The sequence below is a fragment of the Gorilla gorilla genome, chromosome 2 (assembly GCF_029281585.2).
Source record: "Gorilla gorilla gorilla isolate KB3781 chromosome 2, NHGRI_mGorGor1-v2.1_pri, whole genome shotgun sequence".
Lineage (NCBI taxonomy): Eukaryota > Metazoa > Chordata > Mammalia > Primates > Hominidae > Gorilla > Gorilla gorilla.
In genome coordinates this window covers 179085178-179229356 of record NC_086017.1, presented here as the reverse complement: position 1 = coordinate 179229356, position 144179 = coordinate 179085178, and the positions used below count along the sequence as shown (strand labels likewise).

The 144179-nt window shown below is 37.4% G+C and overlaps 1 protein-coding gene across 4 annotated transcripts; it reads left to right on the top strand.

Moving 5' to 3' along the window:
• Positions 1-26394: 26394 nt before the first annotated feature.
• Positions 26395-107023, top strand: GOLIM4 (golgi integral membrane protein 4). Of its 4 annotated transcripts, none has more exons than XM_019024724.4 (16): positions 26395-27482; positions 73970-74044; positions 75350-75399; positions 77214-77267; positions 78566-78716; positions 80626-80708; positions 81235-81318; positions 85107-85265; positions 88926-89258; positions 91728-91984; positions 92462-92544; positions 93927-94036; positions 96677-96844; positions 97177-97245; positions 104875-104955; positions 105280-107023. In XM_019024724.4, exons 1-16 carry the CDS (start codon positions 27296-27298, stop codon positions 105427-105429), a joined length of 2094 nt encoding a protein of 697 aa, XP_018880269.1. In that variant the 5' UTR covers positions 26395-27295; the 3' UTR covers positions 105430-107023. The 4 variants fall into 4 exon arrangements, with proteins under 4 accessions (XP_018880269.1, XP_004038021.1, XP_018880271.1 ...); XM_004037973.5 differs by having other exon boundaries at positions 26438-27482; positions 92462-92541; XM_019024726.4 differs by lacking the exon at positions 81235-81318 and having other exon boundaries at positions 26629-27482; positions 92462-92541.
• The last annotated feature ends 37156 nt before the right edge of the window (positions 107024-144179 follow it).

Sequence of the window (144179 nt, the reverse complement as noted above, 5' to 3'; positions counted from 1 at the left end):
GTAGTTAGTAATATGGTATTGTATACTGAAAGTTTGTTATTACCACACATGCACACACACACACAACATAACTGAACAGTAATAGATATGTTAATTCACTTACCTGTAGCAATCATTTTGATATGTATATATATATATATATAATATTGTACATCATAAATGTGCACAATAAAAAAAGCAGTGAAAATGGTGAAAATGTGCTTGTGCCTGTCAGGAATCTCCTGTGAATGGACATGTCACAAATTTAGGGGCTAAGATTTTAAAAAGCATCAAGGTCCTGTCTTAATGAGTTTTCTCCAGGTTTTACACTCTTCCCAATTCCATAATCTTTGGGAGATATGACAGAACTAAAAGCTTCTGCATTCTCTTCCCCAAAATAGGGTTTTATGAGATGACATCTGAGGGAGAGTGAAGTTAGTCACACTTGACGGATATTTGAGAAGTCAGAAGTGTTATAGTATCATGTTTAATCACAAGAAGTTCCTCAATTAATTATCTTGCTAGTAAGCACTAAATGAAAATAGCTGAAGATCTAGTCCTATATTGCAGAAATCTATGTACTAAAATATGAACAGGAAGCCTAAGAATAGAGCTACAGACAAATAAAACATCTGTATGAAAGTTCTAACTTTTCCAAATTTCCAATTAATTAAATGTAACAGGAAAAAAGTCATGGCCATGTTGCTACAATTATTTATTTTTAATTTGCATCTCCTACACTCCCAAAGTCAATGGAAAAATATCTAACAGCTACAGTGGTGTGATCACAGAAAAAAAAGCAGTTTCCATTTTTGAGTTTCTGCTTCCTATTATTCAGACGCACTTTGGAATTTTTTCTCCACAATTTAAATCTTGGTTGCTGCCCTGTTACTTAGCCAACATTGCATGATTTTAATTGAGTGTGGCTGTAACTCAGAGGGAAAGGGCACCAAATTTGTAAAGCAAACATCATACCAGCATGGCTCAAGGCTTGCTATTTGTTCTCCTGGCTGATTTACAATTTCCAGATATATAAGAAACTGAATCATTATGGAATCAAAGTCCCTATTAAAATGCTGTGTTTATCACATGAATCAGCAAGATGCAGTAAGTTAATATTGGCTTCCCAACACAATGAATCAATGGAGTATTTTGAAGTTATATATTTAATTTCTTGTTCAGTTGTATTGTGGGTTTATTCAAGGGTTGCATAATCACTCAATGAGCCTACTATTCTGGGTCCAGAACTCCTGGGATACTCTCCAAAACAGTTTTCTCCTTCATCAAGACAGTTTATTACTAGTATGTTATATAACCTAACAGCCTAAGTAATTATTGAAACAACATTTTTCTCCATGAAATTTAAAATCTACCAAACTTCAAAGTAAAAATAAGTAACTCATTTTTTTCTATAAATACAATAGACTAGCACTAGCCACAACTCCAATACAGTCAACAATGACAATAAGTACAAAAAAGAATAAACTGAGCACCATTGGCGATACAGCTACTCAAAAGCCTTTTCTTCTTTTCTTTGCCAACAAGGTGCCGATTTTTTTGACTTGATAATGAGCCTTAAAGTCCATGCCCTTCTAGAGTCCCTTGCAGCTGGGGGTGACCATGTGTTTACACAGTAAGACAGTTTGAATTCTTAGTGAGGTTTCCAGGAAAGCTATTGTTTTCCTGAACGTTAAAAAAAAAAGAAAAGAAAAGAAAAGAAAAGAAAAAAAAGGGAGAGACAGATAAAGGGAGAGAGAGAAAGAAAAGACTTTATCTTTTTTTCCTGCCTGGCACTGAGAAGTAGGGGCTGGCTGTGAAACAGCTATTCTATAACATTGAGATGGAGCAACAAATAGAATGATCTGCATCCTTAATGATGATTCTTTTGAGCAGCTGTGCCTGGGTTCTGGACATCCTCCTTGCAGATATCTTATTATTTAAGAAGAAGAACCCCCTTTATGTTCACGGAAGAGTGGTCAGAATTTGTGACATGTGGCTGAAAGAAATACAAGTGATAAATAGTTGACCCTTGAAAAACACAAGTTCGAACTGCACAAGTTGAATTATGTGCAGATTTTCTTTTGCCTCTGCTGCTCCTGAGACAGCAAGACCAAGCCCTCCTTTTCATCCTCCTCCTCAGCCTACTCAACATGAAGATGGTGAGGCTGAAGACCCTGATGATGATCCACTTCCACTTAATAAATAGTAAAAATATTTTTTCTTTATGACTTCCTTAACAACATTTTCTTTCTCTAGCTTACTTTATTGTAAGAATATGGTGTATAATACATATAATATAAAAAACACGTTAATCAACTGTTTATGTTATCAGTAAGGCTTCTGGTCAACAGTAGGCTCTTAGTAGTTAAGTTTCTTGGGAGTCAAAATTATATGCAAATTTTCAGTGCATGGAACGTCAGTGACCCTAACCCTCATGTTGTTCAACAGTCAACAGTAATACCTGCTCTATGTGTCCAGTGCCTTTGTGTTGCACCAGCTCAGGGAAAATCATTTACTTGTGTCTGGTACAACCCAGTGGGCCTGTAGCTCCCACACACTACATGTGTCCTGGGGATTTAAAGATTCATGAAGTACGGATTCTCCCTCTCAGGAACTTAGAACCTAATAAGTAGAGACAAATTTGTAAATAGTTACAGTATAATGCTACCTGGGAAGTCAGGGTTTCATAAAGTGTGCTCCCTGGGACAGCACTTAAGTTAAATTTGCCTATGATCACACAAGTTTGGGAAACTTACTATATCTTAAAGGCTCTGACGTGTCCTGTAGCAAGTAGTCTTTTTAACTTTCTTTGACCTACTGTTTCTTCAAACTATATAATAAAAAAAACATTTTCCCCCTGAGGCAGTGCCTCTTACTGTTCAAAGAAATATATTTGAGGAAATGTTTTATTTAGTGATTTAACACAGTTATAACTTCAGTGTTATGGCAAATGTTATCTGTGGAAATAATTCAGTCATCTTTTAATTATTCACAAATTAGTCCCACTGCTGTGGGTTGAATTGTGTAACCCCAAAATACATGTTGAAGTTTTAACCCCCCATATCTTGAAAGTAACCTTATTTGGCAATAGGGTCTTTACAGATGTAATTAAGAGATAAACTAAGAAGTCATACTGGACTAGAGTGTGCTCTAAATCCAATCATGGGGGCTTTTATAAGAAAATCACTGGTGTCCTTAGAACAGAGGACACAGAGGCACACAGAGCAGAATGCCATGTGATGACAGAGGCGAGATCTGAGCGATGTGGCTGCAAGCCAAGGAACACTAGGATTGCTGGCCACAACCAGAAGCCAGGAGAGACCCAGAGAATAGATTCTGTACCTGAGCCCCCTGAAAGGAACCAGCCTGGACGACATCTTGATTTGGACTTACAGTCTGCAAAGCTATGTGGGAATAAATTTCTGTTGTTTTAAGCCACTTAGTTTGTGGTACATTGTTATCTCAGCCCTAAGAAACTGACACAATATCCTACTTCCTATTTGGCTTCTCTCAGTTCTATTTGTTCTTGAAACTTTTCGTGGTACTTTCTCTCCAAGTCTAGCAGCTACAGGATGGGAAAGGAATGGCTTGAAGTCCAGGAGAATTTGAGCCCTGGCTCAGCCTGTTTTTAACTCCTTGAATTCAGGCCAGTTACTCAGATGGTCTGAGTCTGTTTTCTCAGCTATAAAATAGAGATTAAAAACTTTCATTCATTCTTTAATTCATCCATTCATCTGACAAGTATTGATTGAATAGTAACTGTTTGTCAAGCACAGTGTGAGGCTTCGGGATTTTTTTTTTTTTTTGAGGATTAAACGAGATGAATGTGAATATGCTTTATCATTTGTACCTCAAAATACAAACCAAGGTACTATTATAAGTAGGATTAGATGTATTGATGAGAATCAAAGTTCTCGTTCCCTCTGGTCAAACTGGTAAATATTTGGTTAAAAAAATGGTTGCTGGTATTTCAAAGGACTGGAAGGAGAAACCCTTGGATGATCATAAGAGGGAACGGGATATGAGAAATTCATGAATTTATTCATTACTCATTCAACAAAGCAGACCTGGTTATATTCCTCAGAGTTTAGCCAAAGCCCACCATCATATATTGTCATTGAGATGGTTGATAATTGTGGTTTTTTTCTCCAAAAAGAGACAATACGAACAGTCATGTTTACTCATTAAGTAGTAGATATAAAAAAAAATCTTGGTATATCAAGGAGAAGGTAAAGTAGCTACTGGTGTTACATTGGCAAAACATGTAATAGAACAGAAGAGAAAAAGTTATATGAAATATCTTGTAAGTCATGCAGCTGAATATTTGAAAGTTCAAGTCACTGGTACCTACATGTGCACAAATAAAAGTGTAAAAAACCCTCCTTAGGAAATCTTTCAGGAGTTATCTTCTGATTTCTCTTGAGACCACCCGGCCATTTGAAAGACTACTCCCTCCACAGTTAGAAGGCTTGACTTTCCAACTCTCATAAAGTGAGCAGCCGGCCGGGTGCAGTGGCTCACTCCTGTAATCCCAGCACTTTGGGAGGCCGAGACGGGCGGATCACGAGGTCAGGAGATCGAGACCATCCTGGCTAACACGGTGAAACCCCGTCTCTACCAAAAGTACAAAAAATTAGCTGGGCGTGGTGGCGGGCGCCTGTAGTCCCAGCTACTCGGGAGGCTGAGGCAGGAGAATGGCGTGAACCCGGGAGGCGGAGCTTGCAGTGAGCCGAGATCGCGCCACTGCACTCCAGCCTGGGTGACAGAGCAAGACTCCGTCTCAAAAAAAAAAAAAAAAAAAAGTGAGCAGCCACGAATAAGTGCTGCCCCATTAAAACTTTATGAAGTGACGTAGAGCCTGTTTTTTGTTTTTTGTTTTTTGTTTTTTTCAGAAATCAGCTATGCAGCTACTCCGTAGTAAAATTCCCATGCGAAGGTGCATTACTACTGGTCTTCCAAAAAAGACTGTGCTGGAGTGTGGAAAGAGTCACAGAGAAAGAGTTCTGGACACACACCTTGAGCGGCTGGATCCACTGGCTTAACTCTTGGACTTCCAGCCTCATGAGTCAATAAATTCCCCTCTCCCTTTTTCCCCCAAAGTTAAAAAAAAAAAAGACACAAGAATAAATACTAAAATAATGATAGTATGTGTTTGTGTAAATAATACACAAAGCTTTAAGGTTGCTTTTTAAATATTATTTGTAATAAAAAGACATCCAGCTATTACAGAACTTAGTTTATTAAGATTTTAATATCACAACCTACATTTTTTTCATGATATAAACTTTATTTTTTTTAAAAAGCTTGGCAATGATCCGTTCAAGAATCAAGAAAGAGTAATCATACCTCCAAATCTTGCCAGCAGTAATTCAAAATAAACTACCTAATCAGCAAGAGGAGATTTGTTTCATGGACTCTGAGGGAATTCTGGCAAACAAGTCTCATAAGTTTAATCAGCATCAAAAAATTGTAAGGGAAATATAGTAGCATGAATAATATTTAACTCTATCTATTCTGAACCATCTCACAATTGTATAATCTATAATCTTAAGTCACAACAGAACATTAGAATAAGATGTATGTAATATATGTTATTTACTGAACTCACATCAGATATAATTGCTTTATGGAGATCCTCAAATTTGAAACATGTTCAGCTTTTCAGGCTTGCATTACAAATTCAATATAAAAATTCCTATTCGGTGATTTTTATTCAGTCAGTCTTTAAGGAGAGAAGATTAGCAGCAGCTGTTTTTTTTTTTTTCTCAGATACCTGACAGTTACCCTTTCCACACAAAACTTTTCTTTAATTTTAACATTCTTTAAGCGGAAATCTTTCTAAAGTGCATGTAATAAGTTTCCATGACTCTACCAGTAGGGAAAACAAAATGTAATTTAATTCTTCACTCTTCTCAGGATTATTAAAGCAGGTCCTGGTTCTCCATATGAAGACATTTCTTTGTCACAGAGCAGCATGGCCGTTGATAAGTGAATTGGGGCCAGACAAGCAGTTGCTAGGTAGAAGAGATCTTTCTGAGTCTCTGAGCCACCGGTCATCAAATACTTGGCATCAGGACAGACAAGTGGAGCCCTGATGTGGCTGTTCTCAGAAGTTCTGGGAAGGAGTCCTATTTAACTCCTCCAGAGCAAAGGCTTGGCGTGTGACCACAGCTACACCCAGAATTACAGATGGGGCTGTCTCATGATTCTGTGGTAAGTTTGCTTCTTTACTTGGCTGCTGCTGTGCAGTATGTCATTTACTACCCACAACGCAGTGAAAGAGGACTTCTCCTGGCTCCTTTCTAAGTGTGTGCATACAATGCAAAACCAAGTCTTCTGAGTGCCAAGTATAACTGGATAAAGGACAATGAATGAAATAAGATAATCTATTTTCTAAAAATACCTGAATAATACAACCCAAAGAATGTGCTCTACTTTCAAGCTTATGGAAATTCCAAGTAAATGTAATAATCCCCACCCTTGAGTTAAATGGGTAAAGTTACAAACATATTTTAAAGTACTAAAAACTGATCCAAACTTAGTCAAAGCACTGATTGCTTTACGGTTTGGGGCAAAGGATTAATCTTTGAAGAATACAGATACTATAAATAATTAAAATCTTTATAAGGCAGATACTAATTTAAATTTCTTCATATTTGTGGGTATAGTTCTCTAGAAATATATTTTGTTGACAGACATTGATACTGATACCAATATCAGTAAGAAAATATTTATAAGAAAACATAAACAAAGGAGATTTGTTCATAATATTTACAAATGTTATAATTCACACTATCAAACCTTCCTTTCCCAAGTTCTGGAATTACATACTAGCTCCAATTTTATTTTTTCAATATTATGTGCATTTTACAATTTTTTTTTACCATTTTCCTATCTTGGCTCCTTTTTTCCTAATGAATGAAGCTCATGTGCCTTATCTTAGTGTTGTTAACCTTATCCATTCTTTGGCCCTAACTTATATTTCTAACTTAATTTCTAATCCTCATTTTACAAAACCAAAATTCTTGTATTATTAGACCTTTCATCATTTGTTGAGAAAGCTTTGCACTGTCCTTGCACCATTTCTAATGTCACCTTCTATAGGGAGCCTCTGTGACCCCTCCAGGCAAAAGGGATTTCTCCTTTATCCAAATTTCCATAGCCCTTTGTACTTCCCATGTGGCATCCATCATGCATTGTGCTATGTTATTATCTGCACACATCCTATCTCATTAGATTGTAGCAGAATATGGGCCATTTGCCCACATGGATGAGTACCATTCATGTTACCTAGCATAGTGCCTTCTATATACAAAATGCAAGATAATAGGATGATATTATATATGTATGAGTCAGATCCCTTTCAGTTGCAAAATAACAGAAATGCAGTCCAAGATGGCTTAGTCTCTAAAAAGGGAATTTACTGGATCGTATAAACGCATAGTTTAGGGATGCAGTTGATCTCAAGTATAAAAAGACTGAGGAGCTCAAAGAATGTCCTTACAGTTCCCTCTCTCTTCATCTCTCTACTCTTTCTATACCCATTTCACTTCATTTTTCAAAGAGGTATTTTTCACGTGGTGGTCAAGAAACGCAAAAGCAGCCTCGTCTCTCATATTCCAAGAAAGACAGTCATTGGCTTTGCTTGGCTTTCATATAGTCACACCAGATAAAGAATGAGAGCCTAGTTTCCCATGAAATACAAATACGAATGATAATAGTTTATAGTTTATAGTTTTTGTAGTAAAAAACTGTAAAATTACACTATACAGATTAAATTAACTTTGTGAGGAACTTCACAGATTAACGTAAGAGTTACCTTTACAATTTTTTAAATCTCAGTGAAAATATCAAATCAACGAACATGTATTGTATGGCTTTGTATTATGTTCAAGGGGTACAACCGATAGAAAAGCCGACATTTCAACCACTGAGGAATCACGGTCTAGTTGGTGGCTGACAAAATGTAAGGCATAACAAATGAATGAATATAAGAAATGATATTGTCCAAGTGTTAAATATTTCAGCACAGACTATAACCTTAATAGTAACTCAAGAAAGAAAGAATGATTGTGGAATAGAATAATCATTGAAGATTTTGTGGAGACAGTGAAAGCTGTTTTGATTAAAGGAGGATGAATTGTTTTTGAATTGTTGGAAAAGGGTGGGAAGAAAATATGATTGAAGGAAGAAAAGAGAATGAAATCGTTTAGAGGTAAGCATTCTATCTGCAGAGACTTAATTGTAGACTCACTTATAACGGATAATTTAAGTTGAGAATAAGATTAGATGGTGGAAGTAGGTTAGCTTAAAGAAGGCTTTGAATCCTGGGTTCATGAGTTTAAATTTGATCTCGTTATTACAACTTTATTGTATGCAGGTTTTAAAAAAATGGAAATGGCAATTCAGCTGCAGGTGATGATGTGAAAGGAGGACAGAAGCTATAATATTTCTGCTGTGAAATGGGGGCCACTACTTACATTTATACAGGTTGTGCAGTGCACAACCCTACTGGGCACCAATCACATTGCAGTTGAATGGTGTCTCCTAATATTGTGCAGTGCCTGAATTTTTAAACAATATATGGCCCATCCATATGACTTTCAAGAAAAAAAGAACACACCAATTTGACCAATGTGGAAGATAGGCAGATGCTATGTAGAAGTTGGAGAGAAGGTTGAAGAGGAAAGTGAAGACTAGATTATAGAATACCTTGAATGTTAGGCTAAGAAATATGAACTTTATCTTGTGTTTAATGCAGGGCAGAGTTTGGGAAAGCCACTGGGAAATTGTGAATAGAATAGCAAAGTTACAATTAGTGTTTCAAGAAAATTAAATTTGGCTACAGTATTCAGGATAGATTCTAGGGACAGAAATTGGCAAAGTAGAGAACTGTTAGAAGATTGTTAGAGTAGTGCAGAAAAAAGTGGGCCATAGGCACAAGAGTGATTTGAAGGGTATTTTGAAGAAATAGAAGGAGAAAGAAAGGCAAAAAGAGTGAATGTCTTACAAAAGAAACACATAACCTGGGACTTATTATCATTATTTAGGTAGAGAGTAAAGGACAAAATTATATATTTTTTCAAATCATTCTCAGTGACTATACTGCTGGAAGTTATATAACTCTTTACATTTTGCAGCTTTTTCAAATATATTATCCCATTTGGATATAGATAATTTTTGAAATCACAAAGTAAAGCAATTTCCTAAGCTTATACAAAAGGGTCACATATCTAAAAAATAGAAATTGTTATCACCTACAATAGAATATTGTAATGACAGACTTACCTATGTTTATCTAGATGAGAAAAAAAAATGAATGGGCAGTGATCCCAGCATGTCTAAAACTCACCTTTTTATAAGCCCTGGATTTTATCCCTTGTAACACTCCAGGGAGCTGTTCCTTGTCATTCCTTTTCCCATCACTGATCTTCACCTCAGCACTTTCTGAAAGCTTTCTTTGACTCTATTTCCATCCTATGTCATCTCTTCACTTCCCATCAATCTAAGCTGCTGACAGAGTAGTGTATGTTTCATGTCTCTGTCTCCTCTGCACTAAGTCACTTCTCAACCCTTTCCATCTCTGCTATTGCTCTTCCTGAATATAACATGAATCTTCTGTTTGCTATGTCTGTTGAACACTTTTCAATATTTACCATGTATAACCTCTCTGCAGTGAATGATACAATTTTCCTTTGTCTCATTTTTAAAACTCCTACCTTGACTTCTGGTCTCATTCTGCCTTATTTTGCCTCTGTGCCATTAACTTTCTTGCCTTTTCATGTTAAAATTTTCCAGAGTTCCATTCTTCACCATCTACTCTTCTTATTATGCATACTTTTTCTGAGAAATTTTATCCACTCTCTCTAAAGCTTATATACTACTAGCTCTCAATTCAATACTTTAATCCAGATCAAAAGCCATGATGTATAATTGGATACCCTGTACCTGCTTCATAAAACATGCCTAGCACCTAACTTCTTAGATGTGCCTCAAATCTGTTCTTCCTTCCATACTCTCTCTAGAAAATATGGAGCCAGCATTCATGCAAGGATCTAAAGTAGAAAACAGAAAGCTGTCTTTGATCCTTTTTTTCATTTTTATCCTCCACATGATGGTCAATTTTATGTGTCAATTTGACTGAGCCACAGGTCAGTCAGATATTTGATTCAACACTTCTCTGGGTGTGTTTCTGCCTGGCTCTCTTCAAACTGGAATATCAGTGTTCACACAAGACATCACTCTTCTGCCTTCACACTTAGACTTGGACAGGAACTTGTATTATCAGCCCTCCTGATTCTCAAGCCTTTGAGCTCAGACTGGAACTATACCATCTGCTCTCTTGGGTATCCGGCTTGCAGACTGCAGATCTTGGGCATTTCTGCCTCCATAGTCCCATGAGCCAATTCCTTCTAGTAAATGTATTTCAATAAGGAAAAATATATATCCTATTTCTTCTATTTCTTTGGAAAACCCAGACAAACACAGATTTTGGTATCAAGAGTGATTGTAGAGGCATGAATTTTAAGAATGAGTTTTCTGAATTGGCTCTGGGTTTTCTGGAGTTGGCTCTTGCTATGACCTGAATGTATCACCCCAAAATGTTGAAACATAATCCTCAGTGTAATAGTATCAAGAGGTAGGGACTTGAAAAAAGTGATTAAGTCATGAGGGCTCCACCCCCATCAATAGGATTAGTGCCCTCATGATAAGAACTGAAAGGCACATGTTTTCTCTTATGTTATGTTAAGATGCAGCAAGAAGATGCCATCTTTAAAGTAGAGAGAAAGCTGTCACAAGAAACTGAATCTGTTGGTGCCTTGGTTTTGGACTTCCCAGACTACAGAACTGTGAGCAATAAATTTCTGTTGTTTATAAATTACCCAGTCTAAGGTATTTTGTTATAGCAGCCTGAATGAACTAAAACAGCTCTCTAATATTGTTAGATTTAAATATTTTAATGACCATGTCCAGTAGTAAAGTAATCGATGATCGTTCACATGATCTCACAACAGATACACAACATACCTCCATTGGATACTCATAGTCAACTACTCATAAGAAGCAAGGAGCTAGGTGACTGTGTATATGATGCTTACAAACATTTTGGAAATCTAACAGATATAATAAGGCTAACTGATTGTTCCTAATGCAGCTGGACAAAGTGGTGAAAGAAAATGATGAGCTCAGGGATTCCAATTCTCAACTCAGGTGCATTTATATGATCTGAAAAGCTTCTGTGTGTGCCCAAAGGAGACTCTTATCTCACAGTTCCAGGGCTCAGATTACTGAAAATCAAATGCAGAATTTCATCCTGTGATTGGCTAAATTACAACACAAGTTGAACTCCCAGTCTTGAAGGGTGTCAACTGTTAAAGTGAGGGCATTGATTAGGAAAAACAGGGGTTCTATCAGTTGGAATGTGCATATGTGGAAAGAAGATCCTAATGAAGCTGGGGACATTGAGTCCCTAAATTCTGATGAATCTTCTCTTCAGAAGACTGTAGAAACAGCTTCTCTAGTAGAAGTAGCTTCCCTACCCTCAGGGGTTAGTGACTCCCACCCCTCATATTTTTGGCCTTTCCACCTGAATCTGAGGGGATCAATCCTGCATTGCCTAAGGAAACTGAAGTGGCCTCTGCTGCAGCAGCTACCATGAAAGATAATACTGACTCTCCTCAGGACCCCACCAACACCCCACTTTGTTTCTAGACTAGACTCAAGTCCTAGTAAGTCCCTAATAGGAAAATATAAGCTGTATCTCATGAGGAAGTATGCTACATTCCAAAAGAACTATTTTATATTTACACAACAAAAATCTGGGGAACATGTGTAGGAATGAATATTGAGGAAGTGGGATAATGATAATAGAAACATAAAGTTGGATCAGTATGAACTTATTTTGGTCTCACTAAGCAGAGATTCTCCATTTAATATTGCAGCTCATGGAGTGAGGAAGAGCTCTACCACCAGTGTGTCCGGTTGGTTGTCTAAAACATGGACCAAAATGGGACCCATCATGAGTGAAATAGAAATGCCAGACCTGCCTTAGTTTAATGTATTAGAAGGAATTCAAATGCTTAGGGAGATTGAAACGGTAGAGTGAATTTGTCATTTAATACCTACTCACTCACTTGGAAGGGTCCAGAAGACAAAACTTTCACCACTACTCTGAGAAATAATTTCATAAAAGGAGCCCTGACATCCTGAAAGAGCTCTGTAATCATTCTTCTCTGTAGGCTGAACACTATAGTGGGGACTGTGGTCACTAAATTGAAAAATCTAAATACAACAGGAATAATTGAATCCCGGGGTGGCAGGGGCAAAGTGACAGCACTCAACCACAAAAGGCAAAGTGGATATGGTTACTGTAATGAACAGCAGAGTCAAAGCAGCAATCAGAATAGTCTGACTTGCACAGAATGTGACATTGGATAGTTAATCATGCTGTTCCTAAAAATAAAATAGGAAACATATGAAATTATTGTTTGATCTGTATAAGCCAAAAAGTTTTAGGTCAGGTGGACAAGAATCTACCTGACTAATAAAAGGAAAACTGCCAAAAATTTATACTGTTAATCTTTCTCCCAGCCTTCCCCAAAGGGATCTATGGTCTTTTCTTAGGGTAACTATTCACTGAGGAGAAGGAAATAATCAGACCTTTGGGGACCACTGGACACTGGCTCTGAACTGACACTAATTCTAGAAGACTCAAACATCACTGTGGTCCACCAGTCACATTAGAGGCCAATAGATGTCAGGTAATCAATAAACTTTGGCTCATGTTCATCTGAGTCTTCTCCTCTGTCAACTGATCATAGGGAACTCTCTAGGATGCCACAGATATAGAGTAGGAGAGAGAAGGTAATGTGTCAGTTTGATTACATTGGCCTGCTTTCATTATGGAATGGGCAGCATTTTGTTCTTAGTGGAATAAAAACTTATTCTGGGTATAATTTTTTTCTTGCTTGCATGCAATGCTTCTGCTAAAACAACAGTTCATGAACTTAAAGAATGCCTTGCCCATCATAATGATCTTCCACACAGCATTTCTTATAATCAAGAAACTCAGTTCACAGGAAATGAAGTGTGGCAATGACCCATGTTCATGAAATTCACTGGTCTTATCATGTTTCCCACCATTCTGAAGCAGTTTGTTTGATAGAACAGTGGAATGGCCTTTTGAAGAATCAGTAATAGTAATAGTTAGGTGGCAATAACTTGCAGGGATGCAGCAAGATTTTCCAAAACGTTGTATATGATCTGAATCAGCTTCTCCCATAGCCAGGATTCCAAAGTCTGGGAATCAAGTGGTGGAAAGGAAGTGGCACCACTCGCCATTATCACTATTGGACTATTGGCAAAATGTTTGCTTCCTGTTCCCACCCTTATGCTCTGCTGGCCTAAAGGTCTTGGTTCCAAACGGAGAAAATTTTCCACGAGGAAACAAAGTAATGATTCCATTGAACTGGAAGTTAGGACTGCTCTCCGGCCAGTTTAAACTCCTTATGCATCTGAACCAACAGTATAAGAAGGGAGTTTTTAGGCTGGCTGGGGTGATTGATCTTAACTACCAAGGGGAATTAGAATACTTCACAATGGAGGTAAAAATAAGAGAATGTCTGGAATATTGGAGATCCCTTGGGGTGTCTCTTAGAATTACTATGACTTGTGATTTAGGTTAATGGAAAACTACAATAACCCAGTCCAGGCAAGACTTCTAATGAATCAGACCTTTCAGAAATGAAGGTTTGGGCCACTCTACCAGGTAAAGGACCATGATCAGCCTTGACGTTTGCTGAAAGCAAATAAAAAATACAGAATGGATAATGGAAGTAGTCATAAAAACAAGCAATGACCACATGACCAGTTACAGACATGAGGACTGAAATTGTCCTTATGAGTGTTTCTACTTCTTTTGTTATGAATATGTTTGTGTGTATGAATATGCATGTATACATAAACATGGACATATATACACACACATAAATATATACTAAACATCTTTATTTTCTCCTGTCTCTTATTCCTTTATCATGTAACATAAGTTGAATTGACTTTATGTCACAGTATTTAAGTATTTTTGATACATTAATATAAGTATACATTATATTAATGTATTTAAGTCATGCAATATCGGGAGAAAAATAGACATCACTCAAGGACTTTACCTCCTCTTCTGGGGAAGAGGTTAGCATGCTTTTGGTTGTACACATGATAGTTGTGTCATGTAAATTGAATTATAACCTTGTTATTATCTATATTTGGAGATTAACTATGTTTAAGGAGATCCCTATGGGTGCCATATTGACAAGGAGTGAACTTGTGATGATTTATTTTATGTGTCAACTTGGCTAGGCCACAGGCTTCCCAGATATTTGGTTAAACATGTTTCTAGGTGTGTCAGTGAAGGTGTTTCTGGATGAGATTAACATTAGAATTGGCAAACTGGTAAACATTAGAATTGGCAAAAGCAGACTGCCCTCCCCAATGTTTGTGGGGCTCATCCAAGTTGTACAAGAACTGAATAGGATTGAAGACCCAGTGAGAAATTCTTTCTCACTGCCTGACTTCTTCAAACAGACATCAATCTTCAGACAGATATTGGTCTTCTCTAGCATTTGGACTTGGACTCAGACTGGATCTTACACCATCATCTCTGCTAGTTTTCAGTCCTGTAGGTTTGAACTGGAAGTAAAATATCATCTCTACTGTGTCTCCGACCTTCCAAGTGCAGATCTTGGATTTCTCATCTTCCATAATTGCATGAGCCAATTCCTTAGATTGTTTCTGTTTCTCTGGAAAACACCGACTAATACATTCCATACAATGAATCATCAATTCAATTCTACCTGGAGTTTTTCTCTCACATTTCATCTCAATTCTCACTGCCACCATCCTTATTAGTCATTTACAGTATAAGTTTAATGATGTTCTAATACCCCTCTCTCTCTCTCTCTGGTTTTGCCATTCTCAGATCTGGTATTCACACTACTCTCAAGGGAAAGATTCTAAATTAAAGACATTATGTCCCTCCCTGTTTAATATTCATCAATAACTTCCCAATGCTTTAAAGAAAAAATATATACTTATTAGGATGACTTCCATAAACTATATGTTATTTATTATCTGGCTTACTTTACTTGCCATAATTGTTTTGAGATACATTCATGTTATTTTGTGTATGAATATGTTCATCCTTTTTTATTGCTAAGTAATATTCCATTGTGTAGCTATACCAAACTTTGTTTATTGATTCACCTGATGAAGGACTTTTGGGTTATTTTAAGTTTTTGGCTATTACAAACAAAGTTGATATAAATATTTGCGTACAGTCTTTTCACGGGCATAAATCTTTGTTTTTTGTGTAAATACCTAGAAGAGAAATGGCTAGGGCACATGGTAAGTATACTTCTTAAGAAACTTGGCTGAGTGCAGTGGCTTATGCCTGTAATCCTAGCACTTTGGGAGGCCGAGGCCGGTGGATCATTTTAGTATGGGAGTTCAAGACCAGCCTGGCCAACATGGCAAAACCCCGTCTCTACTAAAAATACAAAAAGTAGTTGGGCATGGTGGCACACGCCTGGAATCCCAGCTACTTGGGAGGCCGAAGCAGGAGAATTGCTTGAGACTGAGAGACGGAAGCTGCAGTGAGCCAAGATTGTGTCACTGCACTCTAGCCTGGGTGACAGAGCGAGACTGTCTCAAACAAAAGAAAGAAAAGAAACTGCTATTTTCCAAATTTGTTGCCATCATGTTACATAACCACCAACAGTGTATGAGAGTTCCAGTTGCTCCACATCTTCACTAGCACTTGGTATGGTTTGAATATATTGGGACTCATTTAATGGCCAATAATGTGGTCCATCTTAGTAAAGGATCCATGTGCATTTTAAAAGAATGTGCATTCTGCTGTTGAGAAGAATGTTCTACAAATCTGAATTAGGTCATGTTAAGTGATAGTGTTGTCCAGGTCTTTTATATCCTTACAGATTTTCTGGCTGTGTGTTTTACTAGGTAGAGAGAAGAATGTTATAAGCTTCAACTATAACTGTGGATTCAACTATAAGCTTCGACTCTTAGTTCTATTGGTTTTTCCATCATTTATTCAGGAGTCCTGCTATTAGATGTACACACTTTTAGTATTATTATGTTCTTTTGATAAATTGACCCCTTTATTGTTAGGAAATGACCTTCTTTATTCCTGATAATATTATTTTCTCTGCAATCTACCTTGATATTAATATAGCCACTCCATGTTTCTTTGAATTTGTGTTATCATGTGCCATTTTTTGCTTTTCTTTTGGAAACATTTAAAAACTTAAAAATTTTTAAAGTAATGTTAGACTTCCAGAAAAATTGCAGAAATAGTACAGTTTCTGTACCCCCTTCCTCCAGCTTCCCCTAATGCAAAATGCCTCTTTGTTCTCCCAGGTTATGTCCTCTATTAGAGAGATTGCCATGCTCCACCTGGATTCCCCATCTAAATGCTGCATCCTCCTCTCCAGGAAATAGGTAGAAAACAAACATAAGCCTTGCTGCTTTTGTTTCCTGTCTCTCTAGGATTACTTTTGCTTTTTGTCTAATGTTTGAAATCATTGTTTCATATGTTTGGTACAGGTTTTTAGTTGTTCCAGGCTGTAGTGTAAATCTGGTCTCCCTATACAGTATTTTGAACCTACTTTTTTCTCAGCATTCAACATATTATTGAGTATTCATTGAAAGCATTGGTTTAGTGGATAATGTAAGCACTCCATGCATATTCACTTGAACACCTTTACCATTTTCCTGCACACAGGCTTTCAGTATGCTTTCATTCTCAACAGCCAGTAACAGGCTTTTTTGGGGGGACAACCCTCAGTCTGCTTGTACATAAATGGTAGGGAAGTTTCTGGGAATTTACTCCCCTTGCCCTATCCCTTAATCAATGACTTCATGGAACAAGAGTATAAATACTGCAGCTTCCTTGCTCCCAATGGAACCAACTCTGAGGTATGATCTATACTTTCTCTACAGCTCTTCTGAGAGATTGAGCAAAAGTTACTTTCTAAGGGATTTTGCTTGTTTGCCATCCCTCCCACCACCTTACTGTTTTTTCAAATAGGAATTCCTCTTAATAATCCTTTTTCACATTAATCCTTTCTTTCGGGTCCATTTCTGAGGATCCCACACTAGCATAACCAGTTGAAATTGCCGGTTAATATTCTACTCTTTATACCATAACTTAACTATTCTTCAACAGTTCAACCTTTAGGTTGTTTCTATTTATTTTTCCTACAATAGCTAGATTTGTAATGATAATCTTTGCATGAAAAATGTTTCTCTGGGATCCAGATTACTTTCTATGGATAGATTCCTAGAAGGGAAATTACTAAATAAGAGCCTGAATGAATATTTTATGGTCTTGATCATATTGCCAATTTGCTTTCCAGAAAATGTGTATCAATTTATAGTTCTCTTTGCAGCATATCTTTTAAAATTTTTTACCATATTGAATTAATTTTAATATGAACTTTTTTAAAACTTTGCTAATTTTATTAGTGATAAAAGATTATTAGTAGTGTTTCCATTTCTTTAATTGCTAATGAGATTGACAACTTTCTTACAAAGTTTTCAGTTGTTTCTACTTTATGAATTATCTGTTTATGAACTTTGTAATTCTTTAATTATCTTAGTGTTTTCAACAATGTACACAGTTATTTAATTGAAAGTTGTAATTTACGCAATCTATTTAATCTGTATAAATATTTCCCTATGCATTTGCTTTTAAATTTTTTAGTATTGTTTGAAATTCAACAGTTTAATTTTCAAGTAGTCCAATCTGTTTGTTTTCCCTTGCCGTTTTTTCTAATGCTTCTCTACTTAGAAAGTTGTACTACATTTTAAATCAGATAAATGTTATCCTATATTTTCCTTTAGATTTTTTTCTTCTTATCTCTCTTTCTAACATTTATATTATGAATTCCTCTGCTTTTTATTTTGACATATGGCAGGTATGAAAAGTAGATTCCATCTTGTGTGCCAAGTTGATTCATTTACTCAGTAAAAATTTATTCAGTGTTTACTATGTACCAGGCACAGTGCTAGACATGATTAGTAAAAGAAAATGTTGAGATGTCTATTTTTTAAAGTGTTTTAAAGAGATTTTTTAGATGTTGTTTGTGAAGCTTTTTAAATTTCTCAAACAAAAAGAAATACAAATACAACACATCATGCTGGTCACATCTGAGATCAACTAGAAAGCACACTTAGTTGATGGAAGAGAAAGAGGATGGGAGAAATGTGTGCAATGGCAGTTCCAGTGCTGGGGATCTTGTCCTCCTTTGATATGGTGTGATATCAACTCACTCCTCTTAGAAAACAGATCTTATGATCACAGATATGCTCAACAATGTTAAAGACTGCAAATGAGTAGAAAGCATCATTATCCTGAAGAGAATAAATTGATTATCATGGGTTACTAAAAAATACTCACCTTTTTTCTCTCTCTTCATCTAATTACCTAAAAGTAGTAAGATATAATAAAAGATTTTCTATAAATATTTTAACATTCTTGTGATTATATTGTTTATACCACTTTACATTCTAAATCCATTTAACATTATGAAATATTTGCATATGTCATAAACTACTTAGTAAGCATCACATCTAACAATTAACATAAAAAGAATTTTAATGGACCAATTACTCTTTTCAAAGAAGAAATAGTTTCTCTTCTTAAATATTATGCATAGGTATTGTCTTGCAGATTCTCTATTGGGGATATTATTATAAACTCATGCCCATTTTTTGAGAGAACCCATTTAATCAAAGTAAATTAATACAAGCACACAAGACCTTAGGCCCTCAAACAAATTTCTTGTTCAGTTATCTAGGCAATCTTTTCAAATTCCTTCTTTTTAGTAACTCTTCAGATCATTTGTTCAATAATTTATTGAGCCTTTAATATGGAAAATGAACTACTGTGTGATAGGATATTGCCATGAGGAATAATGGTCCATACATTCTAATGACTGAGGCAGACCCTTCTTTGCTTCTTAGAATCTATTCTTAAATGTAACACTTCACATCTTTAACCTATCTCTCTCCACTGGTTCCTTTCCAAACACTGTTAAGTATATGCTATCCAAACAAGCCAAAAACCAAAAATCAAACGAAGCCAAGACTCAAAACCAAAAAGCAAACTTTATTTTAACCTGGTTTCTTCTATTGAAGCTACACCCAATTTAATCTCGCTTCTCAGCCAAACATATTAACACCAAAGTTCACCCTTACCACACCTCTTTTCATATTTACTTTTACCCATTTATCTGCCATACTCTTGCAATTTTCTACCTCATCCCTACTCTGTTAACTCTATGGCCTATTTGGCTTTATTTTACTTGCCCTCTCAGTAGTCCTATCAGTAACACTCCCCTCTCTTGAAGGACTCTCTTCTGGATTCCTTTGGTTTCCTGGTCACTTTTCTCACATAATTTTTCTCAACCAACAATTCCTCCTGTTACCTTACTAGTCATTTGAATGTATAGTAGAAGCAATTAGTGTTACTTACGCAACTCACTGGATTAGAGGAGGCTCTCCTCTTCTCTGCAAATCAGATCAACAGAAGCCTCCCTGTCCTTCCCCTCCACACTTCAGGGCTGAAGACTGGCACATAAGCTAATCTCGAGTAGGTATGTACATTTCAATTGAGCTGTGTGCTTAGCAGAGACAAGTGGTTTATTCTGAGACTGTTTATGCAATTGTTCTTGCTGTTTTCATTATGTAATTTAATCAAATATTATGCAAACTAAGAAATATGAGGCTAAAAAAGAGTTATTTCTATGAAAATTAAGGTGAATGCTTTGGAAAAGCTCCATGATGGCTGATAGCTTAAAGAAAAATTGCAGTCAAATTAGGTGAGCACCAAGACCAAGAAAAAAAAAAAATCCTTTCCATTTAGATGTATTTTACATTGACATTACCTTACCATCCACCACTCAATGAAGCTGAAACTGGAAACTGTGAATGGTGTTCTATGGCTAAAAGACAAACCTAAGCTCTAACCAACAACAGGTCCACACGTAAAGCAGAGGCCTTGGGTCCCACATTAAAAGAGAATTCAGTGAAAGTACAGTGATATGTTTCTTATTTTATTCTTTATTATTTTTATGCTTATTTATTTATTTATTTTGAGACAGGGTCTCGCTCTGTCACCCAGACTGAAGAGCAGTGGCACCATCATGGCTCACTGCAGCCTGGACCTCCCTGGTTCAAGTGATCCTCCCGTCTCATTATTCTGAGTAGCTGGGATTACAGGTGTGAACCACAATGCCTGGCTAATTTTTGTATTTTTTTGTAGATATGGGGTTTTGCAATGTTGCTCAGGCTGGTCTCCAATTCCTGGGCTCAAGCAGTCTGCCCGCTTTGGCCTCCCAAAGTGCTGGGATTACAGGCATGAGCCACTGCGAACGGCCCATTTATATGTTTTAAGGTGTCTTCACATCACTTTTATAATTTTTGGCTTCAACTGACTTCACTGATTAACCGATCACTTGTCTCAGTTACCTCAAGAGGCCACCTTCTCTAGAAATATCTTGATTGCATCCTTAGGCCTATTCTTTTCCTGTTCTGCTCTTTCCCTGAGCAATTAAATTTCCAACCAGAGCTTCAATATAGTCTTTAAACAAATTAATACAAAGTCCGCAAGCTCTTTGAAATGAGGGTCCCTCGTTTATTCATCACTGCATCACCCATCTTGCACTCTGTCCTTGCACTGTGCCTTGCACACAGTAACTATTTTTAAAAATGTTGAGATTTAAAGTGTATTTAAGAATTAGTTATAAATTATAACCCAAGAATTAGAAGTCAGTCTTGAATGAATGTGTCACAAGAACATTTCTTTGTTTTGCAATCATAATTTACCCCTTCTCAGCAACTAAAGAAGCTCGCTTGACAAGTATAATTGGAAAATTATCATTTTAAATTGGGTAGCTGAAGCTTAATTTTAAAAAGTAAATGGTAGTTTTTCTGAAAAGTATGAAACTTTCTGAAGGTAAGCAAATGGTCCAATCCATTTTAGGTGGACAATGACAAGTACCACTACGGCACTGAGTTTTACGTAAAGTGAGAAGTTTCGCTTCTCAAGTGTTGTGGGTTAATTTCTTAGGCAATTTTCTCTGAACATTGCAGGAGAGCTATGGTTATCCTTTCCATTTCACAGATGAAAGAATTAATGGTCCTAACAGTTACTTACTCTTGACCTTCAAGATCATTTGTAACTTCAATGGAATTTGTGCCTTGACACTACATATCTTGAGTCATCTTCTAAATTCTTCTAAGGCTGGTTAGAATTGTGCAGGAGAATCAGGGACAAACTAGCAAAAAGTCAAGCCACAATTGTCACTTATCTGCTCTGCAGGCAGTCTAGAATTATGCCATTGGAGTTCAGTCTTTTCATTTAATAGTTTCTCTCAAAACTGTTGGGTAGAAGACTAAGTTAGTAATTCAGTTTTAATATCTTCCTATTAGTTAACATACCCAGTTTTCTTTCCTCTGATTAAGCAGCTAGTTAAAGGAAAGGAAGAGTCATTTTAGATTAGGCTACTTTGTCTTGAAGAAGGCAAGTCCAAGTTTGTGTATATGAGTGGGTGAGGTTGGGAGAGAAGGGCATAGTCATAGTCGAAGATTCTGGAAAACCAAGGGGGATAACTAAAATATTGGATGCCAGGAGCTGAAGAGTTGAACTAGAGAGCAGAGTGATCCAAGACAAATGTTTCCATTTCACAATTTTAATTTGGGCAGAATTTAATGCTGTGATAACTCAATTCTTCTTATATTTTGTTTGAAAATTTGTTCCACTTTATTTCTAACTAAAATTATTGGTAGTCATTTTGTTCTGACTCAAAATATTCCTGAAAACTATAGTTTAAATAGCATTTATGAAGCAGGTTATTATTTCCCTTAGGAATAATTCTAAAATTAAATGTTGAATTTCTGACCCAGAACTTGGCATTGGATACTTTATAAATATGACCAGCCACCCTCATCACAATTAAAAAATTACTATATGTTATATCATATTAAAATTGTAATGCCAATTTTATAAAATAGTCATGAGTAAACTAAGTATAGCTTTCATAAAAATCAATCCAACAGATTATAATATTTTGGGGGAGGGGATATTAAAAAATGTCATGTTTTACTGGCCACTGATCTTTTCTGTGGTCTCTCTGCTTATCTAAAGTCTTTGACTATTAAAGGCAGTGAGTTGGTGAGAAGCTGGATGAGCCATTGGAAGATTTAGGAAGTTCACTTCTGAGGCTCACATATGTTCCTTTTCCATTCTTTCTAACTTCCTATGAAATTAAACTGAAAAAAAAATGTGGTAGTTAGCTCATTATATGCTAGCTGTAACAAACATTAAGCAACACATTCATAATGATTTCGTATACTGCCTTAGAATTTGGAAAAGTTTAGGGTTGGCTAGATATCCTGCTTTAGAATGTTGTTAGAGGTTTGAAATGATAGTTCCTCTTCCTTTAGACTAGCTACACATCCTGTGGCAAATAGGGACTTCTAAATCACGTCCATTATTAGTAGCCTGTATTCAAAAGGTATTTATTTATTTATTTTTTATTTTATTTATTTATTTTTTTGAGATGGAGTCTCGCTCTGTTGCCAGGCTGGAGTGCAATGGTGCAATCTCAGCTCACTGCAACCTCCGCCTCCCAGGTTCAAGCGATTCTCCTGCCTCAGCCTCCCGAGCAGCTGGGACTACAGGCACACGCCACCATGCCCAGCTAATTTTTGTATTTTTAGTAGAGACAGGGTTTCACCATGTTGGCCAGGATGGTCTCGATCTCTTGACCTTGTGATCCGCCTGCCTCAGCCTCCCAAAGTGCTGGGATTACAGGCGTGAGCCACCGCACCCGGCCTCAGAAGGTATTTCTTAGTGATATTGATGGTAAGGTTTCTCTCATTGAAAAGCATTTTTACAAATAAGAGCAAATCATCTACTTTCTCCTCTGCCTTCCTCTTCAGATATAGTTGAAAATTACAAAGGTGGCAACGTAGTGACAGACGTAAACAAAGCATAAAGATACATTGAGTGGGGTTCAGTTACTCAGTTATGCATTCAACCACAGACCTACTTTTTAGTTTGTTAATCTTCTAACAATTACTACTAGGTCATTATCAAAATCCTATGAAAAAGGAGTCTCAAAACGTCTCTCACAAAATGTTCAAAAAGACATAATACCTTGAATGCATCTTTCTTTACCTCTCAAAACAGGTCAGGTAAAAGTGGCAATCAGCAAGGCAAGTGTATTCATTAGGGGACAGCAAACTGATGAAATGGCAAAAAGGTGAAGACATCATAGAGTGAAGATTGTTTTATAGGATAAATAACTTTTGTAATTGTCAGATGAAAAGGTTAAAATTAGTTTATTAATACTGAAAAGCTATTTTAAATTTTATTTAATATTCATCACCTTTTCTTAGGTGATGATTTCTCCTACAAATTACAAAATATTGAGTTCCATTTGTAGTAAAGAAATTTAAATAAAAGATTTAGATAATAGAAATTATTTACTCTAGGATCCTAAATATTATTAATTTAAAATCTTACTTTTAGAAATTATACGTCAGCTGTCTCTCTCAACTTTTTATTTTTTCCTTCCCTTATTTTGAAAATGAACAAATTTGATTAAAATGACAAATTCACTTAAGTTAGAGAGAATTAATATTCCCAAATGTTATATTTGCCCTTCTCAAATGTAAGACCTTGAGTATCTTTAAGTTAATTTCTTCCTGCCTCAGAAATAAAATACTAAATCAGTAAAATTCTTCAGGGTTTATAATTTAAAGTTAAATATATTGTTAAATATATGGAATATAGAAATATAATTATATATACTATTTTTAAAATAACAAAGAAGCAAAAATAAAATAGAATGAACAACACACCTTCCAAGACCAGTATAAACAGCTCTTATGTTATAATTGCTACCCAAAGGCAATGTTATGTAAATTCATTTTATAGGCCTTGGATAGCTTCCTCATGTTGGCCGCTCAAAAGCTCTATACTGATATTTTCAGGAAACTAGCAGCATACTTTACCTTGGAAATGTAATATTATAAAAATACCACCATTAGTGATTTTATGTACTTCTACATACCCTTCTTGAATTTGAAATAATGGATAAGTTCAGGTAATAATTTTTGCTCTCTTTCAAATTTTATGACTAAAATATTGAGTTGTGTTTTATGGCCTGCATTTATTATGTTCTGTAGAGTCAGCCAGCAGCTTCAGGCAAAGAATATCTTTGGAGTCTGGAATCAGATGCAAAGGAATCAGAGGTTTAAGATGAATCATACATTCAGGAAACATAAGAATTTTCCAAAGATTCTAAAATGCATATTGTACAATATATGAGCAATAATTTTCCAACCCTCTATACAACTTCTTTTTCTTTTGTGGCTAGGATAATTTTCTCTTCAAATATGGGGGAAGATTATTGCCATAAACTTTATTTATTTATATTTTATTTATTTTGAGACAGAGTCTCACCTCTGTCGCCCAGGCTGGAGTGCAGTGGTGTGACCTTGGCTCACTGCAACCTCTACCTACCAGGCTCAAGGGATCCTCCCAACTCAGTTTCCCGAGTAGCTGGAACTATAGGTGCACGCCACCACGCCCAGCTAAATTTTTATATATATTTTTTTTTTTGTAGAGGAGGGGTTTTGCTATGTTGCCCAGGCTGGTCTCATACTCCCAAACTTAAGCGATCTGTTCACCTTAACCTCCCAAAAGTGCTGGGATTACAGGAGTGAGCCACCATGCCCAGCCTAAATTTGGGTAGTGTTTTTGGAGGAAGAGTTTGTTTAACAAAGTACTCTGACAACAGGAAGGAATGTTTAGTTATGAGGAATTTTAAAGGGATTCCAGTAATTATCCAATCTTAATTTCTGAGAGTCAAACTAAAAAAGAGGAATTTAAAGTGGTAGATTTAATAATAAGGAAGATTATGTAGTATTTACACAACAAAACTCCCAAACTCCTTTAGATTGTTTTCTTTTACAATCAGATTCTCATGTTAATGGAGATACAATTTCTTACCGTAACTTGTTTAATAGAATGAGAACATTGTTTCTATTGAAGAAAAAGACGTAGAGCAGGGTTTGGATCTGGATTCTAATCTTGCTGAGTAACTAACTTTATGCAAGACCTAAAAGGTCCTAGAGCTGTCATAGTCACTTTGATAAACTTTGGCTTCTTTACCAACATGAAAGTCTAACACCCTGGCTGTGATCAGTGAGACAGTGTATCTGTACACGAAAGCATTCTGAATAATATAATGCAAGTTATTATTTATTAAGGAAAAGCACATGCAAGACACACTTTATTTTTACAGTGGTATAAATGCCACAGGGTAGCATCGTTATAAATTCAGTTTATTTTAGGGCTTTAGCAACCTATAATTTCAGAGTCCACCTAAAAAAACTTTTGCACCAGGAACTGTCTTTCTGTTGCATTTAGCTAAAGAGATTTACCCCCATTTTGAGCACTCAGGCCCATTAGCAATGGTAACGACTAAAGTCCAGTTAGAATATAAAAATTATGCAGTGTATCATAAATTACAGCACACTATACAGACAGATAAAATTTACTTTTCTTAGAATTCAGGTCAACAGCAGAAACAAAAATTATCATTTGTGCGTAACCTTAATTTTTCCCCTCAAGTACACAGAAAAAATAAATGCAGTATACATTTCTTCGAAGAGGTTTGTGGTTATTACCTTTCCTGTACTGTACTAGTTTTTACATAGGGTACCTTTGTTGCCCTTTAAAATGTAATTTAGAAATGTAACTGATGTATTTTGCCACCAATAAAACAAATACATATGACAAAATGAATGGATACTCATTTCAGTCTGTACGATTTGTTTTTAAATTATTCTATTTGCAGCTAGAGGAGAAATGTGAGATCATTTCTTTCCTCTCGGCCAATGGCAAGCCGATTTCCCCAGCCCACGTGGACAATTGAACATTAAGTCTAGCGTGCTTCCAGTCTCCCGACTCCTGCCGGGCCATCTGTGGGCACACACACATCTAGGCTAGTACACTGGATGGGGTAAGGCAGTCGACATGGCATCTCTGGTTTGACTACCGGGATTGTGCTATGTAGCTATCCCATGTGTCTGCCGCATCAGTTTATTGGACAGGGAAAGAAAGTGTACTCAGCAGAGTGCACAGTTACTGCCATCCATTCTTTCGTTCATACACACATTTTACTCCGCTCTCCACGTGCGTTCCGAACGAGAACTGGATCTCTCTCACACACACACACACACACACACACACACACACACGTGTTCACCGAACCTCACCCAGACTCAGGCCCGGACAAGTCCCCCGCCCACCCAAAGCTCCCCGCCCTTCGCCCTTCCGTCTGCCTCTTCCCACCCTCTCCGACTCCACGTGGGCGCACCCCGGCGCCAGGCGGCCGCGCTGCCCACGGAGCCCCTAGCCGGCCCCGGCACTGGGAGGGAAGGCGCGGCCCTGGGGTCGGACGGACAAAGCGGGCATCCAATCGAGCCCGGCACTGCCTCCCCGAAGGGAGGGAGCGTCTGCTCGGACGGGCCCAATGAGCAAGGAGCCCGAGTGGGACTTCCTCCCGGAATCCCGTTGGCCAGAATAGCCGGGCCGTGGGTGACACGTAAGTTGGGCAGGAGGTGGCGGGGCGGCAGAGGCACCAGCCGACCCGTCAGTGACACCGCTGTGCCGTCCCCAAAACCAGCCGAGGCAGCTGGCCCCCACCCTTCCACCCACTGGGCGGGCCGCATGGGGGCGCGGCCCGGAGTCCTGGTCCCTTTGTTGGGCGCGCACCCCCTCCCTTAGGTGGCAACAAAGTCGTGCAGTGGGAGCCGCCGCGAGAGGGCGGGGAGTGGCCAGGGCGGGACTCCAAGAACTGCCGGGGGGCAGCGGGGCCAAAAAGTGGGAAGAAGGAAAAAAGGCAGGAGGCATCTGGGGACAGGCGCGAGGGCAGCCGGCTCTGAAGTATGCGGAGGGCCCCCTCCCGGCCCCGGGCATTCGCGGAGAACGAGCCTCGCAGAAGTTTGGCTGCAGCTGCCCGGGCGGCGTCGATGGCTGCGCGCCCCACGCCGCGCGGGGGCTGAGCGGGCGCCACTTCCCCTCCGGGCCGGCTTTTGTGTCTGGCATCTCCTCCTCATGCTGCGTCTGGCCACCTCCTGCGGCGGCCGCTGCTGAGACGCTCGCTCGGACCAAGGGGAGGAGACGGCGGGGGCGGCCGCGGCTTTGGGTCCAGGCGGGACTATGGGAAACGGGATGTGCTCCCGAAAGCAGAAGCGGATTTTCCAGACGCTGCTGCTGCTGACCGTCGTGTTCGGCTTTCTCTACGGCGCGATGCTCTACTACGAGCTGCAGACGCAGCTGCGGAAAGCCGAGGCGGTGGCGCTCAAGTACCAGCAGCACCAGGAGTCCCTCTCCGCCCAGTTACAAGGTACGGCTAACGGGACGCGCGCAGCCGGTGGCCAACTTTGCCCCGCGCCTCCACCCGGGCAGGAAAAGTGGCTTTGGTGAGCTATTGGCACTGTGGTTGCCACCTCTGACCTTCAGGGACGTCAGAGGTGAGCGTTTCAGGACTGCCGGCCCCAGAGTGTCAGGGGAGATGACATTCTCATCCTCCCGCTTCTTCCTCCCAGCGGTTAGGTTTAGAACTTGGTAGCACCAGCCCATCGTCCCGCTGGGCGTTTGGTGGGCGGGTGCACAGAGAGCCCTTTACCCGAGCTGTTGTCAAAGGCCCAGCTGCAATCTTGGCAGGGAAACTAGTAGCCCTCCGCCGCTTCTGCCAGCCCTGCTCTGAGGAGCATTGTTCCGTGGATTCTAGGTATTTGCTTTCTTGTTGACTTTGTCAGTTGCTTAAAAAATGAAGAGTTTGGCAGAGATTTCTCAAACTTTGCTGTTTTTCAAGGGAAAATTAAGCCATGACCCAACAGCTTAATTAAAGTCATGGCCCAGTCGAATGGAAGGAACCTAGATCTGGACCTGCTAGTTTCTTATTTCTTATTCGTTTAATTTAATAGGATGTCTTTAGAGGTGCTGGATGTGTGGGAAAAGTCCACACTACATACCATTCAACATCCTGCAGTAGTTTCTTTCTTTCAAAACAGGTTTACTTGTCTTCCTAAGTAGCTTTTACTTCATCACAGAGATGCATGTATGTTACAGTTAGCTTCGGGAAGCCAAAGAGGAGAAACACAAGTTTTCACTTTGCCATGCACAGCAAACCCAATTTGAGCAAGACCTGTAGAAGAACTTAAAGTTTCTATCCTATTTTAGAATCTAATTTAATGTAATTTTCACAAACATAATTTACTTTTAATGTAAATTCAGAATTTGAATTTGAATTTACTTTTAATGTAAATTCAAAGTCAGCACCATGTCCTCTTGTTAAGGACGTATCCTATACATATTTTTTTTGCAAGCTTTTACTTATGGTTAGTTTTCAATACTTACGCAGCTTTTTCCCCAACCAAAAAATAATAATAAATAACTGTAAGTAGTGAAATGTTGGCAGACTTTGCTGATGATGCAAATATAGCTTCTTTAATATTGCTAGGTAGATAGATGCAAGCTAGAGGGATGTTTCTATGTATGTGTGTGCAGATATGAAACAGATGCCTCTTCTTTGCTTCAGTTATTTTAAGTGTTTTCTAGTAAAAAATTTAAGATGAGAGAAAATGATACACATCCGATTGTTTGGACTTAACTTGCTCTTCCCAACTTAGAAGAAAGAAAAGTATTTTTAGCTTACTGACGCTGCATAGCCACAGGCAATGAAAATATATGGCTCGGCTTGGTTCAAAAGTAAAACCCGTTTTGATACGCTCTTAGGTTCACAAAATTTTCTTTAAACTCATTGAAATTTACCTATGAGTTATTGTTGGTATGAGAATATGGATATTTGTTTACTTATTTATTTAGAAGATATCAGTTGCTTCCCTGTGAAGTTCCATGGAGTCAGACCAAGGGAAAAATTTACTGTCTAATAGTACAACAGGACTAGATTTTCATAAACATGGCTGGAAGGGGCATGTATGGTGGATTATATGAGGTTGTGTGTGCCTTGGTCTCTTAGGAGTCCCATGAGGGCAAAGGCTGTCGTTTTCACCATTACCTCCTCAGCACCACACTGTGCCTGACACTCATTAGGGGAATCAATGCATGTTTATTCAAATAACAAACAAAAATTATTCTGAACTGTGGCGAGTAAGTTCATCCCAGGCACTTTTGTCTTTCTGAGACTGCTTTTGTGTCTTTGCTTTTTGAAAGCCAAATAAAACAAGAAAATATTTTGTTCAAGTAGCTCCTTTGCCTCAACGGCCTATGATGGACGATGGATATTGTTGACTGAGGCCCTAATTTCTGAATAATGGCCTTTATTTGCAGTATTTCATTTTGAAATTTTAGAAATTTCTTTTCTAATTTGCCTTTTCTTTTTTTAGTGGTGGTGGTGGTGGTGGGGAAGAGAGGTGGTAAATGGTAATACAGGATCATTAAAATATACAACTTTTGTTTTGCAGCAGATGGAAATGTTCTACCTAATTTGAATAAGTGGCTTCAAAGTCCCTTTCTTAATTTATTCTTTTGTCATTTCCTCTCTAATTATGGAGCTACAAAACTTGCAGTATAATTGTGCATGAATAATTATTTCGCAAGCAGGCTAAAGTATTTTTTTGTTTGTTTTTGTTTTTTGTGGATTCACTTTTGACTTCAGTAGCATTTATTTTGGATTTCCCATGTGTAACCCATTTAATGAACATTTTCTGATGGTATGCAACTTTTGCTTCCCTTTTCCAAGACAAATGACATTTTACTCAACAGCACTGTGTACCACCTGCATAGATGGGCTTTTAGGACATCAGGCTCTCCAGTCTTAATACTTGTTTAGTTAGGTGGGATTGCTTGACCTGGCTTGGATTAAGATCAGAATTAATGACTTTAAAAAGAGTGGTCTTTTTAAAAATGACTCTTGAAAAAATTTCAGTAGTTTAGACCTATAACCTGATGATGTGCGTTTGTTAAGTGAGCGTATTTAGGTCACCTTCAGTTTAAGAATCGATTATACTCCATAGATTCCTTTGAAAGTGGGTTACTTGTAACCCCAAGTTAACAAGTTTTATTATAGAAGAGCCCCATAACTAGAAGATGGTGGGGATGGCATGCAAAAAGGTCAGAGACTAGGCAAACCCCTTCCACTATAAAAATATCTATGTCTGCCTGTTTATCTATCCCTCTTAGCAATCAGTCATCTATTTATCTCTCATACTGGCACCTTAATTATACTGAGGAGTGAGACAGAGGTCACATACTGGTGGCAAAGATAATAACAATCTTTGGCCAGCACAGTGTTTATATAACCTTTAAATTTTTTAAACTGCTTTCAAGTGAGCCATGCTCCATTGTCTGTATCTATAGGCAGTGTTTCTCAGTCTAGACTGCCCATTAGTATCACCTGGTGGCTCCCAGACCAATTAAATAACAGTCTATGGGGGGTGGAACCCAGGCTTCAAAAGTCTTTAAAGCTGCCCTGGTGATTCCTGTGTGCAGCCAAGGTTGAGAGCCACACCTCTATACAAAATCTTAAAACTGAGCCTTTCCGTGCATTTACTTTACTTGTTTGGCCCCAGAGACACTTGAATTTTTTATCTGAGTATGTGATTAAAAGCAGACTGGTTTCTAGACTGTAATTCAATTCTAGTTCTACAACCTTTTGTGTGAACCTTGACGTTTTTCTTATTTATAAAATGGAGATTAGAATAACCTATTTTATAGAGGTATTGTGAGGATTAATGAAGATGATAGACTGTAGAGCTCTTAGCACATACTTGGCATATAGTAGGTACTGCTCGTTAAAAGTTAGCTGTTATCAGAATCCCTCTTGGAGGTAAGCTGCTTTATCCCTTTTACTCTTGCCAGGTTTGTCATGGGTAATTTCAAATTTTGAAATTGGCAGAATTTGTTTATGTAGCTAACCACCTCCTTTTATTGTACCTTAAATGAACATCAAGGAATATGCAAACATCCAGTGTACTTTACTCAGAAGAAAGGACCTTCCTTGACAATTTAAACTTGGACTACGGTTACTGATTAACTCTGTTCTGGATCATATCAGATTAGGAGAGGGTGTGACTGCTAAGGTAATAATTATGTGCTGTGAGATCTGGGAGAGAGATATAACTATTTAAATTTTTATAAAAGGCATTTAGTGTAGAGGCAAAGAGCCTGACATTCCTAAAACACAGTATTGCAATGTTTTTGGACTTCCAGGGATAAGGAGAAACCATCCAGAAAAAGTTTATGTAAGGTTTATATGTTCCTATTCCAGATGAATATGTTACAACTATTTAAAATTTAAAAAAAAGGTCACAAATGTGACCTGTAGAAGTGCAGAGTTACAAGTGTGGATTTCTCACATGCATATATTGAGTTGTGGTGAAGTCTGGGCTTTCAGTGCACCCAAAGAATGGACATGTTTACCCCACAGGAAAATTTCCAACTCTTACCCCCCTGCTAGCCTCCCACCTTTTGTAGTCTCCACTTCCACTCTCTCTGTCCATGTGTGCCCATTGTATAGCTCCCACTTGTAAATGAGAACATGCTATCTTCAACTTTTCTTTTTCTGAGTTATTTCCCTTAGGATAATGGCCTCCAGCTCCATCCATGTTGCTGCAAAAGACATGATTTCATTCCTTGTTACGGCTGAGTAGTATTCCATGGTGTATATATACCACATTTTCTTTACCAGTTCTCTGTTGATGGACGCTTAGGTTGATTCCATATCTTTGCTGTTGTGAATAGTGCTGCAATAAACATACAAGTGCAGGTATCTTTTTTGTATAATTATTTATTTCCCTTTGGGTATATACCTAGTATTGGGATTGCTGGAGTGAATGGTAGCTCTATTTTTAGTTCTTTGAGAAATCCTGATACTGTTTTCCAGAAAGGTTGTGCTAGTTTACATTCCTACCAACAGTGTATAAGCATTCCCGTTTCTTTGCATGTTTGCCAACATTTGTTGTTTTTTGACTTTTTAATAAAAGCCATTCTGACTAGTGTAAGATGGTATCTCACTGTGATTTTAACTTGCATTTCTCTCATGCTTAGTGATGTTGAGCGTTTTTTCCTATGTGTGTTGTCTTCTTGTCTAGCTTCCTGTTAAAAATGTCTTTTCATGTCCTCTGCTCAGTTTTTAATTTTTTTTTTTTCTTGTCAAGCTGCTTGAGTTCCTTGTAGATTCTGGATATTAGCCCTTTATCAGGTGCATACTTTGCAGATATTTTTTCCTATTTTGTAGGCTGTCTGTTTACTGTGTTGTTTCTTTCGGTGTGCAGACATTTGTTATTTAAGTGTTTTTTGCACTGGGCTCCTCTAACACTTAGGATGGCCCACTGGCCTAAGCATGAATACATCTTGTCATTGGTTACTTCTTTGCTTTCAACCTTCCCTAAATCTACTTTTAGAAAGGAAACATTGGCCAGGCACCCTGTCTCTCGCCTGTAATCCCAGCACTTTGGGAGACTGAGGCGGGTGGATCAATCACTTGAGATCAGGAGTTTGAGACCAGCCTGGCCAACATGGCTAAACCTCATCTCTACTAAAAATACAAAAATTAGCCAGGTGTGGTGGCACATGCTTATAATCCCAGCTACTCAGGAGGCTGAGGCATGAGAATTGCTTGAACCTGGGAGACAGAGGTTGCAGTGAGCCCAGTCACCCCCCTGCACTCCAGCCTGGGCAACAGAGCGAGACCCTGTCTCAAAAAAAAAAAAAAAAAGAGAGAGAGAGAAACATCTTCAGCACAGAACCAGGCTTTTTTTATTCCTTCATCTCCAGCTTCTGGTGCCTGGTGGTACCTATTTAATACTTTTTCTTGGCCTATTAATGTGCATATATATGGTGATATTGTGCGCAGTGAGGTATAATAGATACAGGCTGAGGCATCAGAGCACTTGGATTTGATTTCCTGCTATCTTATTTTGCTAGCTGTGTGGTCATGGGCAAGTTATTTAACCTTTCTGTGACTCAATCTATTCATATGTAATAATCAGGATAATAGTGCTTACAAAAGGTTATCTTGAGAATCAATAGTGTTAGCTGATGTGCAGTGCTTAGAAGGGTGTAGCTTGCATTTTGGATGATTGAGGAAACATATACAACAGAGTGGTTCATAGACCTCAGCAATTTAGACCACAAGTGTGGGCAATGTGTGGTAGGTGTACTAATTTTCAAGTGCAACGTTAGAACTTAAAACATGAACTAGACATTGTCTATTAAATGGACATCTTCACTGAAGTACAACTTAGAGTTAAATGAAGAGACTATCATTTTTGCTTGATCCTGTACCATTTAGAATATGGAACAAAAATACTCTTAAGTTCAGTAATTTTTATTTGTATGTAAATTCCTTCCCTGAATAAAAGATAAAAGCTTCCAAATACCTTTTGAAGCTCTGATTCAGTGAAGCATTCTTTTGAATACGTATGATTTGCACATAATCTATAATCGATTTCACACATTGTGCCCACCTTAGTCATCCCTCTAATATGTAACATGCCAACTCTAATGAGAGTACTGGTGTCCAGGTAAATAATTGGTTGCTGTGTAAGAGAATTACTTGTTATCTGGGAGCCTTTAGTTTAAGTTCCAAGTAGATTGGAAGCCTTGCCTTGATTTCTTTTTATTCTTTCTTATCTTAGGAAGGACAGTTTCCAAAAGGGCTGGGGTACAATACCACATTACCGTGGCTGAAGGAATAAGTGAATTGGAGTTGGGGAAATGAATACTGACTAAATATGGTGTGAATCAAAAAGCAAAGGATTGGAGAGAAACCAGAAGAGGGCAGGGAAAGAAAAGGGGACACATATCACCTGGTGACTTTTCAAAGTACTGAGGAAGAGTTTTGTTCACATCTTTATGCCCTAAAAGAAAAGCAGCAGGAAATTGTGACTGGAGAGCTGGTTGGGACATCAGATGTGGTTTCAGTGCAACTCAGGCATTTACCAGCAGGGTGACCTTGAGCAGGCAAATAACCTCTCTGAACTTCAGCCTCTTCGTGTTTTAATTTGGGTTAGCAATGTCTAACTTGCAAACTTGTATGGATTAGAAATAGTGCATCTAAAGTGACTAGTATGAGTCCTGGAGAATATTACTACTACCATTTATTAGGTGACCAGAACTACTGTTGTTGAATTAACATTGGGCTTCTTTTTATTTTGCCCAGCCTTTACTACATCTAGTAGGTAAGAGTGTTAATAGTGCTGGCCTAAAAGTGGCTCCTTTCACTACGTGCCCTACTTGGCTGAAACTGTTTGATTAAGATATTCTCACTCTCTCTTTTCTACCCTTTTGAGCCGTTCTTGGGGTGGAAAAAACCTGAAAATGCTTTACATGATGCAACTAAGAGTTGTTGTTTTTCATTTTGACAGCCAATGGTTCTTCTTTTATCATTAAGGACAAAGTGATTTTGCTACTTTTGCCAGTAGATGGTTTATGGGTTTTATAGCTTTGTTTTGAAGTGAAAGTTATATATCATATAGCTTTATTATAAAAGAAAAATGATAAACTATATTTTCTTTTTAGCCAGTGTTCTTTGGAGTGAATTTTAGTAGAATTTTGAAAACTTATTTGAGGAAATTAAATTATTTTTAATCCATAACATTTATTGAGTACTTACCATGTTCGGGTTCAATGCTAAGCTTATTACATGCATTATGTCATTTAACTGTGACACTAGCACTTTAATCTGAATGAGCAATCTGAGGCTTAGAGAGGTTAATTAACTTGCGAGTGTCAAGATCTAGCCTGATGAAACTAAGCTTAGAAACCTAATGTAACTTTTTCCATAGTGCATCATTGCCCTCAAAATTATTTTAGTGTCTCTTATGACAGTATTAATGGTTTTAAGAAAGTAGGTTAGGTGGGTCATATGGGGATTCATGATAAAATTTAGAATCAGAAATAACGGGTGTACTATTTGATGCAGCATTTCCAGGGTACAAGAAATTTGCTGCTGGTATGAAAGATGATTGTGGTTGATACTGGAGTTGATTTTATGTGGCATGTAGATGTTGCCTGAAATGACAGTGAATCATATAATGAAAAACTTATTTCCTTTCAATGCTTTCCTGACAAGTAATGGAGAAATTCTCAGTTTGATGCTAGAATCTCTCTCCTAGAGAGTTGCTTCTCTGTTTTTCCAAAGAGAATAGACGTTAGGCAGCCAACAACTTGATAGCTAGAATTTAATAATTGTTTTGTTGTATTATTGTATTTAATTTTAAAATTAAATCTATTACCAATCATTAATGCTGTGTAAATCAGATTTTTCATTTATAAAGTAGTGGTGTAAAAGTTTCCTGTTTAAAGTTTATTTTAAGGAAAAATAAACTTATTTAAGTGATTATTTGGTGGATTCAAAAAGACTGTACAGGTTTTGCATGAGTGTAGTAAGAACTCGCCTGAGGGGTGCCTGCATGTCTGAAGTTTAGGAATGCATTGACTGATCAAATTGGATACAGACACTGAATTTTACAGTTAGTTAACTGAATTCTAAGGTGGATAAGTCACTTACCAGATAGCTTAAGCTAAGCTGAGAGCCCACATACTCTGACTCCCAGTACAAGATAATACCCCTTCACTGCTCTGTGCTGTCTCTGTAGACTAGGACCCTCTTCTCTGTGAGAAGAAATGGGCATTGCTGTTTTTAAACAGTGCTGTGTATTTCTGAATGGTATATTTGTGTTCTTTGTTTTTATTGGCCCGTGAGTGCATATGCAGAAGACATGTCAGTCATTGTCCTTCACTGGTAAGCTTTACTAAGTAGGCTCATAGCCTGGAGGGACATGGGCATGAAATAAATTGCTCTCTATAGCCGTATGACATTTTAAAAAATACTGCTTTAACTATTTTTCATACACAAAATGTCACAATATGATAGTGAAGAGAAAATTAAGATGTGCTGTCATTCTGAAGGATAGGCATTATAGAACATTGAAATGATATTATTTGCTTTTCTTTGGGAGTGCATGAATTTAAAAAAATTATAATCATTTTAGGAGAGTCAAACATTTCATTTTCCAGTTCACATCTCATTTAAAATGCCTCCTTTAATTGGAATCTTTGTTACAAACAGAAAAAATAATCTGCAAATCAAGATATTTAGGACAGCTTTGACATTGCTTATGTGTTCTCTTGATAATAGCTATGATGCTGTCAAATAAATATTATAAACAGATTAAAATTTGGCAGTTGATAATTGATTAATTTGGTTTAGAGAAGTTTATCAAGTTTTATATTAGATTTATTAGTAAATAATATTATATTAGAAATCTATGATGCTTGCCCTTCTGCATCAGTAGCTCAATCTTTTAACAGACAGAAAATGTTTAAAGTATTTTATATTTTATTTAGAGGTTTGGATGCCATAAAACAAGTTAAATTGTATTGATGTCAAACATCACTTTTATTAAAATATGAAAAATAATTTTTTTTACTGTATAGGCGATCATCACCTCAAAATCTAGATGTCATCCAAATTTGATCCAGGTGTGGGTGAGGCCCCTTAGGTATCCATACAATCTTTAACTGTAATTCTTCAAGTATGCTTCCTCTTTATCTGTAGATCTGTGAAACCAGAGTCAAATTACCTGCCCTCAACACAGCCAACATATGGTGGTAGGACAGGCATAAAATACCTAGATATTCCTGTTTAAAAAAAAGACAGAAATGTGAGAAAAATAGGAGTCACCTGTCGATAGGAATTTTGAAGTCTGTTGAGGCAAGTGCTCCTGTAGTAGGTCTCAAAGCCTGGGAATAGTTCTCCAGGGCTCTTGACTGTACCATTTGGTTTCTTGGTTCCACCCTGAGTCATCTTTCCTTTTTCGTGAAAGGTGGCATATGTTTGCAGCTGAGTGGTTTTCTCAGCCTGCTTCCTACCGGTAGAATTTTAAGGACCCGTGGCCTTTTTAAATTTAGTACTGCTTCTACCCCTTTTGGTCCAAATAGGCAGTGGTTCTGCTGATACAATCTTCTCAAAAAGTTTGTGGGTCTCCTGTGAAACTTCTTTGAATTTTCTCCATTAGACAAAAGCCACATTCATATATCTCTTGGAGATAAGTCTTCTCTACTTTGGGCTTGTGCCAAGATCGGTGAGAGACAATGCATGCCCTTAAATTTCCCAAAGGCTCATTATGAGGCTCTGAGGAACCCTTAGGAGGTCCTGTCATCTGATGAAATAGTACTCTGAGATATCACTTTTGATCATTCCAAGATTTTGACAAACCGATTTTATAAGACAGCCTCCGCTTTTGTCTTTAGACCATGTTTTTCTGGTAGTGTCCTGGAATTGATCTTTTCTTAAAAGCTGTTTCTTAATTTCAACATTATTTGCTGTCTAGAGAAGCTAAGAATTTTCGTAACTATCAAGTCCTGCCTCCTTTTTGTTTAGCAGTCCTTCCCCCAATGTATCTCTTTCTTCTCATAGTTTACCATAAGACAGTAAGAAGAAACCAGGTGACATCTTCAGCACTTTGCTGGTAAATGTCCTTAACTGGATAACTCAGTTCATCTGGCGCATTTTTTTTTTTTTTAATTCCCATGTAACTGTAAGTGACTGCTGGTCACATTAACTACACCTAAGTGTGGTTATTGCTAAACTTTAGCCACTACATAATTTTTAGTTTCCATAAACATTTTCTCACTTTCATTTAAGCCCTTCCATCAGCCTTCTTAAATTCCAAAATTCTATGTACAGTGTGTTCGAGGCACATTCTCACTAACGCTTTTCTTAAGGTCCACTACACAGTTCCAAAGCCACTCCCACCTTTAGGTTTTTATGACAGCACCCCACTTCAAAATCTATATTAGTTATCTTGTTGCATAGCAAATTATCTCAAAACTTAACTGTTGTAGAACAATGAACATTATCTCACAACTTCTGTGGGAAAGGAATCTGGGCTTAACTGGGTGACTCTGCCATGGTCACTCACAAGGTTGCAGTCAAGCTGCTGATCAGTGTTTAGTCATTTTAAAACTTGATTGGGATTAAAGGATCTACTTCAAAATTCACTCAGGTGGTTGTTGATAGGCCTTAGAAAATCCATTTCCAATCACACTCATCTGGGGCCTGCCACAGGAATACGTCCTGGTTACCCCCAGGGCAAGTGTATTAGTCTGTTCTCACATTGCTAGAAAGAACTACCTGAGACTGGCTGGTTTATATAGAAAAGAGGCTTAATTGACTCACAATTCCACAGGCTATATAGGAAGCATGGCTGGGAGGCCTCAGGAAACTTACAATCATGGCGGAGGGCAAAGGGGAAGCAAGCATGTCTTACTCTGGTGGAGCAGGAGAGAGAGGGTGAAGGGGGAGGTTCCATACACCTTTAAACCATCAGTTCTTGTGAGAACTCAGTCACTATCATGAGAACAGCAAGGGGGAAATCCACCCCGATGATCCAGTCACCTCCCACCAGGCCTCTCCTGCAACATTGGGAATTACAACTCAGAGCCAAACCATATCAGCAAGATATCCAAGAGATTGATAAACAGTGTAAGCACTGAAGATAAAAGTGAAGGTGTTTTAGTAACCTAATCTTGGAAGTGGTATCTCATCACTTCTGCCATATTATCTTCATTAGAATTGAATCTCTACATTCAGCACATGCCGAATTCAGCACAAGGGAAGGGCTTAGTGAGATTGTGAATTACAGAAAGTGGAGATCATTGGGGGCAGCCTTCGTAGCAGCCTATCATAAGGTGAGTATAGTTCTTTGAATATTATTATTGTCATTGTTGGCAACATCATTATTCCCAAAGTTGTCGTAAGCTAACATTCACTGAGCACTTGCTGGGTACCAACCACTGTTCTAAATCATTTTTCTTGGATTATCTGACTCAATACTTTTGTAAAAATGTTTTACTACATTCTAAAATGTGACTTACCATTAAATTGGAAATATATTAGCAAGAAGTGGCATTTAAAATTATAGCTTCACGGGGAAATTACCTGGTATTTATACCGTTTGACCTGGGAAAATTAAAAATCCACGTGACTCTTTGAAGTATAAACCCAGTCGGTAGTTCATTAAGTAAAATACCCAAGTGGAAGACATCATGTCCTTGGGGAGTTTCAAAACCCATTGATAATATGCGAACTGTTTCTTTGGCAAATAGATAGGAATGCACTGCAGCATGTTCTTTTGACTTTATATAGACTGCAGTCCTTGGTGAAGTTTTATTTGATAGGAGATTTTTTTTGATACTTTTACTGGTCTTAGCAAGATATTTTTGATTTAAAGAAAGCATTAATTGTAACTGGTAATTTCAACTTGTTCATTCACTCCTACTTTGAAAGTCATTTAAAAATTGCAATATATGAGTATTCTTTTGTGATATTAATAAAATCAAAAGTAGAATATAAGAATACGTTATGAAAAGGTCATTAAGTGTGTTCTGAACAGTTATAATTCCACATTCATAGTATGTCTTCATTCACCTAAACATAGTTTAGTTATTACAAATACAAGAGAAAAATATTCTTTTTATTTGACTTCCATTGTACTTTCCAAAACATATTTCTATAAGAGATTGGATTGGGAAGTGGATAGATTATATTTTGTCAAAATGGGTTTGAGGCTGTATTTCATTCAATAATTAAAGATTGTTCTGCTCTTGTCAGTGAGAAGTTGTTGTTGAATTTCTGTAGAACCAGTGTTTCTCTTCCTGCCCCATTGCTGTGTGTATGGGTGCCAGGTTTCTGCCATGATGTTCACTGGCATTCTAAGTTGCTGCGAACTCCTGCTCTTGGTGGTATTCATATTGACACCGTCACCCTCTCTGTAACATGTATTCTCTTCTCTATTCTCTTTGACAAAACCAAAATGAGGAAAATTCCCTGCATGTTCTATAATGTATTGATAAGTGTCTTGTCATTCTCAGAGAGACTTACATACTGTTCTTTCTCTCGTATCTTTTGCACTGAGTTCGAGCAGGGTCCATGTGAACTGAGCCTAGAGTATGCTCCCTTATGTTGAAACTGTCCAAGGGAGCAGAAGCTACTAGTTACCTAGAATGGTAGTATTTGTGAGTACATATGTGGCCCTTTATAGAGAGACTCTAAGATGTCTTCATCTAAGGGTCTCACAGTAACAATATTTTGAGGGGGGGCTGAGCTTTAAAGAAAGTCGGCTTTGTCTTTACTGTTGGCTTCCAGCTGTTCTTAGAACTGCCTCCTATCCAGCACCAGCTCATTGCCTAAGACCACACTGAATGTTTTTCCTGTGATCCTGTCTTCCTTAAGGGTGGCATTTTCAAGTTGGGATCCTTGGCGGGGGTGGTTCATGAACGTCCTGAAGATATATGTCAATTTTGTATATGTGTCTTTTTCCAAGACAGAAGCCATAGCGTTAATCAGTTCCTCAAAGCATCATTGACCTGAAAAAGGTTAAGAACCACTGCTTTAGGGCAAATTCCTCCTGAGGTCTTTTCAAGTCCATCTTGGAATTTGACCTCCCTTAGTCCCACTCCATGAACCCCCTCTAGACATGACTGTAAGTGGCAGAGTTTGTAATGGAGTAGTCAGTGTGTTTGCTGCTGTTCCCCTTAAGCCCTGACTATTAACCCTCTTACCCTCCCATCTCCAAATTAAAGAATAATTCTGATTGGAGACGTAAACGGCTTTTAATAAATTGCATTCCTAGAATCCATTAGTAATTTCTTAGTAAAATAAAAAGGTCTTGCAATTACATGAGAAATGTGTACTTTCTGAATTGCCTTGTATTCATGATATTATTTGATGCTGAAAACAACCCTGTGTTACAGAGTAATAACTCTGTGTTATTACCATTATACTGTGTTATTACCATTTTAAATTTAAGGAAGCAGAAGTCACACAGCAAGACAGTGACACGTGGGATTAATGCTCAGTTTACTTGAATCCTAACTCCGGGCTCTTACTCACACAATCCTGTTTCCAAGACTTCCTTATCCTGGAGCTAAACATAGGTTTAACAGGACTTACAAAACTGAGTTTCTGACTTTGCCACCTCTGAGGGCACTCTACCTTTTTTTAGATTCTGCCAGACAGCTAAGAATATTCCCAGTCCATCTGCTACCCCTTACCCCCTTCCCAACCCTGCCTACTATGTCCATGGAAGATGCTGATGGCTGCTCATGCTACTAATTTCCGCTTCACCTCTGCAGCTTTCCGCTGTCAGTCTCACATGTGCTGGAGGATCTAGGCAGGCTCCATAAGGATTGGGTCCCAGGGTGACAAGGGTGATAGTCACTGGGGAGAATTCAGCTTCACTACCCTTTCTTTATGTTAATATCTCTGGCACATTGTCCTTGATCCAGAATTAGGGGATTGGGCTGTCCCTTCCCTTAGTATGATTTCTTTTCAGACTTGTCTGCATTCTGGGGTGTAAGTAGGACTTCATCTCATGCTGGAATCCTGCTAACATTCACCACAGGCTGCTACCTGGTAGCGTCTTTAGCTTGTCTTGACTTCACAGTGGGGTGGTTTGATGCTCACTACTCAACTGAGTCTCCAGCTGTGTGTTTTAGATTCCAGGTGTCAAAGTCAAATCACTCCTATAAATAAATCAGAGCTTGGTAAAAGCAGTAAAGAAAGTTCTTAGAGCCCAGGTTGCACATACCAGCATATAGGTATGTTTTGGTTTAGCCCACACAGTGCTTTGAAAAATTTCACAGTAGTTTATGTATGGAAAAAGAAAAATATTTTATATAAACATCTAGATTTCCAACATTGTGGGAAAAGTCCTATTGCAACACTGGACCTGCATTTCTGTGTCAGGTGAATGACTTGCTGCCTATTTGGAATGGGGCGTGTGGGCCTCAGTTGGCCAAAACTCCCACTGCCATTGATTTGGTCATTTATGTTAATGGCCTGGCCTATATAAGCACCTAAATTTGAAATTCTTTATCTTGACTAACATTTTTAGTTTATCAATGAAGAAAGTAAGCCTTAAAGAGATGGAATGACTTGACAACTGTGCTATCTAATACGGTGGCCACTAGGGTCCTGTATAGAAATGTGGCTCCTAGTGTGACTGAGGAGCTGAATCTTAAATTTTATTTAATTTTCATTAATTTAAATATCAATTTTAAAACTATAGCAATAGGAAATATTTTTCTGTTAAACACAACTCTCATTTTAATTGTGTTGTGTCTTACAAGATATTATTGATACATTACAGTGCACATTTACTTTCTACTTTTTAAAATGGGGCTACCAGATATTTAAGAGTTACAGACATTTCAGAGTGTATTTCTGTTGGACAGCAGTGACCTGACAGAAATCTGCCAGCTTGTTAATGGCAGGTCTGGAATTTGTCAGAAGATCTCCGCAGCTCTAATCACATTTTTTTCTCCATTATTAAAATGTTACCCAACTGTTCTTCTAATTCTTGAAACTTTTTGTTATTATATACTTCCATAGGAATTAGTTTTTCCTCATTTTTACGTAGCACATGACAGAAAAGAGATTTTATGTAAAGGAAAATTTAGCATCATGTATTAGCAACAATAATACAAAGGTAATTTTAGAAATTAATTTTAAACTTAATATTCATGACAAAGTTTTTTTTTACTTTAAGTGACTGACAATTTTCTCTGAAATATTTATTTAAGAAAACAATTTCAGCATGTTCAAAATGACATTGTGTTTGATTTTGGAGCAGGTATATATTAAAATATAGTGTAAAATTAATGATATATTTTATTGTAGCTTTAAAACTAGACAGAAATTACTATTACATTTAATATATTGAGTTCTTATATTTTATACCTAAGAAATCTTTCCCTTTTTTAAATTTTGTATTTTTAGTTATCTAAATGATAAGATAAAAAGATTAAAACCCTTAACAAAGTATTGGGCATGTGTATAGCCCAACCAAATATAACAATTTAGATAAAATTGTTTTTGACATTTTACTTATTCAACTTTGAATTGTAACTTACATACATAAAAGTGCACAAATTATAAGCAAACAGCTTGATGAGACTTCACAAACACAACTGTATAACCAGCAATGAGATCAAAACACATGGCAAGACCAGCACCCCAGAAGCTCTCTTGCACTCATCTCATTCAAAAATTGTCTTCCAACCTCAAAGAATAAGCACCATGGTTTAGTTTCACCTGTTTTTGTACTTTGTGTAAATAAAATCAAACAATATATGCTCTTGTGTCTGGCTTCTTTTGCTTAACATTGTGAGATCCATCCAGACTGTTACGTGTAGTTGTAGATTGCTCATTTCTATTACTATGTTATTACCACTGTGTAAGCCTATCAAAACTTACCCAATTTACTGCTGATGGATATTTGGATATTGATTGCTGCCACTATGAATGCTCTAGTTCTTTTAACTCTTTTTTTTTTTAAGGGACTAGCAGCTTTTTGATATGATTGATGACTATTTTAAGCTAATGCAACATAAGGACTATTTTGAGTGCATTTACAAAATTTATTATTGCTCCTTTCCTAGTGTTACTTAATATCCTCATACAACCCAACTATAAGTCCTGATCTGTTAGTACAAATTTTTAAATATGACCAAAAGTAAAAACAACTGAAACTTAAATGTTCAAAACACAAGCATTTGTAGCATTGTTAAGCCAGGGGATAAGCTGCGCAGAGGACTGCTTAGACATATAAGCTGGCTTGTCTGTTCTTTGTTAACCATTATTCATGCTTACTGGGCACGTGCTTTTTCTCTTTCTATATTCTAAAGAGGTCATTTTAAAAATGACTATTTATTTATAAAAATACAATAACAACAGACCCACCAATTACCTTTTGTTAAATCAGTTTCCCGAAACAAGTTAACAAAACCCTGGTTTAGAAATGCTACCTCTGGAAAAATGCTGGTTGAGAAATTCTACCACTGGAAAAATTCAGAATATAACTGAGCAGTTGAGAGGAATATTATAGAGTTAACGTAAATATCTAGTGGGTTGTTAAACTAGCTGTAAAAGTGTTTCTAAGTTAACATTTTATGATTTTTAAATTCTGATGTGCTAGCTGAAGTGAACAGTGATGAGAATAAGAATTACATGTAGTGACTCATATTCAGCAATTTATTACATACATTGTTTTCTCAGTAGTCTTGCTTTATTATATATAAATGGCAAAAGGGCAATGGTGATCTTTGATGTATAAAAATGTAATTGATTTTACTTTTATTACTTGTAATAATTTAAAGTTTGCTACCATACAAATTATGATAGAAAAAATTAACAAAATATTTGTGTAAACAAAAATATGTCCTATTTAATTTTTTATTAAAATAACAATGTTCTAAATTACTTAAGAACATAAAAAGGAAAGGTCTATTCATTATATTCAAATAATTAACAGGGGGTTCCTATCTAGTAATTGAGGGAGACCCTAAAAATATTGGTATTCAAAAGTAGTAAGTTGTACCTAGTGACATTTTTTAAATTCAAGATTCATACTGGTTTCACCTCCCAATACTAGTTATACTTGTGAAGTTTGGAGGTAAACTGCTCAAAAATAAATAAATAAACAAACAAACAAGCAAATAAATAAATAAATAAATAAATAAATGTGTCTAGAGTATATCATACATTTTAGGGAGGTGTGTTACTTTCAATTCATTTGAAAGACTGTAAATTGTAGAAACATTTAAGGATACCAAATTATAAGTTGAGTTTAAGTGTAGCTTATTCTGTATATTATAGTTTATTTTTGGAAATAAGGCCTTAGCAATAGAATGAATTTCTTTCTGTGACAACTTAAATCTTTATTAAAAAAATTCTCTTTCTGTTTTCTGAAATACAATATGGCCAAAGAAAATTATTATTAGTTGAGGAGAGGTAAATTTAAAAGGTTTAGTTTGATGCAACTCATGTTACATGAGTAGCCGTATAAAGATATACAGTCAATATATTAGTTTTTGTTGTGTGTCAATTTCAGAATCTTAGTGGCCTACAACAACAAACTTGGAATAATGAATATAATTGTGTTCACAGGTCTGCAGTTTGGCTGTGGTTTGGTGATGGTGGGCAGGGCTTGGCCGGGGCTGATTTGCCTGGGCCTGGACACCAGGTCTTTGATCAGTTTCAGGTCAGCTCCACATGCCTCCATTTTACAACCTGGGCTGAAAGGATTGCATTACCTGGAGATGCTGTTCAGATGGTGGGTCATAGGAACCACAAAAGGGCAAGTGTTAACACTTGGGAACGGGCACACCATTATTTCTGTCCACATTCCATTGGCCAAACATTAATGGGATGGTGAAGAATGCTCTGCCCCTCCGAGTGGTAAGCACTGCAGAATGCATGGCAGAATGTGGATGTATCATTACAGTAGTGAGGGATGAAGAATTTGGCATGATGAGTTCATCTACCACAGTCAACTTCAAAATAGGTACAGTGTGAAATAAAAGAAGAAAACTTCCTTATTTGAAGAATCATTTTATAGTGATACAGACTTTTAAAATATTAACATCAACATAATTTTAGTCACATTTGTGTACTTTTAGGCAGAGGGTATGAGTTAATAGTGAATAAGCACTTAGCATAAATTCTAAACAAAAGGCAATAAGTAAATCTGTCCTTTAATTCAGCAAACTTCCTGAAGCACCTAGTGTCCATAACTTTCTGGGATAATATATATTTGGTTATTCAAGTGCTGCTATCAAGTAATAGAATGTAAATAAAGTAGTCTGTTAAAAGCTTTCATACTGGATTTTTATGACTATTCTTTCAGTGACATAGAATAAGTAGAACATTTTTACTTATTTTGACATTTAATATGTTGATTTTAGCAGCAAAAGATTATATGATTAACCATTTTATTGATTGATTGATTGATTGATTGATTGATTGAGATGGAGTCTCACTCTGTTGCCCAGGCTGGAGTGTAGTGGTGCTATCTTGGCTCACTGCAACCTCTGCCTCCCAGGTTCAAGCAATTCTTCTGCCTCAGCCTCCTGAGTAGCTGGGACTACAGGTGTGCGCCACGACGCCCAGCTAATTTTGTATTTTTAGTAGAGACGGAGTTTCACCATGTTGGCCAGGTTGGTCTCAATCTCTTGACCTCGTGATCCTCCAGCCTTGGCCTCCCAAAGTGCTGGGATTACAGGTGTGAGCCACCATGCCCGGCCAGGATTTATTTTTTTAGGTACTAATTTATGTGGTTTAAAAACAAAGAAACAAAACAAACAAAAAAAACCAGAACAAGTTAGAGCATGGCCCCACAGATAGGCTTGAGCATTTTAAATTTTATGTAAACTTCTGGTGAACATATGTAATGCTTTACGTTTAAAAAATTAGCATATTCACTTAGATTCTTTTATTTAAAAATTAAGTGAAAAATATGTCAGTAATATTTAATGATTTAGCACCTACTATGGCAACTATAAATGTTCATACCCAAGACTTTGGGAAAAGGTTGTGGAAAATTTATAAAGGCAGATGTCGTCTCTCTGTTTTTAAGAATGTATCTGATTGTAAGCATTTCTTTTAAACACTCTTTTCAAGTTGCACATTCATTAATTTCTTCCATTTAATGTGAGGTTTGTGTGTGTGTGTATATATGTATGTGTATATTATTATATATGTATGTTTGTGTATATGTGAGAGTGAGCAAGTGACTAGTCACTTATTATATTGGCCTTTAGAAGATCACCAAATAGCAATTTGTTTATATTTCATCTTTTAAAATTTGATTCTCTATGTCCCCTTAAGAATGTCAGAAACTGAAAACTGGTCTTTAGGTCCACAAACATAGACTTGATTTGTCAGTGGCTGTTTCCCATGAGTCGTCTTGACATGCTTTTTATGCATATGATAGAAGAATCAATAAGAAAAGCAGGTGTGTTTTGACATGATCTTTTTGTGAACAGGGCTTGCTCAGAAAATTTCCAGAGTAGGAACATGTAGATTCTTGTTAAGGCCTGATAAATGAAGCTCTAAAGGCTCTATAAAACTAGTGAATGTCCGCCAATTACCAGTTTATTTGTTTTCTAACTTAAAGAAATACTTCTTGTCATTAACTTTGTCCCTTTAGAAATATGTTTATGTGGAAAGAAAATTAGTTTTATTTTTGTTTTTTCTCCTCTCTGTTTTATTACTTAATTTTTTTTTTAACTTCACTGGTTGATTGCTTAAGCACTTACTTTAACAGTCTGGTTGGCATCAATCAGAACAAAAGGAACATTTCTACTGACTACTTAATTGTTTCATAAAAGTCCTCCTTTCTAGGCTCCACAGCATTTTAATGACAAGAGTTATAATTTTTAACTATAACACCTACAAATTATTTCTTGAATTTTGATTTATGTCTCACTAGATCACATCTAATTTCCTCTCTGTCTGGGACTATTCCAGTGGTAACTGGGTCACTCAAAAAACAGAACCTATTGGCATGATGTGGGCCACATGGATAAGTTTTTCATATAATTGTGTTCACTGTTTTCCAAATACATATCTAGGATCTTCCCAAGTTGTAATATTTCTAACGTCCTTGTCTGCGTTACTAGATATGACAGCTATATCTCTTGGCTCCACTAATGTAGTAGGTTGTCACTTGGTTTTCCTGCTTTCACCCCAACCTTCCACATAGTAGCCCAGTAGGTTACAAAGATGATTCTTTGTAACATATAAATTAAGTAATGTTACTTCCCATCTCTCTTTGAAGGAAATTTTAACTCTTCTCTTACTACTTTGTTATACTTCCGTAACAAGATTGCTGTGATATGGGCTTTTTAGCGGTTCTCAAGCTCACGCCTTTCTCATGATCTTTATAACCACCCTTGTTTTTGTCTGGAATGTACTTCCTTGATGTCTGTTCATCACTGGTTCCTCTTTATTCAGGCCTCTGCTCAGATTTCAACTATTTAGAAAGGCTTTTTCCTGAAAAGTTGACTAGTTATTTGTCATGTAACAAATAACTCCAAAAACCTAGCACCTCAAATCAACAAACATAAACACTTCATATTTCACACAGTTTCCTGAGAGTCATGAATCCAGAAGCAGCTTATCTGGATGGTTCTAGTCCTGGGTTTCTCAGGAAGTTGTAATCAAGCTGCAGTCTCCAGGGAGGATCCACTTCCAAGCTCATTCACGTGGCTGTTCTTCACTGTTGGCCAGATACCTGTTTCTCTCTGTGTGCGCCCCTCCTCGGGTTGCCTGCATATCCTCATAACATGGCAGCTGGCTTCCCACAGAATGAGGAATCCCAGACAGGAGGAGCCCAACATGGAAGCCACAGACTTTTTTATAACCTCATCTTGGTGGTGACGTAACACCACTTGGGACATAGGCTGTTAGTCAGCCAGCCCCACTATGGTACCATGTAGAAGGGGAGTACACAGGATGTGAGTACCAGGTGATAGAGGTCACTGGGGACAGTCTGGAAGGTTAGCTCCTACGGTAGCCCTGTCATCCCTGGAGATCTCACAGCTGCTTTTAAGAAGCCGATGCCTTCTATGTTTTCACCTCTGAACAATCTATAGAAGTTATACCTCTTCCTTTGTGTATAAGAAAATACCCTATATAAGCAGAAAAATGATAATAGTCCATCCACCCGAGTACTGTCTATCCCATTATCCTACATTATTTTCATATTTGCACTTATTAGCTGAAATCTCATTTTGTATTTCCTTGTTTATTATATATCTTGTTTGTCTGTCTTCCACCATGCGATTATAAGGACCTTTAATACAAAAACTGGTATTTCATGTCCATGCCCACTATTCTAATCCTTGAACTTAAAACAGTGCCTGAAATATAGTAGGTAATCGATTATTTGATAAATGGATAAAATAGTTGGCCTTTTCAAGCCCCAGAAGTTTTATTTTAGACATTTTATATGGCTGTGTTTCCACATGCATTCCTGTATTCTAAAAGAGTTTACTAAACATGAATGTTATTACTTTAGCTCATATTTACTGGTTTATCTTATATAGAAGGCACTATGCTAGATACTCTGAAGTTACAAACGCAAAGAAGACATGGTCCCTACCCTCAAGAAGTCCTATTGGTAAGGAATGGCAGACTATGATATGCATCATATGAGAACAAGTAAAACTGCAAGGCTGGGGAAGTGTGAAACTTGGAGAAGGCTACACAGTAGAATGCCTTCTTGATATTTTAGGGTTAGTGCAGTTATTATTTTGTCCTGGAATACTGTGTTCCTTTTAACATCCTCAGAATATAAGAAAGAAGGCAACCATATTTTTTTAGCAACAATAAAAAAATTAGGAAGCCTGGTCTACGTATTATAGAAATGGTAAATTATTTAATTATGTATTTTTAACAACCGCCTCACTGAAATGACTAAAAATACATGAAACTGTGTTTCATTATATATGATCATCATATATAGAGCAGTTTGCTCATACATTAAATAGCTCTAGATCAGTGTGTCTTTAGAATAAGTTCTCTGAGTAGTGATTGTTTTTTATAGTATTATTTGCTGTTGTTAGCTTCTTAATGTAATAATTCTGCCTTCCTCTCCTTAAAGTTGCTTCATCTAATTTTTCTGTGGACTTGAAAGCCAAATAACCAACCTGGATAAAATTATATATAAAAAGAATATAAAAGACACCCACCCCCTTCAAAAAGTTTTCTTTTCAATTAAGTTTTAGGGAGGTTTTATTTTTAGTTTAGCTATTTATGGCCCATTTTTACCTCTGTCTGATATTCCCCTATGCTTTTAACAACTTTTCTTAACAGAGTGTTATTTTACTTAAGTTTTCTGTTGAACTTTTTGCCTCTGTTCAATATACTGTAGTTGGCTTTGGAGTCAGAATGCCTCATAGCTCTGCCAAGTTTTAGTTTTATGTCCTCAGGCAAGTTGTTGAATCTTTCAGAACCTTTTTTTTTTTTTTAAATCACATCTTCTTTACAAAGTTTGTATACAAAGTCAATGAATATGTTAAAGGCTAGGATGTTACTTGGCAGTCTGTTTCCTTCCCCAGTCATTCACCAGGTTGAATTGACTTCCCACCCCATCACTGAGTGACCAGTGACAAATGCCTTGGTGAACAGCATCCGTAATGGATACCAGTTTCATAGAAATGTCACAGTATATCTCCTGCAATGTAGGGCTGGCCCAAGACCACTCCTGCAGGCACTTTTGTTTCCTCAGATCATCAGTGCAATTTGGGGCGTGATCCACGTTGAGTTTCACCACAGAGTGGTACCAGAATTTGGCCCTATGGGAAATCCAGAGTCCAAGACTGGCCATAAAATTAAACTTTTTCTCTAGGTATCCTTCCGAGATTTGACGCCCAGAAGCAGGTTTAAGTGCTATGTTGTATTTCACTCCCTGCCTGGAGTTCACAACAGGGAAACTCCGTCACAGGCATTTCAGCCTTTGAAAAGAGTAAGATGATGGGAGTTTCATAGGGAGATGTATCAGTTACTGTAGATACTTAAAGTTAACAAAACATTCAGAGTAAGGAATTTTTTAATTAAAGTAAGTTCTACAGCATCCATTAATTACCTACATTTTTCCACTCCCTCACATACTTTCTCAAGTTACCCACCCTTGTGACTCATTCAGTAGCAAAATCAGTGAAGTCGGCATTCTCTTTTAGTCATCAAGCAAAAATGGGTCATCTCCCTGGCCTACTAGATTGTCTGGTCTGCCCCAGAAAATCTCTTTTCAGTTTGGCCCTCTTTCTGTTGCCATGTTTCCTTGCTTTTCCTGGAGGTAGGGGGGCGCCGGGGAAAGTGGGGGACAGTTTCCACCTATCATCAAGAACTTGCCATGACAGCCAGCTTCTTCACTCCAGGTTGCTCTCTTCTTAATGTTGTATTTATTGTATTCATTCATCATTCCTGCCTAGAGAGCAGTGCTAAGATTCTGTCCTTTTCTTCTTTTAAATTCAGCTGAAATTCATAATCTGTTATGTGCCATGCACTGAATTAGGCCCTTATATTTAACATTATGGATTTAAAAAAATGAGGCTAAGAAAGGTTATGTGTCCAAAGTGACAAAGGTAGTAAAAGATAGAAAGAATTTGAATGCAAATCTGTTGACTCAAAATTCAGTTTTCTCTCTACTTTAGCATGACTCCCCTTTCCTCCATGCATGCCAAGAGGTTAAAAATCACTGATGATGGGATGCGAGCTGGAAGCCTTGATTAAGTCATGCTTGAGCCTTTGCCACTGATATCCTCCCTCCCAGGCTCAGGTGACTGCTGTAATCAGTGTGCCCCAGGTACTATTCTCTGGGTCCAGTTTGACTGTGAATTTCCAGCCCCTGGCTTGTAGAATAGACAAAAAAGCTATCACCTTTGAATTAAAAAGGACTAATCTTAGAATAGATTTAGCAAGTTAGAGTAGAAAACCCCCACTAACAAAGAAGAGCGAACTTATTATTAAAGGTATAGAAGTTGAGGAACTCACCTCTGACTTGTTTTTTAAGATATGGATTTGATCTTTAATCACAAAGGCATTACATTGAATAAATAACCTTTCCCTTTCAAGCTAAAAAGCAACAACCCTCTTCTAGAAAGTTCACAGAATTTAATATTTCTTTCTTTTTTGTTTGAACTTCTTTAATAACCTTAATGAAAATTAAGGTAGTTTCCACGGGTTGAAACCATTGGCAATTATTGATTAGTTGTATTATTGGAAGAGAATAGTAAAAACAATTCATTTGGGTTTTATAATGTATGATTTTACTTTACCTTTGAGTCTGTGTTTCACCAGATAGAAGATTACTTTAGAGACTTTAATGATGCCACAGTGTGAACACCCACCTCAGGAAGATGAAGAAACTATGTATTTTCCCAATTTGGAATGGTGTAGACCTGAGTTCAGGTCTATAAAATTTGGATTTTTTGTTTGTTTGTTTGTTTTGTTTTTGAGACGGAGTCTCGCTCTGTTGCCCAGGCTGGAGTGCAGTGGTGCAATCTCGGCTTACTGCAACCTCTGCCTCCTGGGTTCAAGTTATTCTCCTGCCTTAGCCTCCTGAGTAGCTAGGACTACAGGTGCATGCCACCACGCCAGTCTAATTTTTTGTATTTGTAGTAGAAATGGGGTTTCACCATGTTAGCCAGGATGGTCTCCATCTCCTGACCTCGTGATCCGCCCACCTAGGCCTCCCAAAGTGCTGGGATTACAGGCATAAGCCACTGCACGAGGCCTGGATTTTATAGTTAAATACCTGGATGACCTTTGGTAAGTTACCTAGCTACTTGGCCTTTGTCGTTGCCTGGTAAAGTAAGGATTATGTTTTCTGGAGTTATGTGTGTAATGGTAAGTTACAACTTCTACGAAAACAAGTTAGAGTATTTACCTTACTAATGGTGAATTAGTAGCACCATCTTTCTATACAAAGACTTTATAGTTGAAAATTAACTATATTAATGATTTTATGTAACACTAAGGAAATAAAAATAGAAGTGACATAAATCACTAATGATCCCCTTTTAAGATTTCCTTTAAGGAAATTTAGTTTAGCATATTACAAGATATTTTTTAACAGGCATTTTTATTTCTCTTATGCAGTATATTTTGAATGCTCTTTGAAAGGCTGCTGTTTCCATAGTTAATTCATTTTATTCAAAGACAGAACATCAAAGCAGCAAAACTCAATTAAGTGGAATAGTCAGGAAATGAAATATTCTGGTGAATTTAGGTGGCAGTGTTAAATAGAAAGCTTATTACCTTCTCTACCCATATGGCTTCTGGTCTCTGTATTTAAATCATTCCACTGAATTTGAGTTTTTATTGAAATCTCTGCTAATTTTTTTCCTAGAAAAATGAAGGAAAATCAATTAAAGAAACTTCTTGTTTCAAATTATATTATTGAAAAGCATTTCAAACTGTATTAATTGCTTGACTTCATTGGTAAAAATGTTCATCATTGGAAACATCAGTTCTCTTCCAGTACTGGCAATATAGATCAGATAGGAAGATTCAACTAAATGTGTATTGTCCCTTGGACCTAGCAATGTTCCGGCCATATGAGTACATTTTTATCTTTCGCTTTCTTCCAAAAATTGAGTGTGAAATAAAACTCCACTTATTTTAAATGAGCATCATTTAGTGAAAAGAAAATCAGCATATTAACTGATATGATATAAACTTAAAAAAATAGTTTGTGTAGCGATTTTAAAAGTGCAGGCCGGGCATGGTGGCTTACGCCTGTAATCCCAGCAGTTTGAGAGGCCGAGGTGAGCGGATCACCATCAGGATTTCAAGACCAGCCTAGCCAACATGGTGAAACCCCATCTCTACTAATAATACAAAAATTAGTCGGACATGGTGGCATTCTCCTGTAATCCCAGCTACTCAGGAGGCTGAGGCAGGAGAATCGCTTGAACCCGGGAGGTAGAGGTTGTGGTGAGCCGAGATTGTGCCATTGAGCTTCAGCCTGGGCAACAAGAGTGAAACTCTGTCTCAAAAAAAAAATAAATAAATAAAATAAAATAAAATAAAATAAAATAAATTAAAGTGCAGAAAAGTTTTAAGAGGTAAAATAAGGCATTCACAATTGACAAAGGAATCTCTATAAAATTTTAGTGTTTATTCTTTATTTACAGAATCAATGGCAAATGGGTATGCAACTCTTTTAAAATCTAAGTTGTTTTGTTTTGCTTTTTATGTATTCTTATTTCCATTTTAAATTTTAGAGAAATAAGAAAAAAATAGATGAACGGATATGAAACTTCCCTTTTTAGTATTAAAAAAAAACTATCCTTAAGTTAACATTGCGGTATCTTATTGGATATGCAGAAAAAAAGAAGATTGTTTTTAAACATATTTTTATCCTGCAAGAAGTTGACGTATGAACAGTAAGTTGCATACCTGTTTTTTAAAATTCAGAAAAAAATTGCTTTAAATAATGTGACTATTCAGAAGCCACATTTTAAGAGATTTTTTTTTAAATTTTATTTTCTTACACAAAGTGTTGAATGAGCAGTATTTGTCACAATGATTTTTGTGTTGGTTTGCTTTCAGTTATTTTCGTCACAATAAGGAATGGAAGCCTAACAGAAAAATGCATCCATGAATTTTCAATATTTGTTTTATCTTACATAGATTACTTACTAATCTATGTTTTGTTGAAATCTTGTGAAAGTTATTTTAATTCTGTAGTGCAGTAGTATCACATATATATTTTCATCAAATATATAGTGCTATTGTATACATTAATTTAAATTCAGAATGAGAAATTAAGCTTCTAGCATTTTTTAATTTTTTCAGTTCTGAAGTTAAAAATGTGTAAAATTATTTTGTATATTCCTAGTGAAACACCAGCCCAGAAAATATTAATATACTCTGGTTATATTTTGTTTCTGTTCAGCTCCATTAAAAAAAACTCTGAAAGAAAAGATGATGGAAATACTTTCTGCCCCACACAATAAATATCATGTGTATTTTGCATATCGATAATATAGGGTTGTTGTTCTTTCTGCGTTATGGGAATTTTTAATGAATCCTGGCCTTGTTTTTATTTTTCGAATGGCTGTGTTGTATTCTCTGATGCATTTAATATGGGGATGATTTGCTGGGTTCTGTCAGTACTTTGGCAACTACGTTCATTCATTCATTCATTCATTTATATTTTCTATAATTTTATTAACTCTGCTATAACATTTAGTGTGTTTCAGTTTAGAAAAATATTGATTTTTAAATAAACAATGAAAAACAAAATACACAGAATAAAATACGCCGTTCTATCTCATGTATTTTTTTTTTATAAAAAGATAGTTTTGTGTGTGTGTTGTGTGTTTTTTTTTTTTTAATTAAAGGCAACTACTTTTAGATCAGAAGAGTTTTTGTTGGTTTTTGCTCTTTTTGTATTGTGGTGTGTGTGTGTGTGTGTATTTGGTGGCCCCTGAGGAAAAGCTAATAACCTCTCTATTTTTTGTTTGCCTACATATACTGCTAATTATGTATCCACTTAGATAATTGCTTAATGTGTATTCCTAAGTTTGTTGCTTTGAGTCAAGGGCTAGTATTCTTCATTCATAAATTTGTGGTATGGAAGAGATGGACTAGTTGTAAGTATGGTAGTTTTTATTCCATCATTGAATAACTAATAAAGTAGTCACAAAACTATGCTCATTAGGAGCGGCATTTAATAGTGGGCACTTTAAATTTTTAAACAAAAAATTTACCCAGTGTGTTTTCAAGATTCTAAAGCAAAAGTGAAAGAACTAAGCATGAATACTGACTAAAAACTGTCTTAATTATCTTAGTTACTTTTATTAATGCAGGTTTATGGAGGGTAGGAGGATAGGTTGTATAAAGGATTTAAAAGTAAATTTCAAGATACTAGTGTGTTTATCCTAGTGTCTTGAATGACACTCACAAAAACTACCATGTTAAGTGATTTATTTTTCTTATGAAGTAACTCTTCAGAAATTCAGAACATTGAAAGAAGACCATACTAAATCACCAAAAAAGTTTAATATTTTGTAAGTTAATGCATTTTAAGCACTGTGCATGTAAGATAAACTAAGGCTACAAAAAGGTCACTAGATCTTCTAATGAATAGATACTAGTAATTTTAAATCAGCACCTCACTTGTTCACCCACAAAGTACATGTGAATTGGATGTATAAGTTATTTGTATATAAACTGTAAAGGACTATAAAAGTATAGTTTGTTATGATTGATACTAAAGTAGGTATTAAAGGACACTTTTTTTTCTGAATATATGAACATTCATCTACAAGTATACTTTACCTCATAGTGACAGGTTATCTGCAAGGTGATAAAAGATAGAACCAAGATCTTTAGTGGAATAACTGTTCTCCCTGAGAAGTTCTTATTTACATTTTGTCAATGAAAAAATAACAGCAAATAAAGGTAAAATGTCTACTATTCTAATGGGTCTTACTTGAAAAGGATAGTTATAGTTTTATTCTCTATTGCTTGAAAATGAATATGTAATATAATAATAAACATCAGCTACTCATGTTCAAATTACTATGAATACTGAATTATTGGTGGAATCTGGAACTAGTGAGGTTATTCTGTGCCTGAACTTTCTGTTTTCACCTACTTCCCAATTACTTGCAGCTGTCAAAATAATTTTAATCATTTTCAGATACTTTGCAGAAAAAAAAAAAAGATCTTAAGCCCTTCGGCCCTAATCAAGGGCCATAAGTCCTTCAGCTAAAAAGATGTTACCCCTTCTCTTCTTGTCTTCTTTTGTATCCCTGCTGAGTCCTTCTGTCTAGTCAGGTCAGTATTCTTTCTGAACATCACTATTATGTTCTAAGATCTTAAACATTTATTCAGGTCACTCACAATTCTGATTCTGTATCCTTGTCTTCTAAACCAGATCAGAGAATCAGAGGATGTTAGAGCAGAAAGAGGCTTTAGAAATCAGTTGATAAGCTCTTTTATTTTACTAATGATGAAATATTACTTATGAAATACTTTTCAGATTAAAAATTAAACCAGATCTCTGGACCCCTTGCCTCTGGCTGGTTTTTCTATGACATGTTGTTTACAGAAACATGCAAGCAGACATGCAGAGCTCTGCTGAGTCCATGGAAGAACCCAAAGGTTGGATTCTTCCACCTCTGTGTCCAGGTTGTCCACCAAATATGCTTGTTTATTTCCCAGTATGTGGAAGAGTTATTATGGGAAAAGTGAATGGGAAGTCATATACAAGACAAGGAAAACCAAGCAAGCATCTCATTAGACCCATTGCAATTAGAGTGGCAGTTGTATGCATTTACTGCCTTATTATTTATTCAGTGTCAGAAAAGGATAATGTGTTCGCATTTTACACAGTCATACATACAGAAAAAGAGAGCCTCACTGTAGGACACCTTAAGCATGGGGCAGGGTCTTAGTTTATGTATAATATTTTTCAAGTTATTGAAAAACATAGGTGACAGATAAAAAATAGTCTTCTTTTGCCAAAAGGCTTTTCCTGAAAAATCAGAGCCTTTCTTAGCATTGTGCTAAATTGAATCTTTCCTCTCTTACTTAAACTTAAGTCACTGAGAGTATTCAAAACCAATTTAAAATGAATTATGTATAGCTGATGCCACTACTCTTCTCCTTTACTATAAACATGAATATTTAAAATCACAGAATTTTAACATCAGGAGGACACTGGTGACTTAACTCTACAACAGCTTCATTTTATTACTGAGGAAAAAGAAGGTGAAGTTTCTTAGTTGTGAACAGTGAATTTGTTAGTGTCAGGGAGCCAGGAGGTCAGGGTTCTTAGGCCTGTGTTATTTTCCCCAAACTACTTGAAAAATCCTCATTAAATTATCTCTTGGCACCATCTGTTTCTCCTTGTCTTTTTTTCTCTCCTTTTTTTTTTCCCCTTCTGGGCTAAACCATCTCAGTCCTATTTAAGTTATATTCGGTAGCTTTAATCTAAATTCTATGAATAAGGTTGAAAAGAAAAATCTGGATGTCTAATTAGAATACTTATATGTATCATCAAAGATTTCTTTTTCTTTGTTTTCTTTAGCATCCAGTCATGCACCTTTCCACAGATCTGGACTGTTTATTGATTTTACTGTGCTGCTTTAAAAATTTCTCATGAAGCCAGGCATGGATTTTGCCTGTAGTCCCAGCGACTCAGGAGGGCGAGGTGGGAGGATCATTTCAGGCCAGGAGTTTGAGACCAGCCTGGGCAACGTAGCGAGACCCTGTCTCTTAAAAAAAAAAAATCCCCAAGTATTTTGTTAAACAGTACAGATGTATTCTCTGATTTTCATGTAAAAACTTAGAGGTTGCCAATGAATTCCTATGCATATATTGGTGTAAGTCAGGCTATCAAATTCAACTCTTCTTATAACGGACTCAAAAGTTTATCTTGGTATGTAACCATTAACACTTTTCTTATGTAAATTTCATGAACTAATTGATAGGAAAAGTACACTGTTAATATGTGCTGTCTTGGATTTATTTGTTTGTGTAATTCAGTCATTTAACAAACATTCAGCAGGTAACCACATTGTACCAGACTCGAGATGACAATTTGCAGATCATAAAGAAGCTGAATTTCTCATAAGTAGCCCCACAATGTAGTAGTGGGAGTGACAAATCTCTACCTAAAGTATTATAAAAAGACTGTGGACAGAGATCTGCCTATGGCCTATGGGAGAATATCCCATAGGATATTTAAACTGGACATCCAGGGACATCCACACTGCCTGGGGAAGCCTCCTGGGACCATGGTGAAGGCAAATGCCAATCTCACCTTTACCATCTTGGGTGATATTATGATGCAGGGCGGTATAGTGGAAGTATCTCAAGGCCTGCTTGCCAGAATAAACTTTCACAAAATCCTCCAAATCCTCTTTATGTCACATCATCCTCAGAAGTCTCCTGCTATCCACCTAAAACCCACAGTCCCATAAATACTATGCCGCTTCTTTTTTTTTTCCTTCAACTTTTAGGTTCGGGGGTACATGTGCAGGATGTGCAGGTTTGTTACATGGGTAAACGTGTGCCATGGTGGTTTGCTGCACAGATCAACTCATCACCTGGGTATTAAGTCCAGTATCCATTAGCTATGCTTCCTGATGCTCTCCCACCCCCTCCCCCACTCCCCTGCCCTTTCTTAAAGGATGAAGAAAGGATAACTCTTATATTTGACCTTTGAGGGTCTCACCCAGTGATCTCAGCCTTCTACTCTTGAAGGCTTTTACATGCTATGCAGTGATAGTGATTAAAATATTCCCTCTTCCCCCAAATCAGGCAATGCCCAGTATCTCAGTGGGGAAGATACCCTATTCAGAGTCACATGTATTCTTCATAGCACATCAGGAAAATATTCATTTTCTGTAGCCAGTGTGAAGAAAGGAAGTATATGGGGAAATCTCTGTACCTTTCTTTCAATTTTGCTGTGAACCTAAAAGTGCTATTAAAAAAATAAAATCTTAAAGTATACTTTCACTTGCATCCCAAAGGAGAGCTTGAAGTATCTGAAAGTGAAAAGAAAGTGTAGGATATCACTAAGAATTCTAGTCAAACTGGGGAAGCAGATTTTAGATGTCTAGTGTTGACCTTATCCCCAGTGTTGACTTTGTCTTCATGGTCTTTAGGAGTAACATCTTTTTAAGTTTCCTCAGTGGCAAATGTAAGAAGTTAAGTAGTTTGGTGGTATTGGGAAATACAATTCTAGGAAGAGTTAGAGGTGGCAGTGGTGGGTGGGCAGGGGTTATTTTGGAGGAGAACTTGTGTTAGGCCTTAGGCATGCAGGTGGTGGTGAAAGCAGGATTCCAGCTGTGACCTCTAGCTACCAGCAACTTGTTTCTTAGATTAAATGATCTAAGCTTCTGTTTTGATCTTGATAACTCTGTCAAGCATTAGACATGTCTAAAATGGAAGGCACGGTGGACTCTCACTCCCTCTGCCTTGGACCTGGATCCACATTTTATACAGTAGCTAAGCCGGAAATATCGGCACCATCCTTAGAGCTACTTTCGTAGTACACTTTGAATCAATCTCTCCGGCATTTTGATTCTATTTCCTAAATATAGTTTGCTTCAGTGCATTCCTCGCCCTCTGTCAATGATTACCATGTGTGCTTGAATATGAGTTGAGGTTCCCCTTTTCCTGCAAAATTACTCCTCAGAGAAGAGGGAGTCTTGAGGTGGAGTCAATGCAGAGCCTCTGCTATTACTGGGTGCTTTCTGCAAGGCTTTATTTTAAATAGAGCATTTGTGAGGAAGACACATTAGCCCCACGTGACTCTGTTTAATGCGGTTAGGTATTATGGAGGGCACCTGACAAAATCTTTTTAAAAAAGGGTATGGCAGCTTTGAAAATAGTGTGGGAATTTATTCTTAGGAATGTGTCCTCACAGTTGTAAATCCAAAGTATCTTTATAAACAAACCTTTCCACTAAAAAAAAAAAGCTCCAATACCTTCAAATTAGGGGTATAGAAAGCATGAATGTGTTCCTACATTACAAATGGAAATGGCAACTATCCTGATTTTTACCAAATCCTATCTGAGGCTTAGGACAAGATTTCCAGTGATGGCACCAGACAGAGATTCCACTAATGCTTTACCTCGGGTGATGATGGCTATGCTTGGGAAAACTGTCAGAAGCTAAAAACCTAACTTGAGTTGACACAGACACAGATGTCAGACATGCATGTGTAGAGTTTGGACCAAAGTGTTTTGGGAGCTGTGGATGTAGAAAAAAGTGACATATGTAAATTTCTTGCATATTTCACTATTTTATTTATGTAACTAAAAATAACAAATGCATGGTGTGATATAAACAGGTAGCTCTTTCATACAGTCTGTAAATTTTTGGTAAATGTTATTGAATTATACATTCACAAAAGTACACGAATCATAAGTAAACAGCTCAATGAATTTTCACAAAGCAAACAGTGTAGCCAGCTCTCAGACCAAGAATCAGAACACCACCAGCATGAGAATCAGAACATCACTGGCACTCAAAAATGCTCCCTCTTACTCTCTTCCAATTATTGACCGACCGCCGCCCCCATGTGCGCAGTGTGAATAGTATCTTGTCTTCTATCATCAGAGATTAGTTTCACTTGTGCCTGTTTTTGAACTTTTTATAAATGTAATCATTCAGTAAGTACCACTTTGCTGTCTGGCTCCTTTCCTCATATTATGTTTGTGAAATTCATCTATGAATTATTTAGTTTGTTCACATTGCTGAATGATATTTTGCATTTTGAACAACCACAGCTTATCAGTTCTACTGTGATAGATGTGGTGGTTTCAGTTTGGGGCTGTTATGAGTAGTGCTGCAATTAAAACTCTCCTATATGACTTCCGGTGAATAAATGTCAAGTACTGGGTTGGGTACATACCTAGGAGTGGGATTTATAGGTCTTAGGATATGCCTTCATCAGCTTTAGTTAACACTATCAGTTTTCTAAAATGGTTGTACCTTTTTCACATCCATTAGCAAAGTAGAAGAGTTCCTTCCTCCACATTGTTGCCAACTATTGGTATTTTGTGTCTTTTTCTATATTAGCTGTTTTGATGGGAGAATGGTAGTACTGCACTATGATTGTAATTTGCATTTCCCTGATAACTAATTTAGTTGAGCACTTTTTCATATATTTCGTGGCCAGTAGGATATATTTAAGTGGCTGTTCATATTCTTTGCCCCATTTTTTTTTTTTGCTTCTCTAAAATCTTGTATATTTGGCAAAAAAAAAAATCAACTCTTTAATATGCTTGCTTTATTGGCAAAACTGAAGGTCATGTTATATTCAAACAATATGTAAGTTTAACCTCCATCATACTTTTTTTAGGTTGCTGCGATGACCTGCTAATGAATCCATTAACCTCTACTCTCTCTCAGATGCTCTATCTTCTACACATATAAAGTTAATTTTACAGTCATGCAGATGTGATTAAGTTCTTTTTAGCCGTATCTCATTCATTCTTCCCTGCTGTTATTATCCACCTTTCAATACTATGTTTCAATACTATGCTAAACATAGTATTGACAAAACTCCCCTAGAAAAGCTCATGGGGAGTGGGTGAGGCACTCTTACTAAACTTTCGGATTGCCAGTAAATTCGGATTCAGTAGATTTGAGTTGGGCCCTGGGAATCTGTGCTAGTAACAAGCACTCCACATTCTTATTTTAGGAAAGTTTGAGGAATACCGCAGATTATTTTTGATTTTGTTTCAGTGTTCCCACACATTCCCTCTCCACTGTCTGGATTTTTCTCTATCCTTCCTGCATTGTCATCTGTCAACACCCAACCAAATGTAACCTCTGGGAGTCTAACTTGACTCTTCCAGGCTGAGCACATCACTCTATAATCAGATCTTACTTCTGATCTTCCTCACAAAACTATGATGTCATTGGCCTTCCCCCATCTCAGCTGACAACATGCAGTAGTTTGATCTTGAGTATAAATGTAGAATCTGAATATTATATGGCCTCCACAGCATGCACACTGGTCCTCTTCTTCCATTACCCTCATGCCTCAATTACTGCAGAACTAGTTTCCCTGCTTGCATCTTGTACCCATGCAGTCTGACTAGAGGGATCAATATTTAAAACCTAAGTCAACATCATTTCTGCTCAGATCTCTGCACTGGAGCTGGCATGGTGGTATGCATATGTAGTCCCAGCTACTTGGGAGGCTGAGACTAAAGCCTAAGAGTTCATGTCCAGCCTAGGCAACATAGTGAAACCCCATCTCTAAGAAAAAAAAAAAAAAAAAAACTCTCTAATGGTTCCCAATTTCTCCAAGAGTAAAATCCCAAGTTCTCAGTGGGCTCTATGACCATTGCACTCTGCCCCTTACTCTTCCCTTATGCTTTGACCTTCCGGGCTCACCCTGCCTCAGTCACTCTAGCCTGCCTGCTTCTCTTAGGACATCCCAGTGTGCTTGCACTGTACAGCTTTCCTATGGGTTACTCCCTCTATCTTGGAAGAGTCTCCCCCTAGATATCTGTAGTACTGACTGACCCCTTCAGTCTTTCAAGTCTTGGCTCACATGTCCCCACTGAAATATCCTTCTCAGTGAGGCCTGCCCTCATCACTCTATTTTAAAATGCAGCCTGGCCCATTCTCCCCACACCTCCAGTCTCTTTCGATCTCTTTTACTCTACTTCTTTAGCAATAATTACCTGCTAGCATATTATTTATTCTATTTATTATTTATCATCTATATCTCTCTGTGAGAATAAAATCCTCCCAAAGGCAAATTGTTTTTTATGTTTTACTTACAGTATGTCCCCATATATCTGAACAGTGCTTGGCATATAGTAGGGGCCCAATTAATATTTGTTTAATTTGTTGAATGAAATATTTGGGATGCAGTAGTAACCTTAAATAAGACTAAGAGATCTTAAATAGCATCTTTTTACAAGCCTTACTTTTATGAACCTTTTCCAAGATATGTTGCATATTTTAATTTTGAAGTAGAACTTGAAATTGGAAGTTTGAATGAAGGTGAGTTAACTTGTGTGTACTGCTACATTGATTTGAAGGAGAAGACAGTGGTGGTTAGGCACATTCCAACCTAGTTGAGGGTATTCTCTGCAATATGACATAAAACTTTTAGGGGTTAATACTTGAGTACTGGATTTTAGGTTGTTTCCTTTTTGCTAGCATTACTTGCAGCGTCCGTAAAGGCAAGTTCCTATTAAAAAATCAGACAACTTATGGAAATTAGATGTCTTTTAGGTTTGTTTCAGGCACATCAATTTTGAAAACTATTCATAGTTGCATTTTAAAAGCAATGTGCTTTTGCATATTTTATCCATCTTAAGGGCATTCTTACACATGTTTGCATCAATTTTGGGAGCAAGAAACAACCCCCTCTTCTCTCGCTTCCCCTCTGCCTCTCTTTTTCTCTTGTGCATAATTTTCTGAAATACTATGATGCTGTCCAGCTGCAATCTGATTGCTAGATAAGAGGAATAGTACTATACAGGTTCTATTTATAGATACCTAATTTTAGAATAACTTTTATTTCTATTACTGTGAGTCCTTAAGTTTCTAATATATATGTATATACACTTATACATGTCTTTGAGAATATAGTATTTGCTTTGTAGAGTGCAGCCTTTTTATGGAAGAGGAGGATATTATTCCTCTTGGCTCTGAAAGAGATTCTGTTTAAGAATCTGCTGACTCAGCAGTTCATTATGTCATCCTAGCCTGGCTAACCTTTGGTGATCTCTAATTGTCTTATGTTTTACCTGTCTTAGCCTCTTCTGACAACGTGTATTTATTCATTATAAGCTTTTGTATAAGAGTAACTCCTATACTTTGGTGTTTCCCAAGGTGCCTAGGCCATTGCTGGGTTATAACATAATAGCTCAGGGCAGCTAAGAGAAGAATCCTTTCATGAGAAGTGAATAGACTTCATCTGATAATGAGAATGATTATTAGTAGCTCAGCACTTGAAAGAATGCCAAAAAGAACAGCATGAAGAAATGTATGTTAAGTCAGCTCATATAATACTTATTTGAAAAAGCCAAATCTCAATTAGTGGCATGAGGAAAAGCCTGGGTATAGTTTTATCCACAAAAGAAAAGGCAGTTAAGCACCAGTTCAAGTCATGGTTAAAATTTCCGTATAAGCTACTTTACAAACTGTATGCATTGGCAAACTTAAAAATGGACACTTGTGTGAACTATTACAGGAACTTTATTGTACAGTAAAAAAATACTGCAGTTGCCAGGCAGTAAAAAAAATACTTAATCTGAATGTTCTTTTTTTTCTCAGCATTCTGAAAGTGTCTATATTTCAGGACGATTATTTAACTAATGCTGATAGTGTGAGCCTACACACCAACATATAAATTTAATCTCTATTCTGTTATCTGTCTGTTTTCTGGGACATGTGGTACTAATGAGCCTACATATTTGGGAATTTAGTTAAAGTGCTGGGGCATAGAAGATGGCAGGCAAAGGAGGAAGAGAATGAAATATCTTCCAAATGCATTCAATCATTGAACAAGTGCTGTCGAATATCACTAGATATTAGGAACTGAGGGATTGAGACTGAAGTGGTAGTGAGGGGCTAGGATATAGATGAAAAGGAAAAAGGTGGCTAGTCCCAACCTTCAAGGTACTTAGTTGTTCATTACTTCACTCACTCACTCATTAATTTATTCATGAAGTATCTATTGAATGCCTTGCTCTGTGTCCCCACCCAAATCTCATCTAGACTTGTAATCCCCATGTGTTGAGGGAGGGACCTGGTGGGAGGTGAGTGGATCATGGGGGTGGTTTCCCCATGCTGTTCTCGTAATAGTGAGGGAGTTCTTACAAGATCTGATGGTTTAAAAGTGGCACCTGCCCCTTGTAAGAGGTGCCTTGCTTCCCCTTCATCTTCCACCATGATTGTAAATTTCCTGAGGCCTCCCTAGCCATGCGGAACTGTGAGTCAATTAAACCTCTTTTGTTCATAAGTTACCCAGTCTCAGGTAGTATCTGTATAGCAGTATGAGAATAGACTAATACATGACTCCAATTCAGTGTACCAGGGTGTATTATTTCATTTTCATGCTGCTGATAAAGACATACCCAAGACTGGGCAGTTTACAAAAGAAAGAGGTTTATTGGACTTACAGTTCCACAAGTCTGGGAAGTCCTCACAATCATGGTGGAAGGTGAAAGGCATGTCTCACATGGCAGCAGACAGGAGAACTTGTGCAGGGAAACTCCTTTTTTAAAACCATCAGCTCTCATTAGACTTATTCACCGTCATGAGAACAGCACAGAAAAGACCTGCCACATGATTCAGTTACCTCCCACCGGGTCCCCCCCTCAACATATGGGAATTCAAGATGAGATTTGGGTGGGGGACACAGCCAAACCATATCATTCCACCCCTGACCCCTCCCACATCTCATGCCCTCACATTTCAAAACCAATATTATGCCTTCCCGACAGTCCCCCAGAGTCTTATCTCATTTCAGCATTAACTCAGAAGTCCACAGTCCAAAGTCTTATCTGAGACAAGGCAAGTCCTTTCTGTTTATGAAGTTGTAAAATCAAAAGCAAGTTAATTACGTCCTAGATACAATGAGGGTACAAGCATTGAGTAAATACAGTCATTCCAAATAGGAGAAATTGGCCAAAACACAAGGGCTGTGGGCCCTACGCAAGACCAAAATCCAGCAGGACAGTCAAACCTTAAAGCTCTGGAACTATCTCCTTTGATTCCATGTCTCATATCCAGGTCATGCTGATGCAAGAGGTGGGTTCACATGGTCTTGGGCAGCTCCGCCCCTTTGGCTTTGCAGGGTACAGCCTCCCTCCCAGCTGCTTTCATGGGCTCGTGTTGAATGTCTGTGGCTTTTCCAGGTGCATGGTGCAAGCTGTTGGTGGATCCACCATTCTGGGGTCCAGAGGACAGTGGCCCTCTTCTCACAGCTCCACTAGGCAGTGCCCCAGTAGGGACTCTGTTTGGGAGCTCCAACTCCACATTTCTCTTCCACACTGCCCTAGCAGAGGTTCTCCATGAGCGCCCTCCCCCTGCAGCAAACTTCTGCTTGGGCATCCAGGCATTTCCATACATCTTCTGAAATCTAGGTGGAGGTTCCCAAACCTCAGTTCTTGACTTCTGTGCACCCGCAGGCTCAGCACCATGTGGAAGCTGCCAAGGCTTGGGACTTGCACCTTCTGAAGCCATAGCCCAAGCTCTATGTTGGTGCCTTTCAGCCATGGCTGGAGCATCTGGGACACAGGGCACCAAGTCCCTAGGATGCACACAGCACAGGGACCCTGGGCCTGGCCCATGAAACCACTTTTTCCTCCTAGGCCTCTGGGCCTGTGATAGGAGGGGCTGCTGTGAAGACCTCTGACATGCCCTGGAGATATTTTCCAAATTGTCTTGGGCGTTAACATTTGGCTCCTAGTTACTTACGCAAATTTCTGCAGCCAGCTTGGATTTCTTCTCAGAAAATGGGATTTTCTTTTCTGTCGCATTCATCAGGCTGCAAATTTTCTGAACTTTTATGCTCTGCTTCCCTTTTAATACTGAATGCCTTTAACAGCACCTGAGTCACCTCTTTTTTTTTTTTTTTTTTTTTTTTTGAGACAGAGTCTTGCTCTGTTGCCCAGGCTGGAGTGCAGTGGCATGATCTCTGCTCACTGCAAGCTCCGCCTCCTGGGTTCACACCATTCTCCTGCCTCAGCCTCCCGAGTAGCTGGGACTACAGGCACCTGCCATCACGCCTGGCTAATGTTTTTTTTGTATTTTTAGTAGAGACGGGGTTTTACCATGTTAGCCAGGATGGTCTTGATCTCCTGACCTCATGATCCATCCACCTCGGCCTCCAAAGTGCTGGGATTACAGGCGTGAGCCACCGCGCCCGGCCCTGAGTCACCTCTTGAATGCTTTGCTGCTTAGAAGTTTCTTCCACCAGATACCCTAAATCATCTTTCTCAAGTTCAAAGTTCCACAGATCTCTAGGTCAGAAGCAAAATGCCGTCAGTCTCTTTGCTAAAATATAACAGAAGCCACCTTTGCTCCAGTTGCCAACAAGTTTCTCATCTCCATTTGAGACCAGCTCAGACTGGATCACTGTCCATATCATTATCAGCATTTTGCTTAAAGCCATTCAACAAGTCTCTAGGGAGTTCCAAACTGTCCCACATCTTTCTGTCTTCTTCTGAGCCTCCAAGCTGTTACAGCCTCTGCTTGTTACCCAGTTCCAAAGTCATTTCTACATTTTTGGGTATCTTTTCAGCAGCACCCCACTCTACTGGTACCAATTTACTGTGTTAGTTTGTTTTCATGCTGCTGAAAAAAACATACTCCAGACTGGGCAATTTACAAAAGAAAGCAGTTTATTGGACTTACAGTTCCACATGGCTTGGGAGGCCTTACAATCATGGCGGAAGGTGAAAGTTACGTCTCACATGGCAGCAGACAAAAGAAGAGAATTTGCGCAGGGAAACTCCCCTTTTTAAAACCATCAGATCTCATGAGACTTATTCACTCTCATGAGAACAGTACAGGAAAAACCTGCCCCATGATTAAATTATCTCCCACTGGGTCCCTCCCACCACATGTGAGAATTCAAGATGAGATTTGGGTGGGGACACAGCCAAAGCATATCACAGGGATACGATAATGAAATAAAGTAATTCAGAAATTCTCACCCTCAATTGAGGTTCTGTTCTTTTGTGATAGACAGGGAATTAATAAGTAAAAATTATTATTTTACTTATTTATAACAGTAATAAAATTATTATTTTATAATTAATAAATTATGTTTAATTAATAAGTAAAAACAAAGCATGATGATCAGCACTAAAGAGAAAAATAATGTAGGAAAGGAGACAAAGTATTGAGGGCAGAAAGCTAGTTGCAATTTTAGACAGGATGTTCTGGGTGTGAACGCATCTTTCCAGTGAGGATCTGAAGGAAGTAAAGGAGCTAGTTGCTCAGATACCTGGAGCAAGAGCAGTGAGGCTCAAGGAAAGGCAGTAGGAGGGGCTGAGGGGAAAGTGTGCCTGGCATGTTCAAGCCTGACAGAGAGGCTGCTGGGGTCGGGCAGGATGGATGATGGGGTGAGGCCCTGTGAGGGCCTTGTGGGGTTTCACTCCCAATGTGGTGAGAAGCCACTGGGAGGTTTTGCCCCCCGAGGCCTGGGCCTTGAATGTGTGGGAAAGGGCTTATTAAAAATTAAATTCAGCCATAAATTATGAAGCAGACTCAAAAGATTGAATTTTATTGAAGGAATGAACCTGGAATTGAGTGAGAAGTAAAATCTGGGCTTCATGGTTTGGGAGTCATCTGTGAGAGGTTGTAGTTAAATTTTGAAGATGGATGCAGAACTCTGAGGAGACATTTTTGAAGGAAATGAGAGGAGGAACCAAAGTCTGTGCCCTAGCGATGTCCTTCCCTACTTCTGGGCACTGGAGGGAGAGTCCTGTGTGAGCCTTAAAATGGTAATAGTGGTCCACCTCCTTTTTCTTTTTCTTTCTTTCTTTTATGGGGGTTGTTTTCTAGGAGATCTCCAGTATTCTTTCTTAGACTTCTTGTAAGGTAAAATTATGGAAGAAGGAAGGAAAAGTAATTGGAAGAATGCATGATGTTGACTTTGTGTTGACCCATCAACTCATTCTTTTATGGAGGAACGGGATGGGCAGGTGGCTGGCTTCCACCCCACCTCTGGTGATTTAGAATTACAACCAAAAACTGTTACATAAAGGCTCTTAATTTCTATGACATTAGCCCCAAAGAAACCCTCGAAAGTATTGAAGTCTGAGACGTATATTAATTTCAATTTATTCTCCTTTTTGTGTCATCTTTCTTAGTATTAAGCTTAAAACATTCTTCAATCACAATTATCAAAAGCATACTTTGTTCATTTTAATTTTTGTTTTATATATAAGAAGATAGAGGTACTTGCAAATCTCAATGTTTTCACAAGTTGAATTGTGTGACTTTCATACCAAGCTTCTGTTGTTTGTTGTTTGTTTTTTAAAAATAAAACATTATGTTATAGTCGGGACCAAAAACAAAATTTCACAGGCTATTTCTTCTGCCAAAGAAACATTGCCCTCTCTTGGTTTAAGATGTCAAAACACTTAGCAGTATTTTCTGCCTAATTTTGGAGTGTTGCTTTCTGATTATGAATTGGAGCAGTTTGCCTTGAAATTGCATAGATATGCATTTTGCCCATAAGTGAATGTATACAGCTGATTTCTCGTGTGACTTTCAAATGGAAGTCAGAGTTAAAATGGAAAATTGCTGTAGGAAGCTGGCACGTTTTTAAACTCCTGAGTGCTTTTGGGGGGAATAGAACCTCTTTCCATTCCTGGTTGCATGGAAAATATTAAACTCCTTTTAAGTAAGCAGGAGATGAGATGAGTATTATGGATTTTCATCTTTTTCTCCTGAGTTCTTGTGATTCAAATCCTATTCCTGTTGCAGTGTTATTCTGCATTAAAGATCTTGACTGCTGAGATTGAACCATTATTTTCATACTTATTTTTCCTGAAACTTGTTTGGTGTTATGAGAATATTCAATATATAGGTTTTTGTTGCAGAGATTTTAGCAGCATTAGTTCATCTTGACTGATGCCCTTGACTTCAGAGTATAAACAGAAAAATAGAGATAGGTGACAAGGATTGATTAGCTATCCTCATTCTAAGTGAAGCAGTAAACCTAGCTAGATAAATCACAGCTCAAAAGCCTGGAGAATGCATGGTAAAAGAAATAAAGGTAGTGCGTATGTATGTGTATGTGCTTAATAGTGAAGTTTTCTAAAAGAGGTACAAGCACAAAAATTCTATCTGGTCTGTTCTACTGTCTTTCAGTTTTTATTTTCAAAAACTTAAGGGTTTAAATAACCTATAGAATTATTATTTGCTTTTTATTTTATTTAAAGACTTTTTAAGTAAAAGAAAACTGAGACCAATGTCATTGCCTTTTTAAGTCAGATATATGTGTGTGTATACATCTGTGTGTGTGAGAGTGTGTGTATGTATATATATATATATGCACATATATGCATATACACACACATATAATTACTTTGTTATTAGACTTTAACTGTAGGGTTGGAAGGGCTCAGGGGAGATCGCCTAATTTTTTTCTCTGGCACTTTTAAGCTATTTAAGCATTTTAATAGTGTTTACTCTGTGCCAGGCAGTATTCTAAGCACTTGATATATATGAACTCATTTAACTCTGACATTCAGCCAAAGAGATACATCTATTATTATCCCCACAAACCGTACAAGGAAACTGAAGTTCACAGAAGTTCAGCAGCTCACCTCATGAGAAATGAAGCTGGGATTTTAACCCAGGCATCAAGGCTGTGTCTTCAGCCCTTATATTAGCACCTGCCTCTCTCCCTCTCCTCCTCTTCTTTCTAGATTTTTCAGTTCGAAGGGCCAGTTTTCACTCTGACTTCCCTTTACCTGATGTGGTTTCTTCAGCCTATAGTTTGAGGCTTTTTCAGTTTATTTTCCTTTATTCTTTTCTTGTGCCTGGTGAAGAACAACCCTTCTCCATTTCTCCATCCGTCACTGCTGCTCCATTCTTTCACCCTCCTCCTCCTCGGTGATATTCTCCAGCCTTCAAACCATTTCTGAATTCTTAAGTTACATTACATCAGGATTAGAAGCTGCTGTTATAACGATGGCTTGTCCAGTTCTGAGTAAGATAGTATTAATAGCACAATTACCTCATAGTTTCTACATATATATACTCTATTCCTGTTTGCCACATCTTTTTTCTCCTGTATTTGCAAAAATACGTTCTTCTTACGTTAACAGTTTGCTATTATGATGCCATGCTGTGTAATCATGAGTATTTCTCAGCTTTTCTAAGACCTTTGAATTTTAACAATAATTCGCAAACACGCTTGCCTTTCTGTGGACATTTTATGGGATTTATTCAGGTTATTTATGAAAGTTTATAACTGTGTCCTATGATCTCCTGGCTCTTGAGACACACTGCTGTTAATATGTTGAATATGTAAATTTCCATTTAGTGTGGAACTGTCAAAGACAGTTGTATGATTCAGTTTGATAAATGGGTACTTTGGGCCAGCTGTCAGGGTATTATCTTCCTGACTGAATCCCAGGGAAGAGAATAAAGAATGGAATACCATCCTGCACCCAGCACTCTTCACCCATATCCCCCACACTCCCTCTCTACTTGGTTTCATCTAGCAGAGCCTCCATTCTCTTACTGAAGATGGAATCATGCTGATGAGTTCTGTCCTTCCTAAGCCAAAGATAATTATGACCTTATTATCTGGTACCACACAATATTAAGTTTGCAAAACTGAGTTTACCCTGATTGCTGCTGCATTGTATTAAGTAAGCAACAATTCCACGAGATTGTAATTTGTAAATTCAGCTTTTTTCCCCTCTATCCTTAACCTTCTACAATAATGTTTAATATTTAGTCTGAGGTGACTGGGGTGGGTGATGAACAGTCTGCCTTGTATGTTTTTCTTGACTATGCTGCTAGGTTTTATTATTATTATTATTATTATTATTATTATTATTATTATTATTATTATTATAGGTGTTGCTAGGTTAGAATTGTTTCTGCCTGTACTGGGGACTTTGCTGCTGTAGGATCTTGGATAGTTCACCTGTTCCTTTCTTTGAAAGTTTTGCATGATTGCTGAAATTCAGTCTATAATATGTCCATTAGTGCAATCAGATTCACTTTTAACTGGCATATTTATGCCCTTATAACTTGCTACCCAGACGGTGAGAACTTTGGCCAGTGGATTGGCGGTGAAGGGAGTGTTTTTTCTTCCAGCTGAGGAGCTTACGTGTTCATGAGCATCCTATTCTTGCCTCTGTTTTATCATGATAGTATTGTAATTTAGCTCTTTCCCTATATGTTTCCCCCACCTCAGTGAAATTCTCAAAGCCTGTAAGTGCACAGTTCAGGGCTTGGCTTCGTGATGTTCTATAGGGCTAATGTTACACTTTTCTTTCTTTATTCCAAACTTAATTTAAGATGGGGCTATTAGTAGTAATCCAAGGAACCTCTTAGTTTTGAAAGGATTTTAGTAATTGTCCAAGGGGCTTATACTCCATACATGTATATGTTTGAAAAAAATATTACTTTTTAGCAGTGGACTTGCAACCAAACTTTTTGGAACACAACTATTTTTATCCCAGTTTTACACTTCTCTGTCCAGGTACATAGTAGAGATGCCATAAATATAGAGTTATATTGAATTCCTTTATAATAATAATGCAAGGGGAAAGGATCATCTGGTGAATGGAAAAGGAACCCTGGTAGAGGAAGGGGATGGGGCAGGGATTATTGCAATGACTGCCTACGGATGAGGGGAAAGTTGAGATTGGGGTATGCATGTCATCAGAGTACCACACCATACCAATTTGAGTGGTCACAGGCATTCTAGGAGTTAGAGACGCAGATGTTAGCAGAGGTGTGAATAGAGGTAGGGTCTATGGTGATAGTACATGGAGTCCTGAGAATGGAAGTTTTATATGGGATGACAAGGAAAGACACAGTGTGGGGAGAAGGTATAGAACTCAGGAGATGATGGCCAACTTGGAAGGAGGACAGTGGTGGTTGTTGGCCACCATAACAATGGAGAAAGGGCAAGAAGAGAGGCAGGGAATCCCTTAAGCAGCAAGGGGTTGCTGCAGGGATGGGGAAAGGGAGTTTTCTGGGACCCTGATGACTTTGGCAGCAGCCAGTAGTGTTGGGGCTGTTCTGTGAATTGTATATGGTCAACCAGTGATTGATGCTTAAATTGTATGTAGTCACAGGGAGCTTGTGACTGGCCAAAGAATGGAGTAACACGTTTGGCTTAGCCTGCCAAGAATGAGATCATATTTGACCATAATGCTGAACAAACAGGATTCAAAGGGTAGATCAGAATTTTAATTTACTCTGTTCTCCTCTCCCTCGGTGCCTGTTCACACCATTCTGTGGAGCTGAGTTTTCTGTTCCTGGATGAAATCTTAGACAAACTTGTTTGCTTCACTAACTTCTCTCAGATTAAAAGCAAAAAATAGTTCAAAACTTGTATTCATAAACACACAGTCTTGGTTCATTAATTGTTATGTCTGGTCTAGTCCAGGACAGTTAATTCAAAGGTAAGGCTTCTCCCTCCTGTCCAGCTTCTGCTTGCTGTAGGTGTGGAGCCTGCAGTGGGAAGGAGTGTTGTGGTATGCCTCTTCTCCCTTGTTGTCTGCCAAACATGTCTGCTCTTCCTCCCCTGCTCACCAGGCGACTCTGGATTCTTCAGAGTAGACTGGGTGGGGAGGGAGGATAAAGGGCAGAAAGGTCTTACAGAACTGAACATCGGTTTGCTGCTGGTTTCTTCTGGCTGTGGCTGATAGTGAACCTGACTAGTTCTTTTGTGGACCCTTTTATAAATTCTCTGGAGAGTCCCTTCCTTCTCTATTTCTGTGCTTCTGTAGTCTGTTTTCCTTGACGTGGGAGGAGGGAGGAGATACACCTCCTCTTTCATTCCAGTGGTATGCTGCTGAGGTCTCCTTATGGATCCAGGCAGCCTTAATTCAGATGCAGATCATGTTGACTTTGTAGTACTTATGGAATATTTAGGAGAAAATACCCTTCTAGAGTCAGAGAGAATCCAGAGGTGGAAGTGTAGATGTGGGGGTAACTGCTTTGCAGATGATGGTTAAAAGTCATGAGATTGAGCAAGGTTGCCCAGGAAGACAGGAGGAAAAAGATCTCAAAAAGACACTTGCATTTAAGAGGCCTAGAAGGAAATGGAGCTGGCAAAGAAGGTGGAAGCATCATTCAGAGTATTGGCTTTAGAAAAGAGCAGGCTGGATGGGAGCCAGCCCAGAATAATGCCTATTAGTATGTCTGTTCTTTACCTGGAAAGGGGAACTTAAAACACATATGTTTTTATTTAAATTGTGTAAAGACTCTACACTGTTTTCTTCCTGTTTTAAAAATTGATGTTAATTTTAGTTTTAAATTTCTAATTCTTTGAAGACAAAAATGTTAACTTTTTTTCCAGTTGTATATGAACACAGATCAAGATTAGAGAAATCCTTGCAAAAGGAAAGACTTGAACATAAAAAAGCAAAGGAAGGTAAGTAAATACATAATTTGTGTTCTGTGTTTTTCCAATACTCTTCTTTGACGTATCATATACTTGGTTTACAATTTTTTTTTTTTTTTTTTTGTGGCTAAGATAGTTCTCAAATCAACCCAAAGTCAGATAGGTGGACAGAGAAAGACATGTCAAGTAATATATTATACATTGTGCAATAATCCCTATACAAGATTGGATTTAGAATACTGTATTCAGTTTATGCCACCTTGTGATAGCTCATATATTGGTTACACTTATTATTTCAGGAATAACATATAATTTTTCATCTGAGTATTAAACGGGTATATTACTTACACCTGGAATTTCTGTCCACAGATATTGAGGGGGCTGGGGTTGGGGGGGAGGTAACAGGATGCATTGTCCAGAATATGACAAATTTTATACACATACATATATATTTATACCGTAATGAATTGATCCCATTGTCCATTATATTTTAAGTTATGCACCTGTTTTTACCTTGTGAAAGTTTTTATTGACACATCAGTTGATTCAGTTTGAAAGTTAACATTTAGGACAGCCACTAGGCAACGCTGTCCATTTTTATCAGAATTTTTCCATAGAACACGGGCCTTATACAGCTGATGATTGGAAGTTATCTGCATTCTGATATTTATTTATTCATGTTTTGTGATAAATCTTGAAATTTAAGTTACGTATTCTGTCTGCCTACCTTGGTGGGAAGGAAGAGGATAGCAGAGGAGGGGCAGTATTGGTTAGGATGTTTTACTGACCCTTGGATTGAGCCTGTGTGAAGAATAGAAATTCAGCATCATTAAATGCTTTGATCAGATTTGGATTCTCCTTGGCTTCAAATGCAGAGTGATTTTATAGAGCCATCTAGTGGATAATAAGGTTTTCAAAGCATTAAAGATGGCTTGGCTGGCTTGATTTCTGTTTTCAGGAACTGAATGATTTTAGTGTGCCATCTAGTGGATAGCAATAAGTCACCTTTGTCTTCAGATGTGCTCCATTTTTTCCCTCCTAAATTTCAAGGAGAGTTAATCACAGAGATATTCTAAGAGCACTTTTAATCAATTGGCTATAATTTGGATTTTGTGGATGCAAGATTTACAGCTGTAAGGTAAAGAGGAAGCTGTATGTTTTTTCCAATTCTTTCTAAAGCAATGAGAGCCAAAATAAAGTATGTAAATCACCAAGTAGATTGTTTTAAACCTAAAACACTTTTGTAAGCATGAGTGAAGTTTGCCTTTATTTCTTTACATGTTTAAAATCTGTGTAGTGAATTATCACTGTTTTTTTCCATCTTGTATTTTCTAGATTTTCTTGTTTATAAGTTAGAAGCACAAGAAACATTAAATAAAGGAAGGGTAAGTTTTGTTTTTTTTGTTGTTGTTGTTTGTTTTCCTTAATTTGTTTTCATAAAACTTGAAAGAGAAATACAGTTGCAAACTCTTTTACTTTTTGATCTCTGGGATTATAGGACTGACACCCTTTTTTTTTTTTTTTTGGCTGCCAAAAAATTCTAAGAGGAAGACTTTAAACTTACCTTTACTTATCACATTGTTGATAATAGGGATAAACTGGGAATAACCTTAATGTTCAACTATAAAAAGAAGATTATTTCATTTATTTGTTTGCAGTCTCTCTTTTTTATAGAATGTAAGATTTATTTTGGTTTGCCTTCACATGTGTAACATCCAACACAGGACCTGGCCTAGAGTTTGCATTTAAGAACATTTGTGGAATGGGTGAAGGGATGAATGATGCTGGCATTTAAAAATATTTTAAAGTCCAAATTAACTGGATAAAAGCTACTCTTTTTCTTACTCTAAGAAAAGTATATAAGCATTAATTGAAAAACATTGATATTTTGGGGTATTAAAACTAAGAAGAAGCCAAGCGAGTTGGCTCACATCTGTAATCCCAAAACTTTGGGAGGCTGAGGCCAGGAGGATTGCCTGAGGCCAGGAGTTTGAGACCAGCCCGTGCAAAATAGCAAGACTTCAAAGTACAAAATATTAGCTGGGCGTGATGGTACACATGCCTCTATTCCCAGCTACTTGAGAGCTGAGGCAGAAGATCACTTGAGCCTAGGAGTTTAAAGCTTCAATGAGCTATGATCCCACCACTCTACTCCAGCCTGGACAACAGGGCAGACCCTATCTCAAAATAAAAAAACTGAGAAGAGTCACTTCTTTGGATAGCCCAGGAGGCCATCAGCTTTCAACTCTTGCTTGCTTTTAACAGCACGAACCAAAGCTGTGTGCACTTGTAATTTCCTTACAAATTAAAGCAGTAAAGTGAGGAAGCAAAAATGCAGTTCATTTTAGAAGTTTTTAATAAAAATATGAAAAAATGCATGAGTGTATACTTGTGCTGGTAGGGTAAAGTGAGGGATATGGTACCTAAACATAAACAACATAGCATAGGGAGGGAAAAGAATCAGGTGTGTTTTGCATACTGACTGGTTATGGCTACCCGGGACTATTGGGTCCATATGTGAAGATACCCCACAGGAACACAAAGATATACCCCTGGAACCTGGAGCTCAGGACATGCAGTTCAGCCAGAGACTTAGGCTCAAGTTTCAATCCTGGCTCTGCTACTTAATGAAATATTTGCTCTTGGCGGGTTCCTAATCTTTACTCAGTTTCTCACTCTGCAAAATAGAGCCTCACTGGGGTAAAATCGTGTATATAGAATTTCTTACCCGCTGAAGTTCAGGGAAAGAAAGTGCCTTTTCTCTTCCCCCTTTAAGCCATGCTCAGCTTGTGAGGCCCGCTCCTCATCGGTTTATTTCTTCTTCCCTCTTACCTCAAGCACCCAGCGCATATATTAGCCCTGCGCGGTGACTCTGTGTCTCAGGACAAGTTCGTATGTCTGGGCTCCAGTTCTTCTGAATATGAAAGTGGAAGGAAATCATCTCTAAGGGCTCTTTCAAGCTACTGTTTTATGATTTCATATCCTGCTTTTTTATTCTAAAATCTAGCAAACTAAGGGGAATGTTAAAGCTTCATTTCTGTGTTAAATCGATGGCTCCAGTGACATCTTGGTTCAAATGTAGAATTCATTTTACTGTACACAAGTGAAATAAATAAAGTTGTATTTTAAAGTGCTTTAAGTTGTATTTAACAAGAGAGCCATATTTATCTTTGTGTTTTCTTTCTTTTTTGATTTACAGCAAGATTCCAATAGCAGATACAGTGCACTGAATGTCCAACATCAGATGTTGAAAGTGAGTAATCTAAAGTTGTTATTTATGAATAAAAGAAAGGATAAACTAATACTTGAACTGACTAATGGCCTTTAAAGTGATTAAAGAAAGTTTACAGAAGTTGATTTGTATTGTAATATGGCATTTTAAAATCTTATTTGGCTAAAAATTATATATAGTTGTAATGGCTCGTCATATTTATCACTCGATTACATAGAACATTTTAATTATTACACATTTTCTTACAAATCAGGCTCTCGGTTACCTCATTTTTAATTTTCTTCTTCTGTCTATCCATTAGGGTTTTATGTTCGTTTACTTTCTCACAGTGGTTTTCCTTAGACATTTTCTTTTATCTTACACAGACTGGAGGCTGTAGAACTATTAAAATGCTTCCTTCTTGTTACTAATATTTAATTAATGTCCTTTTACTTACCACAGGAACACAATTTATTATTTAAAGATTCTGCTTCCTTGGTCCTTGAGTAAAACTCATTATTGTGTTTCAGGAAGAGGATCATTGTTTCTGTCAAGCTGGAAAAGACGGGCAGCATGCAGTTATGCCCTTCTCGCAGGATGCAGATCATGCCAGCGTCTCCACCCCACTGTGCCTCCCCCTCGCTTTCTGTTTGCTATTGTCTTTCCCTCTAATATCAGTAGGGCATGCACTTTTTATTGAAACCGGAATCTTTTCTTATTATCAAGAGAGCAGTAAATGAATTAAAGCAAACCATGCTTTCACATTAAGCACTTGGAGACTGTAGTGTTTATCTGGATCATGATTACATTGTAGGATTATAATCAGAAATAAGGTAAATAAAAGTCAATTCTCTAAACAGTTGATTACTATTCCCAAAGGGAAAAGTCTCATTTACTCTCTCTCTTTTAAACTGAGTTACCAGAAAGGCTGAAATACCAGAGAAGAAAAATTAAATGCATTGCTGGGAAAACATCAGATCAAAAGAGGAAATCCATAATACCCAGGGAGGGATAATTTTGCCATTAGCTTTACCTTGTTTCCACAGTAATATGTGTCCCTGGGAATTTTCCCACATTTTTCCCCTTTCCATCTCTCATGCTAACTTCTTAAAAATTAAGGGGAAAATTATTTTTGGCTGTGATCCCAACTGTTCATTTGAAATCCAGGGGAAATGGAGGGAAGCTGCACAAATTAAAGCATCTTGAGAAAAACAAAGCCTATTTCTTCATGTGTTTGTGCTTTCTTGCTTTCATTTGTTTTTGTTTACTGTGCTGTCAAGAAATAGACTCTCATATAATTCAGAGAATGTATATTTCTACTCAAGTTTTCATCTTTGCAGAGCCAACACGAGGAGCTAAAGAAACAGCACAGTGACTTGGAAGAGGAACATCGCAAACAAGGGGAAGACTTCAGTAGAACATTTAATGACCATAAGCAAAAATACTTACAACTCCAGCAAGAAAAAGAACAAGAACTTTCTAAGCTAAAAGGTATTTGGAAATCTGATTTGCCAGTTTATCTCTAAATAAGTACTGATGTTAATGTTTCAGTGCAACTGTAGACTGTTGTTTTGAGTGGTGATCGATTTACATTTATCATGTGGTCCTTTACCAGCCACTTTTTCTTTGTAATATTTCACATGTGTCTTCATCTATTTGGGTTTGTTTAGGGAAGCAGAATAGAATATGTCGTGTGTTCTGTTGTATTGTAGCGTATTCTCTTGTATCTCAGTGGGGCACATGCCCTGTTGGGCAAGACGATTCTTCTCTTAACTGGGTTGCGAGACATATAGCATCTCTGATCCTTACCCACTAAATGCTATAATGCTTCTCAGTTATCGCCACAATCAAAAATTGCTCCATGTATTTCTAAAAATCTCCAAGGGAGCAGAGACTTGCTGTTGATCACCAGTAGTAACTGAAAAAAGCTCAAGTTCTATAGTCAGACTGCCCAGGTGAATCTTGGCTTCTTCACTAGCTATGTGACCATGGGTAAGTTGTGTGACAACTGTGGGCTTCATTGTCTTATCTGTGAAATTGAGATAATCGTAAAAATATCAACCTTGTAGAATTGGTGTGAGAAATAATTTACATAAAGCATCTAGAGTAGTTGCTCATAAATTTGCTACCCATCAACATCTGTGTCAGGTATTTTCATAGTAATATGAAACAAAATATATCACTTTTATGAGTGCATGTGAGTCCTGGAGAAAGAAACCAGTGCATTCTGCAATCAAATATTTAGGTGAACTCCAGATTAATCACAAGACACACATGTCTTCCCCATTTCTACCGGGGACGGTGGCTCACGCCTGTAATCCTAGCACTTTGGGAGGCAAAGGTGGGTGGATCACTTGAGGTCAGGAGTTCGAGACCAGCCTGGCCAAAATGGCGAAACCCCGTCTCTACTAAAAATACAAAAATTAGGCGGGCATGGTGGCGCATGCCTGTAATCTCAGCTATTTGGGAGGCCAAGGCAGGAGAATCGCTTGAACCCAGGAGACGGAGGTTCTTACAGTGAGCCAAGATCGCACTAAAATTAAATGCATTGCTGGGGCACTGCATTGCTGGGGCATTGCACTGCACTCCAGCCTGGGTGACAGAGAGAGATTCTGTCAAAAAAAAAAAAAAAATAGGTGCTAAATAAGTTTAAAGTGAGATAATTGGTTTTAAGAGGCATATGGTGCATGCAAAAACAGTGGTCAAGCCCAAATAAAGTTTGTAGTCTAGTTCACTGTACTGACCCCAACAGTTTCATGGTTTTGGTAATGTACTGTATTTGTATAAGATGTCATCATGATGGGAAGCTGGGTGTTGGGTCCTTAGGACCACTCTATATGTTTTTTGCAACATTTCTCTATAATATAGCATTTCAAAAAAAGTAAGTTACAACAAAAAGTCATGCAGGAGTTAAATAGTCTTGAGGCAGTACTACAAAGGGTTAAGGGTCTATACTTTCTGATTATTTTATTTTTATATATTTTTAAAATTTTAAATTATTTTTAAAAATTTGACTGAAATGCTGAAGCTTTGTTTTTAATTTGTGAAGAGACTCAAATCTGAGTACACCTACCCATTATATTTTATTCCTAAGGGTATGCTTATTGACATTAACGTCTCATTTTTAATTCCTAGGTAACAAAAATTCCTTATCTTTTGTCTATAATGCAAAAGTTGTTTAAAAGCATTTAAAGTACTGAACCAGAGTGGATTGAGATGTCCAGCTAAAACCATGCTACATCCCAATACAATATAGTTTTTGTTGATTTTGAATATTATATTGTCTGAGTTCAAAATAAATTCTAAAATAAGTTATAGGTGGCTTTAGATATGAAAATAATAGAAACAGAATCCTGAAAGTTTCAAGGCTTTATGTGTGATCCTTCTTTTTCTAAAATAGAGACTGTATACAATTTGAGAGAAGAGAATAGACAACTAAGGAAAGTACACCAAGACATACATACACAGCTTCAAGATGTCAAGGTAAAAGAAAACCAAACGTTTCACTATTTAGTGTTTGCCTGCTTTATTTGGTAGAATGACTTTAAAAAGTCATTCCCTAATTGGCTTGCTTTACAAATCCACGTTGTTATTGTGGGCTTTGCATTAACTAGAGTGTACCTAATATTTTTACCACTTCAGCATTGTAAGCTAAAAGATGGTCTGAAAATCTGAATATTCTCATTAGTACTGAAATTATTCTCATGCTAAATAGTTACATATTAATAAGCTTTTTATTTATAAAAGTTTACTAATAATGAGAGATTTGTTTCTTTGGTTTTGATTTCATTGTAAATAAATGATTATGATATTTGGGTAGCACATTTTAGATTTTGGAATACTGCATAAAGCGTAGTGTTCTCTCTACGATGATTTTTAAACTTAACACATGCTGCTACAACAACAAATAAACAAGCAAGTAACGTTTGGGTAGCCATATCACGATCAGCCAAAGAAGAATTTGTCGTAGAATGTTAAAGCTCAACATGTAAAATTCTTTTTTGTGTAGCAACAGCATAAGAATTTACTCTCCGAGCATGAACAACTTGTAGTGACTTTGGAAGACCACAAGAGTGCACTAGCTGCAGCACAGGTTAGAAGGGTAGCAGCCTCTGTGGGTTCTTTTACAAGTCTGCTTAACATTTCTCAATTCCTTTATGCATGTAGTCTCTTACAAGCCAATCTTCAGTGAGTTCCTTAGGACAGAGCTATCCTAATCCTGAGGATCATGCATGCTTTCAAAATTCAATCAATAAGATATTAAACTTTTGATTATTTTTTGCACTGGTTGTGCGGTACATAAATGATCATTTCTTTCCACTCTGGTCCCTACATGCAGTAGTCTAGTACTTGTTTAAATCACAGAAATGATCTCACATATATGGTCTTTTGCAACTATCTGATCTGTGTTGACTCTTGGTGTAGTATCTGTAGGATTTTATGCTGCTAGCTACCTAAAACTATTGTCAGACTTTTTATTCTGTGCCTGCGTTGCTCCCAGAATTCCAGCCTACACACCCTCCTTTTGGAACGAGGCTTATGTGTTGTTGGTCAAATTACAGAAAAGTAGAAGAGTCAACAGAGAAGGAAAAACAAGAGTCATAAGCTCCATTTGTTCAAACCTAGAACAGCTCCTGGCACAAGGCAGGCCCTCAGTATATATTTACTGAATGAACAGGGGAACAAATACAAGTGTTGGAGAGCTTATTAAAGCGATTTCATGCTAAGTGTTATGCAGATTTCTAGTAGAAGGAAGGAAACAGGAATGGCTAGTTTAGTTGCTGTTGTAAACTAGATCTTCACTTTTATTCTTACTGGAGGAATTATGATAAAAGAGCAAAGGTAAACTATCTATGCTCATCAGGAAACCCATGTTGGTTTTCTTTTCTTTATAAAATTATTAAAAGGTATAATTTTCTGTCCCTGACCCATCTCAGAGGCTGTAGCATCTGTGTTTGTGAGATTCCTTTTCTAAACAGTCATTGATTAGGTGTCTCCTCCTAAGCTGTAGCTGTGTAGTGATTTTTTACATGTGTATAAATGAAATTGACGTCAGGGATCATTTCATTTCACATCTTCTTTATAAAAATTTTTGTCAAGTATTATTTTATATGAGGCTGTTCTTCATACTATAAATGTGACAAACTGATTTGAGTGCTCTGTGTGCTGTAACGGCCGTAAATGTAAGACTAAGCAACAATTTGAAAATCCATAGAAAGATAAGTAAAATCATTTATTTGATGACCAAAACCAAATTCTGGAGTAGCACTCTGACAGTATTACTCACAGGGTTTTATAATAGAAAAAAAAATTTTGGCTGGGCACCATGGCTCATGCCTGTAATCCCAGCACTTTGGGAGGCCGAGGCGGGTGGATCACCTGAGGTCAGGAGTTTGAGACCAGCCTGGCCAACATGGTGAAACCCCTTCTCTACTAAAAATACAAAAATTAGCCAGGCGTGGTGGTGTGCACCTGTAATCCCAGCTACCCAGGAGGCTGAGGCAGGAGAGTCACTGGAACCCAGCGGGGCGGAGGCTGCAGTGAGCCGAGATTGCACCACTTGCACTCCAGCCTGGGTGACAGAGCAAGACTCCATCTCAAAAAAAAAAAAAAATTTTTTTTTCTTAACATATAGTTATAATTTTCTATTTATTGAAATATCTTTTTTGGGGAGGATGCTCAAGGTTTGTCCTGCCTTAAAAAAAAGTGTCAGAACTAGGTGCAATCCTTAATTAGAGCCATATGTGTTAGTTACTTTGGGCTGCTATAACAAAACACCCTAGACTGGGTGTCTTATAAACTATGGAAATGTATTTCTCACAGTTCTGGAGACTGGAAGTCCTAGATCAGGGTGCCAGCATGGTCAGATTCTGGTAAGGGCCCTCTTCTTCCAAGTTGCAGACTGTTGAATTCTCCTTGTATCTTCACATAGCAGAAAGAGACCAAGAAAGCTCTCCTGGATCCCTTTACAAGGGCACTAATCCCATTCTGGAGGGCTTCACCCTTATGACCTAATTACCTCCCAAAGGCCCTGCCTCCTGATTCATCACATTGGAGGTTAGGATTTTAACATATGAATTTTGAGAGGACACAAACATTCAGTCTGTAATACTGTATTAAGACTTTCCCCAAATCTCCTTTTAAAAAAAATGCTGTTTCAGGCACCTGCATTTCTCATGTAAATCATCTTAGGAGATTCTGCCTTGACAACCTGATTTTTAAATGTAGTTGAGTATTTTATTTAATCCTCACAACCTTGTGAGTTATATAATATTGTACCCTTTTATAACTAAATAAACTGAGATGAAAAGGGAAGTAAAGTAGCTGGCCCAAAATCAATGACCAGAACCAAGGTTGAAGCTCAGGTTATCCAGACTTTGAAATCACGCTTAACTCTTAAGTGATATTTTTTGAGACTTCCTGCATCACAGGTACCTGGGCCTTGCCCTAGACCTGTTGAATTATAATTTCAGGAGTAGGGGACCAGGAGCCTACATTTTTAATATGGTCCCTAATTGTGCAACACACAATTACTGCCTTCAAAGATTATGTATCTAGGAGAAAGAAGGAGTAGAATTGAGTTTTGTGTATTGCTCCATATTTATCTTAAAATATTAAAAGCATTGCTGTGTGTATGTCATTTATTTTTTACCTCCCAAGTTAGTTTGCAAATATTTAGATTTCTCAGATAAAGGCCATTGCTAGTCATATGGTGCACCTTTGTACAAAATTATTAAAAGGCAGTGCCCTGGGAATTATTTAGCAAGCAAACTTCATTACCCTAGTGTACATTAGAAAGAAGCAAAAGAAGCACCTCACTCTTGGGGTGAAGGAGCAGTGTGCCATGGTGCATAGCTATGGCAGCAGGAATGCTGGTGGGTTCTGGCTCCACTCACCTGCTGCACCCCACACACTGCGGAGCTGGCCCTGTTTGGGAAGCTTATTGAGAAAAAGACTTCTGTGTTCTCTGCATGTGTTTATATGTCTGTTTACACACACAACATTTCTGTTTTCAGGATAACAGTGTCGGTGTATAGAATGAGCAAAGTATACACAATGCCTCTTGATTTTGTTAATTAAAGTAATTGATTTTTTTCTAATTTTCTAGCTCCTTGTATTAAAAATATTACACAGACATCCACACATCCCACCCCATGTACACACAGATGTGGCCGTATGAGCAGATTCTAGTCCTGTACCTGTGTTAGTAGCTTTGTCACTTTAGAAGAAAAGATCATTCACAATCAAGGATAAAAAATCCAGTCTATATCACAGCTGTGCCACTGTTTTCCAGAAACCACAGAGCACAGTGTAGGAAACATTCTAGCCAATAAGGGATTCTATTTGAGCACAAATTAACTGAGGGGGAAAATGGTAGCCTGAGTAATTTATATGTGTGTGTGTGTTTGTGTGTGTGTGTGTGTGTGTGTATTTAAAATTTATTTTAAACCTATGACTCCTTTCTACTGAAAGATTTTATTCAGATCATATTGGTAAAAGGTATTTGCACTTGTATTTTTATAATTGTATGAGTTTTTAATGGATTTTTTAATATGATAAAACATCACATAACGGTCTTTTAATAGTGATATTTATATTAGTAAGTTATTTACAAAAGTTCTGACTTCAATGTAGTATGGGAAACTAACATCTGTCTTAGATATTTTTTCTGTTTCCTTCAGCTCTGTTTCTAATTTGCATGTGCTCAAAAATGATTAAGCATGCCCAAGTAAAAATAGTGAATGCATGGAAACAATCTGTATATTTTTCTAACTTGTATTTAGGTACAATATTTTTGTCTAGTTTTACAGTGTACCCAAATGCCCATCTATGAATGGGCATTCATAGATTCCCTCCTCAAATTGTGCAATTTATATGCAGACTCAAGTTGCAGAATATAAACAGCTGAAAGATACTCTGAATAGGATTCCAAGCCTTCGAAAACCTGATCCAGCAGAACAGCAAAATGTGACCCAGGTGGCACATTCTCCACAAGGTTACAACACAGCAAGGGAGAAGCCAACCCGAGAGGTGCAGGAGGTAAGAGGCGTGAACTGGTAATCTATGGTTAGGTCACTTTCTCTGTCAAGCTGCCAAGAGGGGACCTGCTTTTAATATTGCCAACTGTTTTCAGAGAGCAGTAGTTCTCAAATTTTAGTATATCAGAATTGCCAGTAGGGCTTGATAAAACACAGATTATTCTGGGTCCCAGGCCCAGAGTTTCTGATTTAGTTAATTTGGAGTGAGGCCTAAAGATTTGCATTTCTAACTGATTTAGCTGGTCTGAGTAGCAAACTTTGAGAACTGCTGCTAGTATTTTCTTTCTGTTTTTTTCTGAGACGGAGTCATGCTACGTCATCCAGGCTGGCGTGCAGTGGCACAATCTTGGCTCACTGCAACCTCCGCCTCCCGGGTTCAAGCAGTTCTCCCTGCCTCAGCCTCCCGAGTAGTTGGGATTATAGGCGCCCGCCACCACGCCTGACTAATTTTTGTATTTTCAGTAGAGACAGGGTTTCGCTATGTGGGCCAGGCTGGTCTGGAACTCCTGACCTCAGGTGATCTGCCCGCCTTGGCTTCCCAAAGTGCTGGGATTATAGGCGTGAGCCACCACACCCGGCCGCTGCTAGTATGTCTGAGAAAGACTTTAATGGCTTTGTCTTTATTCATGTAGGTTGATTTGTCTTCAAGGAGCTGTAGTATCTGAGTTTTTCAAGGTTGGAGATTTTGGGGGGGTTAGGGTGAGAAGGTTAAATGATCATGAGGATTTTATGTGACAGTCAACCCACTCAAATATTAAAGTTAATAATATATTTGAACTTGGAGCAATGCTAGGTCTATGCAGAGCATGTCAAAATTTGAATTAAATGACCTGTTTGACACTCCTACGGGTATGAGTGCTAGTCAAATAATACACCTTTTTATATTCTTGTTCTTTATAAAAATTAAGCCTTACTTAAGAATATCTCATAAGTGAGACATCAGAAGTAGTTACCATTACCATTAATTTCTACAAAGGTTGTTTTTTTTTTTTTTCCAATCATCCGTAATAAAAAAATAGGCAATATGGTTATCTTTCTGACAAAGTGGTTGTTTTAAACTTTTAAGTTCAGGGGTACATGAGCAAGTTTGTTATGTAGGTAAACTGTGTCATGGGAGTTTGTTGTAAAGATTATCTTATCACCCAGCTATTTAGCCTAGTACCCATTAGCTATATTCCTGCTCCTCTCCCTCCACCCTCTGATAGGCCGTACAGTGTGTTGTTCCCCTCTATGTGCTTACGTGTCTCATCATTTAGCTCTCACTTATAAGTGAGAACATGTAGTATTTGACTTTCTGTTCCTGTGTTGGTTTGCTACAGATGATGGCCCCCAGCTCCATCCATGCCCCTGCAAAGGACATGATCTTGTTCTTTTTTTATGACTGCATAGTATTCCATGGTGTTTATGTATCACATTTTTCTTTATCAAAGTCTATAATTGGTGGGCATTTAGGTTGATTCCATGTCTTTGCTATTGTGAATAGTGTTGCAGTGAATGTGTCTTTATAATGGAATGATTTCTATTCCTCTGGGCATATACCCAGTAATGGGATTTTGCTGAGTCAAATGGTATTTATATCTTTAGGTCTTGGAGCAGCCTCCACGCTGTCTTTCATGATGGATCTGCACTCCCACCAACAGTGTATAACCATTCCTTTTTCTTCACAACCTTGCCAGAATCTGTTATTTTTGACTTTTTAATAATAGCTCTTCTGACTGGTGTGAGATAATATCTCATTGTGGTTTTGATTTGCATTTCTCTAATGATCAGTGATGCTGAGTTGTTGTTTTTTTTTTTTTTGTATGATTGTTGGCCACATATATGTTTGTGTTAGTCCGTTTTCATGCTGCTCATAAAGACATACCCTAGACTGGGTAATTTAAAAAAGAAGGAAGTTTAATTGGACTTACAATTCCACATGGCTGGGGAAGCCTCACAATCATGGTGGAAGGCCAGAAGGAGCAAGTCCCATCTTCCATGGATGGCAGCAGGCAGAGAGAGAGAGCTTGTGCAGGGTAACTCCTCTTTTTAAAATGATCAGATCTTGTGAAACTTGTTCACTATTGTGAGAGCAGCACGGGAAAGACTTGACCCCATGATTGAATTACCTCTAACCGGGTTCTTCCCACAACACGTGGGAATTCAAGATGAGATTTCCGTGGGGACACAGCCAAACCATATCAGTGTCTTCTTTTGATGTGTCTGTTCATGTCCTTTGCTCACAAAGTGGTTTTTAACATTAAAGAGAAGACTGAGAAAACTTTCCTCCAAGTTATGGGAATAATTAAGTTGATATGAGTAGACTTCATATATGAGCCTCTTCACTCTGTTCAGGGTATTCCTTCAACAGACAGGTTCAGTATCCTCATGGACTCTTATTCTTTCTCAGGCTCTTATGTTAATAATCAAAGAGAGCATGACCAGATCACTGGCCTGGCAGTTGGTTCTATTTTCTGCCCTTGTCAGACTGCCAGTTTACTGGATTAATCTTCCAGTGACTCAGATCTTCAGTTTTTCCATCTCTGAGGTGGAGATAGGAGTTATCTGCACTAACCTTCCTCGCTAGGATATTGTGAAGATAAATGACAAGTGTTTGAAAGTACTTAGAGCTCTTTAGAGAAATATTTTTCTGTAAAGCCAGGGCAGTATTATGTCAAACTTGCCAGATATGTGAGGATGTCGGTGGAATGTGCAACTCCAGTTGTCCTCAAATGTCTGAGAAAGGACTTTTCTCCCCGGTTTATTAATACAGTCCAATTTCTCAGATTTGATAATTATATCTCTGCTAATTTAAGAATAGGATTTCACATTTATTTCAATTTTGGGAGAGCAATCTGGCCAAAGAAGATTTTTTTTTTTTTTCTGAAGGTTAAAGAGAAAAAAAGGGTGACGTTTGTTTCTGTTGATGTACTATATTCTCTTTCTTCCTCACTTTCCAGGTAGTGCAGATCATATAGAGATCGCTGAAACTTATAGGGAGAACTGATTTGAGTCAACTAATTTTAGAGGAGGGATATTCTGAAAAAGACATTTCTTCTTTTTCTGCTCAGGGTTTTCAATATTAGCAATAAAAAATGTTTACAAAAGAGTCCTGCTGGTTTACAAAGAATTACTACTTTAATACATTAAAAATATTTTATTGTATCTTGTTTAACAGGCACTATGTTGAACTAACATGGATGTTCATTAGTAATGGCATTCTTTTTTAAATTAGTAAACCAAACTAGTAAAAACTAAACCCAACTCCTCAATTTTATCTCATCCTTCTCTTTTCAAATAATTACTGAAAACAAAATTTACATTGAAGAAAATTATGTAAACATTTCATCACTTGAAGTTTGAGGTTTTGTTCCTTTTTATTCTAAGGGAAAATAGGAATTAGAGTACTTCTGAGATATTGGTTACTTGGAGGTTTTATTTTCCAGGTTATTTACTGTATTCTTCACAGATGAAGTTTTGCTTATATTATCTCTATTTTATAAGTGAGATTACACAGTAAGAAACTTAAGTGACTCCATTGCAGCCATAAAGCCAGGACTGTATATATTTCTAGACACCTTCTTCTGTTGTAGCCCCATGCCCCATAGACATGGAAATCAAGAAATTACATCATTACTTTTGAAATGGAAGAGTGTCATTCCCAGTGATGTGCTTGGCCTAGGTGTCTCGAAATAGTGATGTGTGGCAGAACCATGAAGCAGTTCCTGGAAGAGCAGAAGACACAAAACTCTACGCTCCCACCCATAAGGAGGCAGAATTTCAGGCTCCCCCAGAGCCAATCCAACAAGAAGTGGAACGCAGAGAACCTGAGGAGCATCAGGTGGAAGAGGAGCACAGAAAGGCCCTGGAGGAGGAAGAAATGGAGCAGGTCGGGCAAGCAGAACATCTTGAGGAGGAACACGATCCATCACCAGAGGAGCAGGATCGGGAGTGGAAAGAGCAGCATGAGCAACGAGAAGCAGCCAACCTCCTGGAAGGGCACGCGCGTGCTGAGGTATGAGGTCACCTGCTTCTGGTATGGTGTACTGGGATGGAAAACCTGGCTTTATTTTTACATATTAAGGTAATATATCACAATCTCTAAAATAGAAATGTGAGTGATTCTACTAAACATTATATGCTCATATTTAAGTTTTCTCTTGTAATGTTAATAGCATAGCTATTCGCATACCTCAGAAAGATGATTGGTGATGAGAGAGCACAGCTGTTGTATGTGTGCATTCTTCTTTTTGTCAGTTGTACACAGTCAGAGATTCATTCTCACATCACCTTAATAGAGCAGGACAGGTGAGTACCTGATGGGGCACCTTCCCAGCTTGTACCCAAGTTTTGTCTTGAGCATCTTGAGGCAGAGAAAAGTCTCATTTTCTATGATCAGGTGTCCTCCTGTCCCTGTTCATTTATTGTCAGTATGTTGCCTTTTGTATTCACCTTCAAGGTGGTTATTTAATTATCAAAAATCTGATTTTACTACTTGGAGATATTCTACTAGTAGGTGAGCATATCTAAACAGCCTCTGCTCAGGATCCCTTACTGGACACGCCACTTACACGTAAGACTTTTCCCTTCCTTAAAAAAAAAAATGGCCAGGATTATTATAAATGATGCTTTAAAAGAAAACTCTACCCTTTCTTCTTTTAAACCAACAGTTAGTGCAGCTAGATGCCTTTCTTTTACTGTCTCTAAACTGATTCTCAATAGTAGGTTACCTGGCCTTTACATGGATGTGGATCACCTTCTATTTATAACTCTGAAGTTTTATTCGGCCTCAGATTTTTTGAGACTTCAAGCTGCTTGAGGCTTTAGGCTAAGCAGGTGTGAAGACCTCTGTAGTTGCCCTCTTAGGTAGTTGCAAACTTAACCTCAGAAAGCTTCTTCCAGTCTTGTGTCCTTCCCCAATAGGGGAAGTAATTCCCTACCAGCTTTACTTCCCAACCCTCTACCTCTTTCCTTAAGTGAGAATTGTGTGTGCTTTTGTTAGTTGGGGTATGGCAGGGAGGATGGGTAGTAGCTCAATGGGATACAGACACTTTTTATTGATGCATAATATATGTATATATTTTCAGAGTATGCGATATTTTGAAACATTCATATAATGTATAATGATCAAATCTAGATAACCCATCACATCAAACATTTATCTCTTTTTTATTTTGGGAACATTCAAATTCTTCTCTTCTAGCTGTTTTGAAATATAAGATAGATTATTGTTAATCGTAGTCACCCTACTGAACTACCAAACATTAGGTCTTATTCCTTCTTTCTAACTATATGTTTGTACCATTCATCAGTCTCTCTTCATCCCCCTTCCCAGCTTCTGGTAACCACCAATCCACTCTGTCTTATCAATATCCCTTTTTTAAGCTCCTACATGAATGAGAATATGCAATGTATGTCTTTCTGTGCTTGAAGTTTTTCACTTAACATAATGGCCTCCAGTTCCATCCATGTCACTGCATATGACAGGATTTCATTCTTTTTTGTGACTGTGTATATGTACCACATTTTCCTTATCCATTCATCCGTTGATGGATGCTTAGGTTGATTTCATGTTTTAGCCATTGTGAGTAATGCTGCAATAAACCTGAGAGTGCAAGTATCTCTTCAATATAGCAATTTCCTTTCTTTTGGATATGTGCCCAGTAATAGGATAGCTGGATCATATGGTGGTTCTATTTCTAGCTTTTTGAGGAACCTCCATATTGTTTTTCATATTGGCTATACTAATTTACATTCTCACCAACAGTGTACGAGGGTTCCCCTTTCTCCACATCCTCACTAGCGTTTGTTGTTGCCTTTTTGATAAAAGCCATTATAACTGGGGTGAGATAATATCTCAGGGAAGCAGAGTTTTAAGAATTGCTGTATCAGATTTGCCTTTAATCAGAAGGCACCATCTTCTCAGCCATTCTTAGTTTCTTTGAAAAAAAATTGAATATCTGCTTTTCCACTATTACCTGGAATGTGGCTTTTTTTTTTTTTTTTTTTTGGCTATGCTTAGCCTGGGATTGGTATATACATTACTAGAGTTAATTAGCATCCCTCGGTCTTTAACTGTTCATGGAAAAAGCCTTAGGCATAGCATCAGGTCACAGATTGCCCAGTTAATGTAAAGTTACCAAAGTTACCAACTACTTGTTTATATCAGAGCCTTGTGAGCATAAATTTTACAGTTTGAAACTGTTATCTTCTGTTGTGCCTTCTGTTCCATTTGAGAAGGGAGCACATTGAAAATCTGCCTTAATACCAGCAGTTGGAAATATCAGCTGCTAAAAAAGCCAAGGGTGATTCAGAGAAAGTTGGGAAATAGGAGTTTTTGGACTTCATGTATAATAACAGTTCACCTGACAAATAGTCGTTAATAAACCAGCTCTGCCTCCTGAGTTTGTCAAGAGAAACAAATGAAGAGAAAACCCAGAGGAGCTAACCCCTCTTGCTCTGCACCAACTCTTTTTCACCCTAGGTATACCCTTCAGCCAAGCCAATGATCAAATTCCGATCAGCCTATGAGGAACAGTTGGAACAGCAGAGACTGGCAGTGCAGCAGGCGGAGGAGGCCCAGCATCTGCGGGAACACCAGGAAGCTTTGCACCAGCAGAGGCTGCAGGGGCACTTACTACGGCAGCAGCAACAGCAGCAGCAGCAGCTGGCAAGAGAGATGGCCCTGCAGAGGCAGGCTGAGCTTGAGGAGGGCCAGCCGCAGCACCAAGAGCAGCTCCGGTAGCCTTCCCCTTCCTCAATGAACGAAGACAGCCCCTGCTCCAGTTTTCATACGCAAATTAAAAACAGTTTTGTGCATTTGTGATTCATGAAGTTAAGGGGCTCATATTGCTCAAATAGCCAAGGCAGGACAGCTACTCAAAAATTAAATACCAAATATTTAATTTTAAAAATAATATTTTTTTTCTGCTCAAAAGTGGTAGGTTAGGTCTCCAAATAGCCTTGCAGGCTTTGTGCCAACTTTATTTTATTTTATCTTTAAAAGATATTTTATCTTTTTAAGATACCTTTTGAAAGTGTATCTGGAATTTTTATTATACCTAATTGCATACATAAGAGGTTTTTAAAAATTTTTCATGGCTTCTTAAAAATGTTGAGAAACATTACTTATTACTGTCTTTAAAGATAAATGACCTATGTCAAACTGTGCCTCTGAATTTTGTCCCACTGGATTTATCATGTTTGTGTCTCTTGTAGGCAGCAAGCTCATTATGATGCTATGGATAATGATATCGTTCAGGGAGCAGAGGACCAGGGAATCCAAGAAGAGGAAGGAGGTGGTGAGACTTCCTAGATGATGAATGTTTTAATAAATTACTTGATAACATTGTATATTATCAATGAGCCAATATTATATAACATCAATGAGCTGTATGCATACCTAAGTGCAAAGGAGATTTGTGAATCGTGTCTTTTTCTTAATCCTCTTAAACAGTACATGCTGGTAGTGAAAAATGCTCAAGATAATCTGTTTCCTCTCTATCATTTTCCCTGTAGTTTAAGCTTTTTATATACTAAATATTTATAATATTTCTGACAAATTATTATAGGATTATTATGCTTTGGGAAACATCTGCATTTTCTCCTTACCTTGGAAGTCCTCACGTCATTGCCTTAAAATGTTTTCAAATTAAGTCAATAGTAGCTTTCATTTATGATAAGCACTTAATATGTAATTTATCAAATATTGCTTACTGTTATAATAGAACCAGAATGTAACTTACTGTCTCTCTGGCACCACTAACACTTAGATGTGTATCTTTTTCTAAAAAGTCAAAAAGAAAGTGATTACATACAACCTCCCTCAATAGCCCGTTGTGATATCTTACAGCTCTTACAGTCAAGAAATTGTTTTCCTTATGTCCCCCATGTGGCACTTTAAGCTTTTTTGTTCTCATATCAGTAAGACTAGAGAATGGCTTGTCCTCTTCTCTATGTAGTAAACCCCTTTGTGCACTTGAAGGCTGATGGTAAGTTACCCCGTATCATTATTTTCTCTAGGCTTAGTACACTCCATATACTTAAACTTTCCTCTTCTATCTTACTTGTTTTAAAAAGTGATTTGTTCTTCTCTTTTTGTGCTCATACAATTCTCTTTATCTAAATATTTTTTCAAAAAGCAGCAAGTAAATGTCTGAGTATGAATGTGTGCTGTTTCTGGGCTGTGGCGGTCGTCATCATTACTGTGATGACATCAGAAAACATGTGATAGGCTATATTTGTTTCTGAGCTCCACAGATGGGGCAGTTCTTCCTTGCATTTCCTGAAGCTATCAATTTCTTCTTTTGGAGCCCAGCTACTTCCTCTGATATTATCAAACATTAGTTGATTTCTTCAGCAGTGTCCAATCAACTGGGCTTTCTTTTATTGAGAGAGTTTTGATTGTTGTTGTTTTCTTGCATATGGGGGAAAAATTACAGCTCCTGTGAAAAATATTTATTTTAGAAGAAAAGTGTCTGACCTATATCATCTCTTTAGACACACAGTCTGTGAAGAGAACATAACTTTATTCAGAAAAGCCAGGACATAGGCCTTATGTTGAGTTAACAGAGGTGGAGGTATTGTAGTCTGTAGAAAAGTCCACTGGTGGCTTTTGTTTGAGTTGAAAGGGAAATTCTGTTTGATTCATTTTGGGCTGATTTTAGTTCCTTTGATTTGCTAGCCTATGAAAGAGACAACCAGCACCAAGATGAAGCAGAAGGAGATCCAGGTAATAGACATGAGCCTCGTGAACAAGGACCCCGAGAAGCCGACCCAGAATCTGAGGCAGATGTAAGTATCCTCTCTTCTGCCCCTGACACATGTAAACTCATAAGGTGGGAAAGAGAGTTGAAATCTTGCCTGACGCCAGCCTTCGGCCCCAGATATTTCTGTTATATCCTCAGCCCAGAAGGAAAATGGCTTGCATAATTATATATGGGCAGTGTTTTTAACTGTAAACCATGGTGTACGTGTATGTGATGAGCTGGTTTAAAAGTTGCTCTGGGGAAAAAAAAAACAAAACCAGGATTTTTTTTTTCTGATGACTTTTAGATTAATAAAACTAAAACCTAGAAAAGCAAAATTGAGAGACATTGAAATATGTAGTAACTCTGAAAGCTAGGAGGAATAAAAGGCAAGTGTGGAAGTTGGAGATGGGACCAGAGAAAGGAAACTAACCCTTCCTGAGCATGTTGAGCAGTCTGCTAGAGTGTTAGGTATTTGTGTGACTCTCTGTAATCTCTTAGCAGTCTAGTGACCATTTTAATAAATATATGGATAAGGATATGTGGTCTGAGACATGAAGAGTTGTTCAGGTATGCAATGGTACAGAAAATTTATAATATAAGTAGGTAGACATCTAATAACCAGCATTGTTGTTTGTGTTTACCAAAAAAGACTGAGACCTCCAGTTCAGCTGGGTGGGCTAGATCCTTGGCCCTGCCTACAAGTGAAGCAAGCAAATGTTTAGTGAGCCTGTTCCTGCGTGTATGCGTAGATGATTTTTACAACTTATTTTAGCTGCCCTGTCATCTCTTGCTAATAGATCAACTACCATGTTTATAACAGTCAGTCTGTGCTATATCACATGAGCCCTGATTAAAAGGAGGACCCATTTCCTTGCTAATCATCAAGAAAGTCATCCTGCTAGCTACTTAAAGCCCTTTTGCTGGAAACAGCTTTTCCACTTAACTTGCACTGAGATGTGGCAGAACACCTTTCCCTGGCATTCCTTGCATCAAGATTTCTGAAAATATGCTCCAGGGAACCTAGTCCTGAAATATTTTCAGGAAAAAGCAAAATACTTGAGAGCAGAAACATATGAGAGAGCAAGAGACTATCCAGGAGAGAGCAAGAAAGCAAGTGTACAAAGGCCTGCAAATGTGCATGGGGTGGGAGGAAGGGCATTTCAGTCACTTGTTTGGGAACTGCTGTAGGCTTTGATTTCTTGACTGTATGATCCTTTACTTTCCTGTCGTCTGTTTATTTGTTTTGGGGGAACATGCTGGGAAACATTGGCCTTTGTACCATTCTTCCTTTTAATTAGAAATGGTTAATCCCACTTGTTCCTCTCTTTTTCTATTTTATTTGAACGTAACAACTGTGCCTGCTAATTCATACCTGTTACTTGGTCGGAGTTGAGCTAGTCAATTTTATGAATGTTTGCAAAAGATATTTGGTACTTTTTTTCTAAAAAAAATATGTTACATTTTTCCTGTAATTCCATACAAATTTTTGATAGTGCACTAAAGAAAATCCATATGACAAGAGATTGTGGATTAATTAGAGTTTAGTGTGAAGGTGGTAATTTGGTAGTCTCTACGTTCCCAAGAATAGTGTCATTTGCACTAGAGTAACATTCATGGCCAGGGATGTGCAGATAATAGATCAGCTGAGACGGCAGTGAACTCTCAAACATGTTCAAGACTCCTAAGTGAATTGAAGTAGAATCTTGTCTGGAGAATACTGATAGAGACCAAATCCTACTCTGTGGCTTTACTGTCTCTTAGAAGCATTTACAGCTTAGTAAGTGTCCTATTGATGACCTGGGAGTGATTGGGGAAGCTCATGACAAGCATCACTGTTCCTCTCCATCTCAGGCTCTAAAATCTAAATCTTTATTAGGATATGTATTATTTGGAAGGTGCTTTGGGAGCTTAAGTGGAAAATTGAAATAATTCTAAAGTTGATAATATGAAGGGCCTTTGTTGAGCACAGTAATTTGGGAGATGAGTTGGGAGGACATTTTTCATGATATATTGCCCTATTGGGCAGTTGGGTAGCTCAGCCCTTTTTAACTCCCATCCCTCGCCAGTTCAACATCTCTCTGTTTCATGGGAGTGATTGTTAATAAAGAAATTGGATCCATACTAGAAAATGACCATTTCCTTTTGAATTAGCCTTTTTCTTGTATCCTTTTCGTATCCTTTTTATGGGTCCTTTCTGGTATGGGCCTTCTTTCCCATCAACAACTTTTCACCTGCTGACATGTTAAAAATTGCTTGCACAGGGAAGTTAGTATAAAAATCAACATTGCAGCGAAAAGAGTTAATTGCCCATCTAAATCCCCCACCTAAATTAGTATTTTTTTTCCTCACTTGGTCCTCTGACTTTTATTAATTATTTTCTTGTTTATTCAGTTCTGTTCACATTACTTGTGTCAGTAGAATTTTGAGAACTATTTTGAAATCACTTGCAGGAAAGAAGTGCTATTTGAACCTCATTCTGATTCATCAAGCCTCTGACAAGTAAAGCAGGAGTTTTTCTCTTTTGACAGTGTGATGCTTGATTCTTGTGAGTCTTGGCAAGGATAGATCTGAACAGTTGAGGGAAGGACAATTTCATTTTCTGCCAGTGGGCAGCCTTTTCAAATGAAATTAAACTTGATCCTCAGTTTTGAAGTGATAGTTGCTTTTTATTAAAATTTTACAGAGGGCAGCTGTAGAAGATATAAACCCAGCAGATGACCCTAATAATCAAGGTGAGGATGAATTTGAAGAAGCCGAGCAAGTGAGAGAAGAAAATTTGCCAGATGAAAATGAAGAGCAAAAACAAAGTAATCAAAAGCAAGAGAATACAGAAGTGGAGGAACATTTGGTGGTAAGCAGATGCCACGAGGAAGGGTGGATTTAACTGGGCTATTTTAAGAAACATCTGGTTTATGTAAAAGGTTAGTCATATTCCACATTGACGGAAGGTTTGCCACTTTGGTGGTTTTTAGGCCACTTTATGACATGATATGCCTGTACTCTGAGAGAGAGGGTAACGGACATCCTGGGCTTTGTATTGGAAATGATTACTCATCGTTTCCTGGCCACAGATGCTTTGAAAGTGCCCTTTTCATGGTGGCATGCTTGTTCTTTGTCCGAGAGTACTGTGTAAAAGGCATCTCTGATGTACAGTAACATGAACCTGCCCTTTTGTTTCAACAGATGGCAGGAAATCCAGACCAGCAGGAGGACAATGTTGATGAACAGTACCAGGAAGAGGCAGAAGAGGAGGTAGTAAGAATTGAATCCCAGAGACTGATCAGATTGGTCTATCACACACACTAACCTTGTTAAACAAACCTCAGCAGTATTGACTTTGACATGCCTTCCACAGAAATGTTCAGAAAGATTTAAGTAGGATAAGAAAGGGTGGTTTAAAGCACAAATGGATCATGGCACTGGAGACATTTGGTTAGAAGATAACAAAAGCAGGGTAATAGAATCCATCTCTTTGGTTCTCACCTGAAATTTTGAATTAAGAAGGCATTTGGCTTTCCAGGAATGGTGGACTTAGATTTGTGCAATCTTTTGTAAGAATATTTTCTCCTGTCTCCCTCTGCACATTGAGGGAATCTGGACTGCCCCTGTAACTTTCTCTTCAGGCATCTCCCCAGTGCCTACCTCACAGGAATACCCCATAGTGTCTATCCTCCAAACATTTTTGTAAATTTTACAGTCTCTCCTTCTGGCCTCTTCCTTCTTAAGAATTCAGTATCTTAATTAAATTTAACAATAAAAGAGGAGGAAAAAGATGTAAAGAGCTCAGCTGAATAAAATGCATTTGGATAGAGTTTCTTAATATTTTAGTTTGCTTTTCATTGTAAACTTCGGGCATCTTGTTGTTAATTAGATATAAGTAGCGTTTATTGTGGTGCTACTGATGGCGTAGTTGATTATTGTGGTGCTGCATGTGGTGTAATTGGTGAATGCTGCTTGTTGTAGCCGTTTTATCACAGCATTCCGCTGCATAAACAACTGCAATATTTAAGAGTCTGATACAAATTAGGCCAAGACCCTGTATTTAGTCTCATTATGGACCAGTAAGTAGTTCCCAAATTAAAACCCTGGTTCAGAGCTGCTTCTCAGCCAGGTGTCTTGCAAATGTGTGGTTTTATCCCTATGGGGAACCCCATGGGAGGATGGACATATGGCAGACTAAACAGACACACCCCATCACTGGCGATCCTGTGCAGAAATCATGAGCTGTGCTCTCACACACACAGTTCCCTCGACTAGGTCTGCTTTCTTGTTCTTACTGATTTTGTAAGCTTTTCAGAGCTGATGATAAAATTTGTGCTTATAACAGGAAAACAGAAAAGGATGTTGCTCTTTAAGGTCACTGGCAACATCTCTAATAAACATGCACTTTAACTGGCTTGATCTTTTTGTTCTTTGGTTTCTCATCCTAATCAAGACCCTTGGCTGTCTTGTCAGAAAGAGAGCAGCAGAGAAAATAGTGACCTTGAATATTAAGACATCTGGCAAGAAAAAGATATTCATCCAGGCTTCTCATATAACAGGATGTCTAGACTAATACCACTTTGTTTTATTATGTCCAGTACTAGGAATCTTTGAGGGATTAAAAGAGAAAAGTTCACCTTGGCTTCTTTTTAAAAATTCAGAAGATTAAACATAAAATTTTAACCAGCGTTTACTGATTCCTTTTCAATTTTATATTATGATCAGTTAAGGTACAGGAGAGAAATCCTGAGATCTAAGAGGAATCAAGAGTAGAAAGAGAAGAAAGAGGCAAGAGGAAAGGAGAAATGGTGCTAAGACAGAGGAGGTTGCCCTGGCTGAGTGCTGCCTAAACTCAGCAACTACTCCTCATCCCACCAATCATCCCCTTCAGATCTGCTGGACTGACAGGACTCTTCCTCTTGCTGCACCTGGCCCCAGGTCCTAATTCTGTTTACCTGGTTCCCTGCCAAAAATTCTTAAAGCAGTGTTCAGGCCTCCTCCGGCATGTGCTCCAGGTTACCACCCCATCACTGAGAACTGTTGCTCCATGTGCTCTTAGTGGAAGTCCCACGTGCCTTTTTTTCTTCCCAGTGTAAACTTTCCTCTCTGCCCCCGAGTGTCCCTTGTTCATGTTGTGTTGTAATTTTGTGTGTGGTTATGAGATGATTAATGTTTGCATCTTCCCACCTCTGTCTGTCGTTCCCAGGTCTTCCCTTGAGAGAGGAGAAGAGTGGTTCCCAAATACCATTTAAGCACTAGTGATAGAGACAAAGTTCTTGTCAGACTATGGCAAAATGAGAAAAATAAAGGGGAACATAGAATATGGAAACACATACTGCATTGTTTATAAGTGCATATGTGTATGAAACCTCATTGGTGGAAGCACTCTGAAAAACCATGAAATGTGGAACTGTGCATTTTTTTTTTTTTTTTTTTTAATCTCCATTTAACCTTAGAGTCTTGCAGCTGCCCCAGCTAACCACTAGAATGCAAGGCCTGTAGCTGCCATCGCTTCCCTTCCTCTCCAGCGCACAAACTTATTTCTGTCAGCATTACCTCCTGGGGAAGAATTGTCTCTTGCCTGGGCCACACCTGTTCAGAGGTATAGCCCATCAAACTTACAGACTTGGCCTCTAAGAGGACCCAAAAGAAGCATGATTTTAGGAAATTTATACTACTCTGCCTTCTTTTATCTTAGTGCAGTGGTGTTATCTTTCTAAGACTTAAAAGCATTTCTTGTTTCTTGTTTGGGATTGTTTGAGTGGAAGGCATGATCCCTTCCTTACGTTGCTTACATTCCAAACGTTTTATCGCCTTGTAAGCAAACAAGACAATTTATGGCATTGCCAAAAAGTGCCGTGTACGCTTTAAAATTACTTACATGTTCAAAAATATATAGATTAAATGACCAAGAAATCAGAATACTTTAATTTCCCTCAATGTAACTGAAAACTGATTAATCTGAATGTGCAGAAGAGAACAAGTACAAGGCATTTGTTCACCTTCACTGGCCAAATATGTACGTACACCTACATGAGACTACCAGCCTGTGAATCACCGTGTCAAGAAGCTTTTCTTTTTTTTTTTTTTTGTTTTTTGTTTTTTGAGACAGAGTCTGACTGTCACCCAGGCTGGAGTGCAATGAGGTGATCTCGGCTCACTGCAACCTCCGCCTTCCGGGTTCAAGCAATTCTCCTGCCTCAGCCTCCCGAGTAGCTGGCATTACAGACTTCTGCCACCATACCCGGCTAATTTTTGTATTTTTAGTAGAGATGGGATTTCACCATGCTGGCCAGGCTAGTCTTGAACTCCTGACCTCAGGTGATCCTCCCACCTCTGCCTCCCAAAGTGCCAGGATTACAGGTGTGAGCCACCATGCCTGGCCAAGAAGCTTTTCAATTGGAAGAAACTCTCTTGTTAAAGGGGTGTTCGTCACTATAGCTAATGTTGCTGAAGGCCTTTTGTTCATCACATTCTATCTATCTCTTTGGATCCTACTGTTCTTACCTACTTGAGGCTCAGCTCTCTGCCCTGGCACACCCATAATATCTTCAATGTGTAAAAGAAAGGTGTTAATAGACACCAAGAGAGGATATCTAGCCAAAGCCCATTTCAGACTCTTCTCAGTGGACCTGTTTTATTTTGGATTTGGCCGTTTATTAAACTTTGTGTCATCAGATAAGGCTCATTTCTAAAATGCCTAAAACATATTTCAGTAGATAAAAATGAGTAACAAGAAGCATTGTTTGGGAAATCTGACAAAGCATTGTGACAGCTTTAGCAGGTTGCTAAGAGGGCCAGTTGTGGGAGACATAATCTGTATGTCTACATTATAAAAGAATATCATTTGGCTTCTGCTTATTATTCTAGTCATATTTTAAAGATCAGTTAGAACCTCCATATCATTTTGTTCCTTTACATTACTGAGAAGCATTACTTAAAGGCATTACTGCCTTTCAGATGAGTTTGCATTGCTTTTGCCCCAAATATCAGTAATATATTACTAGAATAATAATGTGTATTTAACTAAGAGTCTGTTCTCTATATGTGTGGAAAATTACAAAATTTTCATTTGTGGGTTCCCTAAAGAGTCGTTGAAATCAGTGGTCTCTAAATAAGATTATATTGACAACTGGTAAACAAGCTAAATTTTCTATAGCCCATCTCCAGAGACTAATGAGATAACCTAGCATCCATTACTCAAGGAAATAGTTCTTTGTCTTTGCTGTGAATAAGGATCACCTTGAAGAGTTTGTGGCATACACAGATTTCTGGACCAGACCCTTACCCTTGAGATTTTGATCTTATCTGTTATGGAACCTAGGAAGCAGAGTTCTTCATAAGTGCCCCTTCACCCGCCCACCACCAGCTGATTCTGACGGCTCAGGATCATACTGTTTAGAGAAATAGTCCTAGGGCAGACAGTTGTGGATGGCATCTGGGAAGTCTGAAACTCCTATCTGTGTATATATGCCCATTTGCTAAAGACTTTCTAACCAAAGTCTTAAAAGGGTCCATGACTCCCCAACCACACATACACACAGGAAATTAAGGATCATTGATTTTTCACCCAATGCTATTATTTTACATATAAGAAATTTGGGCTTCAGAGGGATTAGTTAAAAATTGGAAGGTTGCATAGCTTTTATTTATTGTTAGAAACATGATTAGAGCTCGCCTAGGTCTGATTTTAAAGGCTACCGTAATTAAGTGTACCATGCACAGTAACTATATAGTTGATATGGGGAAGTTCTTTATAGAAATTAGTGAATATAGACAGAACGATGGAAATAGAAAGTGACCATTTTTTTTGTAACCCCTAATTGAAGCAATTGGTCTAAGCAACAGTCATCAATGAATGATGTTACTAGATGAACAGAGGTCAGGGAACTTTACCATGAAGGGATCAGGCTGTCACCACCTGAGCTCACTGGCCAACCTTAGCCTTACTAAAAGTGGGACAAATAAATGTGTGTGCCTCCTGATGTGATTTAAAAAATATATGAAATATACACCATCACCTCTGAAATACCCTTATTTTTAAAATCGAACCTGAGTTCATTCAAACTTTTATGCTAACTTCCATTTATAGGAAATGTTGAGACTAGAGAAATGAGTTAAGTGATATAAAGAAGCAAATAAATTCAGAATGTGGGTCATTTTACACGACTGCAAATCCATAGCAATAGGGAAAAAAGGGGAGTGAATCCCATGTTATGTGTTCTTTTCCTTTAAATCATGATTAGAATATACCAACTGTAAACAGGCATTAGGACAATGATAAAAATGTAAGTATGGATGAGACATCAGATGCTACTATGGAATTATTTTATCAGGTGTGATAATCACATTATGATTATATAAGTTGTTTATTTTTAGATATATATACTGTGATACGTGAAGGTAAAATTACATATCTAGAATTTTTAAGAATAATTCACTGTAAAAAATAGAAAAGTGATAGATGATGCAGGTGTGGCAATATTGAAATAGCTTTTGAACATTGGGGGTGGCTCTAAGGGGTTTATTGAATGATTTTCTTCGTTTGCATGTGCTTGAAGATTTTCATAACCAAAGCAATTGACCTTATGATTTATACAGTCAGAAAAGTTGCAGAGCCAAGTCTTTACTCCAGGTCTTTCTGACTCCATATTATATGTTAGCAGTTGGCAAACTACAGGCTGCAGCCTAGTTCATAAGTAAAGTTTTATTGGAACACAAACATGTCTGCTTGTTTACATATTGTCTATAGTTTTTTGTTTTCTTTTTTTTTTTTTTGTGCTACATAGAGTGGTCAAGTTGTATTGTGAGAGACTTATGGCTAAGAAAGCCTAAATATTTGTTATCTGGCCCTTCACACAAAAAGTTTGCTGATCTCTGATTTAGATAGTCTTCCTGCCATACAGCATAGACTGAAGGCTGTTTTTTTCCCCAGTCTCAACTACAACATTTTAATGTTTATAAATAATATATTTTCATTATTAAGGCTGTAAAAGACATGTCTTTGTTAATCAAAATTGACAGGGACACTTCAGCAATTTAATGACGTTTCAATTAGTCAGACCTTAAGATAGCCTGAAGTAAGTACTTCATTGTTTTCATCCCAATGTCCTGTGGAATGTCACTATGAGGTTCTACGACTATGGGCAGAGGAGATGTTATGGACCGCTGATAGAACCATAAGGTGAGACAAGATAGGTCTTTAGCTCATTCCACCAGGAAATATGAATACAATAGATATTCAATGCCTTTGTCCTCAAAATGTATTTATTTTGAGGTTAGTTTAGAGGCTGTGGGTCAAACTGGCGTTGGACTGGTTAGAAGAGGTTCACAATGGTTTGGCTCTGCCCAGGGTATCTTTGAAGAGTCACCTTTGTAGGCTCTCGACAGGCCAAGTTTTGTCCAAAGCTCTTCTGTGAGGCTGCAGTTCATTCTTGTCTCACCTGGGCTGTACACCTTCAGGCAGCACGTAATTTGTTTCTTCTGAATTATAGCATCTGTATACTTTTCTTCCGTTGTTCATTTCTTAGATTTTTCCACAGTCTCCTCCACTCCCCCCACCAAAATAAGTGATTTTTGTGTTATTCAAGGATCTTATTCTCTGATCCTAGAAGAGATCGGACTTTCTTTGGTATTAGGAGACTGCATTGTACTTAACCGATGTTCAGCATTTTTTTTGAAATGCATTCAAGTGACTTAAACATTTTGGCATATGTATGGTTTTCAAAATAGTTAACAAGTTAGAAAATGCCCTACCCTGTATTTCTGTGAGATATGATCATTAAATGGAGACTATTTAGCACAAATATTTGGATGCTTGCTTTAGTTTACATTTTGAGATAAATATTGGGATCATTTACACAGTAATAATAGTGCACATGAATGAAAACTACTTAAAACGGAAAGGTTGTATTAGAACACTAAAGAGAGAGAGGAATTTTTGAGGGAGTTCAATACTATTTCATAAAGAAATTGAAATGATTGTATTTTATTTTCTAGATATTTTAGCCAGAGAAATATATTCTTAAGTATAGAATAGATACATAAAATTTCTACTACATTGTATGTAGGCAGCGGTGTCTATCCTTTGTGCCTTTGCAGAGGATTTACAGAGGCCACGGGTTGGACAAGCTTGATCTAGATAGTGACTTGAATAAGACAGGAAGTTCCTGCCTCCATAGAACTTACATTGTGTCACAGCTCTCAAATTTCTACAGTTCTCCCATATAGAGAAATGGGAATTTTACTTTTATTATTTTATTTTTGGGGAGACAGGGTCTTGCTGAGTCATCGAGGCTGTTGTGCAGTGACACAAACATAGCTTACTGCAACTTTGACCTCCAGAGCTCAAGCGATCCTCTGCCTCAGCCTCCCGAGTAGCTGAGACTACAGGTGTGCACCACTAGGCCCAGCTAATTTTATAAATTTTTCTTTTTTGTAGAGACAGGGTCTCACTTTGTTTCCCAGGACTCAAATTCCTGGGCTCAAGTGATCCTCTTGCCTCAGTCCCACAAAGTGCTGGGATTACAGGTGTGAGCCACCACGCCTGGCCAGAATTTTTGATTTTATAAGCTAAATGTCTTCAGATGTTTTATATTTGGAATTTTAACCATTATTCAGATAAACCAGAAATTCAAACAGAAAAGTCCTACATTCAGGATCAATCACATTGATTTTTGTAATAGGTGTATTCTACATTTCTTCACACCTAGTAGATAAATCCTCGACATATTTTTTCAATTGTATATTTACTTTAATTTTGCTTCTGCTATTTTGAGTGAACTTTTTGGAAATTAAAATATATTATTGCAAGTGTTTAAATGATAACAGTGTCAAAATATATTATCGCAAGTGCTTAAAAGACAAAAGTGTTTAAATGATATATGTGGTTTGTTTTAGGTTCAGGAAGATTTGACTGAAGAGAAAAAAAGGGAACTGGAGCATAATGCTGAAGAGACCTATGGTGAAAATGATGAAAATGTATGACCGGGATACATATTTCTATTGAGCACTTGAGTGTTTGTGGGTGTGCATGTGTATAGGAGAGATATATGTATTTGGGATAGGTACCAGTGGGTAATGGTACCTCTGAGTTACCACTGAATTTAACAGGCCCACCTGAAATTAGGAAAAGTTGTGACAACATGAAAAGTAGGAGAGACAGCAGCACTGTTGCTTACATATCATTTTTCTTTCTTTTTTTTCCTCCAAAAATGAATAATTTTTCATCCTGTTTTTAGAGAGAATTATTTATCACTAACTCTATACTATCTCTTAGTTTTTCTTTTTTCTTTTAATTTTAAGGCTGATGATAAAAATAATGATGGAGAAGAGCAGGAAGTTCGAGATGACAACCGCCCCAAAGGCCGAGAGGAACACTACGAGGAGGAAGAAGAGGAGGAAGAAGACGGGGCTGCAGTTGCTGAGAAATCGCATCGAAGAGCTGAAATGTAGCTGCACCCAATTTCTAGACAACGCTCAGCCAACGGATTCTTTTCAAGCTGCTCAAACATAAATCTGCCTACTGAACTCTAGGATATTTAATTACAAAAATTAAGAACTTAGACTTTTTTAAAACTTTTGTATTAGAAATGCGCATACATTTATATGAATATATTTTGATAACGTAGGTCTAGAGCTTCTTTTATATTCAAGCTAAACATGAAAAAGAAGAAAAACAATAAAGTAAACCTGAGCCCCCAAGTCCCAATTTTTTTAATAGATTATGTGATGTTGGAAAGGTCATTGATTTTGTATATGTTTCAGCGTGTTACCTTTCTGGCTTTCAGTTCCCAGGTGTTCTTTGTTTGCCTTTGATAAAATACAGGATTTAAGAACAGAGAGTACTGCAAAATGCCATGCAGACTTTAAAGAGAATGGCCTGTTTACTAATTGCTGCCCTTCTGATGTCTTTATGTATAGCTCTGATAGAATTTTCACCAGTCTATGTATCTCTGGAGTGAGATCTGTGTACAAAGTGACATACAATTGGAAATCCATTTTTGTTGTAAAGACATTGTTTTTCAGACTTTTCAGATCAGTTAGAAAAATGTCATTGCTTTAAAATCATAGCTGTTCTGTTTAAGAGGAATTGAATTTAAAAATGAGAGAGTATTAAAACTCATGTGGCAGTATTCTGGTCTTAATCAGGTATTGCAGTGTTCAAACAAGGTATGGACACATCAGCATATTCATCTTTTTGAAGGACTAGTGACTTGGTTAAAAACTAATGAGTGTTTGCGTGTGGTGTTTCTATGCGAGCACCCATTCTCAATTTTTTTTTTTTTTTTTTTTTTTTGTCTGAAGCCATTGATTGATAGTCTTGTTTCAGTGTCTGGTTCCCTATAAGTAATATATATTTCCTCTTTAAGCTCTGTGCCTCAATATGCAATCACTTTGATAATAAGTATAAATATGAAGACATACCAAACTGCAAATAGGATTATTTTTCAAAACTATATGGTGAAACATATGGTGATACGATAGACTCTTATGGTTTTTCTGTTTGCTGGGATTGGGTCTGCTTTTTGCCTATGTGTAAGGCATTTTAATCATTGTGAATATAATAGATTCCTTAAAATAAGAAAATTAAAAATCAGAAACTTCCCTTGGAGTAGAGACATTTCAGTTGCAAGCATAAAGATTTTTAAATATATAACACTAGGTTATATAATTCATATATGTGTGGTTTTGTATTAATAATCAAATTAATAAAAACATTTCATTTTCTACCATTGTATGAATGTAATTTTATTTTTTAATAACCACACTCATAGATGGTTTTGATTGTTCCAGTTGAGTGATTGTGTATGTACGCACAGGAATGTTTTGTTCAGTTGTACTTTGTATTTCCAATAATCAGAAATCTTGCCTTTATGTATAAAAACCCATTATGTAATGTAAAATGTATAATATTGTACATAATATTCAGAATACAATTATTTTGGTAAATTAGCTTGTATTTTTAATGTCCCAGTTGCAGTATTTAATTATTTGAACCATACTGAAAGTTGGTAATAGTCAATAAAGCTAAAAAAAAAGTGGCAAATCTTTTAAACTATGTGGTCTCTTATTAGTTTATGACCTTCTAACATTCTTCACTTCTTTTTCATAAAAAGAAAAATTTTAAGAGATACCAATATAAATTAATGAATTATAAAGTGACTTTTCCCACCTGCTTCTGTTTTCTGTACCTTTCTCTACTTGGATTGGCATGTGATTTTCCCTTCTTTTTCTAAAGAAAGAGCTAAAGATGTTTATTTGAGCTAGCTCTGAGGGAAGAAAAAAGAAATGGGGCAGAACGTACGAGAGTGTCATGTGCATGCACACACAAAAAATAAACGAAAAACTTTAAATCCCCCTAGGAAAGCAACAATCACAAACCATTCTACTTTGTATAGCACCAAGTTACAGGGCCATTCTAACTAATGTCTGGAGGAGAACTAATCAGCCTGAGCTGATCTACGTTAATGAGGTGACAAGAAATAAAATGTCACCAGTATTTATTCTGCCAGTCTGTGACTTTGGTGCAACCAATAAATCAAAGGATTTGGTACCAAGAATATAGTCGGGGTGGGGGGTGGGGGTTGTGGAAGGAAGGCACGTTTATTGGCAATGAGTATAACGGGGCACAACAAAACTAGTACACATGCAATGACTGGTTATTTGCAAGAGTGATTTGGAAGAGATCTAGGAGTAAAAGCATAATCTTAGCCACATGTGCCAGTGACTTAATTTTACAAAGGAAAACTATTGACGTGTATTGAATGCCCTCAAAGTGTAAGAAGTATGTGAATAGGATCCACTTTAATCCCCACAGTATTCCTGTAAGGTTGATGGAATCCGCTTCTCACAACTGAAGAACGTTGTCTTCCAAAGCACTTAACATTTAACTTCTTTTAATGCTTAGTTTTGTTTTTAGTTCTATTACATTGTAGTACATCTATACTATGTCATCTTACACAGCCATTAAAAAGAGTGAGTTAATTCTATTTCTCAGTCACCTTCTGTGGCTTCTGTTTTACTGTTTTCTCCTAGTTTTTTCCTAGCATACTGACTACATTATCTTTTTTTACAGGTTCTTCTTATGCCTGCTCTTTCAATATTAGTGTTCCTCAGGTTTTGTACTAGAGGCATTTTTTCTGTTCAATCCTCTTCCCATCCATGTGTTATACAAATGTCTGGAATCCATTTCCTTAGCCTAGCTTTCTGTGTCCCATCCTATGTAAAATATGTAAGTTTCAAAACTGAATTTACCTTGTTAAAACCTGCTTCTCTTTCTAGGCTTTCTGTCTCAACTCATGATGTTTCCCGAAACAAAAACATGATGTTTATCCTTGATTCTGTCTTCTTTCCTTTTGACTGCTACCAAAAATATCCTCAGATTTGCCCACTTCTCTCCATACTCACTATTCTGGTTCAGACCCCTGTTACCTTTCACATGGACTAATATAACTGTTCTCTAACTCATTTCTTCATTTACTCTCTACTGCCAATCCCTAAAATCTGTACCAGTGTGATTTTTCTAAGGATACCACACCTACCCCATTATAAAATTTAACAAATTGCTATTGCTCATAGGAAAAAATCCAAACTAATTAACATAACCTACATAATTCTTTATGATCTGGCCCCATCTTATCCCTTCTAATACTGAATCATGATGTGATTAATCTTTGTCAAGCACATTCCTCTCCTAATGTCTTGGTGTCTGACCTTAACCCACGTGTGGATGGGAAATTGACTTTTGCAGAGTTAGTAATACTATCCCATCTCCTTGGACAAAGTGCTTGATAGAGGACAGGGACTTGACCTAAAATACATCAATTTTGATTCCTTCCCTGGAATTTTTTGTTGGAAGGCAATCCCTCCATGGAGTTTCTACGCAGCTTGTGACAGTTTTTATCCTAGACTGTGTTTTCAATGATACATGCACAGCAAAAAGACTTGGAAGCTAGAGATAGTATCTCCTTCTGGGTTGGAGGGCAGATTTGTTTCTTGACTTGAATAATAAAGATGAGAAAAAGTTTGAGAAAAAGTTTAGACAGGTTTGACAGCAGCTTCTTTGTAAGATGAGGGTTTCCTAAGATCAGAGACCCTCAGCTATGACAGATGCCCACTGTGTGTGCAACATCCACTTGGGCTGCTCTGCATGGACCTCATGGCACCTGGAGACTAAGGGGAACTGATGTGAACATGAAGCTCACGACTGCTGCTGGATCATTAGAAATGGAGTCCTTTGTCTCTGACCCAGCAGTGTAGTTCCTTCTGCCAACATCCATGAAACTGTAGCAGGCAAACTTGTTGGTTGTAAGGTGGATAAAATCTCATATGCTGCACAATCATTGGCATTTTTGCAGGCTGTGGCAAATAGAAGAGAGCAGCTCTGTTTTCTCTCCCAATGGTAAAACTACTATGCCATGAATTCAGGGCTTCTGGTGTTCATTTACTTTGTTGTGTGGAAAAAAAATAGTCTATAAAAGTAGACAACAAATTTTACCTATAAAGAGATGCAAAAGTTAGAGGCAGAGATGACGAGAGAGTTGTGGCATTTTTTCCAGTCCCTATATCTTGCCATCCCTGATGCCAGCCAAGTCTCTCTATAGGTTAGTTAATGATCTGATAAAATCTACTGTTTCATTTGACCTAGTTGCATTTCTGTCACTTGCCACCTGAAGATTTTGGACTCATAGCTGAATTACATTCAGTTCCTTTAAATCATCATGTTCTCTTATATCATGGTATATTTGCCACCTACCCTCCCCGGAAACACTGTTCAACCCTTATTTGCTCTCCTCTCTTTTGCCTGGCTGGTTGCTTTGGGTTTCATCTTAGATACCAATTCCTCTGGGAAGAATCTACCTCCCACTCTTCTGACTCCTGACTCTGGGATGCATACCCTTCTGTTCTATAGCACCCATGTTATCCATATCATATCACAGTGCATGGAATCAGTCTATACATTTGTCTATACTCTCCTTGACATGTATATTCTGGAAGTAGAGACCATATTTCTCTTGTCATTATTGTATCCCAAGCACTGGCATATAGTAAATTTTCAATAAATATTTTTTAAATTGATAGCTTAGAGTCCTCATCTGTAAAAAGGAAATATTGATTATTTCAAGACCATATGACACATAGTAATAAATGGCAGAGCTAGGAATTCTTCCCAGCTCAATCTGATTCCACTGTTAATTTCAAATATATCAAGGATTGTTTGGATCATTGTCCATTGTCACATTCTGAGTTTCATATATTAAGAAGGTATATATTAAATTCTGCAGTAACAAGTACTAAGAGGGTCGAAAAATGAATGAAGTCTCAGCCACAGGCTCTGGAGGAGGAACCAAGAAATTGGAATTACTTGATCTAAGAAAGAGATAGTCAAAGAAAGAAATAACATTGTATGTCTCTTTGAAGCATCAATTGTAGCATAAAGAATAAAGAATTTCTTGAGAAACAAGTGAATGAATCTGTGAAATCTAGAGAGGTTTTCAGATTAGAATATATTTAATAATTAATTGTGATTGCTAAGAGGCCTGCCTAAGCTGAGGAATAGATGCTATATCTGTAACACGTTCCTTGGGTCTTGTGACTGTGATGGGAGGGCCAGTTGTTATTGGAATAGGATATGTGCTCTTCCACTGGTTGGCCTTTTGTCTCCACACTATCACTTCTGCCCCTCGTTTGTAGCAGGTCCTGTAACCACAGGAGAAGGCCAAAACCTGATCTTCTAGACCCCATCTTCTAGACCCCATCTTCTAGACCATGGTGATTGATGGAGGAAAGCAAGCATGTCCCAAAGTAGCCCTTCAATTTCTCAGTCTGAGATTTCTGCACTGAGGCTGAATAAGAGAAATGCTGTCTAGATGCTTTGGAGATGGCGTGAAACACATACACCAGGAGACTGCAGGAGTCATAGTCCTCATCACGTGGAGAAAACCAAGTTGCAGCAAAAAAGAATGATGCCAATACATAAAAAGGAGTAGGAACGGAGGGAAGGAGGAGACAGAAGAAGGCAGGAAAAGGAGAGAGTCAGAGAAAGGCACAAAGAAAGTAAATGGTGTTCAAATTCCCATGTTCTGCCTTCCTATGATTTTATTTGCCAGAAAATCTCCCTCTCCTTTATATCTTAACTAGTTTGAGGATCTTAAACTGACCAAACTAAAGAAAACTGACTTACTTCAGCATTATACATTTTATGAAGCAGAACAATATTAGCGTGACAAAGGAAATATTTTGATTAACTTTTAGTCCTTTGGCCTCAAATGTAGTAAGTTTTAATAAACAATGACATGGTTTTAAAAAAAAAATCTTTTTTCTTCTTGGATCTGTCTTTGAGGCCCAGAGGATCTGTGATAAAAGCTTAAGGATTATCGTTAATGAAGTTATGAGCACTCTTGTATCCCCATTCTTTCATCTACATCAAAAATTGGCAAACAACTTCTGTAAAAGGCAGACAGTGAATCTCTTAGTCTTTTCAGGCCGTGAAGCCTTTTTTGAAATTACTCGGTTCTGCCTTTGTACTGTGAAAGCAGTCAGAAACAATAGGTAAACGAATGAGCATGGCTGTGTGCCAATAAAACTTAATTTACATAAACAGAAAGCAGGTCAGGTTTGGTCCTCAGACTGTAAACACCTGGTCTACATGGTCCAAATATTTGTCGTAAAAACAGTTATTTCTATAGACAATAGAGGATTTTGAGATCATCAGCTATTAAGGCTTTCTGGTTCTTTGTTATAATCCCTTCTATTTTAAATTGGCAAGCACTCAACATTATCTTTGTTGCTACATTTGTACACTATTTTAAGTAATTGGAAATGAAATCTTTTTGTCCTTTACCATCTTGGCCGACCCTGTTCTCCCCATTCCCTGTATGTTACTAATGGAGCTTGAAATTCAGTGTCATTTCTGTTTATCTGTTATTAACACATACATAGCACATCTCATAAAGTACATATCTTTTAAAGAACTAGTTCATTGGAACATGGGCTTGTGCGAGATGAGATGATATCTTTTGATCTGGTGTGTCCTTTCTTCTTTCAAAATTTCAAGTATGGATACCAATTACAATAGCTGTGTATTAATACATTAAATTCAAATTTGTGGTCTTAGCTCTGAGTGTTTTGGGTTCTGTGGGTATCTAATTCCTGTTAAGTTTATATACCCTAGTAGAATTTCATAAAGAGAGTCTATTTCATAAAGAGAGTCAAAATACATTTTATATTCCATAAAACCTGGTCAATTATCTTCTGTAATGGTTTTAAAATTGGTTCACAAAATCTTTGATAGTCTTCCCTTCAAGAGATAGAGCCTAGTTCCCTTTCCCTTGAGCATAGGCTAGACTTAGTTTCTGGCTTCAAACAAATAAAACTGAAGGAAAGTGACCATGTATGACTCAGAGATTCAGTCATAAAAGCCAATTTAGTTTCCTCCATGTTATCTCTTTTGGATCACTGACTCTGAAGGAAGCCAGCTACCATGTTATGAGGCTATTCAAACAGCCTTGTAATGTGACCCTCATTCATGTGGCAAGGAATTGAGGCCTTTGGCCAACAGCCTGTGAGGAGCTGTGGCTTCCTGCCAACAGCCATGAGTGAGCGTGGAGCAGATCCTCCAGCCCCAGTCAAGCCTTCAGATGACTGCAACATGACTGCAACCGTTTTAGAAACCCTGAGCCAGAACCACCCAGATGAGTTATCCTAGACTTCCGGCCCACACAAACTATGTGAAAATAAATGTTTATTCTTTTAGGTTTGGGAGTAATTGGTTACACAACAGTAGATAACTGATACATCTTCTAGGCAGAGTTTATGACTCAAAAGGGAGAGGTCAGGGGTAAAGATGATCTGCAGCTGCATGGTGTTACTGGGCAGCCAGCCAGCTGCTCTGCTGGAAGACAGGTTTAGATGTGTTGGTGAAGGAAGATGGAATTCAGCTTAATTAGCTGAATAAATTTAAGCCAATTTATATGTTCAAAATTATTAGATAATATTTTGGCAGATATTAGTAACCTTTCAACCTTGGCTACAAACCTGGAGAGTTTTAAAATAATGATGCCTGGATCCCATTCCCAGAGACTCTGAATTAATTGCTCTGCGTTGCAGTCTGAGCATCAGGATTTTTAAATTTCCCTAGGTGATTTTAATGTGCAGCCAAGATTGAGAACTACTGCTTTGTAAGTTAGGAGTTGGAAAGAGTAAGCTTCCCACCTCAACATTTCTCTACCAGATGGCAAATTACAATGAAAGCAAGTCTCAGACCAAATCTGCAAAGCAAATATTTACAGGCAAGTCAAAACAGACATCTAAACTCTTCTGAAGGCCCAGTGAAATTATAGTTCCCAATCTTTTCAGGCTTTCTAGACAGGCATGAGGCATGAAGGATTTGCTCAGGACAAATCCTATAATATTTTAGGAGCAGAATTCTGTTAAAGCTCTAGTTACATCCTGTGCCCAAGCCTTCCCTTAAGAGGCATATGTTCTTCTGCAATGGGTGTTGGAGTTATCAGATCCTCATACCTCTTTGTGAGAGGGTAGAGGTGCCTGTACCATAATTCCTACAACTCATTCACATATTTTGAACACTATTTCCCCAATGAAAAGAAGTCTTTAATATCCATAATGCTGGCCAATGAAACACTTAATGCTGAATTGAGATCAAGATAGTGGAAGCATTTATGGTAGCAGCCTTCAGAATGTGGATTTCGATGAGAGCACCAGTTTCTCAACCCTGGCTGTGTATTACATTTTTAAAAAAGACCTCCAGACCTCACCCCAGTCTAATTAAATCAGAAGCTCTGAGAGCAGAGCTTGACATTAATATTTTTTAAAAGCTTCTCAACAAATTATGATTGATAGGGGTAATAGTTATGAGAAGATTGGGACTCTGAAGGGATAGAACATACAGGAGAATTTTTTGGGGTAGTAAAATGGTGTTTGGGTTGTGGGGGTAGTTATACAAATCTATACATGTATTAAAATTCATTGAACTGTACAACAAAAGAGATAAAATATACTATACAACAAAAGAATACTGTACAACAAAATAAAATATTAAACTGTACAACAAATAAATAAAATATTGATTTTATTGTATGATAATTTAAAAATAAAATAGTATAACTGCTAAAATATTTTTGAAAGCCCTCTGATGATCTTAATGTAGAGCCAGGATTGAGTCACTGTACTAGATTAAGAGCTGGTCAACCATTTCTGGGATGTGTATTCATAATTAGGCACCACCAATATTAACCTCCTAAGTTGACTATCCTCTAACCACTAACCACACACATGCCCATACCCTTGTTTGTAGACACGCCACATTGTCTATGGTGAAGTAGTTTTTTAATAATTACAAATATATAAAAGTGAGATACAGCTGTCTTTCACAGATTAGATTCACACCGAGGAATTTTAGAGTATGGCAATGGGAAATTGCATGAGTCAGTAGTTTTATTCATATCTGCTCTTAGAGAAAAAACTACTAGTGTAGTTGCTCTCCCTCGAAACAATGTTTCTCAAACCTATTAACTCTGGCTTTTATAGAATAATGCAGAATCCCAATAGGAGAGCTGTTTGGCAGTTTAATTAGTTTTATTTCTAAGTGAGACCACAGGAAGAAATAAATGTATCATGAAACAGTGTGTATGAATATATGTGTATATATTGTATAAATAAAATAAAAGTTTCAAGAAACATAGGCAGGCCTTTCCTATTTTATTGTGCTTCAATGGAGTGTTGATCATGATATCATGATGAATATATATTATCAGGGGATGGTGAGCCAATTACAGTTGACTGGACAATAGAACCAGGTTCTACTCTGGAATAATAGACCCAGGCATTTATGCTTCTCCCTGCTGTGACATAAGGAGACAGATAGGAATTTGACCCATGGCTATACCATTCACTAGCTTCCGGAAGTTAGACGAGCTTCTTGATCTTTCTGTCTCCACTTTCTCACTTGCAAATAAGAATAATTGTAGAAATGTTCAGGTTGTTGTTGGAATCACTGGATCATCTGACTCCGTCAATTCCTAAGTTCCCTTCCTCTTTTCCTTTACATTTAAGTTAAGACTCAATGAGAAAGAGATGGAAATGGAAGCTCTGTACTATTTCTTACATTGGAGGCCAGAAGACTAAATCAGGATTTATCATCTTTTCTCGTTGAATGATGTCGTGTGGTAGCTAGGACATATCAGAGCTTTCAATATATGAAATATTTAGTGATCTCAACCACAGTTAACATTTTTTAATTTTCAGTGATTTGGACACTCTGGCTGGAGACAGAATAATACGTTAAGCAGTTGCTCTGGCCAAAGAGGGTTGAGTAATAATCCAATCCAATCTGACCTGACCATCCACAGCCTTACTTTAAGTAAGAAAGTTTCACTTTTATGGATTTAACTAACAAAAAATTAATAATACATTAGGAAAATAAGATGACTATCCAAGCTAAGGAAACAGTTATGCAGTCTCTATGGAGAGTTGGTTAGGCCATACCATAGCCAGGGTTGGAAGCATCTTTGTCTGAAAGTCCTGGGAACCACCTCCTCATCCTCCCTAAGCCTTACCAGTGCAATATTTCACAGGGCTGTATAAAAATCAATGAACCATAGCAGGTGCTCCCCAGTTGTTCTGCCTCCCCACTTTTTATTTCTTGTTTAGTTTTTCTTGTTATTTGTTTGTTTGCTAACCAGCCTACCAATATTTGAAATTTTCTTAAATGAACACTAAGACTCAAAGACTTGAAGTCTTCAATCAGGGATGAACGTGTTGACATAGTGTGCTGTCTGGATGAGGCATGTTATTCATCTCCACAGAATCTCAAGTAACTAAAATGCATATCATTGAACCATTGTAACTTGGAGCTAGGATGCCACTGGGTAAAGAGCCAGAGGATCCTGGCTGCCAGGAGGTGGGAGAATGAAGACAGAGAACTGAAGACTCATGTGCCTAAAGCTGCCAACCCTGTTTGTCCTTAGCTATGAGTAAAGTAATAAAAATATTTTGCATTATAGTTTAAAGATTATGGTTCTTTGCAACCTCTCTTACTTTCATCCCAACAGATTGCTGACCCTGATTTTTCAAATGCTTTCGAAGCTTTATTCTGCATCCCTGCTTTGGAGTGGGTGTTAACAGCGCCTGGGAGTTTCTGCTATCCTCCCTTTTTATAGCATCTTGGCTTCCATTTCCTCAGAGCTGTAAGAAGGCACATGGGCACAGTCAAGGTTAATAGAATGGAGACTCTGATTCCCATCCTTCTCCTCTGCTTTTTCCTTTTTTAGCCCCACACCTGGAAATATTCCTGGTTTTTGAGGACAGAACAGCTGAATTAATAAATGCCTGTTTGTATGCACATAGAACAGAGGAATATATGCACTTTAATCCTTTTGGTATTTCCCTGTGGCCTGTGCTCAGCTCTTGAATTGATGTGTGCTACCTATGGATAAACAAGCTTGGCTTTGCTTCCTTCCTCCTCACTCTACCATTCATTCTCCTTGCACTATCAGGCTGGTGACGTCAAGATGCTGTGAGCCAAAGTTCAGTGTGGAGGATCAACTAGCCACCAGCCAACATTGCATAGTTTCCTGACCTTATTTATTTTTAAAATATTTGATGTGATAAGGATAATAAGACAAAGTCTACATTATGCCAGGGATTGACTTCTGGGAGGAATCTTAATGCTAATTCAGGTTTCTTGATAGCTTAGAAAAGCAGACATTCTATGGCTTGGTAGTACTACTGATTTTATATGATATCTACGATAGAGAGAATTTTCTCATTTAGCATAGACTGTTCAATAGCCGTTAAAGAATGTCATAGGCATTACTAATGGAAACTGAATGGTATAGTATGAATTTGATGTGTAGCTGAGACTCTGATATGAACGTATGATCAGTTTTAATGAAGAAGTAACTGAGCTGAGTATCATCCATATACAGAACCGATGAATTAAGAGGGACTACAACATTTACTTGTACATGTTTCCCAGCCCGACATTTGAAAAGGAATCATGAGATTTTATACTGCCTCTTTAAGCACATTTTTTTTCAGGTTAGAAACTATGATCATATCGTTACCTTACGTAAGAAAAATTAATAAACTGTCATTTGTATTTTTATGACTAGAATAAAGAGCTAGTCAGCACCTTCAACTCACACTCCTCTCTCATTTCTTTTTCTCTGTTATTTCCCTAAGGATACAGTTCTGGTGTATCTTTAAATGTGTAAGTGATACCAAAGAGCCAGAAGCTTTTCCAGTGATTCAAACACACTTAAGTCCCAAATGCAAAATTTGGAAAAAAATTCCAAAGGTACATATTACTTTTGTACCAACTAAAAATCACATATTTCTTCCTGTTGCTTGGAAATACCCTTAGCTTCTTAAGTGGTATTTCTCAGAAAACCAAGAAATTGCTATAATTAAAACATAACTTATAGCTCTAGATTCCAATTAACATTGTCATTATTTAAAGTATCTTTGAGTTATATTTTCAGAATTTAATGCGGTTGCCAAGTCGCGTCAAAAGCAAAATGTGAATATGAGTAATATTTTTTGTCCTTGTTTCAAAGTAAACATTCTCAAGGTGACAAAAAAGGAAGGTTGCTGTGAGCAAATAAAACAAATTATTAAGCCGTTTTGTATAATTACAAAACGGCTTAATATAATTAGAATTGACTTTAGTAATTTTTTTCATCAACTTAAAAAATAGCTGACAAATTTATTATTCACAGTTAATTAAAGAATAGTTTAGATGTAGCTTTTGAAATTATTTCCAAAGCTATTGTATTATCTTCATGAATAACCAAGAAGGCAAGGAAGGTTACCTGCTTTGAAAAGACCATGGGAGTAGGTTTGAATTGTCCTTTACCAAGGGCTCCATGAAATTAATTGTACAATATGAGAATCTTAAAACATTACCTATGAGGTAGAAATAAAATAAACCATAATAGATGTTAACAGAGAAAATATAACTCTAGTTTCTTATCACTATATAGCAATAATAATTAACTGGTAGAGATTAAGCTTATTTAAAAGCTTAAGGAAGATATTTAAATACAGCTTTGAAAAGTGATCATTTCAGATAAATTAAAAAATATATATTTAAAAATCAAGAATAATATTTACAGGATATTTTTTCTTGCTGATGTCTAGGCAATTGAAGTATCAGCAAATTTCTATCTAACAATGAGCGAATATTAGAATTTTACATTAGTGTCTACATTAGTTTCCTAGGGCTGCCTGGGAAACTTATCACAAACTTGGTGGCTTAAAACAATAAGAATTTATACTCTTACGGTTCTGGGGACTAGAAGCCTGAAATCAATGTGTGAGCAAGATTGATTCAGTTTGGAGGACTGAAGGGAGAATGTGTCCCATGCCTCTCTCCTGGCACTGGTAGTTACTGACAACACTTAATGTTCCTTGACTTGCAGCTGAATCACTTCAATATCTGTCTCTATTATCATGTGGTGTTCTCTCTGTATGCCTCTGTGTCTCTGTGTTGGCACAGAGCCTTCTTTTTTTTTAGACGAAGTCTCGCTCTGTCACCAAGCTGGAGTGCAGTAGCGTGATCTTGGCTCACTGCAACCTCCACCTCCTGGGTTCAAGCAATTCTCTACCTCAGCCTCCCGAGTAGCTGGGATTACAGGCATCCGCCACCACACCTGGTGAATTTTTGTATTTTTAGTAGGGACGGGGTTTCACCATGTTGCCAGACTGGTCTTGAACTCCTGACCTCGTGATCCACCCGCCTCAGCCTCCCAAAGTGCTGGGATTACAGGCTTGAGCCACCGCACCCAGCTGAGCCTTCTAATTAGCACAGCAGTCATTGGGTTTAGGGTCCAGTTGAATCCGGTATGATGTCATCTTAACTAATTACATCTGCAGATACCCTATTTCCAAGTAAGATCATATTTTGAGTGTCTGGGTGAACACAAATTTTGGGGGACACTATTCAACACAGCACAATGTTGTATCTTTTGCAAAGAAAAATTGACTGCGTAAAAAACCTGCCCAAAATACATTTTTGGTGTCCATATTGTGAACTGGTAGTTAAGCAATTACATTTAGGAAGTACATTGTTTAATTTTTGTTAAATTTTATCAAACTAAAGAATTGGGGAATAATAATAATTGCTATTTTAGAAAATGTTTGCATAGTCTTCATATACCTTAGCAGAAAGAATCAACAAATATTTATTGAACATTTACTATGCCCAAGGCACTTCATAGAATATTGGTCTTTCATGTATCTAAAACAAGATTACAATTGATAGAAATATTTATCATATTCATTTTTGATTGATTGCAATACCGAAAGAAGGGCACGAGATATTGAAAACAGAAACACAAACAAGAAATAGTACTTTTCCTCAAAAGCTTTAAAATAAAAATATACTACATTTTTATAAAATATAAAGAGAAAGAGGCAGTTGGTGAGGAAAAGACAAACTGCTACTTATTAGCCAGATAACCATGGGCAGGTTAGTAAATTTCTCTGCATCTTTGTTTCCTCATCTATAAATGGGGTCAGTAATATTTCTGTCTATCTCAGATCATTGCTAGAAGGATTAAATGAGTATATGCATGAAATGTGTTTAGAATGGTACCTAGATGCATAAACCTTTGTGTGATAGCTATTGCTACAAGGAAAATTAATGCATATAGATATTTAATAACGGTGTGGGACAATATTAAAAGTGTGTTTAAATTGAAATAATCTCCAGAAAATGGTTTCCAATAAACACTGGGTAACTTGGTAGTTATAAACAAGTTATTTGAGATAGCAATTGCTTTTTTTATTGGCAGATATCATTTGTCTATTTCAATTTAATGATTGGTTTTACTTGGAGAATGTAATTATTTATTCTGGTGTTGAGTTTGCTGTTAAATGTAAATCAGGTGGAAAAACTTAAAATATTTGAAGAATTTGAATGCTATTGGTGTGTTTTTGACCTATGTGGGTTTGAACGGTTCCCCCTGTGAGGTTCTGTGACAATGGTTATGAAACTCTCTCTCTCTTGCACCCCATAGGAAAAGATATATAGAAAGAGATGGAATACTCACCTTGAACATATCTTGGTCTCATGTTCGTTCCTGTCTTTGCCGCTGTTGACTTCTCCGGACAACCACGCTTCCTTGGATATCTACTGCCACAGACAAAACCATACCACGGACAGCAGTTGAATTACTCTGATTCTGATGTTTTCTTTCCCCAAACCAACCAAGTCTAGTGTGGGAATTGAATGGAGCCTGGATAATCACAAAGCTTCTATGAGTACAACTTCACTACTGGCTACTGAGCAGTACTTTTTTTTTTTTTTTTCGACATGGATGAATGATATTTTAAGGGGGCTAATAGGCTGTAGCTAGCGGGAGGAAATACATTTGGGTAATTAAGGTGAGGACATGAAGAAACCTGCTGGCTACAGGTTGCAGCTGTATTCCACCCAGTGTATTTGTTATGATTCAGCTGAGTTGGGAAACCTGCGATAGGCCTGGTTCCACCACTCACTGTTCCACAGCTACAATTTAACAATGTTCTCAACCTGAAAAAGGTACAGTGTACACTGCATTCTTCTTCCCACATGCCTCAATGTGTCTTCATTTTCTTCTACCCCATCTGCTTCCTGTAAGTTACTTTTACAGTTGCTACCCAAAAAGGGAGAAGAATAAATTTTTGTAAATTTAAACTAATGTCAGATATTAAGTAGGAAATCTGTAAAATAGTATTTCCCTGGGAAGTTGATAAGTGCTACAGGAGAAACGCTTCCACAGAAAAGTAAGGCTGGGAAATGTTAGGTGATATTATGCTAAACTAAAATTGGGAGGGTGACCACGTGATTTATTGTTCAAACTGGGATAATTTAGAGAGAGAAAAAGGGAGCACCATTGATATTATGCCAGGGGAAGCATTAATCAGATTGTTCCAGGCAACTATGGAAGTATGGTCACCCAATTCATTGTATGTCATGTTAGAATCTTTAAAATGATAATAAACATTTGCTTGGGAAGAAAATAGTATATAATATCTCCCCAAAATATATGTGGAATATGTCGAAGGTCTGTGTTTAAAAGTGTTTGTGAAATGTTGGTTTTAGATATGTACTTAGAAATCATGGATTTCGTACATTCTCCCTCATTTCAAATTTTAAAGGAAACCACATAAAAACAAAAAGAAGGCATTATCATTTCCATATAAATTCAAATGTTTATGGATGATGTTAGATTCTTTAATGAGGACCTTAATTGTGTAATATACATCCTTGGGATTAAAGGTTTTTAAGGATGACTGATATCTCATTAACTTTTTAATAATGTTATAATACCACAGAAGAAAATTAGGTCTGCCCCTAAAGATCATTAGAACAGTCTGCCTATTTTGCCTACATCTTCATCATGAGGACTTTTGATTTTAAGAGTCTTTAATGGTTTGTCTCAGGAAAATGCTTTATTGTAAGTCTTATTCATTTATGGACATCAGATTATTTAAGTACAGATTCCCCTGTTGCTGGGGAATGTTTCCTACTTTGTAAAATGATAATGAGAGTTTAATGGTTCACTTCACCCTCGAGGAAAAGTGGTTTCCAGCACATTTGAGATATAGAGACTTTGCTTTCTCTGGAAAAACAAAAACCAAAATTGACCTCAGTTTTCAAGCGTTAATCCTCCAATGGTTAATAGGATATTATTCTTAGCATTCTTTAATCTGTTTTCAAGAAGGCCCAAACTCACTGATTAAAATCTAGCGAGGGAAACAAAAGAGATGAGAATCGTGAAATAAAGCGTGAAGACGGCAGGACACCGTAAGTTAACAGTCGTTAATAGACTTGTGTTATTTGCTGATCTAAAGCACTGGCGTAAATCAGGGTAGGTTAACGAAGGTCAAGGTGGTGAAAGATAGGAGGGTGAGAAAAGGTACAGGTTGCTTGGGTGGAGTAAATGTTAAAAGGAAAGCTCAATTTACCTTAGAATAACAGCTGGAACATTGTAAGCACTCAACAAACCAGTCACTATTCAATGAGTAGTTGTTAAATGAGTGAATGGCTCACAGTAACCAGATCTGAAATGCTGTTTCAATAGAGAGATAAAATGATAATTTAGAACAATTTTTTTAAATCATAAAACAAAAGAGGAGAAAAGTGTAGATACTCTTCCTTTTCCCTTGAGCAAATCATTGAGATTCAGATTCTAATTTTAGTATATAATATTTGCTCTGCCCTCCTCACTTGACTGTTTGAGGGTATAGTTAATGTGGATGTCTTATGCAATCATACTGGATTATTATCCTTTGAGGGAATATCAATACTTTCCTTTAGAAAGTTTTTTCTTACCGAACAAGTGACCAAGTATCTACATACGGAGGAGAAGATGCAATGTGGAGATACCTGGCTGCTGCACATGTATATACTACTAATGGAACAGCATGGATCAGTGATTCTGAACGTCTTAATGTGCATTAGATTCACCTGGGCAGCTGTTACAGCCCACCTGTGTCTGTGCCTTGCTCCAAGAAATTCTGATCTAATTAGTCTGGATGAGGCTCAGGAATTGGTATGTTTTTAAAGCTCCCCAGATGATTCTATATGTTGGTAGAATTGAGAACTACTATTATAGACCAAAGTTGGGGGTGAGGAGAAAGGAAACAGGGAGGGAGATAGAGCCTACAATTTTTCCTATATTAATTTAGTGAATATTTCATGAATATTATTTATGTGCCAGACACTGTGCTAGGCACTAGGCATATATTAATGACTAATGTCAACAAAATTCCTACCTTCCTTGACCTTACATTCTAGTTGAAAAAGGCAATAAACAAATACGTATCTTATTGACTTTTTCCAGCTTTATTAACATTTAATTGAGAAACATTTTATATAGTGTACAATGTGATGTTTTGATATGTGTATACATTGTACAATAATTGAATTAAGCTAATTAACAGATTCTTCACCTCACATACTTATCATTTTTTGTGGTGAGAACATTTTAAGTCTACTGTCTTAGCAATTTTCAAGTGCACATTAACTATAGTTACCATGCTATACAATAGATCTCCAGAACTTACTCCTCTTGTCTGACTGAAACTTTGTAACTTTGATCAACATATCCACATCACCCCCTTTCTCCCAAGCCAACCCCTGGGTACTCACCATTTCACTCTCTACTAAAGTTCAACTTTTTGGTTCCGTATATAAGTGAAATCATGCAGTGTTTGTCTCTTTGTGCCCGGTTTATTTCACTGAGCATAATGTCCTCCAAGTTCATTCATGTCGTTCAAATGGCAGGATTTCCTTACTGTTTAATAGCTGAGTAGTATTCCATTGTATATATAGAGCACATTTTCTTCATCTGTTCATACATTGATGGACACTTAGGTTGATTCCATATTTTGGTTATTGTAAATAATGTTCGCAATGAACATGGGAGTGCAGATATCTCTTTGACATGCTGACTTCATTTCCTTTGAATATATATCTAGAAGTAGAAATGTTAGATCATATGGTAGTTCTATTCTTAGTTTTATAGGAACCTCTATGCTGTTTTCTATATGGCCGTACTAATTTATATTTTCGTTAACAGTGTACAAGAGTTTCCTTATCTCCACATCCTCGACAACACTTACGTTTTGTCTTTTTGACAACAGCCATTTTAACATAAGTGAGGTGATATCTCACTGTGGTTTTAATTGGCATTTCCCTGATGTTTAGTGATGTTGAGCATTTTTTATATTCCCATTGGCCATATGTATGTCTTATTTTATATTTAATTGATTTGAAGACATATATATATTTCATAATTTAATGCCTGTAAAATAATTATACATTTTACATTGAATGTGATAAAGTATTGCAACATTTAGTTATTAGACAATTTTTTCTTAGTGGTAAATAGAATAATGGTACACATTACATCTATGAGATCTTAGATTCAATGAAATATAATTTCAGATAGAATCAAGGAAATTAACCTCTTCATAGTAAACAAGGCTTCAAATCACACAATCCATAAGTTACAAATCTCAATTAACAAAGCAATCGTTAACAAATTGCTACCCTGAATAAACACTGCAATTCCTTCATCAAGGTTTTACTTCCCTGGACCAACACTGTAACTTTTCTACAGATCCTACATATTTAATTGAACAAATACCATGAATCTTTAAAGTGTATGTTATTAGTTTTCAGACACAATTCTCCATGAGTCTGTTATGTTTCTCCACATTTTGAGAAGTGAGGTGCTGACTGCCCTTTGTATCAACTACCTATTCAAGGATGTTTGTGTAACCAACAGTCTTGGAAGACTGAGATAGTATCCTCCCACAGAGCAAAGGGCAGGCATGCTTATTGCCCATTGTAAAAGACTCAGGTCCATCAGGAAATATTCCCATGTAGCAAATCTGCACACGTACCCTCTGTATCTAAAATAAAAGTTGAAATTTAAAAAAATACTCATGTTTGCTAAACTCTGCTGCATGTTCAGGTACTATCTAACCCTTTTCACATTGCCCTTTGGGAACTAGCTACAAAGTAGCAACATAATGCCCCTATTATAGTGGGTATGGTTGAAGGGTTGGGTAATAAATAAACTCTTGGCCCAGGTCCTGCCTCATAGTGATCAAGAGAACCACAAGTGGTCATTTTCCCACTCCTAAATGAATAATTATAATAGACATACAGAGTAGTTGGCAAATCCTCCACAGTGATTCCTTGGTCTGTGGAGTAAGAGTTAAAACTGCTCCCCCACCCATCCCAAAACAGTAAATTACTACAATTTTTATGTCCCACTGGGGACTAGCAGAGATTAGAGCTGCCCTTAACTACCTAAAGAACGCAGAATTGGTGATTCCTACCATATTCTCTTTAAACCAGACAAATCCCGAAGGATGAGAGTGAACTGTGCTAAATGTGTTATCTTTGCCAGAGCAGAATTACTGGCCTGAGGTGTGTTGTATGCTGCCAGTGACCTGGTGATACATTGTTTTCCAGCCCTATCTGGAAGACAATCAGAAATAGTTTGCATTCACTTGGGATGGAGAAGAGTATATATTTTTTCTCTTACTCTGGAGCTATCTTACCTTTACCTTCTGTCATAATATAGTTAAAGGAACCTGGACTATTGAGATGAACAGCAGAACATCACATTGGTCCATCCAATCAATGATATGTCAATTGGACCAGCCGAGCAACAATTGACAAGTACATTAAAGGCTTTGTTAAGGTGCTGCATTCCAGAAAGGGAAGAAATAAACCCTATGATGATTTAGAGACTTGTCCTTATCAATATAGACTATAATACTCCAGTGGTCTGAAGCATGTTGGGGTATCCTCTCAGAAGTAGAGAACAAGTTATGACATGTACGCCATTTAGAAGAAATTACAAGGACGGATAGACTACTTCAGGTTATCAAAGCAGTATATTCCCAGGCTGGAAAAATGATTCTAACTGATTTACTAGGTGATAACAAAGGCTGCCAACATTGATTGAGAAATGCCATAAGGAAGGTTTCTACAGCAGACCCACCCGAGTACAAAGAACTTGGCTGCTTGAGCTACATCACCCAGAAGCCTCTTTAGTATTAGACGTATCATCTGTGGGCAAAGATGCACGAATTTCTGGAAATCTTCTCTTAGGAAAAATTTATCTTAAAAATATGAGTACTAGGAGGAAGAGAGGTATGCAGAAAAACAAAAGAAGGACGAGTATCTAATACTTAGATGTTTCTAAGTATTATTTTTATTACCAAAAAAGTCAAAACATCTTAAACACCAAGGAAAAGAATGGTTAAGCAAATTACTTTATATTCAGACTTTGGAATACTATATTGAAGGAACAATGATGTTTAGGAAAAAATGCTCCTGTGTGTGTAACACTCTATGTATACAGTGGGAACATAAATCATTAACATCATCATATTTATGATAGCACAAATACATCCAACATTTATTAATTTGGTAAATAGTGTATTGAGAACACAGTGTCTAGACACTGTCAATACAATGTCCATGAGAGCAGAGCTTTTTCATACTGTTTTCCATATTCCCAAAACCTTAGTGTCTGACATATTTTTAGGATCTCAATAAACATTTATTAAGTGATTTCATTGAGTCTTTATGACAGCATATGAGACAGTTTTTAAATATCCCTAATTTTCTTTAAAATGCTTTATCATAGATAATGAGATATAAATGTGTGTATATTAGTTTTTATATATAACCCAAAGACATTTAGTCAACAATTCAAGTATTCTAATCGAAATTCTCATTCAGAGGTGATTAGTTAATATTGAAAGGCATTGATTAGGAATCTAGACTTCAGATGTGTCTATACCAGTGTTTCAGGTATCACTGTATGATTTTTCATTATTGAGTTCATTAATTATGACGGGGATATTTAGTGGAGATTTCTTGTTGAAGTGAGTGATATTCTAAATATGTTGACTAGGAATTATTTTATACATACCTACAAACTTGCTTGAATGGTATATTTAAATCTAGGAAGCCCAATAACCTAATACCTTTGGATCAATACTTTAGATTTCATTATCTGTTCCAACTATGATAGCTGATCTTCACCTTGGAATATCGTTAACAGCGTAGTCTCTGAGTAACACTACCAAGAAAACTTCTGTGGGATTACGTAAAGACAAAGAACTGGCATGCCTGATTGCCACGGAATGCTTGTATGTTTGGCAGAAATCAGTCTGAGCCTTGCTTTCATTGCTATGGGTCCCCTGACAGAGAAGTAGCAGCGGAGGAGTCCTAATTATTGCAGGTCACCACTATTCACCAAAAAGAACCTGGTAATTGTGAAGGCCAGTATTCGCTTAGGTTCAACAGGGATTGATAAATACCATTGTTATCCCATTTTATATATGAGAAATCTAAGGCTTGGGGAAATAAGTAATTTATCAATGTGATAAAAACTAGATAGAGACAGAACTGGAATGGAAATCTGAGTATTATTCTAATATCCCTTTCCATGCACTTAAAGCAGGTGAAAAAAAAGAAAATACCAAAATGTATTATTTTAACCATGGGAGAGAAAATAAACCCCCTAAGCAAAAATTGTACATTAAGAAAAAAATAAAATAAAAATTACTAGTCGTCTGTGGGATTATGAGCAACTGTTTTTCTTCCTACTTTTCTGTATTATACAAAATTTCTGCATCTAGTATGTATACATTTATAAAGAAAAAAAGTCCAAAAGGTTATTTTATTTCTTTTTTAAACATTTCTGGCTGAAGCAAACCATTCTCTGAATGTTTCTCAAAATAGGATATGTAGAGATAAAAATACCTTCGTAGGCCAAACAAAATTCATCATGTGTCATATCCCTAAAATATATTTATGCTGTTGATACAGAAGTTTTGACACACAAAGAATCTCAGCCAATGCATTATTTTCCTATTATGCGTATTTTTAAATTTTCTATAATCGATTTTGTAACAACAGAATATTGGTTTTATTGACTAAAATAAAGTGTTGTCATTATTTCAAAGCCATATCAGAAGAAACGTTGAAAAGGAATAGAAATATATCAAACCTTTATGTTCTACTTTAACTTTCCCTTTGCATAGCTTATGTCAATATAATAATAAAATGCATTGCAAGCCTTGCTAAGCATACCCCGGATGAAAGAGGAGGTTTTATTTATGTTTCCTGGTTAGTAATGGGAGAGCTCTAGTATGCTTCACTTGTATACTGTCTGAGTTTTTTAAGCTGATGAATTGGAATATGATAAATACCTATATGACTGACTCTATGGATGAACAACTTTAGTTTAGTGATACTCTTTTTCCAAAATTGTTTTCAGTAGAGCAATTTTTCCCTGAGTTTTGTATTAAGTTACTTTTCAGTGGGTAAGATATTTTAGAATGTTGGTTTTTGGCGGTGCTAAGAAAAAAAGTAAGCCAATTTGATAGAAGGATTTTGTTTCTAAAGTAAGAGGTGCAGGATAACAAACTCTTTGCCTCTCTGATTCTTCTATCTACACTTACATATGTGTATAATTTTTATGTTTAAGTAATATGTGTGATCATTTTTATTTCAGTAAGTATGATGCCTAAATTTTGAGACATATTCTGATCTTGGTAACAAAAAACAAAACTAACAATACTATCATGTCAGTTGCTAGAATTGCATTATACTATCCAGGCAATGTCATCTGGATTATCTGTATTTCTTCAATACAAAAGTAAAACAATACATTGCTATGTTATTGACCTAATATATTAACAAATGTATGAAGACTGTGTGTGTGTGGTGGGATGTGGGGGGCACTGGACCAGCTCATTTAAAGCTGACAGAGAAATGGATAAAATTTATTTGAGCGCTGCCAAGCAAAAAGACTAGCCTCAGGGGTGTTCTAAGTCACTAGTGAAGAGGGGAGGTCTGGCTAAGATGGATCACTGATCTCCACCAGAGGTTAGATTCCAAAGATTTTTTTAAGCCACCTGTTCTAGAACATAGAAATACAAGACACGGAAGAGGCAGTCTTTGGTCTAAGTGAAAAATGTGTACTCGACTGCCTAGGATTCTAAACAACTTTTCATCACTTAAATATAGCATCCTGTTTTGAAACTCTTCTACATAAAGCAAACATTATCTTATAAATATTGTCATAGAACACTTAGGGTCCATTGAAAGGCTGCCTTAACACTTTTCCAACGTAAAAACAAACAAAACATTTTATTTTATGGTATAAGTGTTTATATTATATTGAAATTTGGCCAATTTTTGCTTAAAAAATTATAGAAAAAAGTCACTTGATTTTTTTAATTTTTAATTTTAATTTTTGTGGGTACATAGTAAGTGTACCTATTTATGAGGTACATGAGATGTTTTGATACAGTCATACAGTGCATAATAATCACATCATGTATAATGTGGGTATCCATCCCCTCAAACATTTATCTTTTGTGCTACAAACAATCTCTTAGTGATTTCGAAATTATACTCTTAGTGATTTCAAAATGTACAATTAAATTATTACTGGCTATTGTCACCTTGTCGTGCTATCAAACACTAGGTCTTATTCATTCTTTCAATTATATTTTGTACCCATTGACCATCCCCACCCCACCCCCAGCACCCCACTACCTTTCCTAGCCTCTGGTAACCAACCCTCCACTCTCTATCTTCAAGAGTTCAATTGTTTTGATTTTTAGAGCCCACTAATAAGTGAAAACATGTGGTATTTGTCTTTCTGTGCCCAGCTATTTCACTTAGCAGAAGGATCTCCAGTTCCATCCAAGTTATTGCAAATGACTAGATCTCATTCTTTTTATGGCTGAATAGTACTCCGTTGTGTATAAGTACCAGATTTTTTTTTATCCACTCATGTGTTGATGAACACCTTACGCTGTTTCCAAATCATGACTATTGAGAATAGTGCTGCAACAAACATGGGGGTGCAGATATCTCTTCAATATACTGATTTCCTTTCTTTTGGGAATATATCCAGCAGTGGGATTGCTGGATCATATGGTAGCTCTATTTTTAGTTTTTGAGAAGACTTCAAACAGTTCTCCATAGCGGTTGTACTAATTTACCTTCCCACCAACAGTGGAATTCATTATTGCCTGTCTTTTGGATAAAAGCCATTTTAACTAGGGTGAGATGATATCTCATTGTAGTTTTGATTTGCATTTCTCTGATGATCAGTGATGTCGAGCACCTTTTCATACGCCTGTTTCCTATTTGTATGTCTTCTTTTGAGAAATGTTTGTTCAGATCTTTTGCCCATTTTAAAATCAGATTATTAGATTTTTTCCTATACAGTTGTTTGAGCTCCTTACATATGCTGGTTATTATTCCCCTGTCAGATGGTAGTTGACAAATATTTTTTCCCATCTGTGTGTTGTCTCTTCACTTCATTGATTATTTCCTTCAATCAGAAGCTTTTTAACCTGATGCGATCCCGTTTGTCCATTTTTGCTTTGGTTGCCTGGGCTTGTGGGGTATTACTCAATAAATTTTTCTCCCAGATCAATGTCCTGGAGAATTTCCCCAATGTTTTCCTAAAGCAGTTTCATAGCATAAGTCCTAGATTTAAGTGATTCATTTTAATATAATTTTTGTATATGGTGAGAGATAGGGGTCTATTTTTATTGTTCTATATATGAATATCCAATGTTCCCAGCACCATTTACTTAAGAGACTGTCTTTTCCCCAGTGTGTATTCTTGGCACTTTTCTTGAAAATGAGTTCACTGTAATACGTGGATTTGCTTTTGGGTTCTCTATTTTGTTGTACTTGTCTATGTGTTTGTCTTTATACCAGGACCATGCTGTTTTGGTTACTATAGCTCTGTAGTACAATTTGAAGTCAGGTAATGTGATTTCTTCAGTTTTGTTCTTTTGGCTTAAGATAGCTTTTAGGATTGTTTTTTTCCATTCCTGTGAAGAATGCCATTGGTATTTTGACAGGGATTGCATGGAGTCTGTAGGGTTCTTTGGGTAGTGTGGACATTTTAACAATATTGATTCTTTCAATCCATGACTCTGAAATATCTTTCCATTTTTGTGTCTTCCTCAATTCCTTTCATGGGTGTTTTACAGTTTTCATTACAGAGATCTTCCACTCCTTTGGTTAAGTTAATTCCTAGGTATTTAATTTTATGTGTGGCTATGGTAAATAGGATTTTTTATATTTCATTTTCAGAGTGTTCACTGTTGGCATATATAAATTATATGGCTTTTTGAATGTGATTTTGTATCCTGTAACTAATGAATTTAACAGTTCTAATAGGTTTTGTGGAGTCCTTAGGTTTTTCCAAATAAAATATTATATCATCTACAAACAAGGATAATTTGACTTCTTTCTTCTTAATTTGGATTCCCTTTATTTCTTTCTCTTGTCTGATTGCTCTAGCTAGGACTTTCAGTACTATGTTGAATGGTAATGGTGAAAGTGGGCATTCTTGTCATGTTCCAGATATTAGATGTAAGGCTTTCAGTTTTTCCCCATTTGGTATGATACTAGCTGTGGGTCTGTAGTATACGGCTTTTTACATGTTGAGGTATGTTACTTCAATACTGAATTTTTCGAGGTTTTTTTTTTTTTAATCATGAAGGGATGTTAAATTTTATCAAATGTTATTTCAGCATCAGTTAAAATGACTTTTGTTCTTTATTCTACTGATAGGATGTATTGCATTTATTGATTTGCTTATGTTGAAACATCCTTGCATCCCAGGGATAAATCCCACTTGGTCATGGTGAATGATCATTTTAATGTATTGTTGAATTTGGTTTGCTATGATTTTTTGAGGATGTTTGTGTCAATATTCATCAGAGATACTGGCCTGTAGTTGTTTTTGTTTTGTTTTGTGTTTTTATGTGTCTTTGTTTCATTTTTGTATTAGGGCAATACCGGCCTCATAGAATGAGTTTGGAAGTATTTCCTCCCCCTCTATTTCTTAGAATGGTTTAAGTGGGATTGGTATTGTTTCTACTTTAAAATTCAGCAGTGAAGGCATTGGATTTTTCAGCAGTGAAGGCTTTTATTTACTGGGAGACTTTTTATTAGGGCTTCTATCTCACTACTTGTTATTGGTCTGTTCAGGTTTTGAATTTAAACCTTGGTAGGTTGTACATGTCTAGGAATTTGTCCATTCTATCTAGATTTTCCAATTTATTGTTACGTAGTTGCTCATGGTAGCCAATAATGATCCTTTGAGTTTCTGTGCTGACAGTTAAAATGTCCCTTTTCATCTGTACATTTATTTCTTTGGGTCTTCTCTCTTTTTTTCTTAGTCTGGCTAAAGGTTTGTCAATTTTGTTTAGTTTTTAAAAAAGCAAATTTTTATTTCATTGACTGTATTATTTTCTTCATTTCAATTTCATTTATTTCTGCTCTAATCTTTATTATTTATTTTCTTCTACTAATTTTGGATTTGGTTTGCTCTTGCTTTTCTAATTTTTTAAGAGGCATCATTAGGTTGTACTTAAAATCTTTCTTCTTTTTTGTTGTAGGCACTTATAGCTATAAACTCCCCTCTTAGTACTGCTTTTGCTGTATCCCGTAAGTTTTGGTATGTTGTGTTTCTTCTATCATTTGTTTCAAGAAATTTTTCAATTTCCTTCTTAATTTCTTCATTTACCCACTTGTCATTCAGGAGCATATTGTTTCATTTCCATGTATTTGTATAGTTTCCACAATTCGTCTTGTTATTGATTTCTAGTTTTAGTCCATTGTGGTTAGAAAAGATGTTTGGTATTATTTCAATTTTTTCAAATGTTTTAAGATTTGTTTTGTAACCTAACATATGATCTATCCTTAAGAATGATCCACATGCTGAGGAAAAGAATGCACATTCTGCAGCCATTGGATGAAATGTTCTGCTAATATCTATTAGGTTCATTTGGCCTATAGTGCAGATGAAGCACAACATTTCTTTGTTTTTTTCTGTCTGAAAGATCTGTCCAATGCTGGAAGTAGGGTGTTGAAGTCTCCAGTTATTACTGTATCCGAGTTTATCTCTTGCTTTAGCTCTAATAAATATTATTATATTTCAGGGTGCTCCAGTGTTGGGTGTGTATATATTTACAATGATCATATCATCTTGCTGAATTGACACCATTATCATTATATAGTGACCTTCTTTTTCTCTTCTTATAGTTTTTGTCTTGAAATCTGTTTTGTCTGTTGTAAGTATAGCTACTCCTGCTCTTTTTTGGTTTTCTTTGGCATGGAATATCTTTTGTCATTCCTTTATTTTCAGTCTATGTGTGTTTTTATTGGTGAAGTGAATTTCTTCTAGGCAACAGATCATTGAGTCTTATTATTGTATACATTCTGCCACTCTATGTCCTTTGATTAGAGAGTTTAGTCCATTTACATTCAATGTGATTGATAATAGGGACTTACTCTGGCATTTTGTCATTTTGTTTTCTAGTTGTTTTGTGATCATCTCTTCCTTCTTCTTTCCTTCCTATCTCCCTTCTAGTGAAGGTTATTTTCTCTGTTGATATGATTTTGTTTCTTGCTTTTTATTTTGTGTTTGTGTATCTATTGTACATTTTTTGTCTTCAAGGTCTGCTATAACCACTCCCTGGCTATGACCTATGTTTACTCAAGGCCCTGGGACTCTACAATCAGCAGATGGCAAAGCCAGTCAGGCCTGTTTCCTTTTTTTCTGGGTGGGAAGTTCCTCCAGGCCCCAAGTGGGTCCAGACGGTTCATCCAAGAGCCACTGACTGGGGTCAAAATCTTTACAAGTCTACCTGATATTCTATTATACTGCAGCTGAGCTGGCACTCAAATTACAAGATGCTGTCCTTCCCACTCTTTCTTCTCCTTTCCAAAAGCAGAGGAGCCTCACCCCATGGTCACCACCACTGCAAGCCCATAGGGAATACTGACAGACTACTGCTGACATTCCCTTAAGGCTTAAGGGCTCTTCGGTCAGCTTGTGGTGAATTTTGCCTGGCCTAGCTAGCACTCACCCTTCAGGGCAGTGGGCTCCTATCTGGCCCAGGGCAGGTCCAGGAAGCCTGTCCAAAAGCCAAATCATGTAATTTGGGACCCCAAGTGCCTGGTTGGTGCTCTACTCCACTGTGGACCAGATGATACCTGAAGTCAGCAAGTCTCAGAGGCTCACCCAAGGCCTTCAACATCATATCTGGTTATCACTGCTGGCTATTCAGGACCCAAGGGCTCTTCAGTTAGCAGGTGAATGCTGCCAGGACTGGGCTGTTTCCTTAAAGGCAGGAGGTTCCCTTCTGGCACAGGGTGTGTCTAGAAATGTCATCTGGGAGCTAGGGCATGGAAAGGGGACCTCACAACTCTGATCAATGTCCTATCCTGCTGCAACTGAGCTGGTATCCAAGATGCAAAACAAATTGCTCCCCGTTCTGCTCCCTCCTTTCCTCAAATGGAGGAAGCAGTCTCTTTTGGAGCCATAAGCAGTGTAGCCTGGGGTTGATGGAGGGGAGAGGCCAGCACTCCTTTAGTTGCCCTGGCTCATGTCTTAGTAGGTCATGTGTTCCCAGTCCACTGGCTATGGGCCGTGTTCAGCACTAGGACTCACTTAGGAGTTGTAGTCCTGTGGCATAGACTGCCTTTCAAGTTTATTTAGGGTCCCAGTGTACTTTAGTCTGCAGTGGCAAGGCTTGTGAGAACTCAAGTTTGGACCACTAGGATCACTGATTTCCCTCTGGCTAGGGCTAGTTTAAATGCTCCTTCCATGGGCGGGCATCAGCTGAGTTTGGTCCAATTTTGTTTTCTGCTATAACAGGGCAGCACTGAGTTCAATGTCTCACCATTGCTGTGCTCTCCCTCTCCCCAGCATACAGAAATGCTCTCCAGATACCACTTTTGCTGGGGGGTGTGGGAGGGGTTGTGTTGGTGATTCGAGACTGTTTTTTCTACCTCTTCAGTGCCTCTTTCAGCAATATGAAGTTAAAACCAGGTACTGTGAGTACTCACCTGCATTTTGCTTATATGAAGGTGCTTTTTTCTGTGTAGACAGCTGTTATATTGATGTCCTTGTTGGCAGGTGGAGATCAGTGGAGCCATCTATTTTGCCATCTTGCTCCTCCTCTCCTTGCTTTGATCTTTTAGACATAAATTTATCCCATTAGTTTTCATACCAACAATAAAAATGTACTTTGTTTTCTGTCTTATTAAAGTTGGTAGAAATTTCAAATTACACATAATTTGTGTCTTGAGCTTTCTGTTAGTAAAATTAATAACAACATTTTAAAAATGTTTATAAGTTTCTTTAGTTTGCTTTCAAATTAGTTTTATGTGTGTGTGAATTGCATTATTTGTTTTAAACGAAGATAAATCTTCTGGTTCCCAAGCATTTAAGTGTATTGTGTCATAATTAGTAGTTGCATTTTTTCTGAATATGTTTTAAATCTTTGAGGGGAGAAATTATTTAAAACTTTTCTAACCTCTAGAATGCTAGAGTCCTGTACATAGCTGAACTTTAATATTATTAAATTGAATTGAATTTACACATTTAAAAAGGAAGAAATGAGGAGTAAGAAGAAAGACAGAGAGAGAGGATGGAGAGAGACACAGAAAAGAAACCGAGGTATTTAACAGGGAAGGAAATGCCCTTTTAGAGAAGATCAAAGGACCTGGATCATTTTGCTTGTTCAATAAATTTCCATGTCATAGGATTCACCTGTAAAAACAAGAAGAAGAAGGAGAAGGAGAAGGAGAAGGAGAGGAGAAGGAGATGGAGAAGGAGAAGAAGAAGAAGAAGAGGAAGAGGAAGAGGAGGAAGAGGAAGAGGAAGAGGAAGAAGAAGAGGAAGAAGAAGAAGAAGAAGAAGAAGAAGAAGAAGAAGAAGAAGAAGAAGAAGAAGAAGAAGAAGAAGAAGAAGGAGACAGGCTTCTAGTGTAGGCAAAGTTAACAAAAGCAAAAATAACTTGGGATAACAAAGAATTTCTTGACCAGAAAAACTGTTATATGAAAGCACAAAACAAATAAAATTTCATTGTTCTCTGTCCTTTTGACATTCATTGTCAAATAATTTCACCAGATGGAAGTATTTAACCATGCTTCAAATGCAGGGAGAGGAAAGAACAAAGGAGGTTTTAGAGGAGAGGGCAATTAAAATGGAACTTGAAGAATATTTTGGATTTGGGCCCTCAAAGTAAAAGGGGAAGGAGAAGGAATAACAGAAACAAAGGGCACAGAACCCTGAGGGTTTAAATTGGGAGCAGCTCATACACAGGAGAGCCACAGCTTAAAACTAGGCCTGGGTTCAAACTTGGGTCTATCAGACCAATGTGAATTCTTTTTGGAACTCCAAACTTGGTGCTTAAATGCTCAAAATTTAGCCATAAGACATTTTTCCTGCATCCTGTAGAATCAGGACATGAAAGGTAAATAGGCATTTCTTTGTATAGAATTTCTAAAGGGATAGAATAGAAAAGTTGAGCAGAAGAGACTTCCATAATTGTAATGACCTTTAGTGACCATCTGGTTCTCCCCTCTCCCATTAAAATGTGCCCATTAGAATCCTGAGAGCTTAGAAAACATGAACAAAACAAGCAGCTAGTTAGTGCCAGAGCTGCCTGCCATGTAGTGCAGGAATCTTTCTTTAGGGAGAAGCAGGTCCCAGATTGTGGAAGGCAGACGGGCTAGATTTAAACCCCGTTTCCATCTCTCATTACTATGTGAACTAAGTTGCAGCCAGAGATAAATTTATTTGCCTCATGGGTTTGTTTGGATGACAAAATACTATAATATAGTGGTTAAGAACATGATAAATTTCTTAAACATTCTGTCTTGATACCCTCATATCTAATTGGAAGACAGTAAGTACCTATTCATAGCTTTGATGTAAGGATTAAATTGAATAAGCCCTTAAAAAACTGTTAATCCATGGAAGTGTTTAGGGCAGTGACTGACACACAGTTACTGCTCCCTAGACACCTGTTAGTAGAACCATCATCATGAATGGAACAGGATCTATGGATTTGAATCCTCCTTCCATCACATCTTATCTATGTGTCCTTGGCAAACTTTTCTGTGCCTCAGTTTCTTCATCTACAAAATGCAATTAAAAAATACCAGCTTAATAGGTTTATTGTGACAAACAAAGAACCTAGGAAATGTTTGATATATACTGTGCACTCTTGAAGTCAGCTAGCTGTTTTTCATTATATGAGAACCGCCAAAAGATTGGTTCATGGTTGTTATTTTGTTTATTTATTTATTTTGAGATGGAGTCTCACTCTGTCGCCCAGGCTGGAGTGCAATGACACAGTCTTGGCTCACTGCAACCTCTGCCTCCTGGGTTCAAGCGATTCTCCTCCCCCAGCCTCCTGAGTAGCTGGGATTACAGGCACCCGCCACCACGCCTGGCTAACTTTTGCATTTTTAGTAGAGACGGGGTTTCACCATGTTGGCCAGGCTGATCTCAAACTCCTGACCTCGTGATCTGCCCACCTTGGCCTCCCAAAGTGCTGGTATTACAGGTGTGAGCCAGCACACCCGGCCCATGGTTGTTATTTTACATGCAAGGGATATAATTTTACGGAACCTACACAAAACTATAGAATGACATGTTTAGAATGTTTTAATGTAAACATGGAGATGAACAAAGGAAAAAAGTCAACACGCAAAAATCTAAGTGAGGAATGATGAAAATTCCAACTATTGACTGTGTTTAGAGAGATGGCATTTTTTGAAAACATTATATAGATATATTTCAAATTCTAGTCAACAGTTATTGCTTATTCTGGAGAACTAAGATTGCTTCTCTTTGCCTAAAGCCCTTCTATCATTAAAGCTGAAGCAATCTTAGCTTTAGGAAGAATATAGAAAATCCAAAGAACAAAAAAGTAATTGCTTTTTAGAGTATAGAGTAATTTTGAAATATAATGATATATTTTTATATAAGATTTAAGGAAAAAGGTAGATTTTTAAAAATTAAATGTATTTTTTCAGGTTAAAAATGCATGTACAAGTATTTATAGTATTCACATGGTTCAAAATTCAAGAAGTATAAAAGAATATCTGGTGAAAATTCTCCTTTCCTCTTCTGAACTTTATTCACCTACTTTTCTGCACAGACAACCAATGTTATTGGAGAATCAGGAGAATATTCTGTTGTATGAATTCACTACAACTTTTATTTAACTAATCTCGTATTGATGGACATTTGGTTTATCCAATCTTTCACTATTACAAACAGTCTCACAATGAATAACCTCATAAAAAGGCCATTTTGTGAGAGCATGATTTTATTTGTAGTATAAATTCCTAAAGTTGGGCTTGCTGTTTCAGGCCATGTGTATTTAAAATTTGTTAAATATTGCCAAATTACCCTTCATAGAAGTGGCAATAATATACACTCCCAACTGGAAATATATCAGAATTCTTCAAACTAGACTTTTTAGAGTCTGTTAAAATTATGGAAAGGGGAGGGGTGAGGACAATGGAATTATCACTAGCACTCAAACAGAATATCAGTTCTGGTGCTCACTCCTGGCCATTTTCTGCCGAGATGACAAGTCTCCAGAGAGTCCCCAGTTTGACATGGCTCTGCATTCCACATGGCATGGTAGCAGGGGCAGTGAGAGGTTTCTGGGATATGGATTTGAGGGTGGCTTTGAAGGGTGGAAGAAGCACCTGAGAATTTCTGGGCCTACAAAAGGCTTGGAAATGCTGAGAGGGGCAGTGAAAGAGAAGAAAACTGGGTTTAGGACCAGGAGGTCACAGAGGGAAGAGACCTTGCAATCAGCAGGGGCAGCCAAATCTGATATTATCAGTAGCAAATTATACCCCCAATACCAGATGTGACCTTACAGATAGCTGTGTAGAATGTCTTTTCCTGAGCCAAGCAAGGGAGAGAGAGAGAGAGGCTGTAGCGGGATGAGACACCCTGGCCAAAGACCAACTAGGGCTGACATTCATCTCTTTTCTAATGTCAGAATAGTATATAAACTTGTATCATACCTGGGGGTAGAACAAGGACCCTGTGCTCTCTTGTTTCACCATCTCCTCTTGGATATGTTTTTTTTCCCCCAATTTGTCCAATGCCTTTACCTTGGATCTCTTATTTTTCTGTTGCCTTAGGTAATTTACTCCTAGTTGCAAATGATAAAATCTTATGTAAACATAAAGAGACTCATAAAACATGGGGAAACTCACGTGAACTTCAGAGAACTAGGCCGAGATATAAAACCAGCAGCAATGCAGCCAGCAGAGAAGTCCAGTGGAAACCACAGTCACCGTGGCTTATCAGTAGATTCCTGATGCTGGGCGGGGGAGGCTAGAAACTGCCACAGCTATTCCAGAAGAACAAGGGGCCTCTGCCACCACACCTGCCCATCTGGAAATACTTGTCCTTGTGACTGCCAGCTGCCTTTGTTGCTCACTTTCACATTCAACTCACACAAGACTAGATGGGACCAGGCCACATGTAGAGCTCTACTTGGAAACGTGCCTGGAAAATGGCTTTGTTAAGTTTTTCATCTATGGTACAAGAGGACTAACATAATATGTGTCAGAATGAATGTTGCGTGAACCAAATGAGGGTATCTATTTCACTCCATGTTTCAACTGTGTCCTTTACATTGAAGAGTGCCACATATATATGTGCTGATCCTCTGATCTGTATTTTCAACTTCCTGCTAGACAGAGAAAACGACTTGCTCATAGTGCGGAAGCAACATCTCTTTTAAAATAACAATTTTTTTAAGGGATTCTTTCTCCTAAACGAACCTTGTCCTTTATATTTAGCATCCTTGGCTGAGGTCCCTAGATACATGTTCTCGCCACCCTGTCTTCTGAGTTGTTATTTTGAACAGGTCTCCCAGGTGTGCAATCTTTCTACTGAGTACCAGTGGCATGATTATTATGCTTCAGCTGCAAATTAGTGAAAGAATAAACAATTTTTAAAAGAAATTTTGATTCCGAACCAGCATGTTAATTAAACACAAGATGATTGACCGTGCAATGCTCTCCTTCCCACTAAACACAGATATATTTCTTGCCCTGTTTTTTCTGTGTAGGTGGATTTACAACTTGGAAATCTCTTGATAACACACACAGCAGCGACTGCCACCTGATAGATCACTTTTCTAGAATACCGTGTTCACACTCTTGTTCTATAAATCGTTTCTTGGTTTACCATGTAACTTTGCTTCTTGTTCCGTTTCATCACTCTTTTCATTCATAAGTGTACAAACATTCCTTCTATCCATCGTTTACTGTTCTGCTGTCTTATCTGGTACAAACAAGATTATCTGCCTCACCCTAATTTTAATGGTGAACTTTAGATAGTAGAATTACTCATTTGTATGTATCTGAGCCTCAGATCTGTGTTTTCAGCTTCCTGCTTCTGAACTTCATTCAGTGGTTCAGTTGCTCCAAAGTAATTTTTACAAACACATTTTTATGCACAAAAGGGAGAAAGTGAACACATGCTGCAGTAAAAGGAATCTTGTATAATTGGTGAGTAAATGTGAGATTTGCTCTCGTCCTGAGGGCTAGACTATAGATTTCCGGAGTCAGTGTGCCGAAAAACATGATTAAGAGAACCAACAGGCAGGGTTTTCATCTGAGCATATATGGAAATGCTTTTAGATGCAAGAAATTTAGCAGCTTGCGTTAGCAAATGCTATGAGTATCTTTGTCTCTTAAGAGACGGTAGTCTTTCAAAACACCAAATAAGGCTAAATCAGAGGTTTAGGGGACACAAAGTAAAGGCTAGTAGTGGTGATTATAAAAGGTTGACTTTTCCCTCTTTATATTTCACCTTACGTCCTTTAAAGAAAACAGTTTGTATCTTATTGCCTGTAGTTTTTGAAAGCTTATTTAAACAACTCCATTGGCATGTTGCCTGTATGAGATCTTCAAGTGAAATAATACTTTATGAAATGCAGACACACTCCCTTTTAAAAGTTTTGTTGGCTAAAACATGCTTCTGTTTTGCCTATTTAGTAAACTCTGTGAGAAATTATTTAAGGTTTGGGGGCATTAGGAATGGGGCATTATTTCATTTTCATGAAACAAGCCTTTTAAAATAATAGACCATGAGTAATTTCCACTTTTTTTTAAGTTCTCTAGAAAATGCCCCTTTCTCCTTATGCATAAAAATTTGTTGTTTAAAGCTACAAGGGTGAATGATTTTATTTTCGCTAGAAATTGCTTCTTCAAAAACCAGATATTGATTATTTTGTTTGACATAAAGTCATTTTTAAAAAATTTGTTCCTTTTTCTTGAAGATGAGCATTTTAAATGCATGCTCCTGCACTTTCTGATAAATTGCTGCCTGCTTAAATTCTCCACATCATTTCAGATTTTTATTCGTGTTTGGCAATAATGAGATAGGAAAGGAGTTTGAAGAAGTGAATACAAAAAAGATTTCTCTTGTGTCGAATTTTAAGATTTTTTTTCCTAAGAGTTTTGAGTAAAGCCATTTTGCACAAAACACTACTACTGAGAATAAAGAAGTTGTAGAAGAGATTTTTAGTTGAAGAAGGCTTTTCACTTAACGAAACAATGGCAACCTGTATCCATCTTGTATTTATTGAGGAATAATAGAAAACATTATTTCTCTCTAACACATAAGAGCACTTTAAATTGACTGTTTGATAAAAACAGTTATGCATTTAATTATAAATGTTTGCTTCATACACTGCATAATTATATATTTCCAAAGTTATTAACTCTCAGCCCCACTTAGAGGGGAGAAACAGAGATTTAGGGTGCATCTCCTGCACCTACCCATAACCTTCTCCTCTCCAACCCATACTTTGCAAGTGCTCTTCGCTAGCTTATGGGTTCACGTATGGTCACATATCTAATTTTTTAAAATGCAATCATTTGTACTCTTCATATAATAGATTTCTAAAAGGTTTGTTATCCCTTTCTGTTCCCTAAATCTATCAAGACCTGGCTCACTCAATTCAAGAAAGCGAATCTTTCTTTCAAATGCCTCAAGGAAAAGCAATGGAAGGAACAGATCAATCCATTAAATAATTGGCCCCAATTTGAGGATACCATTACTTCTGGTGCTGTCACACTATGTCACTGTTAAAACTAGTTATCTGCAACAAAATACATCCTTGTCCACTCCTACAACAATGCTTGTGTTAATCAGACCCGTGCCTAGAGAGAGTTTTACCATTTTGGGCTTCCAAGATTAAAATTATTTTATTTTTACTTTGAAGTAAAAGTTGTTGGTATCCTATATACCCTTTACGAGGCTGGTGTGCCTACCCCACAGCTGGTGTGAGTACTGACTGCTAAGAGCTCATAGTCTTAGTCTTCTTTAAGTACTGACTTTGGGGAAACAAGAGCTTCTTGTTTGGGAAGTTACACTTGTACCTTCTTGCACCTTTTTTTTTTTTTTTTTTTTTTGAGACAGAGTCTCACTGTCTCCCAGGCTGGAGTGCAGTGGCATGATCTCTGCTCACTACAAGCTCTGCCTCCCGGGTTCATGCCATTCTCCTGCCTCAGCCTCCCAAGTAGCTGGGACTACAGGCACCCGCCACCACCTTTGGCTAATTTTTTTTTGAATTTTTTTAGTACAGATGGGGTTTCACTGTGTTAGCCAGGAAGGTCTCGATCTCCTGACCTCGTGATCCACCCGCCTCGGCCTCTCAAAGTGCTGGGATTACAGGCATGAGCCACCGTGCCCAGCCCTAACACTTGCACCTTTCAACCTGGGAAAAACCCACAGTGAATCACTGGCTGATACTAGAATGAGGAAGACCAGTCCCCTTGCCTCAAGATGGGCCAATTCCACAGCTGACACAAAGCCTAGAACACAGCAGAGATTCAATAAATATGTATTGAATGATTGAATAAATAGGTAGACACTTGAATATACATTATGGTACATACAAAGCAAATATTTTCTGAGAATATATTAATATTTTCTTTTTTGGTTTCTAAGTTGTAAATCATGGTAAAAAAAGATTTTCCCACTTAAAACTAATAAAGGATTTTGCTCATGGCTTCTTCAACTACTTTTTGAGATTTTTTTCTTACGATCAATACACACTTGAGTTTTTCACTATTGTGGCTAACATAGGTCATTGCACCACCTTAGTTTTATATTTATTTAGGCTGTTGTGTCCTCCAAATTTGGAGCCAGCTTGTGCGCAACTTAAATTGACAGCTTTTTTTTTTTTTTGTCCTGGAGTTGGAATGGGAGCAGTAGTGGCTGGCAGCAGATATGGTTCCTCATATCAAAATTCCTCCAGAAAAGAATAGAATTTAGGTGAAGATCAATTTGAGCCTAAAGTGATCCCAAATTTTAAGAAGGGGAGGGAGGCCAAAGTAGGAACTTTTTAGGTAGAGGGAATAGCATTATATTGGCTCTGAGTTGGGGAGGAGCTACAAATAGTTGAGAAGCCAAAAAAAGGCCACAGCTCTTAGTGGAGATGATAAGAAGCTTGAGATGAAACTTGTAAAACAAGCAGGGGTCAAATTATACAAAACCAAAGTCTGGAGCTTACATGAGCCTATTTGAATCTTGTAAAGATCATTCTAGCTGTTTTGCAAAGAATGAACTAGAGTAAGAAGAGATTAATGGCCTGAACCAGGGAAGTTGCAGTGGGAGCGGAGGATGAGTGGAAGAGATAAATTGCTAAGACTTGACAACCAATTGGTTGTTGTGGACAAGGAAGAAGGAGTAGTAAAAGGTAACAGATTTGGACTATGAGATGGCCATAAAAACAAAGGCAGGAGAAAAAGCAGTATAAGAGGAAAGCTGGTAAGTACATTTTTGGGCACATGATGTTTGTGGGGCCTGTGAAATGTCCAGGCAATTTGAAATGTGTCCCTACAATTCAGAAGGAGAAGACAGAAATTTGGGAGCCACCTGATAGATATTATCCCATGCTAGCAATGAGGTGGAATGAGTTCCACCAAAGAGAGAGAGTGTAGAGGAGAGAGAAGTCTTCAAACATATTCTTTGGAATCTTTTGTAAGCAATTGTAGATTGGGGTTTCTGTGCCATTTCTTATGTGAGTAAGTGATAATGTCTGAATACTTACTTTCCAGCTTTCTAATTTAAGCAGAAGAATGAAATAATTGTTTTAGGGTGCTTGCAATTTGGAACACTATTAGAAATTAAATAGTATGTTTATGAGATGTGAATCTTTTGAGAAATGCAGAAAGTAGGTCAGATAAAATAAATATTGCTACAAATAAGCACATCCAATAGGCAATTCCAAAGCATCCTGATTTTGTATAGCAAGCCATCAACCTTCTAATACTTTTGGCAAGAGGAGAGGAGGTTATGGCCAAATGAAAACCGTAAAGAACAGATGGCTGTCCTCAGGTGACAAATGTTTAACATGAGGCATGCAGACATTTCTCAGTAGGTTGCAAAGACCTTAATGACTGAAAATTTATTTTCGCTTTCTCTGCTTTAATGAAAGGGAGTACAAACTTCCCAACCTTCTCAGGCAGTTTATTGTTATAGCTATGCCGTTGAAGACAAAACATTGACCTGTGCTATCTTGACAAGTTGGAAGACAGCTGCAAGGCAGAGTTACCAAACTTTCTCTGTTCAGGTGGCCCTTGGTGTTTATTATTCCACAGCATCCCAGGCCAAAAGAAATATCTGACACTTCAGTATAGTAGATAGTTAGGTCCAAACAACTTAATAAGTGTTTATGTCCTAGCAAATTATTAATAGTAGCTGCTTAAAATAATCCACATAAATTTAGAGAGAAAATATTTTATGTCATTTTTGAATAACCACAAT

Bases quoted from the DNA above. Each gene is read 5' to 3' on its own strand.
- GOLIM4 (XM_019024724.4), top strand. From the start codon at position 27,296: ATGGGAAACGGGATGTGCTCCCGAAAGCAGAAGCGGATTTTCCAGACG. The intron at 78,717-80,625 runs GTATTTGGAAAT...TTTCTAAAATAG, and splicing joins AGAACTTTCTAAGCTAAAAG to AGACTGTATACAATTTGAGA. The intron at 97,246-104,874 runs GTAGTAAGAATT...GGTTTGTTTTAG, and splicing joins AGGAAGAGGCAGAAGAGGAG to GTTCAGGAAGATTTGACTGA.